This window comes from Lagenorhynchus albirostris, chromosome 14 (genome assembly GCF_949774975.1).
Source record: "Lagenorhynchus albirostris chromosome 14, mLagAlb1.1, whole genome shotgun sequence".
Lineage (NCBI taxonomy): Eukaryota > Metazoa > Chordata > Mammalia > Artiodactyla > Delphinidae > Lagenorhynchus > Lagenorhynchus albirostris.
This window is the reverse complement of record NC_083108.1, coordinates 22,172,486-22,316,664: the sequence shown is the minus strand read 5'-3', so window position 1 is coordinate 22,316,664 and position 144,179 is coordinate 22,172,486. Positions and strand designations below refer to the sequence as shown.

At 41.5% G+C, this 144,179-nt stretch overlaps 1 pseudogene; it reads left to right on the top strand.

The window, feature by feature from the left end:
- Positions 1–111,608: 111,608 nt before the first annotated feature.
- On the top strand, positions 111,609–113,039 carry LOC132504407 (protein NipSnap homolog 3A-like; annotated as a pseudogene).
- Positions 113,040–144,179: the final 31,140 nt, after the last annotated feature.

Genomic DNA, 144,179 nt, shown 5'->3' with positions numbered 1-144,179 from the left:
ACATGCCATCTCACAGTGACATACTATTTCCAATAAAGCTTACATTCTACTGCTCAGTTTTCTGGTTTACAAAGTAGCTTCGTGTCCATTCACTTAAATGAATGGGGGAATGCCACCTCACTATGGTGACAACGGTGTCTCCCCTCCATGGCTCTGGTCTCACTGGACAGCTTCGCCCTGGTGACCATAGCTGCTGGGATGGGGTAACACTGCCTCTTTCCTTTGCACCTACAGCCCAGAGCTTGTAGTGGTTCACTGCTCTTGCCAACCTCTAGGCTGCCTCACCATTCCCTGCCTGGCTTCTTAGCTCTCCCATGACCAGTGTGACCAGTATCCTGCATTAAATTCTCTCTGTCTGAACTATCTTAGAGTAGTAGTTTCTGTTTTCTTGATTGGGTCCTGAGTGAAACAAATATGATCTGTGTAAACAATGATAACCCATGCAAAATAAGTGTGTGTGCAGTATATGTGTGTGCGTGATTATGTGAGTATGGAGAATACCATGAAAGGGTACGTACTAGGTTGTTAACATGGACGATAAGTGTAGGGGTGAGTGCCTGTGAGGGTAGAGGGGATGGAGAGGGGAAGAATGAAATTAAGCTAAAAAGGAAAAAAGACTGCATTAAGAATGCATGATCTGGGACTTCCCTGGTGGCACAGTGGTTAAGAATCCGCCTGCTAATGCAGGGGACATGGGTTCTAGCCCTGGTCCGGGAAGATCCCACATGCTGCGGAGCAACGAAGCCTGTGCGCGACAACTACTGAGCCTGTGCTCTGCACCCCACAAGCCACAGCTACTGAGCCCACATGCCACAACTACTGAAGCCCACACACCTAGAGCCCGTGCTGTGTAACAAGAGAAGCCATCGCAATGAGAAGCCCGCACACCGCAACGAAGAGTAGCCCCCGCTCGCCGCAACTAGAGAAAGCTCACACACAGCAACGAAGACCCAATGCAGCCAAATATAAATAAATGAATAAATAAGTAAATTTATATTAAAAAAAGGAATGCATGATCTGGTAAAACATATGCATTCATGTAAAGTCATGTGTGCATATGTTTGAAAAAGAGATAATATAACTAGTAGGAGTGATTTACTGACCTGTCCATAGGTCAGTGAGTGGTGGAGCTGGAACCCCAACCTAGATCTTCTGACTCCAAATTTGGGTTCAGCATACTGGTTGAGAACCCAGATTCTGGAGCCAGACCACCAGCGTCCATGACTATGGCCCCCTCACTTACCACCTGTGTGCCCTTGGCAAGCTGTCCTCGTTGGCAAAACAGGGATGATGATAGTGACTACTTCTTAGAGCTATTGAAAGAATTAAATGAGTTAATATTTCCAAAGCAGTTAGTTCTGTGTTTGGCACATGGTAGGTCCAACGTCAATGTCAAAGGGGTGTTTTTCCTCTGTGGCACTTAGTTGTATTAAATGTATCAAGAAAGTGTGAATATTGCTTCCACTGTTTTGAGTTTTGCCTTTGCACGTTTGAGAAACAAGCAGTTGTAAAATCTGATCAAAGGACTCAACCCAACATAAGAAAAGTAATGTGTCTTTGCCAAGGGACTAAAAACAAAATGAAAGACATTAGAATAGAAATTTCACTTTGGGGAATCTGTCTCAGTGAAATAAAGCCAAGTATGGAAACAGCTTTATGCATAAACGTGTTTATTGCTGCATTTTCATAACAGTAGAAGCTGGAACCACTTAAATGTCTTACCGTGAGGGATTAGTTAAGATGACTGTTAAATGGCTTTTTGATGGAACATTGCTTAAGAAGGTAGGTAAACACATGTTAAGTACTTGTACTATAATGTTATACATGTTAAATGATACACATAATGATTATATTAAAATAAATTTTTGCATGGAAAAGGCCTAGAACGACATGTACTTTGGTAATGAAGGGAAAAGATCATATACAATTTTATGTCAAGCCATCAGAGACTGATTTGAGATGAAACGTTTCCGGTTACTGGCTGTTTGATATCAGTCTCCAGGCCTCCCCTGATGTCTATGCCAGTCTTCACTTTGGGATAAAAATCCCAAAGTGCAGGGGGGCGTCTGTCTATTTAAGGGAAAGCTGTTTCTAGATTTGTGGAGTGACGAGGGGAAGAATGGAGGAGGGAGTGAAAAGAAAATTCTTCATTATCTTGCATCCCTTTCTCTTTCTCCCAAAATAAAGGTTTATCTCTGAGTCAGGCCTAGAGGGCCAATTAAATCAAGTCAGAAATCCCTCCTGGCATCAGCAGTCCAGATGACCCTGATTAAGCTGTGGGTCAGAGCATCCTGGAAAGACTTGGTGGTGCCTACTCTCGAAGCACTTACCATATTTTGCTTCGCATTGATGTAATATCTTTACTGCAGCTTTTGAGGGCAAGGCAAGGGCAGTTCTTTTTATTTTGTTAAGAACCTTTATTGGGATATAATTTATATACCATACAGTTCACTCGTTTAACATGTACATTTCAGTGGTATTTACTATATTCATAGAGTTGTGCAACCATCACCGCTAGTTAATTTCAGAACACTTTCATCACCCCAAAAGAAACCCTATTAGCAGTCATTCCCCGTTACCCTTTCTCCAGACCCTTACAACCATCCATCTGCTTTCTGTCTATTTTCCTATTCTGGAAATTTCAAATAAATGGAAACATACAGTCTGTGGGTTTTTGCATGCTGTAGCATTCATCCCTGTTTTCTTGAAGCTTACGGTCATTCAACAAGTAATCACATGAATGAATAAATAATGGTAAAGTATGGAACTTATATGAAGGAAAAATTAAGATCATGTTTAACTTGGGGGAGGAACGAAGTCTTCTTTTGGTGAGGGAGCAGTTAGGACTCGTCCTGAAGGATTCACGGACACTAGCCAGGGGAAGGATAGAGGGATATAGGGTTAGCATGTTAAGACATGCCAGTGGCAGGATTAGAAATGTGCATGGTAATTTTCAGGAAAGGAAAGAAGGCCACTGTGGCTGGGACATCGTGACAAGAGATGTGGATGACGTGTTTTGGCTGCTGAGTGAGGCAAGGGCCAGGTCATATAACATCTGATGGGGCTTGTTAAGGGTTTTTAAGTTTTATCTCAAGCACAATAGAAAGTGATTAAAGTGTTTTAAGTGGGGAAATGTTAAGATTCAATGTTTGTTGGTTAAAGAAACTTTCTGGAGACTGCAGAGAAGGAAGACCAGATAGGAGAGTTTCTAGGAATCCAGGCCCAGGGGAGAGCTGACGGCCGTCAGACTAGGGCAGCGGCAGTGCAGATCGATGCGCTGGAAATTTATATTGGAAGTAGAACCTGCAGGATTTGGTCATTGGTTGGATTTAAGCACTGAGGGAAAGGAAAGGGCCAAGATGACTCCCACTTTTCTGGCATGAGCCACTGCCCGGATGAAAGAGCCATTTACTGAGCTGGAAAAAGCCAGAGGAGGGACTGCTTGAGGGCTCGGGGCTGGGAGGACCAAGACTTCAGTTTTGGACATGATAAGTTTGAGATGCTCGTGAGACAGAGCATCTCATAACAGATAGCAGATAGGCAGCTGATGGTCCTATCTGAAGCCCAGAAGAGAGGCCTTGGCTGGAGATGCATACTTGAGTCTCTGGCACATAAAGGGCTGCGGGACGTTTGAGATTGCCAAGGGAGAAAATGATGAGTGAGGAGTGAAGAGGGCCAGGTCCCAGCCCTGATTAACTCCACTCATGTTCACATAAAGAGAGGAGCCAGCAAAGCAGGTGGGGGAGGAAGAGCCAGAAAGGCAGAAGGGAAGCTGGGAAGGTGGGGTGTGGAGTCACCGAAGCCCCGGGAAGACAGTTTTTCGGAAAGGAGGACACGGCTGCTGTGGGGGCTGGGCTGTCAAGGGAAGTAGAGAAGTGGTGTAATCTCTGGGTCAAGGCAAGTTTTTCAGTTCTGTTGTTGGCTTCTTTGTTTTCATTTTAAGATTGGAGAGAACAGAGCCAGTATGAATGCCGATGGAAAGCAGGTTGAAGATGCTTGAAGGAGTGAGAGGCAATTCAGATGCGATCAGTTCCCAACAAGGTGAGAAGGAGAGGGATCGGGAATACATGGTGCCGCCGCCAGCTGGGGTTTTTTTTTTTTTTTTTTGCTTTGTAAGAACAGGTTTCTTTTTTTTTTTTTAACATCTTTATTGGAGTATAATTGCTTTACAATGGTGTGTTAGTTTCTGCTTTATAACAAAGTGAATTTTGAGGCTGGAGTGATTGTAACAGGAGGAAGCCAGGAGATGGTGGGTGGAGATGCAGACAGGTGAGGAGGTCCAGCAGTGATGGGGCAGGCGTTTCCTTCTGGTTGGTTTTCTTATGAAGGGAGAGGTGAGAGTCTCTGGAAGAGAAGAGCTGGGTAAATCTGTCAGGATTATGAGAGGTGTGAAGAAGGGGTAAAACAGTCATTGCGGGGGATGGGAGAGCAGACTCACTACAGAGACAGTGTAGAAAAAATCCTAAGTCTTTTGCTTGTCATTCACTGGTACAAAGACTTCCTGTTATAGGCCAAGATGAGTAAGACATGTTTCCTGTCCTCAAGTTGCTCACTGGGAACACAGCCACAGACACTGTACATAATTTATTATTATTATTATTATTTGGCTATGCCATGTAACATGTGAGATCTTAGTTCCCCCACCAGGGGCGGAACCCATGCCCCCTGCATCGGGAGCATGGAGTCTTAACCACTGTACCGCCAGGGAAGTCCTACATACTTTAAATGTGATTAATGCCGAAACAGAAGAATGCAGAGTGGACTATGGAAGAAAGGAGAGGCATCTAGAGGCTGGGCAGGCTGGGCACAGGGAGGCACTGACGATGTTTATAGGACGTTTCCTGGAGGAGCAGCTCTGAGTGAGCTGAGAATAGAACAGTAAGAGTTAGTCAGACAAAAGCCTGGGAAGGTGAGAGAGCAGGACGGCTTGAGAAACCCCAGAGGGTTCAGCAAGGGTGGGGTCTAACGTGAAGGTGGGCTGGGTGGTGGTAAGAGATGGGTCTGGGGGCTTGGACAGAGACTGGGTCATGGAGGCGGAGTACATATTAAGGAGCCTGGATTGCATTCTGTATGTGCAGGTGAGCCGTGCAGGGCTCTAGGGAGGGCAGCAGCTGGATTTGCCTTCTCCCTACATCACTGGCTATTTGTGACAAGAGAGTTGAGGGAGTAGGGGGAGATCTGTCAGCAACCTGTGGGAACAGTCCTATGAGAGGTAGACCAGATGACCTCTACCCTCCCTCCTCCATTCCATTGCTCCCTTGAGATGAAACGAAGCAAGTGGGAACTTCCTGTCGGTCAGACCTGAATCATTTCTTAGTGCTGGGGTTGGAGAGAAGGGGTACCTGCCCCTTTCAGTTTCGCAGTGGAAGGTAGAGCCTTGCCTCCCAAGTATCCTCCCAAAGTAGAAAAGTCCACCCAGATAGGAAGTTTTTGTTGTTGTTACTGTTGAGCAGACAGAATAATGGCAGATGCCCCTACGTTATTCATTCTAGAGCTCTCCTTTTTACTCAACCAAGTGCGTGCTTTGGAGATCTCTTCATATTAGTAGGTGTAGATTTACCTCCTTCTTTTTGGCTGCTGCATGGTTAAATTCTTAATCAGTGTACCTCAAAATACGATGTGTCTGGATCATCTGGAGCTACCCAGGCATGCTTAACTGTGACTCTGACTCATTTATTTCCCAGATTTAGCCCAAAGTTAGGCAAATTCTAGTGTAAACAGTCTGGCTACAGAGTGAATTGTAGTTCACCAGACTACATTTTTCTGAGTTTGTCTTCCAGATGTACGTAGAAAAATTTGAGCCCGGGCTCAGCAATCCTGGGGCTTCACAGGATCGTATCAAAAGTGCATTTCATTTTAGACATAGAATAGAAATATCACCATATTCTAAATAATTGTTTTAAAAGGTTAAACACCAACAGATAAGGGGAAAAGGAACCATTATCTATTTTGCACTTGTTACATACCGGCAACTACTTAAGGAACTTTTCCATTTGTTATTTCGCTTCATTGAGAGAATCTGTTTTCAGAGTAGGAGAATCTTCTCTGGCTTAACCCATGTTGCCCCCATTGGGTGGGTGGCATTGACTACAATGAATTTGTCACTTTGGCCACTTCCTGCAGGCTTTAGGAGTAATGAAGAACTTTCCAGTCAAGCAGGTGTGTCTGGAGGACCAGGTAGTAGTTTGGAGATGTTCAGTCACCACAGTTAAAGAAGAGGAGTTGGGAATCCAGGTGTTTAAGATAAAATATGCTGAGTAATACATAGTGACCAGAGGTGACAGGAAACTAGAAGTGCAGATGGGAAAGGTAGGCAGCAGGTCAGACCAATGAGCTGGGCCCAGTGTACATATGTCTTGGGGAGGCGAAATCAGTTAGGGCCCCGTCTTCAGAAAATGAAGCAAGGGCCCCAATCCAGTTCCCTGGCTTGAAGGTTCCAGCACAGCGAGGTTGTAACAAGTTGGAGCAGGTTTGCAAGTGAATCACTGATCTTTCTTCCCACTCATGGATTAAGGACAGGCTTGCCATTTCTGTCTGGTTTGTGTTTTCTGGGGTTTATGGCAAAATTGGGTTCCTTAGTTCCCTGGTCTCCCTTTCTTTAGCACATCCACCCCAAATACTCCATAGCTGACTTGTGAGAGCCACAACTTCCACACCTTCCAAAGCTTCCGTAGTTCAGGTTCACCATGCTGTTCCTTTAGAGAAGTTACCCAAGAGGAGTGGGAGGGGGATGGGCTGAGTTGATACTGAATTCCTGGGAGAAACTCATCTGCTTTCCTGGGAGCTATGCTTTTTTTTTTTTTTTTTTGCGGTACGTGGGCCTCTCACTGCTGTGGCCTCTCCCGTTGCGGAGCACAGGCTCCAGACGCGCAGGCTCAGCGGCCATGGCTCACGGGCCCAGCCGCTCCACGTCATGTGGGATCCTCCCGGACCGGGGCAGGAACCCGTGCCCCCTGCATCGGCAGGCGGACTCTCAACCACTGCGCCACCAGGGAAGCCCGGGAGCTATGCTTTTAATTCAGGCTTGTCCTCAAAACCAAGGCTGACCCAGGCAAAATCCTGGCAGAGGAACTCTCCAGTGGGTTCCCCACATTCTTCAAGCAACGTTGTTACCTTGAAAACATCCTGGTCTTCACCTACAACCCCCAATGGAGCAAAACAGCAGCTGAAAAACTTTCTCTGGAGCACTGATCACCTCTCTATGAGATATCTATTTGGTTGCTTGTTTGTCTTCCCAGAGAGCTCTTGAGTCAGAAATAGTATGTCTTATTCCTTAAGACCTTGGATTCTGGAGTCAGACACATCTGCGTTGAATCTGATTGATCTTGGACAAGTTATTTAACTTCTCTAAGCATAAATTTGCTCATCTGTATAGCGAGAAAGGCATATGTACACTCACTGTACAGGAAAAGCTCAGGTTTAATGCCCACCATTTATTCCAGGAGTAGCTTCTACTTTGAATCTCTACTCTCTTATCCACTCTGTTGAGCCATGTTGTAAACCCTAGAAGGATTCTGACTGTTCTTTTGATCTTTCCTCCTTAACTCTAGAGTACTCTTCTGTCTTAAGCAGAGACTAGTTTCTTTACACTCCTCTGGTCCCTACCTTGACTTTTCAAAGCCAAAGCCACCTCCCAAAGTAGGCAACTACAACCCAAAATAAGAGAGAAAGCAAAAATTTCCTGGACCCTGGAAGACCGCCAGCTTCCAATTCAGTGGAACAATTTGCTGTGTCCCAGGGTGGCAACATTTTCCCCGTGGGGGCTATTACTACTAAGCCAGCGTCGATCAGAGCTATGGGAGAATACAGAGAGATGCCGCTGCCAAGTTCACGTTTTGTTTCTAAACCTAGGTCTGCCTAGGTTTAGAGAAAAATGAAAGATCACCATTTATGGACTGCTAGCCACATGCTTTAGGACAGTACCTCATTCTTGCAAGGAATTGTCTCCAAGATGCTGGTCTAACTGTATTTTCAAAGGGCTAATCTTCTGTTTGATAAGATTGGTTGCTTCTGGTGATGAGATATATGATAAGACCAGTACATTCTTATGTCTACTATAAATTAGTTCCTTGGTCAGAAGCAGTGTTGAAGGATATATTGATGGTGAATAGGCATTCAGTGATTTCAAGGATGATGGTGTTGGCAGAAGCATGGTGAGCGGCACAGGATATATAAATCCAGAATAAATGTCTATTCCAGGGAGAATTCCCCTTCTTGATGGCAGAGGGTCAATGTGCTAAAACCGCCACTAGGTGGCAGTCTTGACCACTGGAGACATGGTACCATATTGGGGTCACAGGGTTGGGGACAGCTGCTGGCAAATTGGGCACTCAGGAACTGAACCACTAAAGAGCATTTATACTGGTATTTCTGTAACTGCTAAAAAAAAAGTTTGATAAAAATCTCATTATCACCCTGTACTGCTTTTTGGATTTATTCACCCTGACAGGGCATACTTTCAGTTGAGAATCATTGCATTTTTTATTATTCTCTATCTTCACTAGTCAGAATATTTTGGTGAAACTGTAGTTTCAAAACAAGTTTATTTTTTAATAGAGAATAGTATATTAGTAGAAACATTTATTTATTTATTTATGGAAGATTTTCCCCACTTACTGTCTCCTCCCTCCCCTACCCCACCCCCCTGATTTTTAAATGCTGCCAAAGGAGAGTATCTGTCCTCCTACGGTGTTTACTTTTGTTGGTTTTAGCTACTATTTAAGGCCTAATCTATGGAGTTTTTTTAAAAGAACTGGTGACCATGTGTCCTGATTTTCAATCCTTTGGGTTATAATTGGTAATCTAGGAGTTATCGTAAAGATATTTCAGTGATTTGTAGGGACAATGAGGAATACTGTCCTGAAAAATCCAGTATATATGATCACTGTGAGTATGAATCTACTTGTGTGGCTTTGGATAAGTCATTTTTCTCCCCAGGCCTCAGGTGCCTTCACTGTGATTTATGGACGTTGGTCTATGCCAGTGGTTTCCAGTTCTAATAGATGGAACAACTCCTTTAAGTGTTGTTAATATTTTGAAGTTTTCCTTGATATGGTTGAGCTTCAATGTTGTATTTGTTGTCCTGAAATAAAATTCCTATATAATGTAAGTCACCAATATATATAATCTTAAAACCTCTATATAAAATCCTAAGTGTGACATAAAGGAGAAATAAAAAAGAAGTAATCATAGAATGATGCGTTTTCAATATGTAAATGACTGGTCATTGGCTATAACAAAAAAGAAATAATCAGATTTTTGCACCTATTTGGAGAATTACTGTGAATATAGCAGCTACAAATGCAGACGGATTAGGTATGTGAAAATGTGACTCAAAAATGCTGTGAGAGTGTTGCTATTGATAATGTTATTTTGCAAAATGTCAACCATCTCATGATAAAGTTCTGAACTAATGTCGAAGTACAGTCTTCCTTTGATTTACATGGTCATTGCATTCCTGACAACCGAGCATAAGTACTTTGTTTTTGTGTATATTAGAGTCTAGCTTCAGATAATTGTAGGCAAGTTTTAACTACATGACGTGAGTCTTAATTTTTTATCCAATTTGACAATCTGTCATTTCATTAGAGTTTTTAGATCATTTACATTGAATGTTATTATTAGTATGGTTGGGCTTAAACCTACCATTTTGCTATTTATGGTCTGTTTTTCCCATTTGTTATTTGTTCCCTCTTTCCTTTGTCTTTATTTGAGCTAACTGAGCATAATTTATGGTTCCATTTTGCCTCCTGTATTGTCTTGTTAGCTGTACCTCTTTTTTTGTTGTTTTTTTTAATGGCAGTGTTTGGGTTTATGGCTTACATGAACCCTGTGAATGACTTCAGGGAATATTGTGCAATGGCACATGTGACACAACAACCTTATTACAGCATATTTTCATTTCTCCCTCTTGACCATGCATTGTGTGTGTCTGTATACATATAAATACATATATGTTTATATATATAACACAAATTTATTTTGCTTAGCTTCTTAGGTATGTGGGTTTAGTTTCTTCATCAAATTTTGAAAAATTTCAGCCATAATTTCTTCAAATATTTCCCTCTCCTTTAAGGACTTCAATTATATATATATTAGGCTGCTTACTGGTGCTCTGGTCATTTTCTTCTCAATCTTTGTTCTCCAGATGTTTTATTTTGGACAGTTTCTATTGCTGTGTCTTCAGGTTCACTAATCTTTTCTTCTTTAGTGTCTAAAATAGCATTCATTTCTTCCAGGGTATTTTTTCATCACAGTCATTATATTTTTCATCTCTAAAATTTCAAGTTGGGTCTTTTTTTTTTAAATCTTCTCTGTCTCTGCATACCATGCTTAATCTTTCCTCTGTATTCTTGAGCATATAGAATATAGTTACATGTTTCAATATTTTTGTTTACTAATTCTATAGTTCTGTGTAATTTATGAACCAGTTTCCATTGATAGATATTATGTCATATTATGGCCCATATTTACCCATATCTTTGCATGCTTAGTAACTTTTTATTTGATGTCATATATTCAGAATTTTACCTTTACAGGGTACTGGAAGTTTTTGTATTATTATAAGAATATTTAAACTTTGTTCTAGGATGCAAATGAGTTACTTGGAAACAGTTTCTTCCTTTTGAGGCTTTGCTTTTAACTTTTGTTAGGCAGGGCTAGAAAAGCTTTTCATCTAGGGCTGATTTTAGCCCAGCACTGAAACAATACAAGTTCTTAGTACTATGTACTGTACTGAAATGTCCAGTGCCTTACAAAGACTTTCACTCTGGCTGGTGGGAATAAGTGCTATTTCTGGACTTGTGTGAGCTTCAAGAATTGTTCCTTCTGCTTCTTTGGATAGTTCTTTCCCCAGCAGTAGGTAATTTCCTCATATACATGAGGAAAATTATACATGAGTACTACATACTCAACTGAAGTCTTCACAGGAACCCTCTGCCAATCTCTTGAGTTCTCTGTCTGTGTACCTTTATCTTATCTGGTACTTTTCCATGTGAAGTCTAGTCTCTCAGACTACCAGCTCTGTCTCCTCAACTTAAGGAGATCACTAGACTCCAACAGGGTTCTTCCTTTTTACACAGCAGTCTAGAAATTACCTCCAGGTAATAATCTGGGGCAATCACAGGGTTTATGTTGTTTGTTTCCTCTCTCTCGTGGATCACTGTCCTTTGTTGCCTGGTGCCCAATGTGTAAAAGCTGTTGTCTTTATTCTTTTAAAATAATTGTTTCAGGTGGGTAGGTTAAATCCAGTCCCTTTCACTTCATCTTGGTTGGAAGCAGAAGTCTCTTGTGCTTTCTGGGTTTTGTATCAACTCTTTGGAAAATCTGGGCAACTTTGTTGTCTTTTTCCATTGTCCACGTAAATTATATATTTATAATGTATAAAATATCTATTCCTTGAAAATATGGTAAACACCTTTAAAACCATCCAGGCATGGGTCTTTTAATTTTTGTTGTTTTATTTCCTCTTTTCTGCTTTTTGTATTATGGGAGAGAAATAATTTTATTTATCATTCTATTTTTAAATTATTTTCCTTTTCAAATATTCTATTTCTTATTGTGCTGATTTGTACATTTTACATTTTTCTAGTAATTCAGTCTTTCCATCTAGGTTTTCAAAAAGATGGGCATGTAGTTATTCATATATGCTTTTATGGCCTTTATTACTTCTGTATCTGCAGTGTATCCCCTGTATCCCCATATTCCCTACAGTTTGTTCATTTGTATCTTTTATTAGTCCTTCCAGAAAATTATCTGTGTTATTAGACTTTTCACAGGAAAAAAAATCTTTTTTAATCAGTATTATTATTTTTTGGTGTTCTTTCAATTTTTCCCCATTTTTCTTTCAATCTTGTCTTAGATTGATTTCATTACTCTTTATCAAATATAGCTTTCATTGTTTTTCATTTCTAGTATTTCACAACTCCTTTACAGTATCCATTTTATCTAATGGCTGATCTAAAAATAATTATTTTAGTTTCCATACATATGAAATAATCCAGCTATATTATCAGTTGTCTGTAATTTTTTACAAAAGTCTGAGAACATAGTCTGTCTTATAGTGATGATTTGGAATTAATTTATATTTCCTTTGTCACTTGATACATGTTTTAAAAAAATATTTCATACCTACTCTAGAAGGATCATATACTGTATTTTTGTGAGGTGACTGTTCCAATATCTATTCATGTTTCGTTTTTGTCTGCCCAATCTATAATTTTTGGATATGAATGTGTTAAAATCTTCAACTATAATGTACTATAGACTTAGCCACTTTCTTCTGTAATTCTATCCATTGTTGCATTGATATGTTATATAACTATAATAGAAAAAGAAGAAAAGAGACATATATCTGTTTATGATTGCATACCTTCTTATAATATTTTTCCTTTTACCATTTGAAAACTTACTTTGAGTTATTTTAGAATTTTTACTGCAAATACTGCCACTCAGTTTTTTTAGGTTATTGTTTGTTTCATATTTGTCTTGTATATCTTTTAAAAAATCTTTTCATTTTCAACTTCTCTCTGCCACCTCCCCCTCTTTGTCTTCTATAGACATCAGTGATGCATCTTTTTGAAAGATAAAATCTGATAATCTTATTTTAGTTACTGAGTTTAATTATTCTACTTATTATAGTTACTAACGTATTAAAACTTATTTCTTTTTCTTTTTTTTTTCATTTTAACATCTTTATTGGAGTATAATTGCTTTACAATGGTATGTTAGTTTCAGCTTCACAACAAAATGAATCAGTTATATATATACATATGTTCCCATATCTCTTCCCGCTTGCGTCTCCCTCCCTCCCACCCTCCCTATCCCACCCCTCCAGGCGGTCACAAAGCACCGAGCTGATCTCCCTGTACTATGCGGCTGCTTCCCACTAGCTATCTACCTTACGTTTGGTAGTGTATATATGTCCATGCCTCTTTCTCGCTTTGTCACCGTTTACCCTTCCCCCTCCCCATAGCCTCAAGTCCATCCTCTAGTAAGTCTGTGTCTTTATTCCTGTTTCACCCCTAGGTTTTTCATGACATATTTTTTTTTTCTTAAATTCCATATATATGTGTTAGCATACGGTATTTGTCTCTCTCTTTCTGACTTACTTCACTCAGTATGACAGACTCTAGGTCTATCCACCTCATTACAAATAGCTCAATTTCGTTTCTTTTTATGGCTGAGTAATATTCCATTGTATATATGTGCCACATCTTCTTTATCCATTCATCCGATGATGGACACTTAGGTTGTTTCCATCTCTGGGCTATTGTAAATAGAGCTGCAATGAACATTTTGGTACATGACTCTTTTTGAATTATGGTTTTCTCAGGGTATATGCCCAGTAGTGGGATTGCTGGGTCATATGGTAGTTCTATTTGTAGTTTTTTAAGGAACCTCCATACTGTTCTCCACAGTGCCTGTATCAATTTACATTCCCACCAACAGTGTAAGAGGGTTCCCTTTTCTCCACACCCTCTCCAGCATTTATTGTTTCTAGATTTTTTGATGATGGCCATTCTGACTGGTGTGAGATGATATCTCATTGTAGTTTTGATTTGCATTTCTCTGATGATTAGTGATGTTGAGCATTCTTTCATGTGTTTGTTGGCACTCTGTATATCTTCTTTGGAGAAATGTCTATTTAGGTCTTCTGCCCATTTTTGGATTGGGTTGTTTGTTTTTTTGTTATTAAGCTGCATGAGCTGCTTATAAATTTTGGAGATTAATCCTTTGTCAGTTGCTTCATTTGCAAATATTTTCTCCCATTCTGAGGGTTGTCTTTTGGTCTTCTTTATGGTTTCCTTTGCTGCGCAAAAGCTTTTAAGTTTCATTAGGTCCCATTTGTTTACTTTTGTTTTTATTTCCATTTCTCTAGGAGGTGGGTCAAAAAGGACCTTGCTGTGATTTATGTCATAGAGTGTCCTGCCTATGTTTTCCTCTAAGAGTTTGATAGTTTCTGGCCTTACATTTAGCTCTTTAATCCATTTTGAGCTTATTTTTGTGTATGGTGTTAGGGAGTGATCTAGTCTCATACTTTTACATGTAGCTGTCCAGTTTTCCCAGCACCACTTATTGAATAGGCTGTCCTTTCTCCACTGTACATTCCTGCCTCCTTTGTCAAAGGTAAGGTGACCATATGTGCGTGGGTTTATCTCTGCGCTTTCTATCCTGTTCCATTGATCTATCTTTCTGTTTTTGTGCCAGTACCATACTGTCTTGATTACTGTAGCTTTGTAGTATAGTCTGAAGTCAGGGAGCCTGATTCCTACAGCTCCGTTTTTCGTTCTCAAGATTGCTTTGACTATTCGGGGTCTTTTGTGTTTCCATACAAATTGTGAAATTTTTTGTTCTAGTTCTGTGAAAGATGCCAGTGGTAGTTTGATAGGGATTGCATTGAATCTGTAGATTGCTTTGGGTAGTAAAAACTTATTTCTGACATTTATGAACGTGAGAGTGCATTTTCTATTTTCTGTTACTTATTTTTCTTTTCCTGTGCTGACTTTTCTATTTTGCTGTCACCTATTTGAAAGAACAAGAATTTCTGTTAGTTTTTTCTCTTTTCTACTGGTGAGAAGCATACATTCTATTTTTATTTTTTCTGCTACTCTTTCCTACTCACTAAGAGCCATTCATACACTCATTTTCCCCTATCAGTGTCTTAGGCTTATCACTAACAATGTCTTCACCTCAGACAGAATAAGAACCTTCCTAGACTTTCAGCTCTTTTGGTGTCTTCTCCTACTCTAGATCTCTTGTAGGTATTATTTAAGATTTTATTTCCAGGTAATCAATATATATTTTTGTATTTATTTATTTAGATACTTCTTTTAATATACTTATTTATATATCCCATTGCTCCCCTTTGGGTTAATTTTTATTTTTGCTTGAATACTTTTAAGTCCTGCTTTGACTGAAAATATCTTTATTCCCCTACAGGTAAAGTGAAAATGTAAGTTATCCTTTATTTTCCACTGAAAGTAATCTGTTGAGAAGATAGATGTTTATCTGATACTTGTTTTGCTTTTTCCCCTTCTGTAAACTTTTAGACTTTTCTGGTTTTGGTGTAAATTCTGATATACCTAGGTGTGGGTTTGTATATTTATTTATTTATATTTATTAAAAACATTATTGTATATCTTTGCTAGGAATTCTATGATCCCTTTCAATCTGTATTATAATTATTTTTAATTACTAGGGAATTTCTCAGTTATTAGTCTTCAATTATTTCCTCTCCTACAGCCTCTTTTTCCTGTCCTTTTGGGATTTTTATTAAGTTGCTATTGGCACCACTTCTGACCTTGTAACTCTTAACACTGTTTGTATACCTTTCACCTCTTTATTTGTTCCATTTTGTTTGTTTCTTTGTTTCTTTGTCTGTCTCTTGGCTTATAAATTTAATCTTTGGCTTTTGTAAGTCTGTCTTTCATTATGTACATCGAGTTGTTTACTTTGACAAATACATTTCATGGCCACTGTATGAGTTTTCTATTTTTATTATAGCAACTTACGACAATTTAGTGACACAAGTTTATTATCTTGCAATTATGTAGGTTAGAAGTCTGACTCAGGTCTCAATGGGTTAGAACCAAGGTGTGGGCGGAGCTTGTTCCTTACTGGAGTCTCTGGGGGAGACTCTGTCCCCAGGTTCATATAGGCTTCCTGGCAGAATTCAGGTTCATGTGGGTGTTGGACTGAGGTTTCTGTTACCTTGCTAGTTGTCACCTGGGTAGAGTTCTCAGGTTCTAGCAGCTGCTCACATGCCTTGTCTCATGAGTACGTTTGTCTATAAAGCTAGCAATATATATTGAGTCCTTGTCATGCCTCATCTCTGTCTCTCACAGACTTTTTAAGGGCTGATTTTTAAGAGCTAATGTGGTTAGATTGGACCCACTTACATAATCCAGGATTACCTCGCAATCTCAAAATCTGTAATCTTAATCATATCTACAAAGTCCCTTCTGCCAGGTAACATAACATAGTCAGTGATCAGAGCGACAGAAACCAGACAGAAAAGCAGTTGAATCTGGACCTGGGAGCCTAGCCTGAGGGTGCTGCTGAGGTTTCAGGGAGTTCTTCACCTTACTTTATACATTGCTTGGCCTTTTTCAAGGTCCTGTTCCTCTAGTAGCTTTTGGAGGCTGGTTGGCTGATTGTGAGTGCCCTGAGGTCTGTGTCCAGAGCCAGTTCCTCCAGTATTACTGCTCCTTCATCTGAGATATAATAACACCACGAGCATCAATACCTTGCTTTTACATTCAGAGCTCTTCATACATGTAAGGAGCTCCTAGTTTGCACAGTACTGAATCTTTGTTGTTAATAATAGTGCACACATTGCATTGCATTTCAAATTAAGTTACATGCTGTTCCTCATAAGGCAGGCCGGCAATTTTCTCTGGATTTTCTTTCTCACATAATTATTCATTCAGTCAGTAAATCTTGTCACTTCCTTCCCATCATCCCATCCCATTCCATTTAATTCCATCCCATCTTACAAACATTTATTGGGTACCTCTTAAATGCCAGGCCCTGTATGGGCTGCTGAGGCTACAAGAGAAAACTCCTATGTCTAGTGTTTTTTGGTATCTTTGTATTGAGGCATCATAAAGTTGCTGAGAGCAGGGACAAAGGACTGGTTTCAAGGGTAGCAGGAGGGACGTCTGGGGCATTCCTCCATTCTCAGCTCATTAAACTCATCAGCCAGGCCCAAACCTTCCTTGCTTGGTCTTTTGTGGGCCTGATTGTCTACTCCTCTCTGCTTCCACTGCCCTGTACTCCATTTACCCTACAGGTGCCAGACTAACATTTCCAAGACAACATTTATGTCACAGCTCCCTGCTGTCTTCTTTGCTGATGTCCTGCTGCTTAAAAAAAGCCATTTCAAACATTTCTGCCCAAGTGCTTCTCTCTGAAGAAAAGAAAAAACGCAAAATTCCATGGCCTGAGGATAGAGCTCAAGAAGACGAATTTTGCAAAGTTGAAAAACAAACAGACATTTAAAAAATGAATCCTTGTGTTGTGCCTTTAAAAGACATAAGGCTTTTGCATTTCATAATGTACTTTTGAATGTTTTAATGTAATCATCCTAAAATAATTTTTGGTGAAAATGTTCAATCTCTGCACATACGCCACCATGACTAAAAAATTTGACCCATTAGAAATAAGCATCTAGTTTATTCTGTGGCTTCTCATATCCTCTGGCCCCTCAGTATGTATTCCCAGGGACCTGGGAACTCTGAGAAGCTGAACTTAAAGAATTAAAACCAAAATTCTTAGCCTAGCTGTCAGGGCCTCAAGAAGGCTGCCCTCCTGGCTATTCAACTGTCTTCTCCAAACCCATCTGCTTCTCAGAAATGCCCAGTCATGGTGGTCAAGTCACACGCCCTGTGAGGGCAGTTCCTTGACCTTCAAGGGTGTGGTTTGCTACCCCCAAAGACCCATCAGTTTGGGCAAATAAAGCTGTTTCCCCACAGTTTAATCCCATTATAGATGTAGGTTAGGGCACCAGTGCTTTTTCTTCCTTTCTTTTTTCCCCTCCCCTTCCCTTCCCTTCCCTTCCCTTTTCGTCCTTCCTTTCCCAGCTTCCTCATTTTTGCTCTGTCTTTTCTTCCTCCCTCTCTCCCTCTTCCTTCTCCTCCTCCTCTTTACAAAAAACTAGGTATAAATATTTATTTCTTGATCAATTATGAAATTATTCGTACTCTTTCTTCCTATCCTCTATTTGTACACAAGTGTAGGGGGACCATGTCTCCCAGGTTCCCAGGTACACCCGTTATCCTTGCATTATTATTACTACTATTCCTTTCACTCTATGTCTGGGTTTGGAAGATGAATTATATCACAACCCTACTGTCATGTGAATCTGTTGTTCCTACTAAATACGTTGGTGGAGTTGGGAAATGTAGATGAATTTGGGTGGGTGTGCAGGACACTTTATGGGTAATGACCTTCTACCCCCTCCAAGCACCCAGGACTACATCCCACAGGGTTACAAAGACTGTATGAATCAGTTCAAAATGATCCTTTTTCCATATGACCTACTGCTGAGGTTTTAAAATTGTGAATATAGACACATGCAATCCCAATGTTAATAGTTTAAAATATAGTAACATTGTGGATCTGCTATTGTGGATGAACTAATAAAACCTTTCCTGTGGACAAATTGTGCATAGTCCTCATCATATTTTTCAGTTCTTGATGGTAGGAAGGGGGTTTTGCTAGCCTGAACAATCATCTAACAAACCACCACATTTTATAATAATTTATAATTTTTTAAACAGTTTTTCTCCCACTATCTCACTCTCACCACTTATTGCTACCCATTCTGTGTATGAAGAAACTGAGGCTTAAAGAGTTTTGCTGAATTGCCTCTGGTCTCATGGTAGGCTAGAAGCAAATAGGGCTGCTGACATTGTGCTTCTTTTCAATGAGGCTAGGCTATGCTGAGATAAAAGATAAACTCCCCAGTTTTAGTAGCTTGAGAAGGTAAAGACTTCTCACATAAAATCTGCTGTAAAGTGGCAGCCTCCTTCCATCCTGTATCGATGTCACTTGGAACATCAGAATTCCAAGGTCACTGAGACAGGAGGATAGAGCCATGGAGGAGGCCCCTAGCTCTTAACGCCTCAAGCTGGAAGGATGCCAGTTACTGCTACCCTTAGCTATTGGCCAGGACAAGTCCCATGGCCCTGACCCAGGTATAAAGACTGGGAATCATAGAGGAGCCCGTGGTGGATACTGTGACCCCCAACTGTTTCTGTCTTATCCACCTGCATATCAATCATCTGGGAAATCTTTAATAAATACACATATCAAGAAAAAAATCATATTTTCTGAAACTTACTTTAATACACTATAAAGAGAAAGAAGTGGGGAGGACTGAAAGATGAAAGAAAATTGGCAAAATGTTAAATGTTGAAGGTGAGGGATGAATACATGAGAATTCATGGTATTATTCTACTTTGGGGTATCTTTGAAATTTTTCTTGCAAAATTTTTTTAAAAAATAAAAGAAGAAGGACTTCCCCGGTGGCACAGTGGTTAAGAATCCGCCTGCCAATGCAGGGGACATAGGTTTGAGCCCTGGTCCAGGAAGATCCCACATGCCACGGAGCAACTAAGCCCGTGCACCACAACTACTGAGCCTGCACTCTAGAACCCACAAGCTACAACTACTGAAGCCCATACACCTAGAGACCGTGCTTCACAACAAGAGAAGCCACTGCAGTGAGAAGCCTGTGCACCGCAACAAAGAGTAACCCCTGCTCACCACAATTAGAGAAAGCCTATGTGCAGCAACGAAGACACAACGCAGCCAAAAATTAATTAATTAATTAAAAAAGTAAGTAAATAAAAGAAGAAGCACTGATCCAGCGAGCCCTTGTTCTGTATATCTGAGGTGAGACTTGACATGAATATTTAGCAAAATTTTTCCAGGTTCTTCTGATGGTCAAGATATAAATATATCCTCTTACGTGCATATATATGTGTATATATACACACAAATATATGTATTTATAGCTGTTGGACTTTTAGTTCATGAATAATTGATTTTCATTATTTTCTGATTCCATGTTGAGTATTTCTTAACCTTGAGTCTTTTAAAAACTGATAATCCTGACGTTGTCAGAAAGTAAATGTTCCTTTCCTGTGAAGAAATGAAGAAAAGTAAATAAAACTCAGCCTGAGGTCAGAATATTCGGTTCCCTCCATCTCTGTGCTGTGGAAATCAGATGGTGTGGTTGATTTAAAAGGGCCGCAGATCCTTTGCAGTTTCTGATATCGAGAATGGGCTCTATTTCCCTACCCTTGGATTTGGATGGGCCTTGTGGCTGCTTTGACCAATAGAATGTAACAGGAGGGATGCTGTGAGAATTCTAAGCTTAGGCACAGGCTTTTGTTCTCATCCCCTAGTAATCAGCTGCCCTGTGAAGAGGCCCACACTAGCTTGCTGGAGGCCTGTAACTCAGCCCACAGCACACCAACCACAGGACATGTGAGTGAGATCACATAGACCCAACAGCTGCAGTTAAGCCTCCAGACACCTGCAGGGACCTGAGTGACCCTAAGTGAGATCAACACAAGAACCATCCTGCTGAGCCCAGCTCAAATTGTTTACACACAGAATCATGAGCAAGTAAAATGGCTGTTATTTTAAGACACTAAGTTTTGGAATGGTTTGTTATGCAGCAAAAGACAACAGATCAGATAAGATAGTGTTCTACCCACAGGCCCTCAAGGCAATGGTTAAGATTTTAAAATGTGTTTTCTATTTTGGGGAAGCATTTTTCTGTTCTTTTTCTCCCCAAATTCTTGTAAATCTCTAGGCTGCACATCTTAAGAGATGATAAGAACTGAGTCTCAGAAGTCTCCGAGCTAAAAAAAAAATATCAAACTGTATTTCCCTCCAAGGGGAACTGGTGTCCTTTATTCACTCAGCTTTCGTTTTATCTGCTTTTATGACATCTGAATTGCACAAGGATGTGATTTAATTTTGGGCTTGGAACAGAGTTTAAATTGGCATTGGGGGAGTTTTCCTGAGAGAGAAACTTTCAAGGAAACACATATTGTAATTCAAGGGAAAGTGTGAGTTTCAAACCAGTGTAATTTCAGAAGCAACAGAGATTAGGCCCTGAAGCATTAATTTATTCCCCAGATGCTGTGGATGATATTTACCTGTTCTGGGATTGTCAGGGATAATATTAGATGTTAGCTACAGAGGTGATGAAAGTAAGATTGAATAAAAAAAACTATTTGACTTGTGCTAGTTTCTTACTATCACAGTTGCGAGAGGTATAATGTTCTGCAAGATTACACAGAGGACCTAGATGTTCAGGAAGCAAACCTTCCCTTTCCTCGTATCAATCCTCAGTGGATTAGACAGAGAGAACCACTGTTTCCCAGCCACTCTGTTCTGAGTCTCTTTGCATTAAGAGAAGTTTGAGTGAGAAAATTGCATTCCAGATAAAGCTCTGTATATGTCCTGAAGCAGAGTAAGGCTGTCATGAATTCCTGAACTATACCAGTGAGTTTGAGCATCTTTGGGAATGATTTGCTATACTGCTGTTTTTAAAGTTAAAGTGCCTTTGCTACAGATTGAATCTTGTCTATGAGAGTCAGTCTAAAAAGAATCATGAATTAAAATGTATCACTTTGGAGAATGCCTTTCGTCTTCAGAATACTCACTGTATCCATCAGAGTTTACAATCCAGAATGTTTGACCTTTGGTAATCATTTTCAAAATATATCGGAGCCAAGAATAACTGTTTTTTTTCCTGTCCCCAAGCGGCTATATTAGATTTATTTTTAAGTGATGTGGTTCACATCTTTTCTACTAAAAAAAGTCATGAATGGGAAGAAAGAAATTTACCAGGAGAGAAGGCTGAGCAGTGTATGAGGGGTTGAACGGTTAAGACAGGCGATTTATTCAAGCCTGGAAGCTTACTGACAAAGAGAATGCTTGAAGCAGCAGAGAAATGCAACAAGAGGATTTTGACAGGCTGCTTTTTTGTCCAGGGCCCTGAACCCAGGGCTGTGATGACTCCACAAATAATGAGACATAGCTTGTCCATCCTCAGGAACTTACAGCCTATGTAGGCATGGAAAATATAATGCATCTTAAAAGATAAGAGCAATGCAACAGGGAAATAAAAACAGAGCAGACTGAGACATCACAGTAGTGCATGATAAACAGGAAATGAGTATATAGTGCGTGCTACAAGAACTCAGACGGAGCAGAGATTGTTGAAGGCTGGGCCTGGGGGAAGATCATACATGCTATGCAGCTGGGACATTTCTTGGATCCTGAAAAATGGACGGGATTTGGAAAAGCTGAAAGGGATGGGGGAGGTAATTCTGTTTGGAACAGGATAGAGAAATTGGTACATGGGATGACAAAGGAAAGAGACAAGACAGCATATGACATGAAGCCCATTTTGTAGACTGTGAGTAGAAGAGTTTAATTAGAATTGAGTGAAGGTTGGGACTTCCCTGGCGGTCCAGTGGTTAAGACTTCACCTTCCAATGCAGGGGGTGCGGATTCGATCTCTGGTCGGGGAGCTAAGATCCCACATGCCTCATGGCCAAAAAAACTAAGACATAAAACAGAAGCAGTATTGTAACAAATTCAATAAAGACTTTAAAAAAATGGTCCACATCAAAAAAAAATCTTTAAAAAAAAAGAATAGAATAAAGATGTATGTTGCTGGATTGCTAGATTGTTGGGTGATGAACTGTATTTGAACCTGACTGTGGAGGCTCTTAGTGGTTAAGGAGTTTGATCTATATTCTCTTGGTAATTGGGATCTTATATAAATCTTTGGATGTCTTCAAACATTTGTTAAGTTGCCCCAAAGACTAAGGACTATTTGGGGTCATGATGAACGGATGGATTCTTTCTGAAGAGGTTATAAACTGAAATAAGATACACCACTCTTCCCATCTTTGGATTAAAAAAGTGATCAGACCCCCAGCCAATCTATTAATTAGGATCTGGTTGAGAACCTCTCTATACCAAAATATAAACTTGGTTCTATAATCTAAAGTCAGATTTCTCTTACATAAAACGGGGCAAAAAGAAATTGAACACTAATTCTTTACCATGCTTCTCCACCTAAACACACTTGTATGTGCACAAGCACACAGGTGTGCACTCAAAGGTGATATTCAAAATATTTAGCATTCAGTAATAGAATACATGTATGTTACATATAATATATGTATAAAGCTTATGTGTTATAGCACTGCTTATTGAGTGATTTACAGTGAGGTGCAAATTGTTCATCCAGTCATTTGAATAATTTCCAAATAATTTGTTGATAATCAGGGATGGTGATTGTAATATTTGTTTGAAGTGACTGTCATCCAAAAAATAATGACCTGGTCTGAACCTTGGTTTGATGAAGGAAACCACATCAAACCGCATCAGACTGTTTCAAACGACTTCATTGAATTGTGAGGCTGTAGGTCCTTGGTGACCAGATGCTTTGTGGTGACCAGAGGAGACAGGATGCCCAGCCTGTGCTTTGTGGCACACACTCAGGTGCCAGTGCTTTTCATGGAGCCTGGGCCTGGAGATCCTGCTGTGCCTCCGTCTTCCCCCACCACCCTCCAGAGGTGGCCCTCGGAGCAGGAAGCAGAGATGTGTACACCCCTTGTTTCCTCACGTGTGCCAGCCATTATGAGCCTCATTACCATGAGGGTTGTGTTTAATGATGTTGCACAAAAAGGGACCGTAGCAGGGCTTTCATTTTCTGAGCAATGAGGGCTCCCACTTCTGCCTTGATTTCAGTAGGAAGGATCTGTGCCTGTAACAGTGAGTTAAAAAGCTTTTCCAGTTGCAGTAAGAGAGGACTTGGGCATAGGCAGATCTCTCCTTTCTTAGGTCAAGTGTTGGCAAAAGCGTGCCCAAGGGTGAATGTAGGCAATTCCCGAAGTAGAGAGAACATCTGTGTCCCAAGAGAAAAGAATGCAGACTCAATGATCTCTGGCCTCTTTCAGAGGCACTCACCATTTTTTCAATTAGGAGACTATGTTCAAAACTCACTTACCTGCAAGTGTGTATAGAAAATGGAATATGGTTTTCTGTATAGAATAGCTTGAACTGATCTGTCATCTTTATAAAATCCCGAGTGAAATAACAGTATCTTTGGATATCGTCTAATATAAATACTTGGACTAGGTAGAGCCTTCTTGCTATAAATGTCAAGATCAGATAAAACAGGTAAGCAGCTCCTATTTCAGCATTCTATAACCATGAAGTCTATTACAGTCTGGGCACACTAACTATGCTAATTTCTGAATAGGATGGCCAAGGATTATCTTGGTTCAAGATACAGAGGTTCAATTCTTATAGTGCATCGTGACCACCAAAGGAGGTTGTAAAAGTACAGATCTTGGGTCCCACACCAGAGATTCTGATTCAGCTGGGAATGGCTCTGGAATCTTTAGTTTTAGCAAATGCCTAAGACATTCAGCTGCCAGTGTGGCGCTGTGTACTATACCTTGAGAAACACTGAACTAAAGCTTTTTGTTTCAGGAGATTGTAATTGCAGATCTTTTGCATGAAGGAGGGAGTGATTAATGGTGTAGATAGAGGGAAGATAAAGATAGTATGCTTGATATCTACACCAATCTTGAATCTTTGCCATGTTATACATATGACTCTCAAGTTTTCCTGGGGGTCTTTTCCATTCCAGCCAGCTGGAAGGGGAAAAGAGGATGGAAGACCACGTTTGGAGAGTTTTGATGGACCCAGATTGGAGGAAGCATTACTGAAGTGAAAACATCAGTAAGTAGCGTGCGTCTGTCTTCCCAAGAACTGCTCTAACAGCCACAGTTTTCTAGAAGCCGTACAAAACAGGAAGGTTCTTCTGTTCATTTCTCAGAAATTTACAATCTGATTATAACAGAGGTCATTATGACAGAGACAGCAGGCAGGGAGAGGGGGTGTCATTCTGCCATTCTCTTTACTTCTAAAACTATTACCATTTATGAATGAAATGAACACACTGACAATTCTGATTCTAGATCATTAACCAAGTATTTAAATTTAATAAAATCCCAGACTAATCCAAACAATTGGTGGCCAACTAGAAACTTTCTCATCAAATTCTTACGTTATATTTACTTTTATAATATGCTGATGGATTCCAAGTCAATTATCATGCTAGAGAATACCACGCATGAATCAGAAGAAATAAGCTTGATTTACATGTAACAACATGGATGGATCTCAAAAACAAAAGACCGAATTTAAAAAGTAAGGTACAGACAGAGATTGATAGTGAAATGCCACTTATGTATATAACATACACACACAAAAGCAGTGTTACCTATTTTTCTAGCCTGAGTACACATCTAAATGAAAATACGAATGATGGAATGGAAATATGTGCATTAAATAGACTAAAATGATTGCCTATGTTGGGAAAAGGGAAATTGAAATTGGAGATAGAGGATAAAGAGGAAAAACAATAAAGCAAACCAAACCAGACCAAACCATTACCTTGTCACAGGTCAATGATGATTGTGAATTATGAGTTGAGGAGTACGATGGACTCAATTTTGAGCCTCTGAGAGACAAAAGGAAAAATGTTAAAGACTTTGTCCCTGCACTTAATGGAATTGCAATTTAAAGTTAGATACATGGAATAAACATACGATCACATGTTAGATAGGTAGTACTAATGAATACTATAATAGCTCAGAGAATAGGAAAAACAAGAAAGAAAAATTACAGAAAATTACAGGCAGAAGGAAAGGAAAGGAAAAAGCATACATTCTTTGATGTCCGATAGTGGTCCTCAGATGCATTTCACTGTGTGACAATCTTTGAAGTCTCTTATTTTTACCATTTTCTCAATGGTCTGCAGGAATTAACACCCGTGTAGATCCTCCAGGCCTATCCCAGTTCCAAAAAACTATTTTGTTTGCTTTGTTCTTTTCCATGTGCATAGGAGATATGATTGAACTTTGCTTGCATGAGGAAAATGTTATTTTAACCTAATTTCACTTATTTCTTCTTATTCCTTTTTTCACATTGATTTTTTTCAGTGCTCAGGTTCTGTGAGGTTAAGTAATATATTCACAAATTTTCCAATCTTAAAGTGTGCTCTTCTGCCTCACATTACTTAAGGTAATGCTAACTGCTATAGTAGATACACCTCCAATATCAGAGGCTGAAAACTCGTATCGCAGTACAATGGTGGTTCTTCTGGACTGCCAGCTCTCCTCCACACAGTGATTCAGGAATCCAGTTTCCTTCAATCTTGAATCTTTGCCGTGTTATACATATGACTCTCAAGTTTCCCTGGAGACCTTTTCCATTCCAGCCAGCTGGAAGGGGAAAAGAGGATGGGAGACCATGTTTGGAGAGCTTTGATGGACCCAGATGGGAAGAAGCATCCCATTACTTCTTATTTCCGTCCCACTGGCTAGAGCTCAGACAGAGGGCTGACAGGAAGGCTGTGAAAGATAATTTATCTGTATGCTCAGGTACTTGGGGAGGTAGGTCTGCCATGTAATTCCTATTATTTATTTACATTACTCTCTTATTCATAAGAGGTGTAGAAATGGAGAATGAGAAAGGTAATAGGAAATATACCTTTGACTTAACTTGATATATTTAATCCAAAGTTGGATAAAAGAACCTGGTTGTGCCTTTTTAAAGTCTTCTTCATTAAGATTCATTGATCATAAAATAAAGAAAGCCACATGACTAGAACAACGGTATGAATTGGAAAGGCTAGCAAGCCTTCACCTGAAAAATATTCTGGTATGTGGCCAACAGGGCCACTAATCAGCTTTGCACCTTTCCTCCATCAGCTGCCTTTTCTGACTTCTCTGAGCCAATAAATATCTAGATGTCTAAATCTTCCAGTCTTGATTAAATTTTATAGATTTTACCCCTGACCTGCCCCCAGGGAATTGCCTGGCCCTTTATGCCTTAGCTGATTTCCTTGGACTCCATTTCTTGACAGCCTGAATTTAGCTGCCTAATTGCTTCAGCCCTGGCTGTGCCTGTATAGACTTTCCTTCCGACTCGTTTGAGTTGAGGATCAGCTGCCTCCTAAGTAGCTAAATTCTGGGTAGTAGTATATCCTGGTTAGTATTACTTTGCTGCTCTCTTCATCTCGTTGTGACTATGGCATATTAATAGTTGGGATTTCTATGTGAAATCCCCACAAAAGAGCTTACTGTTTTATCCCGTATATATTTGTCCTTGATGAGAAGACTGCTGAGTCATCCGAATATTTCAAATAGAAATTTAAATTTGAATCATGTAAGGAAGTTCTCCTGGGGACATCTGCTCCAGTGTCTCTGCCATGTGTTTGGGAATTTGCTCATCCTCTTTGGTAACTGTTCAAAATGTTGTGGAGGGAATGGAGGCAAGTTTCAGCTCAGGCCTAGGAAGGTCAATGTGAGTGAATTTAAACTTTGTTCCTTAGGGTAACATGGGGTCTAAAATGTGTGCAGTTGGGTGATCAATTCATGATGCAAATATTGATAATATATCTTTGTCTCACATTTTTACATAAACCGATTAATAACACATAGTGCAATAATTTCTTTGCCTTTGACTTATAAAGGCCAGACATTGGCAAATTATAGCCTGTGGGTCAAATTTGGCTTGCTGCCTGCTTTGGTAAATAAAGTTTTATTGGAACTTGACTCATTCCTTCATATATAGTCTCTGGCTGCTTTCATGCTGCAACAGCAGAGACTGTATGGCCCTCAATGCCTATAATATTTATTATCTGGCCCAGAAAAAGTGTGCCTCCCCTGCTTCAGGAGGATACCCTGAAAGCACTTATGTGATTCCTAACACAGAATATGGCCAGTAAATGTGAGTTTTCGATCCCAATCTTCCTTTGCTTAGGTTGTTCCTTCTTAGAATGCTTTGACTCTCCAGTCCCTTATTCATTTATACGCCAAGCTCTGCTCTTGGTGCTGGGTCAGTGAGTATCACTCGCAGACTAGGTCCTCATGGGACTCCTGTTCTACTGGGGTGGGGAGACGAGAGCCAGGTAAACTAGTAGTTGTGTAACATCATGTCTTCTTGTGATTAGCATCCTGAAGGCAAATGAAGCAGGGCACAGGGCTTCTGCCTGTTTAATTCCTACTCATTCTCCGAAGTCTCATTTGATCTTTGCCTCTTTCCCTCCCTGTTAACTCACAGCTCCTTTTATTTTGTGCTTTTAAGGCATTTGTGTCATTCCACTTTGAACTGGAGTCTTTGTGGATGGTTTTCTTCTCCACCACAGATTGTGAGCCATAATAACAAGAGCAATGTGACAACTTTTTGTTTCTCAACAGCAACTAACACAGTGCCTGAAAGTAGATAGGAAATTGGTAAATAGCCCCAGTTAAGCCAGTTCTTGGTTCTAATAATGGAGGATTTTCAGTACACCATGACTTAATGCATCCCCCTCACAGTCTGTGTTCTTCCTGAGTTTGTGACCATCACCGTGGCCCATCAATCACTTACACAGAGAGAAGGAGAAAATCTCCCACATTTTTAGGAGCTGGGATCCTTTCAGGAATTAACTACACCCATAGGCCCATCAGGACCATAAGTTTTATCTTCTCTTTTGATATAGAAATCAGATAAAATCTGAATTGATTATACCCTGAATTTCCCCCAGTCAGGGGAAACAAGTTCAACCAATCAACCAAATAAAAGGGAGAAAGGGAAGAAGTTGGATAAGCAGTTACAAATAGGTGATATAAATGAGAAATTCTTGGCTTTTTGTTGCTGTATTAAATCACACGCAAACCCCTCTGAGTTCATGGGCTAGTCTGTTGAGAGGAAAACAGGTTACTTTGTTGGAAAGAAACTAGAGTTGGAGGTTGCATTAATCAGTGCTTATGGACCAGCCAATTTCTCCCGTGCGTGGGATGAATGGGGTTATTCATGAGAGGGCATCTGGGCAGGAAGTGGGGGAGTTGTGGCTAGCTGAGCTGGCTAGTCCCTGAGAGTAGAAGGGAAATCTGTCATCAGAACATATGAGCTTCAGCAAGGTGAGGGCAGAGGCCAAAGGTGCTTGTAGAAGGTGAGTGAGAAGGCGATGAAGAGCTGTGAACTGTTACCAATTAACACAGTTCTTCAGGCAAAGCTATAGACAGAGCTGGGCTGCAGGTTATGCCCATCCTGTATTACAGTCATCACTGAGGATTCCGTGGAAAAGACCCGACTCTGTGACCCTTGGCCTGGAAGAGATTAATTTTGTTATTGCCTCATTCTCTTCAGCATGATCACCAATGTTTCCCACTCTTTCTCAGCACTGGGAGGAAAGAGGCAGTATGGAAGTCCTATAATGCCTAATAAAATCATAAAACACCTAGATGCTTGTAACTTCTATCTCAGGACACCCTAGTGCTACTGAACTGGAAAGTCTGGAAATTTCTGTTGACTCTGAGAGTGTTTATAAATTGGTGGCACGGCAGCAGTCCACCTGCTGTGGGACCTTGGGTAAGATCCTTTCCTCAGTCCACAGTGTAAGCCTTCCCTTTGAACTTGACCCAAACTTGTTCCCACTCTATTACAACCACACATCCTTGAAAAAAGCAATCAAGGACTCGGGTCTCTTGGAATTCAGGCTGTGTTCTTGAGGAACAACCTATTTTCTGGGACAACCTGCAGGCACCTGGGCTAGGAGCAGCCCCTGGGACAGATAATGTAGCAGGTGGTCAGGCAGTGGGTTTGCTTGCCCTGTAGTTTTCTACCACTGTGGATTTAAAGTCTTTCTCATGAGGGCTGTACCTTCTAGAGCCTCATGTTTTGCATATTTATAAATTGAGAGTAATTCCATTCCTAGGATCCTATGTCCATGTTTCTAGTAAAGTCTATAAATTGCCAAGCTGAGCCAGTAGAGAAAAAAGTGTGATCTTTGGAAGGTGGAGACAATCTATCCATCACTGTGAACTTGTGCTATCTATTATGACAATCACAGTATTTTCCCTGTAGTAAATATAAGTACGTTTATATAATGATATCGATACTACTATTATAATACTAGCTATCATTAATCGAGCACTTACTATACACCTGACACCCTGCTAAACACTTAAAAAATTATTTGATACACTAATATATCACAAAATGATTACCACCATAGAGTTAGCTAACACCACCATCATCTTACATACTGACCATTTTTTTATGATGAGAACATCAAAAATCTACTCTCTTACCAACTTTCAAGTATATAATATGATATTATTATCTATAACCACCACTATACTGTACATTAGATTCCCAGAATTTATTTGTCTTATTACTTTGACCAACTTTTCACATCTCCCTCATTTCTCCAACCTCCCAACTCCTGGCAAGTACCATTCTATTCCGTCTCTGTCTTCAGCTTTTTTACATTCCATGTATAGAAAATGATATACAGTATTAGTCTTTCTCTGCCTGACTCATTTTACTTATTATTATTTACTAACTTATTAACTTAGCATAATGCCCTCAAGGTCCATCCTTGTTGTTGCAAATGGCAGAATTTCCTTCTTTCTCATTTTATATATAAAAAATACAAATATATATAATATGTATCATATTTTCTTTGTCCTTTTATCTGTGGATGGACACAGACACTTGGGTTGTTTCTATATACTGATTACTGTGAATAATGCTGCAATAAATGTAACATCTGCAATAACACTATGCGGTAAGTACTAATATTATTCCCATTTTATAGATGGGGAAAGTGAGGCTTAGGTTAAATATCTTTCCCAAAGACTCATAGCCAGCAGGAGACAGAATCTGCAAAACTAATTCCAAAACCAAAGCTCTTAGCTTCTATATTATATTGCTCCAGTTCACACAGCTAAAAAGTGAGAGAATAATGGAGGTTCAAACCCAGGCAGCCTGACTCAGAGGCAACACTGTTTTTCAGTGCACTATGTTTATATTTGTGTCTGTGTTTGTACATGTTTTCACCAGATGTGCTGAATTGAGTGGTAGCTCCTTTTCTTATTGGGGACAGGTGGAAGTCAGGAGAACTCATAGCCTGTTGCATAGCAACTGTGGACTTTACAGTGTAGATTAGTTCTATGCATTTATGGGAGAATGAGACATTGTATTGAGATGTAGAAATAGTCATAGGCACTTTTTAAAATTTGCACTTATTGTAAACTGTGGTAGGGAGATTGCAGTTATATCTATTTCAAACACTGTCAAGTCGCACTGGCCATTTTTAGACCTCGTGTAGCAATGGACTCAGATCTAGGTGGAAAAAGAAAAATGCAGTCAGTGGAGTGAGATCATTGTCAATTCTGTTTCACCTGAAGTGATGAACTTATTACCGTTAGGTATAATTTATGAACCAGTTCAGGTTACCTTCTATGACTTTCTAGATATCTGAAATGTTTCATATTTCAGGCTGGTTCAGCCAGATCTGTGCTAAAAGAATTTAACAGTAAGAGAAATAATGAATTGGTAATAATGAATGAATTAGCCAGCAGATAGGTTTTCTGTTTAGCTAACAAAGTAAAAGGGGTTTATAATACAGTATCATAGTATCTGGAATTTGAGATCCAAGTGACCTGCTTCATGATTTTCCTTTAATATAAGCACAACAAACCCATTCTCTGATTTAATAGTTTCCACTCTCAAAGAGGTGACTTATTCTATTTCCACAGCATTTGCCAGAGGTTTATTTAACCCATGTCTTAATTTGAACCTAAAATTGCACAATGTAAGTGACCAAGTAGACCCTGAGCAACATGATGGAGTGGGATTCTTTAGATTCTGAATTCAGGCTCTTGACCCTCGGCCCCCTGTTTCTATCTGTACCATCTATAAACCTGTGGGAAGACTGCTGAGGCCTTTGAGGTAATGTTGCAGGTGGTAGTGATTAGTTCAACAAATGTTTTTGGCTGCCTTCCAGAGACATGGTCGATAGCGCTTCCTGGCTTCCTTGGAGTTTGGTGGGGCCCCCATGACCAATTCTGGCCACTGAGTTATGTTTGGAAGTGTGTGTATCATTTCTTATTAGGGCATTCCATTGACAGGGCACCAGCCTCCAGAGCTCTTTTTCCATCTGCCGTGGACCAGCAATGAGCCTTCTGTAGCTGTTCTGTTAGCCTGATTCCTAGAATGGGGGCCTTCATGGAAAACTGCTGACACAAAGGATATATAACATAAGCAAGAAATCAACTTTTTTTTTTAACTACTGAAATATGGGGGTGGTTTGTTACTAGAACATAAGCCAGCCCATTGTGAGGCCAATGTTATCTGTTATAATATTGCATAGAATAGCTAAGCCTGAGAATCACCCAGATAGTCCTGAAGAACCAGGTGGGAGGATGGGGAGACTCTCCTTTCATATTAAGATAAAGCATATTACTATAAAGCTGTAGTAATTAAACGAGTACAGTATTGTTAATATGATAAATGGCCAGTGAAAGAAAACTGAGAGTTCAGAGCAGCCTCAAGCATGTTGGGGAATTGTATATTTGGTATAGCAGTGTTGCAGATTGTTAAGGAAAAATAGAAGAGTCAAGAAATGGTGCTGGGAAAGTTGGCGTTCCATATGGAAAAAGATATGAATTTAGCTTTTTATCTTGTACACAAAAATCAATTCCCAAGTAGATTAATTAGCTAGATGTGAAAGTAAAATTTTTAAACTTCTTATGAAGCTTTGAGTAGAGAAGGAATTTTTAAAAGAGAAAAAAAGATCGATAAATTAGATTACATTAAAATTTAAAAATCAAAAGCCTTTATCAAAAAAAAAAAATGAAAAGAGAAGCCTCCACAGCAAATTAATGTAATTTTCAAAGGATTACATATCAGAGAGAAAAGGATAACTGTATAATAATTCAGTTCATAGGAAAAAGCTTAAAGCCATTTCACAGAAAAGGAAACACAAATGGCAAATAGATACAAGAAAAGACATTTACATCATTAGTTATCAGGAGGATGCAAATTAGGTACATATAAACACTCAAAAATTTAGAAGTCTGCTAATACCAAGTGTAGGTGAGGATGTGGGTCTATAGGAATTCTCACGTGCTCCTTATAGGAGTGTAAGTAGTTAATACAACTATTTTGGAAAACAAGTTTTCATCTCCGTAAAGCTGAACATTTCCTTTCTCTACAAAGAGCAATTTTACTCATAGATGTCATGTAGAAATACTCTAAATATGTATACTAAAACACATTCAATGGTATAGCCATTAGGGAAAACAGTTTGGAAGTGCCTCCCAGAATTAAAAGCGGAATTACCATATGATTCAGCAATTCCACTTGTGGTTATATATTCAAAAGAAATGAAGTCAGTATCTCAAAGACGCATCTGCATTCCCATGTTCATTTCAGTATTATTCACAATAGCCAATATATGGAATCACCCTGTGTCCATTGACAAATGAATGGATTAAGAAATGGAACTCTCCCTCTCTCTCCATATATATTATAATTCAGCCTGTCATTTGTGACAACATGGATGAAACTGGTGGACAGTATGCCAAGTGAAATAAGCCAGGCACAGGAAGACAAATAATGCATGATCTCACTTATATATGGAATCTGAAAAACATGAACTCATAGAAGCAGAGAGTAGAATTGTGGTTGTCAGGGGCTAGGGGATGGAACAAATGGGGAGATGTTGGTAAAAGAGTACAAGCTTTCAATTATGCAGGATGAATGCGTTCTGGAGAGCTAGTGTATAGCATGTCAATTGTACTTAATACTGTATTTTATACCTGAAATTTTCTTAGAGAGTAAATCTTAAGTGTTCTCACAACCTACACATATAAAATGGTAGCTGTGTGAGGTGGTGGGTATGTTAATTAGCTTTATTGTGGTCATCATTTTACAATGTATAGGAACATCAAAATGTCACAGTGTATACCATAAATACATACAGTTTTTATTTGTCAGTTATACTTCAGTAAACCTTGGGGGAGTGGAAAGATAGATGCAAGCCTATTCACAGCAACATTGCTTGGAAGAGCAAAAATACTAAAACAATCAAAATGCCCACTGACAGGAATATGATTAATTGTGGAATGTCTTTTAAATGGAATATTATACATCAGTGAATAATAAATGTATCATCCATGTATCATATATGTTTGATTCATGTATAATTTTGAATGAATATTTGAATGAGGAAAATAAGTCATAGAGTAATACACACCGAATGAAACCATTTTTAAAATGCTTAAAAACAAGAACAACTAAACAGTATATTGAGAAGGAAGCTGGGGAATGAAGGAGCGAGGGTAAGAGCACATGTGGATACAATAATTCTGATAATACTCCAACCATTAAGTGGGTGATAGATCCATATGTGTTTATTTTATTATAATATTTTCTCCTCTATGTATGTGCCCCAGATGTAACAGATCTTATTATATATTTTTCCCAAAGATCTTATATGTGTCCAGTAAAGTGTTTAAATAAGGGTCCAGTGAATTGTGAACAAAAGATACGTCTTTATTGGAAACCTCTTTCCAGCGACATGGAACTTATTCATTCTCTAAGTACCTCTGAAGAGTGTTCACAGTTAGAGTTGTCTTTCCCAACATTTTTCATTTCTGATTTTGACATTCATGAAATCCTCAGGTAGTGAATAACAGAAGACCCTTTCTCTAGCAACATATTATTTTCCTCCTTTTCTTTCTTTCTCTTCCTCCTGTCTCTTTTTCTTTCTGTTTTTTAAAAAAGTTCAACTAAATTATTGATAATTTTTTGCCTTATAGTTATTGATTTTTCTTCCTTAGACGTGCATCATTTGTAAGACATTTGCCTCTAAAGTACATCTTTTTTTGTCAACATGAAACACCTTTCTCAAATGATAGCATGACTTTTCAATGTTTTCATTTAACTCTTCAGGTAATTATTCTGTGCCTCTGTGTCAGTGCTTGCGATTTCTCTGGAACTCCAATAACTGCAATAGCTCACATTCAAATAGCACATACTATGCTCTAGCTTCTACTCTTAGTGTTACCTCATTCAATCCTCACAAAATCCCTCTAGTATTATCCCCATTGCAGATGAGAAAGCTGAGGCATGGAGAGGTTAAAAAGCACCAGTGGCAAAGCTGGAATTCAGACCAAGCAGTCTAGTTACGGTTTCCATGTTCCTAAATAACTACCACATCATCACAATACCCTTTCTCTTTTATATCAACCAGTTTTCTGTCTGAAGCAATAAAATTATCTATTGCTTTCAATAAAAAAATTTTCCACTGGGCATCTTCCAACGCACCTGTATTGAATTTATCTCTGGATGAGATGCATGCCTTTACCAAGAGTGTTGCCTGGTGTGCAAGTATTGAATTGGCTCTATCTGATCCTGAAACATGCAAGGATAGCTAGTGTAGACTGCCAGACTAGTTTTGGTACAAATAAAGTTCTGGTTCTTTTTCGAAAACTCATCAAACTCAATTTTCATTGCATTTGTAATAAACTTACCTGATTCAAAATTCTGAAAATACAAAAAAGACTGTGCAGCTTGAAATATTTCCCTCCTGCACCCTTTACCCAGCCACCCTTTCATGCAATAAACTTTTATCAGTTTCTTGGACCCTGCAGAGAGAATATTTTATACACCAGTAAATATGCATTTATTTTATATACAAGTAAATATGTATATTTTAAAAATCCTTTTGAATAGTAAACATTCATTTTGCACTTAGCTTCACATCAGGTGCTATGCTAAACCCTTTTATTTAATCCTTCCAGTAGCTCAACAAGGTAGATTTTACTGTATCCCATTTTGCAGATGAGGAAACTGAGGCACAGAATCATACAACTGTACAAAACACAGCTAATATTTGAACCCAGACAGTCTGACTCCAGAGCCCATGCTGTTAATTGCTACAATATATTGCCCATCCCTACTGAATCTTTTTATGAGAAAAAATGAGATAAGCAGATTCTTTAAAGTTTATATAGTTCACATTGGAGACAATATCTCCATTCCTTCAGAGAGAAGAAAATACTGTACTTGTACATTTCTCTTTTACAACATCTCTCAGTGAGAGAGAATTTGTATACCATAAAATTTACCCACCCATAAAATTTACCCATTTCAAATGTACAATTTAATGATTTATAGTATGTTCACAGAGCTGCATAACCATCACCACAGTATAAGTATAGAACATTTTTATCATCTGTAAGAGAAACCCTGTGCCCATTACCAGTCACTCTATCCCCGCTCCACAGCACTAGGCAACCACTGATACACTTCCTGTCTCTGTGGATTTATCTGTTCTGGACTTGCACATAAATGGAATCATACAGTGTGTAACCTTTGGTACTGAGTTCTTTCACTTAGTATAATGCTCTCTAATTAATTGTTCACTCCCTGACATGACCTTTTAGCAGGGAGTTAACATTTCTATTCTGTGGACTTTTCCCTGTCTCCAACTTCCCAATCAGTTCAAAATTCTGGTGCAATAACTGGAGAAACAGGTCAGCCCTGCTGGTGCTTCTGTGGCTCTGCTATATGATATCTCATCTGAAGACTCCTCTTGCATGTTTCAGTGGACCCTTCTAGACCATGGAATGATGCATTTACTCACCCAGATTCTGCTTGGAGTGCCACATGCGTGATCTCTGGGGCCTTTTTGTTGTTGTTGATCACATTTACAAGCGTACCCATTTCTTTTTCAAAGTAGGAATCATGGTGTCAGCTGGCCAAGTTTAGAAGTGCTTCTAGTTCCAGCCTGAACCAGAACATTTAGATTCTTCTGTTAGAATGGGACACCAGCACAGTCCTGTTGGTGAGTTTACCTTTAGGGTCCTTGGAGGCTCCTCTGGCTAGTAGAACTTGGATCAGACAGCCCTAGTATACTCTAAATAGTCTTCCTTAACTTTGAATTTTAGGGAGCAGGTGTTGGGCATCTTTGTCCCCATCTTCCCAAAAAACCTTGAGGAAAATCATTCAACTTGGTATTCCCTCTGCTGGCACCAGTTCTACACTTCAAAAGTGTGTCTTGTTAGAGCATAAAAATATCTGTTATACCTACTTCTAGACCAGTGACTGCCTATCAGATAAGGGAGCCCCCCTTAAAATTCTTCCTTGACTAAGGAAGATCCTTTCTAAGGTTACTTGCTCTATCCAACTAAGCAAAGAAGTGTGGAGCATGGCTTCAGCAAGCCATTACAAAATGCAAGAGTTTTCCATCTGATAAGTAATTCCTTTTCATTTTTTTTAAAGACCATCTATTGCATCCGCTCAGCGCTCTTCATAGTCTCCAGATACGTTTCCTTGAACTTCAGAATTGTGTTTGTGCCTGAGTGTGACAGTCTGGGCTTGACAGTTTGCTCATTTGCTTTCATTTCTCCTGCCATTAAGTTAAATTCTCTTGTGTCGCTTTCAAAGAGATGGACTGTCTTGCCTTTTTGGGGAAGTAGATTTGAAATTCTGTGTATTCCATCAAATTTTCTTTTTCTTTGACACAGTAAAGAGCAAGGAATTTAAAAGTTTAAAGAAAATTTGCAAGGATAAAGTAGAGAGCAGTTTGCAACAGACTCACTTACTTTAAATGCACCTGCAGATGATGTCAGCCGAGTTACTGCCAACTGTGGTGAGCACCTCAGGCTGCTGATGGGAATGCTGAAGCATTGCTTGCAGAAATTAGAAATCATCAGTATGGGGTTTGGTCCTGACTGTGATGTAAAAGTAGGGAGTATGACAAGTTCAGCAGATTTAAATCCAGGGTCACCTGTATTAGAATTCTGTGATGTGTATTTTCAATTGGAGAAGGTTTCTGGTACTAATTTGTTGAGTCTTTTCCCTTCTAGTTGCCTGAAAGGCATTGCTTTTATCATAATGAATCCTAGCTAGTTTATGAGAGCAAAGAGAAGCCAGGTGAGTGGAAAGGCAAGAAGTTACTTATTTTTTTCTTTAGGAGGCAAGGAGATATTCCACATGTATGATTTATGATGGCTTATCATGAAAGATTACTGACTATGTTGACCCCAAACAAGCCTCCATTTTCTGGTTCAGATTTAGAAAGAGCCATACAGCATACAGAGAATCACTAGGGAGGACTTAGATGGTCGGACTTCCTCTGCCAGCTTTCGCAGGGTGAGGGAGCACAGCGACCAGACAGGAAGCAGAGCCATCCCTCCATTGCCTGTGCCTGAGCCCCTTCTCCAGGCCACATGCTATGCTAGTACTTTGCATATGTGGAAAAAGAAAATTACAAGCTGTATTTTTCTTTCTTTCTACTTTATTTATTTATTTGTTTATTTAACTAGAAGTATAGTTAGATTTACAATGTTGTATTAGTTTCAGGTGTACAGCTAAGTAATTCAGTTGTGTGTGTGTGTGTGTGTGTGTGTGTGTGTGTGTATATATTTTTTTTTTAAAGATTTCTTTCCTGTATAGGTTATTACAAAATATTGAGTATAGTTCCCTGTGCTATACAGTAGGTCCATGTTAGTTATCTATTTTATATATAGTAGTGTGTTTCTTTTAATCCCAAACTTGTAATTTATCCCTCCCCACCTTTCCCCTTTGGTAACCATGTTTGTTTTCTTTTTTTTTTTTTTTACATCTTTATTAGAGTATAATTGCTTTACAATGGTGTGTTAGTTTCTGCTTTATAACAAAGTGAATCAGTTATACATATACATATGTTCACATATCTCTTCCCCTTGCGTCTCCCTCCCTCCCACCCTCCCTATCCCACCCCTCCAGGCGGTCACAAAGCATCGAGCTGATCTCCGTGTGCTATGTGGCTGCTTCCCACTAGCTATCTATTTTACGTTTGGTAGTGTATATATGTCCATGCCTTTCTCTCGCTTTGTCACAGCTTACCCTTTCCCCTCCCCATATCCTCAGGTCCATTCTCTAGTAGGTCTGTGTCTTTATTCCTGTCTTACCCCTAGGTTCTTCATGACATTTTTTTTTCTTAAATTCCATATATATGTGTTAGCATACGGTATTTGTCTTTCTGACTTACTTCACTCAGTATGACAGACTCTAGGTCCATCCACCTCATTACAAATAGCTCAATTTCATTTCTTTTCATGGCTGAGTAATATTCCACTGTATATATGTGCCACATCTTCTTTATCCATTCATCTGATGATGGACACTTAGGTTGTTTTCGTCTCCAGGCTATTGTAAATAGAGCTGCAGTGAACATTTTGGTACATGACTCTTTCTGAATTATGGTTTTCTCAGGGTATATGCCCAGTAGTGGGATTGCTGGGTCATATGGTAGTTCTATTTGTAGTTTTTTAAGGAAACTCCATACTGTTTTCTATGTCTGTGGGTCTATTTCTGTTTTGTATGTAAGTTCATTTGTATCATTTTTTTAAAAAATTCTGTATATAAGCAATATTATATGATATTTGTCCTTCTCTGTCTGACTTACTTCACTTGGTATGATAATCTCTAGGTCCATCCATGTTACTGCAGTTGTCATTATTTCATTCTTATGGCTGAGTAATATTCCATTGCATAAGTATACCACATCTTAAAAGCCATATTTTTCTATTCACAATTTTTCTTAGTCACAATTGTGGCTGAACTATTGCTATAAATCTCAACAGATTTAAAGCAAATAGGAGCTAAATAGAAGACTTAACCCAAGTGACCATGGGAATAGAAAGCCTTGGGCTAGTTCATTATCCTTTGTCTTAAAGATAAGAGGTTAAAGGCTATATACAAGTCAATTACCCTGAAATGACAAGCAAGAAAGAACTTTAGCCACGGGGGACAGATGTTCTTTTGAAATCATATCTGTAGGTATTCTGAATTATTAAATTAAATTTCTCACTATGTTATTTGCTGAAAAAAATAAGCTCTCCTTTGATGATCTGCCATTTAAGTACAAATATTTATTGCTATCTCCTATGGAATGTAACGCTTAACCACATGACTGTGACTATTGCAAAAATTTATTTTTTTTTTTGGTAAGAAATTCTATTTGTTCATTATAAGTTCAAGAAGAAAATGTGTTTCGTTAGAAAATGTTATAGAAATTGAGTTAATTCACCTCAATTTTAATGTACACACTGATTATGGACTTGTTAATGACATTTTAACTTCATTCTGTAACCTCAGTATGTAAATGGCAAGAGCTCACTTGTTAGTAAAAAGCATGAATATCCCATACTTTGGCTTTTGTTCCTATGTCCCCTTTAGCAAAACAAATGAGTGATTCAAACAGATTCATTTCTAACCACATTTGAAGTTTGTTTTGTTGTCCCATGTGTTATTATTTTTAGTCCTCACAAAGCCCCTGAGAGAGAAATGACATTATTGCCAGGGAAATATCTCCTGGGAAAACTGGGGCTTAGAGGCTTAGAGAGCTCCTGGTCCAAGGAAACATAGGAGGTGTCAGAAACAGGAATCAAACCCAGCTCTGTCTGCCCTCATGGCTCGGTTCTCACGTGCCATGCTATGTCCTGAGAGTGCTAGGTGTTAGATTCTATTGGTTGGTTAAAAATCTTACAGGAAAAGTTTTTGTACTCGTAATTCCATTTCCAAGGCCCTGGGCTTAAAGTGTCCTTTATAGATCACAAAACTAGCAGCTTCAACTTAAGGCTTGTAGGTGGTAGGGATCCAGTTACTATTGCTTCTGCTACTCTGGGAGACTAGCAGGATTTGGGTCCCATTTCCATGGACACTTTTGCTTCGTTGCTGTGTTGGTGGTCCCATTGGGGCAGCCATGAAAGTTGTTGAGCATCAGTGAACAGCCTGGACAATCTAATCCCCAGTAAGGATTCAGACTTTCTTTTATGAATCCTGCCTCCTTAGCATCAGTCCTCTCCATCGCTTCATCACCAGTCCAACTGCCACTGCTTTTTTCTCTTGCCTGAGCAATTGTCAGTTTCCATACTGATTTTTCTCCTTCTAACCTTTCTTGCATATCTACCCTAAGACTGTGTCTTCTCAAAATTAGAACTCATCATATTACCTCCCTGCTTAAAATCCTTCCACGACTCACCATTGCTTTCAGGATAAAGTACCAGCTCCTTAGGTTGTCACACAAAGTTCTCCAGGACCTTCAGTGTCAGATCTCAACGCACTTGCCATACACATCCTGTTCCCCAGACATATCTAAAATACTTGCAGATTTCTGGATGCATTGTGTTATTTAACATCTTCATGCCTCTCTTCATGTTTCATCTTCTTGGAACAGCTCTTTACTCTCTACTTGATGGTCTACCTCTGTCACAACAGGTGAATGTATGGGTATCTTTTTATCTGCCAAGCATCCATCCACTTCCTTTCCTACTACAATAATGGCGTTCTGGTGATACTGCCAATCATAGCATCTGTTTTATTGAGCACAGGAGTGGATATGTGGTATGGGCACAGGTATGGGCAATCATAGAACCTCTTCAACATAACTACTGGTCCAGGGGTGGGCATGTGAACCAAGTTAGGCCAATCAAAATCTTCCCTGGAATTTTTCATATGCAAACTAGAGACTTTTTCTCTTGGATTCCACTGCTATTGCTTTTGTTATAATATTGTTAAGGATATTAAAATATTTAAGATAGTATAAATTAACTGTGTGACTGTGGCCCCGGAACCACTTTTGCCCATGTTTCCTGACACAGAGGGGAGGCTGAAGAATAAAGTTGATGTTTAGAATGAAACAGAAATGAGAGGTGCAGAGAAAGGCCCGGAGCATTGGATGTCTGAGATTTATCTTTTGTTAGCCAGTAGACCCGGTTAAGTTAATTAATTTCCCTAAGCTCTGTATTTTTTAATCTACAAAATAGGGAAAATAAAAGTAATACTATCTACCACATAGGGTTCTTATGAAGCTCATGTAAAACAGAGCATATGAACTCCTTAACAGTGCCTAGCTAAAGTAAATGCTCAATAAACATTAGTAGTGACTCTTGTTATAGCTAAAGGTAGGTGAGAGCTGCTGCTTCTTTCTCATCCATAGTGATTGGGGTTTGTCTGTTAGTATTTAGGCCTATTTATCACTGGCTGTGGGCTAATTGTGGGACCATTTCCCTTTCCCTAGTATCCTCTTGGCCCATCTGTCAGGCTAATTACCATACTTCAATGTCTCACCTTTACTTCTTTGAGACATTTAAATAAATTAAATCTTAATAAACATGCTTTAAGAACATTTTCATTTACTTGCAATAGTATTAAAATATTTAAGGTACTAAAGTGCATAAGGAGATAGGACCAGTGAAGATGTTTTCTTCCATTACTGGAAATATAATACATTGTAACACAAAATAATTTTGATTGTTTCAAGCACCACATTACCAAGTGGGTACGTTATAGGGAGGATGTATGTGACAAGGGCATTCTGTAGGCAATTCAGCCGGCTCAGCACAATTGCTCCTCTTGAGGCTGCAATATTTTTCTCTTATTAACAGACTGACCTCATGTTTTCTTGTTTTGTTTTGTTTTGTATTTTATTTATTTATTTTTGGCTGCATTGGGTCTTCATTGCTGTGCATGGGCTTTCTCTAGTTGCAATGAGAGGGGGCTACTCTTTGCTGCAGTGGACGGGCTTCTCATTGCGGTGGACTCTCTTGTTGCAGAGCACGGGCTCTAGGCACATGGGCTTCAGTAGTTGTGGCTCGCGGGCTCTAGAGCTTAGGCTCAGTAGTTGTGGTGCACGGGTTTAGTTGCTCCATGGCATGTGGGATCTTCCCGGACCGGGGCTCAAACCCGTGTCCCCTGCATTGGCAGGTGGATTCCTAACCACTGAGCCACCAGGGAAGCCCTGACCTCATGTTTTTATGGGAAAATTGATAAACTTTCCTTCATAGTTTTCTCTTAAGATGCATATGAATTATATTTTAAAGTGGGCAGCCAGTAACCTCATTGCATGTCTCTCTTCTGTGTCTCTGACCCAGCTCTTTGAAGAAATGCAGCATCAGCACCACTCTCATCTTTTCCTTTAGCTGCCTGACATATAAGCAAAATTCCCCCCAAATCCATTGGTGAGATTGGAGGAGAGACACTAATGATCTCTGCTATTTCTCTTTAACATTGACCTATTTGCCTGCCCCAGCAGACATAGTCATTGGAAAGAGCAGAGTCAATGACGGCAAAGTACTAGAAGAACCCTGGACAATATGAGGGCACCCAGGTCCTAGTCTTGGGTCTGTCAATTGCTGTGTACTTGGGTATCTTTTTCTTCTTTCGGGATATCTTTTTCCTCATCTATAAAATAAGAAGCTTTAGGATCCATAACACAAGTATACTTTATGGCCTAAAGGTAACCTTCAGTACTTCAGAATCAGTGTGAATCTGAATTGATACCCCTTATCCCCTGTTTAACTTTAAAAATATTGGGTATTGTTTTATTCAGGCCTTGCTAATTGCAAGAACAGAAACCCATCAGACTAGTCCAGATATAAAGGGAGATTATTGAAGGACTACAAGGGACTGCCCTGAAGGCTTCCCAGGATAGGAAATGAAGTTCTGCCAGGCCACAGGGGACCTAGGGAACGTCAGGAATGGAGTCACCCCACTCCAGTCTCAGGGGACTGCAAAGTTTCTTAGTGCTCTTTGGGCATTTGGTCCATTCCTGTGCTTCCTACTGCAGACAGGTCAGTTTCTTCTAATTAACTTTGAATTTTCAGCTCCCTGGTAATTCTGAGTTATCTTGGCACAATGCCAATGCTGATTAAACTCTGTGGCCTTTTTAAAAAAATTTTAAAATTTTATATCGGAGTATAGCTGATTTAAAGTGTTGTGATTCAGTTATACATATACATATATCTATTCTTTTTCAAATTCTTTTCCCATTTAGGTTATTACAGAATATTGAGTAGAGTTCCCTGTGCTATACAGTAGGTCCTTGTTGGTTACCCATTTTATTTATATTAATAGTAGTGTGTATATGTTAATCCGAAACTCCTAATTTATCTCTCTCCTCCACCTTTCCCCTTTGCTAACCATAAGTTTGTTTTCTAAGTCTGTGTAAACTCTGTGACCTTTAACTAAAAGGTCTGACACCTCCCATGATCCAACTTCCTCAGACCCTTAGAGATTGCTTTCTTCCACAGGCTAAGAAGAGAGGGCCCAGTCTGGGTCAAGCATCCATCCCTGGTCCAACCAGTAGTGGCCAGGGGTCATGCAGTGCTCAGAGCCACTCCTGCCAGGGGCTGTGGATAGGGAATGGAGGCAGTGAGACACTGATGGGCATGAGTACTAGAGGCCTAAGGAAGTCCAATCTAGGGGCTCTGGGGGCTTGAGCTAGACCTTCGTATCATTTATCAAAATTCACTGGAGAGATTGGGGGTGGGCAGACACTAATGAGCCTCCTAGTCAATCAAATACTCAGCAGTGCTCACTAAACTCCCTCCCAGAGGGATGACATCGGTGTACTTGGTAATCGATGCAGAATGCCTGGCAGGAGAGCCTACCCCTGAGCACGTGCCCCATAACTTATTCCCCACCTCCCCACCCCGCAAAGAGTTTCAATCAGGTTATAGAAATAAAATATCCATTTATCCAGTGAAATATAGGGAAGATGAGATGGATCATTGGATTCCAAAGAATGGAGAGCTCTTTAGGAGTTGAAGTTGAGGGTTGGAAAAATCTCAGGTGTCTGTCGAGCTTTGGGTGGTGGATAGAATTCCGATAGGATATGGAGAGGGAGGAGGGAAGAATGCATTCAGATTTCAGGAGGAGAACGAGGAACAGAGGCCAGACGCTGAGATTTGTGGAGAAGAGAGCAGACCATTTCTGGTTGGGGTAGAGAGTTTGCCAAATAGATAGCAAAAGCCCTAACCCTTCAAGATGGAAGAACCTCCCAGGGACTGCTCATCAGTTGGATAAAAGGTAGAGCAGCTCCTTGTTAGGCAGACTCCTAGATGTTCACCGAGCATGACTTGACTCAGAAATACTGTCAGTGACCCAGTTTTCCATGAGGTCTAGCACATAAGCCTCTTTAAGAACTGATGCTTAGATGATTTAGAGGCTCATTAGGTAAGCGCCGAAAAGGTATCTAAAGTACTACTTCTCAGAAGGAAGACACCTTGAAGGCAAGTAGATGCCCTGATAGTAGATGAGAGCTGGCTAGTGGGCATATTTATGACCTAGAAAGTGGCCATTAAAGGGCAGGGGTGGTTCCGGCTTGAGACTATTCTGTTGAGATCAAATAGATAATATTGCCAAAAAGCTTCTAAGAAAGAAAAAGTGCATTATAAAGGGAAAAATGTGTTCTGTATTGCCAGATGCAAAACGTATTTTTTCCTCTAAGTTTCTCCATCACCTAAAAGTCTAATGTGTCTTGAGTTTAAAAGATGCTTATATTTCTTACTGAATATAGGATTTCTCACCTTGGGGATGATAGAGACGGATACAGTATCACTGTGGAACATTTGTAGCCCTGTGTATCAGTTATCCATTGCTGTGTAACAGATTACCCTAAAACTTCGCAGCTTAACACAATGAACATTTATTATGGCCCAGTTACTGAGAGTAGAGAATCCAGGAATGGCTTAGCTGAGTGGTTTTGGTTCAGGGTCTGTAATGAGGTTGCAGTTAAGCTATTGGCCAGGACTACAGTTATCTGAAGGCTTGACTGGGGCTGAAGGATCCACTTCCAAGCTCATTCACATGGTTTTTCACAGGTCTCAGTTCCTTGCTGGCTTTTGGCTGGAGACTTCAGTTCCTAACCATGTGGGCCTCTCAGAGGTGGCCTGAGAATCCTCCTGATACAACTTGAGTAGTGAGAGAGGGAGATGGAGAGAGAGAGGATCCTGAAGACTGAAGCCATAGACTTTTTATCATCTAGTCTTACAAATGACATACCATTATTTCTGCTGACTTCTATTGCTCACACAGCCTAATCCTGATACAATATGATTGGTCCGGGGACCAATCGGGTCAGCTTGGAGGCTGGCTGTCACACCCTGAACCTTTGGGAAGACAGCTAACTTCTCTAAGTCTCATCTTCCCCTCAAACAGGGATAAAAATGCTAGCTAGAGGTGCCGACTTCATTTGGTTTTACTGAGGATCTGGTGTGGTAATGGATGAGAAAGCCCTTTGTAACTGTAAAATCTATTGGATGAAAAAGTTGATGTCACTGATCTGGAGGTGAGAACTAAAAGTCAAAGACAGTGGAGAATTCCAATCCAGTAAAGGGAGAGCCATGGGCTATCTTAGGCTGCAACACCCTGCCCCTTCCCACAGACACCTAGGCCCCTCTAGGGCTTGGCAGTTTTTTTTGTTTTGTTTTGTTTTTTGCGGTACGCGGGCCTCTCACTGTTGTGGCCTCTCCCGTTGCGGAGCACAGGCTCTGGACGCGCAGGCTCAGCGGCCATGGCTCACGGGGCCAGCCGCTCCGTGGCATGTGGGATCTTCCCGGACCGGGGCACGAACCCGTGTCCCCTGCATCGGCAGGCGGACTCTCAACCACTGCGCCACCAGGGAAGCCCGGGCTTGGCAGTTTGAAACCATGTAGAGTTTGCGGTTAGCGTGCATGACTTTTTTCTTGGCATAATAAACTTCATGTTTCTAAGGAAAATAACTGGAGAAAAAAGCCTTCCTGCAAGGTTTGAAAGGTTTAAGGCCATCAGCTGGTTCTCACCATACAATTTGTTAACATGACAGTTGTCTGTGAATTAAAAACATGTGGCTTCAATTTTACTGAAATGATTAATTGCTTGGAAAAATATATTTGGAGGTTGTACTGAATGTAAGGACATTGATAAGTGTGATCTAATAAAAATGCCCATGTCCTGAGCTCACATGCCCTTCTCCAGGCCAGCACCATGGGCAAAATGTTCTTGCCCACAAACTGGCTGGGATTATTTCTCATTTGCTTGTGGGGGATCTGTCTCTTGATATAATCAGAACTGAGTTTAGGTAGATTATTTTGACAGAAATGTGAAAGATCAATTCGAAAGTGGACGAGGTGGGTAATGGTAAACTGGATAATTTCACCGAAATAACCATTCTGTTCAAGCAACTACGATAGCTGGGACAAATCTAAAAATCATTTTCTTTGAAGTGTCAAAGAACGAAAAAGAAAGTAGGAGCTACCAACTAAGATCTTGGTAGAAATGGGAAACTAGAAAGATGAGATCGTTTTTCAAGAACACTTTTTTTCTTGAGGGCATTTGCCGAACTTAAAGAGACATGTTCTGGGGATTGATGTTCCTTTTGGTTCTCAAGTTCATTTCAAGGGGCACAAAGCCTGAAAATGACACATCCTAGACTTCCCTGCCAGCTGCCTTCCAGTTAGGTTCTGGCAATGCGAAACACTAGTTGAAAACTGAAAGTAGAAGAAAGGAATAAGAATCTAAAAATTAATGCCTACTGAGAAAGTAAAATCTGTCCTGCCATTCATCAGGTGGACATGACAACCACAGATAAAGCCAACTGCAAAGTTAGCAGGAAACGATATTTCTCTAAGGACATGCTGCCCTTGTAAAGTGTTATAATGACTTTTTTTTAAACATCTTTATTGGAGTATAATTGCTTTACAATGGTGTGTTAGTTTCTGCTGTATAACAAAGTGAATCAGCTATACGTATGCATATATCCCCATATCCCCTCCCTCTTGCGTCTCCCTCCCACCCTCCCTATCCCACCCCTCTAGGTGGTCACAGAGCACCGAGCTGATCTCCCTGTGCTATGCGGCTGCTTCCCACTAGCTATCTATTTTACATTTGGTAGTGTATATATGTCCATGCCACTCTCTCACTTCATCCCAGCTTCCCCTTCCCCCTCCCCATGTTCTCAAGTCCATTCTCCATGTCTGCATCTTTATTCCTGTCCTGGCCGTAGGTTCTTCAGAACCATTTTTTTTCTTTTTTTAAATTCCATATGTATGTGTTAGCATACGGTATTTGTTTTTCTCTTTATGACTTACTTCACTCTGTATGACAGACTCTAGATGACTTTTTTCTTTAAGTGACTCCTGCTTTCTTACCTGTGAAAAATCTTTTGTTACTTGAAATTATATCAGTAAGAATGAAATATCTCACTTTTGCCCAAAGGATCTGAGCCACTGTGATACAGAGAAGGAACCTCGAGTTTCAATCCATTTGTGGAGTGTCAGATAATTCATTGCTAGACACAGCATTCCATATCTATCTAAACTTTTTTAGTTTCTAAGGAAACAGAACCCTGAATCCACTTTGCAGTCTAGACCTGAAGATGATCCCTTACTTGCAGCCCTGTTTTGCTTTGAGGCTGTCCAAGCACTGCTTCTTTTAAAGTTCACCTAAACTCCACCATTCCCCCAAATTCTTTAACTCTGTTATTTTTCTGTTGTTTGGTGAGATGTCCCGTGGTTCCTCTGGTGTTTCTCTTGTTGCAACGGCAAATAAATCTGACTTTATAGAACTATGGGTGTGCCCCTGGTGGTCTTAAGCTGATGGGCTTGTAGAGGAAGAAGCTATTTTCCCACTTCTGACAGTGACTGCAGGCCCCAGCTTTGGTGTTGGTTTCTGCAGCATCAATGGGGTTAACTCCTAAGCTTCTGATTAGATGCAGTGAGTGAGTTTCACAGCAATGGCAGGAGCAGCAGCAATCACGTGGGTTGGTGGGTTCCAAACTGGGGCATGAAGCAGATTCCTGATCTCTGGGTAATCTACTCTTTTCCTTTTGTTCCTCTGGTTCTTCTGACATTTTACAACCAATTCTCTGGTGATAAACAACTAAATTTCTCCCTGCTAGAAATATGTAGAGTGGTTCCTGTTTTCCTGTTGGTTACTAGTTGATACATTATCTGAGTTTCTGAGCTGTACTTTCATAGCCTTCTGGGACTAGAGAGAAAAACAGTAGGAATCTAGCATCTGTGAAGGATTTCACCCTGGGAAGGAGAGCTAATCAGAAATAAAAGAGCTCTCCCAGCTTGACTTCCAGTCCTCTGGGTAGACCAAAAACCTCAAGTCTTGAAATTGGATTAAGATGGGCCTGGACTATTTAAGCCCCCCTATGCTTCTTAAATTAATCAGTTCTGGAAATACCTCAAATACTGCTTTTGTTTCTCTTTGAGACATAGCAATTAATTATTTGTTACATATTCTCACTACATCTTCTATGTCTCTTACTTACTCTTGTGCTTTTTCCATCCTTTTGTCTGTCCATTTTTAATCTTGATAGATTCTTTTAACCTAATTTTCAGTTCAGTAATTCTTTAGCTCTGTCTAATTTGGGATTAAAGCCATCCATTAAAGGAATTTTTGTTGTTGCTTTATTTTTCAATTCTAGAATTTCTGGTTTCTTTTTTCTTTTTCCAAATCTATTGTTACATTTTTAGTCTCCTTTTCCTTGCTGAATTTTTGGCCTTATCTATATTTTTAATTTGTATGCTCTTAATAACATACCTCCACCTCCTTTCTCTCTCTCTCTCTCTCTCTCTCTCTCTATCTGATAGAACTACTAAGAGAAACAAACAAATCTGCAGTCATAATGGAAAATGATAAAATATCTCTCTAGTAACTGATAGAAGAAACAGACAAAACTTATTAATAATATAAATGATTTGAACTGCACAACTAACAAAACTACTTAATTCCCATGTATAGAACACTGCACTCAACAACAGTAGAATGTATAGTATTTTAAAATTCCACATAGAATATTTACAGAAATTCACTACAGATCTATAGATCTATACATTCATTAGGGGAGATATATATATCAAAGATGTCAGTTCTTCTAAATGGATCTATAGAGTCAATGCAATCTGAATGACAATACCAGCAAAGTATTTTCCAGAACCTGACAAGCTTATTCTAAAATTTGTTCTAAAATTAAAAGACTGAGAAGAGACACTCTTGAAGAAAAAAAAAAATTGGCCTACTCACTGTTAAGATTTGTAAATTTATAGGAATCAAGGTTAGTGTAGTATTGGCAAAAGGATTAAAGAATCAACCAGTGCAACAGAAGAGATGACCCAGATATTCATTGACATATGTATGGACTTGAGTTGTGACAAAGGAAACCATAGACTACCAGGAAAAGAACATTTTTTAAAATAAGTTATGGTAAGTGGAGGGTCATATAGACAAAAATGAAATAGGACCTTTTCTCAAACTACATATAAAAAACAATTCCAGGCACATATAAACCTATGTGTGAATGGCAAAACATAAAAGCTTTTAGAAGGTAACATAGGTGAACAATCTTTAAGACCTCAGGATAAATAAAGAATTGATATATCTGGTGACATTAAAATTAAGACATTTTGCTCACCAAAAGACAAATAATGAGAGACAAAAGGCTAACCACGGGGTGGGGGAGAATAGTTTCATAACATATCTAACAAATGAAAGTTTATATCTAGAATCTATCTATTTGGATTAATAATAAAAATACACATTATCTAATAGAAAAAATGGGGAAACACTTGAACAATGGTTTATTGTCTAGCTTCTATCACTAGATTGTAATCTCAGCAAGGACTTTGAGTATTACCAGAGCAGAGGCACGGACCCACCTAGATAGTTAGCTGTCAAACAATGTGACCAGCATCCAAAGTAGAATAGCTTAAAGCTTGATCTTCCTGGCATTGCCATCTGCAAGTACCGATCTGTTTGGTGGGGTCATGGCCAGTCATCTCTGAACTGTGGTGGTTCTTCTAGAGAGGTGGCTGCCACTGTCTTAGTTTCCAGGGTCCATCCAAGTTGAATATACAGGCATAAAGCACTGCATGAGAGCTTTCAAGAACTAATGGTTATGTCAAAGTACCAAATGTTGTGGGTTGAATGGTGGATCCAAAAGGTATGTCTGTGTCTATATTCTAAGCCACAGACCCTAGGAAAGTAAAAAAAAAAAAGCCTTATTTGGAAAAAGGTCCTTTGTAGATGTAATTAAGTTAAGGATCTTGAGATAAGGTCACCCTGGATTATCCAGGTAGGCCCTAAGTCCAATGAGAAGTGTCCTTACAAGAGACACAGAGAGGAAAAGACACAGAGAGGAGGAAGCTGTGTGAAGACAGGCAGAGATTGGACGGATGAAGCCACAGGCCCAGTGATGCATGCCTACAACTACCAGAAGCTGGAGGAGCCAACAGAATCTCTCCCAGAGCCTCTGCAGGAAGTGTGGCCTTGCTGACACCTTGATTTCAGATTTCTGGCTTCCGGAACTGTGAGAGAATGAATTTATGTTGTTTTCCGTCACCCAGTTTGTGGTAATTTGTTACCGAAACCCTAGGAAACTGATCCACCAGGCCACGGGCTCAGACTCAGGCCAGGTTACAGGCCCACTAGGGACTAGGTAAAACTAGTAACCAGGACTGAAAGGGGCCCAGTTATAAGGATGAGACCTTCAAAAGGGGACCAGTTGGGCTTCCCTGGTGGCGCAGTGGTTGAGAGTCTGCCTGCTGATACGGGGGATGCGAGTTCGTGCCCTGGTCCGGGAAGATCCCACATGCCACGGAGCGGCTAGGCCCGTGAGCCATGGCCGCTGAGCCTGCGCGTCCGGAGTCTGTGCTCCCCAATGGGAGAGGCCACAACAGTGAGGGGCCCGTGTACTGCAAAAAAAAAAAAAAATAAGGGGGGGGGACCAGTTGTAAAGGAGAGGCTGCAGATCAATGAATGCCTGGTTGGCCAGGGGCTCATCTAGGCCATAAGACTAATTCCAAACATCCCACTGATGGGAATATGGTTTACGTGACAACCACAAGTTCAGTTATTTTTGATGAAAACAAGTTTTATTCCCCAAACTATAGGTTACTACCCACTAGTTGATTGTGAAATCAATTAAGTGAGAGACAGTAGTTTTTTTGTGTGTGTGTTTTTTAACATCTTTATTGGAGTATAATTGCCTTACAATGGTGTGTTAGTTTCTGCTGTATAACAAAGTGAATCAGCTATACATATACATATATCTGTTTGTTTTTAACAATAGAATCAAGGACACCAGATTGCATCACACCTGGTCAGGGTAAGGATCTGTATCAGTGAGATCCCTTCAGGAAACAGATGACACTCAAACTGAATAACTGGAGTTAGTTTAAACTTGAGGAGAGTTTAATAAGTAGCAGCAAGAGGTGGTACAGCATCTGGGCCTCATGTTAGCAGGGAGACCTTACCATTCTGAGGCCTGAAGAGGTAAAGAGGAAGAGAGCTTCCAGAACACCATAAGGAGAGGGCTGCCTGACAGGAGCCGTGATCTTCCAAGGAGGCAGGCAGGCATCCCACAGCAAGCTGGCGAGAGAGAGCCAGTATAAAAAATGCCCAGTCTACTCCCCTCCTGCCATCCTCATCTCCTGCTGGTGCCTCTCATTGGCCAAACCCACCTTTGGGCAGAGAGCAGAGGAGTCGTCTATGGATCCAGTCCATATGCATCAGCTGGAGAACGGTGGATTGTGGTCTAGAAGAACAGAAGGAACAAATCCAGAGTAGCACTGTTTCTTGATGTTTTTATGAGTACTGAGTATTTTCCTTACTGTGTGTTGTGGTTAAAACGTTGAGGAAAACCTGGAATAACGGTTGGAATTGTTCTGGAGCTGCAAGTTGAAGGTTTCGGAAACGGTAGTCAGGCCAGGCCAGGGTGGACAGGACTGACTCCATGGAGGGTCTTCCCTGTAGCCCCACACAATATCCATCCCTCCTTGTGTGGACTGCCTGTGGCTTCTGCTGCACATTGTAGGCCTTGGTTATATTTTACTTAGCACTGCATGTTATGCTATCATTTAAAATGCTTTGTTTCGGATATAAGTCAGGTCTTGCCATGATAGTCTGAAGTCCTTGAGGGAAGAAGCAGGGACATGGGCTTCTTATGTAACCTCCACAGTGCTTAGGGGAGAGTGATGCTAGCCACCCCATAGATATTTAACTACACATGAACTGGAAGAGACCAAACAGCCTCCTCATCTTTCAGTCAGACCCGGTGCTTCAGACATCGGTTCACGCTGAGGAAACTATAATGAGTTGAACTCAAAACATGATTCGTCCTAAGAAAAGTTTCATTTAATGGTCAGTAAGGATGTAAGTGAAAGCCAGAACTCGTTGAGGGTCACTAGACTCGTTGCAAACCTCACAGGATCCATCTTTGAATTTTTTCTCCTTAGACTTTGACATTCTTACTTCAACTCCAAACCTAGAGACCATCTAGACTCTACCTTTCCAATTATATTTCTGAGAATCTCAGTTCTCTAGAGCTGAAGCATGTCAAAGAAAGCTCTGAATCTGAAAAATGAAAGTTCTACGCCCTACCGAGCCCTGGTGGTTGCCAGTCACTATTTGGGTGATCCTGAGCAGGTGCGGTGGCCCCTGCATCCCAGCCGTCTCATCATCAAAGCCATGAGGAGCCACTGTGAGGCTGAAGAGAAGTGGCAAATGAGGCAGTTGAGGATCAGAAAGGAAAGTTTCAAGGATACAGATGTAAGACTTCTCCTATCTTTTAAATTCCTTAAAAGAAGCTAAGTTTGGTTCCAATCTCCTTCCTCTCCAATCCTTCGTAATAGACACACACACACACACACACACACACACACACACACACACGCCCAAGAGGATCTCACTGTCACTAAAGATGGCCATCCACTGGTGGGGTGGACATCAGTTGTCTTCACTGAAAGCTTGGGTGAATGTGAAATCAAACTTGCCTAAGGAGTGCTGCTCCCTAGTCATTACTAGTCATAACATACACACAGATTGGGTTTCTGAAGAAGCAATGGGATTATACTCAAAATGCATAGGGAGGAAGTGACATGGGGCTCAGGATATATGTTTTACATCCCTATGTTTAAGGGAAATAGATGTGAAAGGGTTTTGAGAAACACACAGTTTGCTTTCAAAGTTTAAACGTGTGTATACAAACTGTATGCTTTCCAATGCCCTTTACCATCTATTGTCTTCAAGAGTGAGAAGATGGGAAAGATATTACTGCTTGTAGGGGTAGAATTGTGTCCTCCAAAGATATGTTGAAGTCCTAGCTCTTGACACCCATGTACGTGACCTTATTTTGAAATAGGGTCTTTGCAGATGTGATCAAGTTAAGATGAGGTCATATTTGATTAGGGAGGACCCTAAATCGATATGACTGGGATCCTTAGAGGAGAGAAGAAGAGATGTGCACAGAGGGAGATGATGTGAAGAGACGCAGGGGAAGCCATGTGACATGGAGGCAGAGATTTGAATGATGCTTCTATAGATCAAGGAACGCCAGGGGTGGCCCCCATCACCAGAAGCTGGGAGAGAGGCATGGAACTAATTCTCCCTCAGAGCCCTCGGAAGGAGCTAACCCTGCTGACACCTTGACTTCCAACTTCTAGCCTCCAGAACTGAGAGAGAATACGTTTCCATCCGTTTAAGCCACCCTGATTATAATACTTTGTTATGGGGCCCTAGCAAACTCACACATCACCTTTTTTTTTACAGCTAAGAGTTGTAAGGTGGCTTTAGCCACTACCAACTTCTATAGAACTTTTATGATTTCTACTCTTAAAGTTTCAAATGTTATCGTTTTTAATAGTTTACTATACAGCATCATGTATCTGGTCGATGTGATATATTTAACACTTTATTGTAATGCCCTAGTTTTCTCTTCTGAAAATTGGTAAGCCTGGACTCAGTACTCTTTTTTTTTTAAATAAATAGATTTATTTATTTATATTTTTGGCTGCGTTGGGTCTTCGTTGCTGCATGCGGGCTTTCTCTTGCAGCAAGCAGTGGCTTCTCTTGTTGCAGAGCATGGGCTCTAGGTGCATGGGCTTCAGTAGATGTGGCATGCAGGTTCAGTAGTTGTGCCTCACGGGCTCTAGAGCACAGGCTCAGTAGTTGTGGCAGACAGGCTTAGTTGCTCCACGGCACGTGGGATCTTCTGGGACCAGGGCTGGAACCCGTGTCCCCTGCATTGGCAGGCAGATTCTTAACCACTGCACCACCAGGGAAGTCCCTGGACTCAGTGCTCTTGAAGATCCCTTTTAGTCCATCCTCGGATCGGAGCGTGCTGCTTGACAAAACCTCCTGAAATGAAGCTCATTAAAAATGAAGTCAGCCTGGTGCAGAGCTGGAGAGTGACCCATGTAAAACGGTGCCTCCTAGAAACTGAAGATCATCAAACACAAACGCCCTCAGTGATGCTGAGGTTGTGGGGAAGTCGCAGCTAAGGGAGAGGATCTGGCAGTGAGGAGCATTCAGCCCCTCCAGGGAGGACAGAATGCAAGATTCAGGGAGACTGAAGCAGGACACACGGAGGCAGAGAGAAGCCCTTCTTCAGATGTGCTACCTGCTCCACCCCACAAGGCCAACATGCTCGAATGTCACACCTCCTTAAAGAGCAGGGGACAGGCTGCCTTAGGGACCTTCTGAGCCAGCCTCGGCCCAGCTCCACGTCGTTGTCCCTGTGAAAAGCTACCCTCAGTCCCACGGGGGCCACCTCCCATCACACAGATACAGCTTGTCGGATTTTGTTTTCTTCTGCTCCTTGTTTCTTTTTCAGAAGCCCTTCGCAGGGATGGTTTGGCAGGCAGCTGGGGGCCCTGCTGCGATGGCCAGTCTAACAAGCTTGTTGTGTTGATTGATTAAACGCCACAGGCAACACCAGCGTGAACATTTCTCACTCTGATTGTCCTAAGGGTTGGGCTCACTAATGAACAGGGTCTGATTACAGCCCGGCCTCTGAGAGCCTCCTGTTGCCCCAGTCTGGGTGATGCTTCTGCTTTAAGTACATCTTGCAAAGCATGACAGAGTTCTCAGTGGGATCTGCTGCGATGGGGGCTGAGATTGGTTTAGCTCAGGTGTTGCTCTCAATGCTGTTGGGAGATGGGAGGTGAATCCACCCAAACCAGGTGCTGCTAACCAAAGGCACCTGCCAGTGAGTGATGGGGAAGAGTCAGCCTTCTAGATCCTGAAGTTAGGCCTGGGTGTTCCAAACTGGGACCAAGCTAGGAATCTCTCAGAGTCCTGGGAAACCTTGAGGGTGTAATGGCTCCTGTAGCAAGGTCAGCTCTTCCCATTCAGAGCCTGCAGCTTAAAGCTTTGGAAGACAATAGGGTTGACCAGTAATTCCACCTGCCTCTGGTTCCTGGTCAGCGACCTGGCCAGAAAGTGACTGCAGGGATTTCATTATTTCATTCTTTGTCTCTGTCTCTCTCTAACTCACTGGGTTATAATAGGCAAATGGAATTCGATCCTTCATTTATAAGATAAAAGGAATTGAAGATGATCTCTAAAGGACGTCCGTGCTTTAAAAAAGTCTTGGCCTCCCATCAGGAAGCTTGCACAAGCCTCTTAGATAGCTTCATCCACCAGAGGGCAGACAGCAGAAGCAAGAAGAGCTACAGTCCTGCAGCCTGTGGAAAGAAAACCACATTTACAGACAAAATGATAGACAAAATGAAAAGGCAGAGGGCTATGTACCAGATGAAGTAACAAGATGAAACCCCAGAAAAATAATTCATTAAATGAAGTGGAGATAGGCAACCTTCCAGAAAAAGAATTCAGAATAATGATAGTAAAGATGATCCAGGACCTCACAAAAAGAATAGAGGCAAAGATCGAGAAGATGCAAGAAATGTTTAACAAAGACCTAGAAGAATTAAAGAACAAACATCTAGAAGAATGAAAGAACAAACAAACAGAGATAAACAATACAATAACTGAAATGAGACATACACTAGAAGGAATCAGAAGCAGAATAACTGAAGCAGAAGAATGGATAAGTGACATGGAAGACAGAATGGTGGAATTCACAGCCACAGAACAGAATAAAGAATGAAAAGAATGAAAAGAAATAAAGACAGCCTAAGAGAACTCTGGGACAACATTAAATGCACCAACATTCGCATTATAGGGGTCCCAGAAGGAGAAGAGAACGCATCATAGGGGTCCCAGAAGGAGAAGAGAAAAAAAAACAGTCTGAGAAAATATTTGAAGAGATTATAGTCAAAACTTCCCTAACAAGGGAAAGGAAACAGCCACCCAAGTCCAGGAAGCACACAGAGTCCCAGGCAGGATAAATCCAAGGAGAAACATGCTGAAACACATGGTAATCAAATTGACAAAAATCAAAGACAAAGAAGTTATTAAAAGCAACAAGGAAAAAACAACAAATAACATACAAGGGAATTCTCATAAGGTTAACAGCTGATTTCTCAGCACAAACTCTACAAGCCAGAGGGGAGTGGCAGGATATACTTAAAGTGATAAAAGGGAAGAACCTATAACCAAGATTACTCTACCTGGCAAGGATCTCATTCAGACTCGACGGAGAAATCAAAAGCTTTACAGACAAGCAAAAACTAAGAGAATTCAGCAACACCAAACTAGCTCTACAGCAAATGCAAAGTGGGGAAAACAAGAGAAGAAAAGGACCTACAAAAACAAACCTAAAACAATTAAGAAAGTGGTAATAAGAACATACGTATCGATAATTACCTTAAATGTGAGTGGATTAAATGCTCCAACTGAAAGAAATAGACTGGCTGAATGGATAAAAAGTCAAGACGCATATATACGCTGTCTACAAGAGACCCGCTTTAGGCCTAGGGACACATACAGACTGAAAGTGAGGGGATGGAAAAAGATATTCCATGCAAATGGAAATCAAAAGAAAGCTGGAGTAGCAATACTCGTGTCAGATAAAATAGACTTTAAAACAAAGGATTTTACAAGAGACAAGGAAGGACACTATAGAATGATCAAGGGATCAATCCAAGAAGAAGATATAACAATTATAAATATATATGCACCCAACATAGGAGCACCAGAATACATAAGGCAAATGCTAACAGCTGTAAAAGAGGAATATGACAGTAACACAATAATAGTGGGGGAGTTTAACATATCACTTACACCAATGGACAATCATCCAGACAGAAAATTATAAGGAAACACATGCTTTAAATTTCACAATAGACCAGAGAGATTTAATTGGTATTTATAGGACAATCCGTCTGAAAACAGCAGATTACATTTTCTTCTCAAGTGCGCATGGAACATTCTCTAGAATAGATCACATCTTGGGTCACAAATCAAGCCTGCGTTTTAAGAAAATTCATATCAAGCATCTTTTCTGACCACAGCATGAGATTAGAAATCAATTACAGGGAAAAAAATGTAGAAAACACAAACATATGGAGGCTAAACAATACGTTACTAAAAAACCAAGAGATCACTGAAGAAATCAAAGAGGAAATCAAAAAATACCTAGAGACAAATGACAAGGAAAACACGATGATCCAAAACCTATGGGGCTTCCCTGGTGGCGCAGTGGTTGAGAGTCCGCCTGCCGTTGCAGGGAACACGGGTTCGTGCCCTGGTCCGGGAAGATCCCACATGCCGCGGAGCGGCTGGGCCCGTGAACCATGGCCGCTGAGCCTGTGTGTCTGGAGCCTGTGCTCCGCAACGGGAGAGGCCACAACAGTGAGAGGCCCGCGTACTGCAAAAACAAAAACAAAACCTATGGGATGCAGCAAAAGCAGTTCTGAGAAGTTTATAGACATACAATTGTACATTAAGAAACAAGAAAAACCTCAAATAAACAATTTAACCTTACATCTAAAGGAACTAGAGAAAGAACAACAAAACCCAAAGTTAGTAGAAGTAAAGAAATCATAAAGATCAGATCAGAAATAAATGAAAAAGAAAGGAAGGAAACAATAGCAAATATCAATAAAACTAAAAGCTGGTACTTTGAGAACATAAACAAAATCGATAAACATTTAGCGAGACTCATCAAGAAAAAGAGGAAGAGGACGCAAATCATAAAATTAGAAATGAAAAAGGAGAAGTTACAATAGACACTGCAGAAATACAAAGCATCATAAGAGACTACTACAAGCAACACTGTGCCAATAAAATGGACAACCTGGAAGAAATGGACAAATTCTTAGAATGCTATAACTTTCCGAGACTGAACCAGGAAGAAATAGAAAATATGAACAGACCAATCACAAGTAATGAAATTGACACTCTGATTAAAAATCTTCCAACAAACAAAAGTCCAGGACCAGATGGCTTCACAGGTGAATTCTATCAAACATTTAGAGAAGAGCTAACACCCAGCCTTCTGAAACTCTTTCAAAAAATTGCAGAGGAAGGAACACTCCCAAACTCATTCTACAGGGCCACCATCACCCTGATACCAGAAACAGACAATGCTACTACAAAAAAACAAAACTACAGACCAATATCACTGATGAATATAGATGCAAAAATCCTCAACAAAATACTAGCAAATAGAATCCAACAACACATTAAAAGGATCATACACCATGATCAAGTGGAATTTATCCCAGGGATGCAAGAGTTCTTCAATATATGCAAATCAGTCAATGTGATACACCATATTAACAAACTGAATAATAAAAGCCATATGATCATCTCAATAGATGCAGAGAAAGCTTTTGACAAAATTCAACACCGATTCATTATAAAAAGCTCTCCAGAAAGTAGGCATAGAGAGAACCTACCTCAAGATAATAAAGGCCATATATGACAAAACCACAGCAAACATCACTCTCAATGATGAAATACTGAAAGCATTTCCTGTAAGATCAGGAACAAGACAAGGATGTCCACTTACGCCACTATTATTTAACATAGTTTTGGAAGTCCTAGCCATGGCAATCTGAGAAGAAATAGAAATAAAAGGAACACAAGTTGGAAAAGAGGAAGGTAAACAGTCACTGTTTGCAGGTGACATGATACTATACATAGATAATCCTAAAGATGCCACCAGAAAACTACCAGAGCTCATCAATGAATTTCGTAAAGTTGTAGGATACAAAATTCACAGAAATCTCTGGCATTCCTATTCACTAACAACAAAAGATCAGAAAGAGAAATTAAGGAAACAATCCCATTCACCACTGCAACAAAAAGAATACAATACCTAGGAATAAACCTACCTAAGGAGGTAAAAGACCTGTACTCAGAAAACTGTAAGATACTGATGAAAGAAATCAAAGATGACACAAACAGTTGGAGAGATATACCATGTTCTTGAATTGGAAGAATCAATATTGTGAAAATGACTCTACTTACCCAAAGCAATCTACAGATTCAATGCAGTCCCTATCAAACTACCAATGGCATTTTTCACAGAACTAGAACAAAAAATCTTAAAATTTGTATGGAGACACAAAATACCCCAAATAGCCAAAACAGTCTTGAGGGAAAAAAACAGAGCTGGAGGAGTCAGGCTCCCTGACTTCAGAGTATACTACAAAGCTGCAGTAATCAAGACAGTATGGTACTGGCACAAAAACAGAAATATAGATCAATGGAACAGGATAGAAAGCCCAGAGATAAACCCATGCACATATGGTCACCTTATCTTTGATTAAGGAGGCAAGAATATACAATGGAGAAAAGACAGCCTCTTCAATAAGTAGTGCTGGGAAAACTGGACAGCTACATTTAAAAGAATGAAATTAGAACACTCCCTGACACCATACACAAAAATAAACTCAAAACGGATTACAGACCTAAATGTAAGACCAGACACTATAAAACTCTTCGAGGAAAACATAGGAAGAACACTCTGAGATAAATCACAGCAAGATCTTTTTTGACCCACCTCCTTGGGTAATGGAAATAAAAACAAAAATAAATAAATAGGACCTAATAAAACTTAAAACTTTTGCACAGTAAAGGAAAGCATTAACAAGACGAAAGACAGCCCTCAGGATGGGAGAAAATATTTGCAAACGAATCAATGGACAAAGGATTAATCTCCAGAATATATAAACAGCGCATGCAGCTCAATATTAAAAAAAACCAAACAATCCAATCAAAAATGGGCAGAAGACCTAAATAGACATTTCTCCAAAGAAGACATACAGGTGGCCAAGAGGCACATGAAAAGCTGCTCAACATCACTAATTATTAGAGAAATGCAAACCAAAACTACAATGAAGTATCACCTCACACTTGTTAGAATGGGCATCATCAGAAAATCTACAAACAACAAATGCTGGAGAGGGTGTGGAAAAAAGTGAACAGTCTTGCACTATTGGTAGGAATGTAAATTGATACAGCCACTAGGGAGAAGAGTGTGGAGGTTCCTTAAAAAACTGAAAATAGAACTACCATATGACCCAGCAATCCCACTACTGGGCATATACCCAGAGAAAACCGTAATTCAAAAAGACACATGCACCCCAGTGTTCACTGCAGCACTATTTTCAATAGCCAGGTCATGCAAGCACCTAAATGCCCATCGACAGATGAATGGATAAAGAAGATGTGGTACATATATACAATGGAATATTACTCAGCCATAAAAAGGAACAAAATTGACTCATCTGTAGAGATGTGGATGGACCTAGAGACTGTCATACAGAGTGAAGTCAGAAAGAGAAAAACAAATATCGTATATTAATGCATATATGTGGAATCTAGAAAAATGGTACAGATGAACTGGTTCGCAAGGCAGAAATAGAGACACAGATGTAGAGAACAAATGTATGGACACCAAGGGGGAAAGTGGGGGGTGGCGGAATGGTGGTGGGATGAATTGGGAGATTGGGATTGACATGTATACACTAATATGTATAAAATAGATAACTAATAAGAACCTCTGTATAAAAAATAATAAAATAAAATTCAAAAAAAGTCTTGTGTTTCTATATATTTTAACGATTTCCACCTACACATCCTCTTCTGTGGGGTCAGGGCTGCCCGTCCCTTGGAATGTGTTTCCGCCTCAAGAAGAAGCACATGAGAATTTGAGCTGGAAACCTGCTTCCTGTTAGATTTACCATGGACATAATTAGACAGAGACCCGAAGCGATACTCTGGTCTGCTCTCCCACGTTTCCCAGCCTCCTTCTTGACCTGGACACAGACACCTGCATTCTCCAGAACTTGCACTGGGTGTCCTGGGTTTCCGACCACTGGGATGCTTTGGCCTGTGGTAATTGCATATCCTGCACTTGTGCCAGGCTATGATGGGTAACCGCATCTGGAGAGCTTCCCAGCCTCACATGTATCAAACTCTGTACAGACTCTTCCATATACACAAGACTCTCCATGACAGCAGCAACCTCTGGGTTTTCCAAGAGGGGCTTTGCTTGTTTTGAGCACTTTCTTGGGTCTAGAATCCTGTTTGTACTCTCCTGACTCCTACTCCCAGATCAGAGGCATATATGCTTGGCCTGGGATGGATCTCCACTGAGGTTAATTGGGTAAAGGGATAGTTTGTCAAATGGACAGATTGGGAAGTCCGGTCCATTAGCAATGGCTGGGTTGGATGAATGGGGAGTCAGTTTCAAGACAACAGGCTGAAGTGTAGAGGAGTATAATCTAGGAGGCTCAGGGGCAGGAGGAAGGGACGCTGGTGGAGCTTGCAGAAGCCAGGACTCCAGTGCCAGGAAGAACATGAGAGAGAGAGAGAGGCAGGGCTGAAACCTGTGTGTGAGGGGGTAAGATCTGAACCTTCTTCCAAAATGCCTTGTTCAACAAGGCTTAGTTTTAGGAGATGCGATTACAGTAGGCCAGTTAGAAGAACCTAGCTATGAGATAGCAACTGCCTTAGTAGCTGTTGTGGATTGAATTGTGCCCCACCCCCCCAAATTATATGTTGAAGATTAACCCTGTGAATCTGTGATTGTGACCTTAGTTGGAAATAGAATCTTTGGGGATGTAATCAAGGTAATATTCCACTGGATTAAAGTTGGTTAAATCCAGTATGACTGATGTCCTTGTAAGAAGAGGGAAATTTGGAAACAGGTGCTCAGGGAAGAAGGCTGGGTGAAGATGGGGGCAGGGATTGGAGTCACATGCTTCCTCACTAAGGAACACCAAGGAATGCCGGCAAGCCCCAGAAGCTAGGGGAGAGACATGGAACAAATTCTCCCTTATAGTCCTCGGGGCACCAACACACTTTGATTTCAGACTTCTAGCCTCCAGAACAGTAGAAGAGAATAATGTTTTAAGCCATCCAGTTTGTGGTAATTTGTTATGATATCCCTAGGAAACACAGTAACCAAGTTAATCTAATGTGGAACGGCTGAAGTGTTGGTCTGGTCCTTTTTATATATCCTCTGCATGAGGGTCAGATGGGTTTCAAAGATGGATAGAGGGTTGAACCAGAAGGGGTGATGTTAGGGTAGTGACTCAACTGATACCTGTGGCTGGGGTGTTATGAAGGTGGGTGCAATGTGTGTGTCGGTACATATCCTAATCACCAAGCCTTTATTACTAAATGTATGTGTTTGTCATAATTACCAAGATGGGATTGTTTGTGAATGGGATGGGGCAATGTGATTCACCCTTTCTGTAACCCCCTTCCCTATCCTTTAAGGCATGAATTTGTAACTTCCCATCCTCCTACCCTAAACTCTTCCACTTCTTCCCAGCATACAGGTTGGTTAGAGGAACATAGGGGCAAAGACATAAGGAGATCCCTGCAGAGTCCATCTGATACCCTGTCTTAGTTAGGGAAGCACTAGATGATGTAACAAACAAACCCTATAATGTTAGTGTTTCACATAAAAAAAGTTCTTTTTCTCACTAATGTAATAATTCAGTAGTCCTGGACGGCAAGCGGATCCATTCCACACTGACTGAGGGCTCCAGGCTCCTTCCATCTTGCATTTTACATCCTTTTTTGTTTGTTTGTTTTTTCTGTTTTTTTTAACATCTTTATTGGAGTATAATTGCTTTACAATGGTGTGTTAGTTTCTGCTTTATAACAAAGTGAATCAGTTATACATATATCCCCATATCTCTTCCCTCTTGTGTCTCTCTCCCTCCCACCCTCCCTATCCCACCTCTCTAGGTGGTCACAAAGCTGATCTCCCTGTGCTATGCGGCTGCTTCCCACTAGCTATCTATTTTACATTTGGTAGTGTATATATGTCCATGCCACTCTCTCACTTTGTCCCAGCTTACCCTTCCCCCTCCCCATAGCCTCAAGCCCATTCCCTAGTAGGTCTGCATCTTTATTCCCATCTTGCCCCTAGGTTCTTCTAACCATTTTTGTTTGTTTGTTTTAGATTCCTTATATATGTGTTAGCATACGGTATTTGTTTTTCTCTTTCTGACTTACTTCACTCTGTATGACAGATTCTAGGTCCATCCACCTCACTACAGGTAACTCAATTTAGTTTCTTTTTATGGCTGAGTAATATTCCATTGTATATATGTGCCATATCTTCTTTATCCATTCATCTGTTGATGGACACTTAGGTTGCTTCCATGTCCTGGCTATTGTAAATAGAGCTGCAATGAACATTGTGTTACATGACTCTTTTTGAATTATGGCTTTCTCAGGGTATATGCCCAGTAGTGGGATTGCTGGGTCATATAGTAGTTCTATTTTCAGGTTTTTAAGGAATCTCCATGCTGTTTTCCATAGTGGCTGTATCCATTTACATTCCCACCAACAGTGCAAGAGGGTTCCCTTTTCCCACACCCTCTTCAGCATTTATTGTTTCTAGAGTTTTTGATGATGGCCATTCTGCCAGGTGTGAGATGATATCACATTGTACTTTTGATTTGCATTTCTCTAATGATTAATGATGTGGAGCATTCTTTCATGTGTTTGTTGGCAATCTATATCTTCTTTGGAGAAATGTTTACTTAGGTCTTCTGCCCATTTTTGGATTGGGTTGTTTGTTTTTTTGATATTGAGATGCATGAGCTGCTTGTAAATTTTGGATATTAATCCTTTGTCAGTTGCTTCATTTGCAAATATTTTCTCCCATTCTGAGGGTTGTCTTTTCATCTTGTTTATGGTTTCCTTTGATGTGCAAAAGCTTTAAGTTTCATTAGGTCCCATTTGTTTATTTTTGTTTTTATTTCCATTTCTCTAGGAGGTGGGTGAGAAAGGATCTTGCTGTGATTTATGTCACAGAGTGTTCTGCTTGTGTTTTCCTCTAAGAGTTTGATGGTGTCTGGCCTTACATTTAGGTCTTTAATCCATTTTGCGTTTATTTTTGAGTATGGTGTTATGAAGTGTTCTAATTTCATTCTGTTCCATAGCTGTCCAGTTTTCCCAGCACTACTTATTGAAGAGGCTGTCTTTTCTTCATTGTATATTCTTGCCTCCTTAATCAAAGATAAGGTGACCATATGTGCATGGGTTTATGTCTGGGCTTTCTATCCTGTTCCATTGATCTACATTTCTGTTTTTGTGCCAGTACCATACTGTCTTGATTACTGTAGCTTTGTAGTATAGTCTGAAGTCAGGGAGCCTGATTCCTCCAGCTCCGTCTTTTGTTCCCAAGATTGCTTTGGCTATTCAGGGTCTTTTGTGTTCCCATACAGATTGTGAAATTTTTTGTCCTAGTTCTGTGAAAAATGCCAGTGGTAGTTTGATAGGGATTGCATTGAATCTGTAGATTGCTTTGGGTAGTAGAATCATTATCACAATGTTGATTCTTCCAGTCCAAGAATGTGGTATATCTCTCCATCTGTTTGTGTCATCTTTGATTTCTTTCATCAGGGTCTTACAGTTTTCTGAGTACAGGTCTTTTACCTCCTTAGGTAGGTTTATTTCTAGGTATTTTATTCTATTTGTTGCAATGGTATATGGGAATGTTTTCTTAATTTCACTTTCAGATTTTCCATCATTAGTGTATAGGAATGCAAGATATTTCTGTGCATTAATTTTGTATCCTGCTACTTTACCAAATTCATTGATTAGCTCTAGTAGTTTTCTGGTAGCATCTTTAGGATTCTCTATGCATAATATCATGTCATCTGCAAACAGTGACAGCTTCACTTCTTTTCCAATTTGGATTCCTTTATTTCTTTTTCTTCTCTGATTGCTGTGGCTAAAACTTCCAAAACTATGTTGAATAATAGTGGTGAGAGTGGGCAACCTTGTCTTTTTCCTGATCTTAATGGAAATGGTTTCAGTTTTTCAACATTGAGGATGATGTTGGCTGTAGGTTTGTCATATATGGCCTTTATTATGTTGAGGAAAGTTCCCTCTATGCCTGCTTTCTGCAGGGATTTTATCATAAATGGGTGTTAAATTTTGTCAAAAGGTTTCTCTGCATTTATTGAGATGATCATATGGTTTTTCTCCTTCAATTTGTTGATGTGGTGTATCACATTGATTGACTTGCGTATATTGAAGAATCCTTGCATTCCTGGCATAAACCCCACCTGATCATGGTGTATGATCCTTTTAATGTGCTGTGGTATTCTGTTTGCTAGTATTTTGTTGAGGATTTTTGCATCTATGTTCATCAATAATATTGGCCTGTAGTTTTATTTCTTTGTCACATCTTTGTCTGGTTTTGGTATCATGGTGATGATGACCTTGTAGAATGAGTTTGGGAGTGTTCCTCCCTCTGCTATATTATGGAAGAGTTTGAGAAGGATAGGTGTTAGCTCTTCTCTAAATGTTTGATAGAATTCACCTGTGAAGCCATCTGGTCCTGGGGTTTTGTTTGTTTGAAGTTTTTTTTTTTTTTTGCGGTATGCAGGCCTCTCACTATTGTGGCCTCTCCCTTTGCGGAGCACAGGCTCTGGACGCGCAGGCTCAGCAGCCATGGCTCATGGGCCTAGCCGCTCCGTGGCATGTGGAATCTTCCTGAACCAGGGCACGAACCCATGTCCCCTGCATCAGCAGGCGGACTCTCAACCACTGCGCCACCAGGGAAGCCCTGTTAGAAGATTTTTAATCACAGTTTCAATTACAGTGCTTGTGATTGGTCAGTTCATATTTTCTGTTTTTTCCTGGTTCAGTCTCAGAAGGTTGTGCATTTCAAAGAATTTGTCCATTTCTTCCAGGTTGTCCATTATATTTGCATATAGTTGCCTGTAGTAATCTCTCATGATCCTTTGTATTTCAGCATTGTTAGTTGTTTCTTCTCCTTTTTCATTTCTAATTCTGTTGATTTGAGTCTTCTCCTTTTTTTTTCTTCTTGAGTCTGGCTAATGGTTTCTCAATTTTGTTTATCTTCTCAAAGAACCAGCTTTTAGTTTTATTGATCTTTGCTATCGTTTCCTTCATTTCTTGTTTATTTATTTCCGATGTGATCTTTATGATTTCTTTCTTTCTACTAAATTTGGTTTTTTTTTTTTTTTTTTTTTTTTTTTTTTTTTTGCGGTACGTGGGCCTCTCACTGTTGTGGCCTCTCCCATTGTGGAGCACAGGCTCTGGACACGCAGGCTCAGCGGCCATGGCTCATGGGCCTAGCCACTCCATGGCATGTGGGATCTTTGCGGACTGGGGCACGAACTCGTGTCCCCTGCATCAGCAGGAGGACTCTCAACCACTGCGCCACCAGGGAAGCCCCATGGGTTTTTGTTTTGTTCTTCTTTCTCTAATTGCTTTAGGTGTAAGGTTAGGTTGTTTATTTGAGATGTTTCTTGTTTCTGAACGTAGGATTGTATAACTGTAAACTTCCCTCTTAGAACTGCTCTTGCTGCAACCCATAGGTTTTGGGTCCTCGTGTTGTCATTGTCATTTGTTCCTAGGTATTTTTTGATTTCCTCTTTGATTTCTTCAGTGATCTCTTGGTTATTAAGTAGTGTATTGTTTAGTCTCTATCTGTTTGTATTTTTCACAGATTTTTCCTGTAATGATATCTAATGTCATAGCATTGTGGTCGGAAAGATACTTGATACGATTTCAATTTTCTTAAATTTACCAAGGCTTGATTTTTGACTCAAGATATGATCCATCCTGGAGAATGTTCCATGAGCACGTGAGAAGAAAGTGTATTCTGTTGTTTTTGGACGGAATGTCCTATAAATATCTATTAAGTCCATCTTGTTTAATGTATCATTTAAAGCTTGTGTTTCCTTACTTATTTTCATTTTGGATGATCTGTCCATTGGTGAAAGTGGGGTGTTAAAGTCCCCTACCATGATTGTGTTAGTGTCGATTTCCCCTTTTATGGCTGTTAGTATTTGCCTTATGTATTGAGTTGCTCCTATATTGGGTGCATAAATATTTACAATTGTTATATCTTCTTCTTGGACTGATCCCTTGAATATTATGTAGTGTCCTTCTTGTCTCTTGTAGTAGTCTTTGTTTTAAAGCCTATTTTGTCTGACATGAGTATTGCTACTCCAGCTTTCTTTTGATTTCCATTTGCATGGAATATCTTTTTCCATCCCCTCACTTTCAGTCTGTATGTGTCCCTGAAGTGGGTCTCTTGTAGGCAGCATATATACGGGTCTTGTTTTTATATCCATTCAGCCAGTCTATGGCTTTTGGTTGGAGCATTTAATCCATTTACATTTAAGGTAGTTATCGATATGTATGTTCCTATTCCCATTTTCTTAATTGTTTTGGGTTTGTTATTGTAGGTCTCTTCCTTCTCTTGTGTTTCCTACCTAGAGAAGTTCCTTTAGCATTTGTTGTAAAGCTGGTTTGGTGGTGCTGAGTTCTCTTAGCTTTTGCTTGTCTGTAAAGGTTTTAATTTCTCCATCAAATCTGAATGAGATCCTTGCTGGGTAGAGTAACCTTGGTTGTAGGTTTTTCCCCTTCATCTCTTTTACTATGTTCTGCCACTCCCTTCTGGGTTGCAGAGTTTCTGCTGAAAGATCAGCTATTAACCTTATGGAGATTCCCTTGTATGTTATTTGTTGTTTTTCCCATGCTGCTTTTAATGTTTTTTCTTTGTATTTAATTTTTGACAGTTTGATTAATATGTGTCTTGGCATGTTTCTCCTCTGATTTATCCTGTATGGGACTCTCTGTGCTTCCTGGACTTGATTAACTATTTCCTTTCCCATATTAGGGAAGTTTTCAACTATAATCTCTTCAAATATTTTCTCAGTCCCTTTCTTTTTCTCTTCTTCTTCTGGAACCCCTATAATTCGAATGTTGGTGCATTTAATCTTGCCCCAGAGGTCTCTGAGACTGTCCTCAGTTCTTTTCATCTTTTTTTCTTTATTCTGCTCTGCAGTATTTATTTCCAGTATTTTATCTTCCAGGTCACTTATCTGTTCTTCTGCCTCAGTTATTCTGCTATTGATCCCTTCTAGAGAATTTTAAATTTGATTTATTGTGTTGGTCATCACTGTTTGTTTCCTCTTTAGTTCTTCTAGGTCCTTGTTAAATGTTTCTTGCATTTTCTGTATTCTATTTCCAAGATTTTGCATCATCTTTACTATCATTATTCTGAATTCTGTTTCAGGTCGACTGCCTGTTTCCTCTCCATTTGTTAGGTCTGGTGGGTTTTTACCTTGCTCCTTCATCTGCTGTGTGTTTTTCTGTCTTCTCATTTTGCTTAACTTACTGTGTTTGGGGTCTCCTTTTCGCAGGCTGCAGGTTCGTAGTTTCCATTGTTTTTGGTGTCTGTCCCTAGTGGCTAAGGTTGGTTCAGTGGGTTGTGTAGGCTTCCTGGTGGAGGGGACTAGTGCCTGTGTTCTGGTGGATGAGGCTGGATCTTGTCTTCTGGTGAGCAGGTCCACATCTGGTGTTGTGTTTTGGGGTTTCTGTGGCCTTATTATGATTTTAGGCAGCCTCTCTGCTAATGGTTGGGGTTGTGTTCCTGTCTTGCTAGTTGTTTGGCACGGGGTGTCCAGCACTGTAGCTCGCTAGTCGTTGAGTGGAGCTGGGAGGTCCCTTGTGGACCAGTGTTCTGGACTTGGCCCTCCCACCTCAGAGGCACAGCCCTGACTCCTGGCTAGAGCACCAAAAGCCTGTCATCCACACGGCTCAGAATAAAAGGGAGGAAAAAGAAGAACAAAAGGAACAAGATAAAATAAAATATAATAAAATTATTAAAATAAATAATAAGTATTAAAAATATTTTTAAGTAATAAAAAAATAAAGAAAGAAAGAAGAGAGCAACCAAACCAAAACTCAAATCCACCAATGATAACAAGTTTTAAAAATATACTAAAAAAAAGAAAAGAAAAACGGACAGGCAGAACCCTAGGACAACTGGTAAAAGCAAAGCTATACAGACAAAATCACACATAGAAGCATACACATACACACTCACAAAAAGAGGAAAAGGGGAAAAATATATATATATCATTGCTTCCAAAGTCCACCTCCTCAATTTGGGATGATTCGTTGTCTATTCAGGTATTCCAGAGATGCAGCTACATCAAGTTGATTGTGGAGATTTAATCCTTTGCTCCTGAGGCTGCTGGGAGGGATTTCCCTTTCTCTTCTTTGTTCGCACAGCTCCCAGGGATCAGCTTTGGTTTTGGCTCCGCCTCTGCGTGTAGGTCACCTGAGGGCGTCTGTTCTTCGCTCAGACAGGACGGGGTTAAAGGAGCAGCTGCTTCAGGGGCTCTGGCTCACTCAAGCCGAGGGGAGGGAGGGGTACGGATGCGGGGCGAGCCTGCGGCGGCAGAGGCCAGCAGGACATTGCAGCAGCCCGAGGCGCCCGTGCGTTCTCCCGGGGAAGTTGTCCCTGGATCCGGGGACCCTGGCAGTGGCGGGCTGCACAGGCTCCCCGGAAAGGAGGTGTGGAGAGTGACCTGTGCTCGCACACAGGCTTCTTGGTGGCGGCAGCAGCAGCCTTAGCGTCTCATGGCCATTTCTGGGGTCCGCACTGATAACCGCGGCTCGCGCCCGTCTCTGGAGCTCCTTTAAGTGGCGCTCTGCATCCCCTCTCCTTGTGCACCAGGAAACAAAGAGGCAAGAAAAAGTCTCTTGTCTCTTCGGCAGTTCCAGGCTTTTTCCCAGACTCCCTCTTGGCTAGCCGTGGCGCAGTAACCCCCTTCAGGCTGTGTTCACGCAGCCAACCCGAGTCCTCTCCCTGTGATCCGACGGAAGCCGGAGCCTCAGCTCCCAGCCCCCGCCCGTCCCTGCGGGTGAGCGGACAAGCCTCTTGGGCTGGTGAGTGCCAGTCGGCACCGATCCTCTGTGCGGGAGTCTGTCCACTTTGCCTTCTGCACCCCTGTTGCTGCGCTCTCCTCTGTGGCTCCGAAGCTTCCCCCCTTCGCCACCCGCAGTCTCCGCCGGGAAGGGGCTTCTAGTGTGTGGAAACCTTTCCTCCTTCACGGCTCCCTCCCACTGGTGCAGGTCCCGTCCCTATTCTTTTGTCTCGGTTTTTCCTTTTTTCCTATCCAGGTAGGTGGGGAGTTTCTTGCCTTTTGGGAGGTCTGAGGTCTTCTGCCAGCATTCAGTATGTGTTCTGTAGGAGATGTTCCACATGTGGATGTATTTCTGATGTATTTGTGGGGAGGAAGGTGGTCTCCACGTTTTGCTCTTCCGCCATCTTGAAGCTCCTCCGCAGTTTACATCCTTAATGGCCTTGGAGTTCCCTGCTCCAGGTTACTGAGGAAGGGAGGTTTGCAAAAGTCCCATGTATGTCTCAAAAGTAATAGTCTGTAAGTGAAAGATTTTGGTTCCATCATATTTTGTTGGAAAGACAGCCACATGGCCCTACCGGAGCAAGTCAGGTTGTGTTGGGAAGTGTAGTACCTGGCTATATGTCTCCCAGTCACACTCCCATGACAGATGGATACACTCTTTTGGTAGTCAGCTTTCCATGTCTGTCATGGTCCCTAATATAATTCCCAGAAGTTTTGCGTCATAGAACTGAGAAACTTTCTTCTACTCTTTGAATTTTTTTATAACAGATAATAGAATTGGCAGCCGACTACAATAAAAATGGCTAAAAAAATTTTTTTTAAAGACCCCTGTTTGAATCCTGCTTCCAACATTTAATAATTGTGTAAATCTTGGGCACCTAAATTCACCTAAATTCTCTGAGTCTCAATTTCCAGTTTTGTAAAATAGAAATAATAATATTTCTCTGCAAGTATAATGATTAGGAATGACATATATAAAGGACTTGCATTTGATCAGTGCTTATTAAATGGTAGCTTTTCTTTTAATTTCAATAAAATTATCACAAATGTATTTTTATCTGTTAACATGTTACTGTCAAACTCAAAATTTCCTTAAGTTTGAGATTTCTTTTTCTGTAATCTAAATGCGTTTCCACTTATAGAGGTTAGAGTTAGAAAGCTCTTGGTGATCACTGTGTTTCATTTGTGGGGACTTTGAATGACTTATTCAAGGTCATGGAGGTAATTAGTGGTAGAGACAAGACTAAACCTTAAGTCTCTTAAAGTGTAGTTCACTGTGCCATCCAAGTCCTCCAGTTCAATTTACTGAAAATTGAGCATACCGGAACTGTAGCTTCCAAGTTGGAACTTTTGAATGACCCATTTGTCTGGTTTCGTTGGGTATGATTTCTGGGCCATCTGTCATTTTCCTGAATTCCCTGTCATTTTTATTATTGTTATGCCAGCATTATCTTCAAATAATGAATTTTGTTGTTTTCAGAGAGGTTACTCCTACCTAGTCATTAAAATGTGACTTTTGGTACATTTCTTTCCAAACCACTGGGCCTCCATACTTTCAATGATTTTCTGACTATTAAGAACATGTCACCTCTGTATGTTTGTGTGTCTGTGTGTTTTCTCATTTAGTTAATACGTTATAATGTTGTATAATGAAAATACCAAGCAATTCAGTGACATTATTTTGAAAGAACTGAAATTCTGATGAACATTACTAAGAAGTATATAGGCCTCCAGGTCAGACTGCACAGTCATGTGTTGAACATTAATAGGAAGAATGAGTAGTCATAGCCGGGCATGTTGACATATGAACTGGATCCAGCACTGTCCTTGTTTTTTCTCTAAGGGACGTTCTTTGCCAATCTCAGTAGAGAGGACTTAATAACCAGGAACTAGAATTGTACTGGCTTGTATGCCTGGAAGAGGTCTCCTACAGTGCTTCTATAACCCCTTAGACTAAGTGAGGGTCACCTTACCAGGCTTCCCCAGATCAAACACTCTAGGCTATGGGAAGATAACAAAGGATTCTTAGCATTAGAGGCCTAGAGGGTCGACATGTCAAAGACTGGAAGCTGCAGGGTTAATTCCTCTATACATGCTTGCAAAGGTGGTTCAGGCTCAGGCCTTTGAATGGAGGATCCTCGTGAATGTTCTCTCGCCTGTCTTTGTGTCTTCCCTGTTTTCATGCATCTCCTCCTTGGAGATTCACCAGTTTGGATCTGCCCATCCTCAGCTTCGTGAAAGGCCTTCTCCCATCCCACCCTCAGAAGCAAAGCTTGTCTGTGTTGGTTTACTCCTCTGTGTTCGCTTGGCTTCCCCCAACTGAGTCAGAGCACTGTTTGCATTTGGGGGATCTGAGACCTATTAAATAGTGGAGGTTTGGGGGACTGGAGAAGGGAATGGAGAGACTTCAGGACTAACCTTCTTCAGCGGTAAAGCAGGGACCACCTAGGAGGAAAGGAAACCCCTTCCTCCTCAAACCCCTTCCTTCCCTGCTCACAGGTGCCTGCAATTGCATCCAGAAGATTATGCTCATGAAATGACTGATGTGCCCGTTTCTGGAGAGAGGGGCTCCGTGACAGAGTCTTTCCTGTGATGTTGCTTATGAATGAGACCAGATTCTTGGAAGGTCAGATTGATAAGGTGGGTAAAGGACTGGAATGAGATAAATACCGGAAATGAAAGGTGGGTGTCTGAGCAAGTGGAAGAATGAGATCAGAAAGAGGAGGGTGCCTCAGTCAGGGACAAACCACCTACTTCACAGGCCAGGGAGCTGGTGCTGGTGGCGTGGGTAGGAGACTGGGTACCTGAAAAATCCATGTTCTTCTGTGTAGTTATATGGTAGAAACTCCCTTTATGACAATGTAATAAGCAGTGTAAATATTTATTTGTAGGCACATCACATTTATATGCTGAGTGTGTGTGTCTTTGTGTAAGTGTGTTGTGTCATGTTATCTTAAGAACTGTGTGACCTTTTGCTCTTAGAGTCATATTATGCTGGGGAGTAGTGTTACAGTCTGATGTGTGTGTCCTCGCTCTCATCCACAGCACATGGCTTAGTTTAGCGAGTGAACGGAATAGACAGGCAGATCTCTGGCCTGCCTTGCGCCGGTATGATCATGACAAAGCTTTTGCTCCTGGGGGGCCTTTGCGGCCTGCTCTAGGCTGCACTCATGTGTTTATTTTGGGAGCAGCAGAGACTCAGAACCCAGCATGACACTTGCATGACAATTTATTTATTTATTTATTTTGACAGTTTATTTTTAAAGGGGTTATAAATATGTAACTCCTTGAGCAAGAAATCAAAGCTCTTCGGGTATATTTTATAATCAGTTACCAGCACCCTCCCTCTCTCTGAAATAAACTAGATTACATTTTAATGCAATTTGAATTAATGATTTCATTTTCATTAAATTATCGGCATTTTATTTGCTGGTATGTGAGGCGCACTCCCAACAGTTGTCTGTTGCAAAGCTGTGCTAAGAGGCCCGTCGCAGGTGCCTTGGAGTCGCACCTCCCACTGCGGCTCCTGCAGGGTTAATATCCCCTTTCTCACTTTTGGAGACATTCACTCCCAGTTGTTCTTGTTATGAGCCTTCCTTTCTGATATCATGAACAGAAACCCTGCTAGAGCAGAAGAAAAAAATAAAAGGCAAAAGGATGGAAGTAGGTATAATCTGCATGACTTTCTAGGATGGAGAGTATGGACTTGAGAGTCAGACATAGGTGGTTGGGTTCAATTCCAAGATCAACCATTTACTACTAATCTTGGGACAGTTACTTAACTTTTCTGAGTTAGAGCTTCCTTCTTTGCAAAATAAGCATAATACTTTCTTCCTCACGGGGCTGTTAAAACACTGAAAAGACACCATATGTAAAGCACCAAGCAGGTAGTAGTCACTTAATAAGCGTTTGTTTCCTCCAATAAGTGTTAGTTTTCCTCCTTTACTTAAAGCAGAGGCAGGAGTCTTCTAACTTGTGAAAGAGATACAATATTGACTTCATTTCGGGAAGTAGTCAGGATAGGCTAGATTGTGCTGCAGTAAGAAACAATCCCCAAATCTCAGTGACTTACAAAACAAAGGTTTATTTTCTGTTCATGCTACATGTTTGTTGTGGGTCAGTTTCGTTTCTTTTCTTCTTTACTTAGGAGTTGGGGGCACACCAGTTGCAGGACCTTGATCTAGCATTACTTTGTTCTTGCACCCTTCACCATTGACTCTCTTTGTGTGTTCAAATGCCTGGGGAGTGCCTGACAGGGCTGACCCTGTGTCTTGGCAGAAGCTCTTTGCACTGAGGTATCAGAGCAGCAGAGAGGGCCCTCAGCTCCCCATGCATGCTGTCAGGTGAATGGCTGACAGCTGGAATTACACTGACTGGAATATTTTTTGGCTTGAGATTTTGTTAAAATGGAAATGCCTCTGGGAGGAGTCAAATCTCATTTTATGCGGGTGTGTGCGTGTAAGTGCTTTTTGAGAAAAGAAAATGCAGTGCTGGGCAAATTATAATAATGCTCTACAAATGGTTGCTGATTTTTTTTTTTCTGAGAGCATGACATAGATGGCTAGCTCCTCTTCCATAATGTAGATTCATCACTGGGAAGTAACTGCCCAAGGTCTACCCTCTACCATCCTCTCTTATATCTAAGTGTGGCTACGTGACTGAGTTCTAGCCAATGAAATGTGATTGGAAATTGTCAAGCAGAGTACCATGCAGTGGTTTCCAATGCCGGGGAGGACTCCAGCTACACGGAGGATAGCAAAGATCATCACAATGCCAGCCACCAGGACTGGAAGTTCACACCTTCTGCCTGCTGTCTCTTGGTATTGGAGTTGCCAGGGAAAACACAATGGAGTCGAGCACTGGATGGAACAATGCTGTGCTCACATAGAAAAGAGGCAGAGCAAGATCAACTCCGATAGCGGGTGTCAGTCTCTCCTGGCAGCCCATGCTGAGCAACTGGCCTACGTACACCCCTGCAGTGAAGGGAATCCATGTGAGGTCAAATAAATGGGGCTGGAGGACTTCTTAAATGTGCATGAAAAGGTCAGGGGTTGACTGAAGCCACTTTTTCCATAGGTTCTCAGCAGGTCTGAATGAGCCATGGCTCTAAAACAAATATTCATTGATGCCCTGGGGACAGAGGCAAAAGAGGTATAATAGGAATTGGGCACATAAACTGGCAACTTCTGCACAGTGAATACCAGAACTATGGGAATTCAAGAGAGAGACTTCAATTGTGGACCTGAGAATTAAGTTCTGAAAAGTGAATCAGAGGTAGGCAGATAAAAGAAGGGATGGCTAGGGTGGGTGAATGCACTGAGCTATGGAGAGAGAAGTTTCTCTCAAGCCACCTGTATCTTCTCTGCTGGCTCTGGGGAGGAAGGTACGATGAGGGAGCGACTCTCTGGACTGAGGTCAGCCAACACCAGAGACTGGACCCATCCCTTTCTCATGATACTAACTAGAGGCTGACACTGTATTCGAGTCCTTGCACAGTGACCCTCACAGACATCCTTCCCTATGCACCTGTGCCTCCATAGAGGCTGAGCTGGTGGCCCAGAGGTGAGAAGTCTGATTGATCCAGCTCCCATGGTGTGTGGAACTCAGTGGACAGCCCTCGTTTAGCCCACATGGGACCCTAATTCATTAGGAGCAGTGACCACACCCACAGACTCAGGTGTGGGGTGATGACTGGATAACACTAGGGGCCTGAGCCTCAAAATTAGACACAATTTGTCCATTTGCTCTGAGTCTTTCCCCAGCTTGTAGTCAGCCAGACCCCCACCTCTGCTGAGATACCTGCATATTTGGGTCACAGTTATAGCTTCAGTTCTGCCAGTAGGAGTGTCTAGTTCTAACAGCTGGCTGCCTGCTTGTACATCCCAAGTCCAAGTTAGACACCAGGCTTTTTTTTTTTTTTTTTTTTTTTACTGTCTCCTGGCCTGGATTTTACCCAAGACAGAAGCAAGCCCTTCTCTTTCCCCTGGTCCTCCCTTCCTCGTCTCTCAGTCTAACCCCAGGTGAGCCCATGCAAATCACTAGTCTTTTTCCCAGCCTGATCTACCATCAGACAGGCTTAGGAAGTATATGCCCCAAAGACCCCAGCATTAGCAAAGGTCAAGTTTTTTGGTTTGTTGCAGTATTTCTCATGCATTTTCTCTTCTCGCCCACATGAGCATGGTCATTGGATACTTCATTTTCTCAGAGGGCTAAATGACAGAAAATTTGAAAAAGGATCTGATAGTGTATTTTTAGCATGAACAAAAGCCTTAATGCAAAGGTCTCAGAGTGGAATTTCTGGCTTTTGCACATTGGTGGGGAGAATTTAGGGGCTCTAGTGTTAAGAATTCCCCATTCCTAAAATCATACTTCATAGTTTGCATGCCAGAAGAAGGTCTAGTATATAGTGTGTGGTTGTGATTTGAAATTCAGCAGAGAAATGGAATGGATATTTGGAGTGGGTAGAACCTGGAGAGAAGTGCTCATTTGCTTTTTTTTTTTTTTAATGGACTAAACTAGAACTTACATGTGTATCATTGGAATGAACCAAGCAGGAGGGAAAAGTGATGATGCAGAGGAGGGGGCAATTGCAGGGACAAAGGCCTTGAGTATCAAGGAGATTATGTCATGAGTACAAGTGTAGGAGCTAGTCTTTGATGGGACGAGGAACCATGAAAGAAGGAAGAGAATGAGGGGGCGTGTTCGGGTAACTTTACATGTTCAGGTGGATCACATGGTGGGAAGATGCAGGTGCCTCTCTCTTAGTGTTTTCAGTCTCTCAGTGCCTTTGGGGGGATATCAAGTGCTGAGTGTGGGGCTAGTGACTGGGGAGCATGCCCTGGAGATGCAAAGATAGAGAAAAGATGTGAAATAACTCCAGAGAATGTAAAAGGGAAATTACTAGAAACATTTAGTAGGATCACTGGACAGCGTCTAGTGTTTATTTGGGATTTATGCCATTAGATTAACATGACTTGACATCATAATACATGTGATTCCCCCCCTGCCCCGGAAACATTCAGCTGTTAGAAGGTTCAGGATGTGTAGATATTTCAGTTTGACAAGGATTGGGGTTTTTCTAGCTGTGTGCAAAAGGGAGAGGGGGCAATGGAGCTAAAGATGTTTTCAATGGAAGGTTCAAAGAGGTTACCTGATTCATCTTAGATCACACAGCAAGTCAATGGCAAAAGCCCAGAATGTAAACCCAGGTCTGCCCCTCCCTCATTGTCACCCCCTATCAGGGCCCTGACACTTTAGGCTGGATAAAGAGGGAAGGGAGACAATGAGGGGGTGATATTTATCCAGCCTAAAGTATCTGGTCCAATATTATTATTGTTATTTTGTTATTACTGTGAAAGGAATTCTGCATTGCAATATTGTGCCAAATAAACCTTGACATGTAGCTTTTAAGTTAACAGGTACCTGTTTGTATTTAAGAAAATCATCCCCATGTATGTTCATGGGCAAAGAGAATGCCTGTACCTTCTCTGGGAACGCTGATCAGAAGACGTGCCCAGAGCTCTGAGAAGCCTTAAGCACACTCTTCATAGACAGACAGGGAGGCACGAAATCATAACATGTTTTATGGGAAAAGCCATGAAAACTTCAAGCCTTCTGCAACACCAATTAAGAATAATTTAAATCATTCATCTTGTATTAGAAAATGTCAGTGGCTATTAGCTAATCCATTTCAAATGGATTTTATTTGTATAAAATAGGCATTTTAGAAAGTGAATTTATTGCTCACAATTACCTCTTCCAATGTGAAATTATTGCGATATTAGTAGTAAATGCGCTCTGATTGAATTTATATCATTAATCAAATATTCCTAAATTGAACTCCTAATCGAGTCTTATAAGTTAAATAAAAAGCCCCAGAGGATGCTTTTCAAGGCCTCAACCAAGGAGGAGGAACTGGTGACTTAATAGGACATTTGCTATTTTTTTTGACTGCCTAGTCTGAAAGCACCTATGTTTGAGGAATCCCCCATCTCACGAGTCATGGCAGGAGGCAGAATCCTCCTTCTGCTTGAGAATGTGACGGGGTAGCAAACTGAAAAGGCCAGATACTTTCCCATTCTCCTTTGCGGCCAGTGTGGGATTGTGATCTAGGCTCAGCCAATCAGATACCCCTCCCCAGACTCAAATCGTTGCTAAGAAAGCGCAGAGGAGGCAGTGGAGAAGCCATTGTGGCAGCACAGGTGATGGTGGAAGCAGCTCCAGGTCTAAGGCCAGTGGCCGGGAGAATGCATGGTGGCATCAGTGTTCTGCGGTTGGAGCAGAGGTGTCGCTATAAGTCAGTTATAAGTGGGAGGAAGATACATCCTACTTTTCTTGGGACAGTCCCAGTTGATGCCTGTTATTTCGTGACAACAGAATTCCCCTTCATTTTCAAAATTGTTCCAGTTTGTAAAGTTAACAATCTGGCCACCTCGGTCATAATCAAAATCCCTTAGATCTTCAACCTTCTCTCAGATTGTTCCCTTTACTTCCTTGCTTTGAAATCGGGCTCTTTCCTGAGAACACTTCTTTATTTTCACCCCTCTCTGATGGTGGCTTTCTTAAGTCCTACACTCATTCTTTTGTGCCTGGAAGGAGAGTAGATGTCTTCTTTGTCATCCTTGCTTCTTATTTTTACTTCCAAATCATTCCTTTCCAGTGTAATAACCCTATTAATTTCTCACCATCTATCACCCTTCTAATGTCTCATTTATTGTCGCTTATTGTCTTTATGGACTTGAATCCATTGGTTCATTATTATCATCATTCCTTTGTGTACACCATCATCTCTCTTGATCTTTGTCCCTCTTACTTGCCTAATTCTATCCAATAACAAGCTTGAGATCAGGTGAGGTGAAACCACCCAGTCATGCTGTGACAGAGGGTTTTAATTGTCTACCCTAGTAACACTTTCTCCCTTTTTTCCTTAGTAGAAATGTACCTGGATTCATGGCTGCATGGAAAAATTTCAGCAGATGTAAGCAGAGCTGTTTTATAAAATTTTAGGGAAATATTCCCAAAGAAGGGGTATATATGTGTGAGAACTTCTTTAACTTTTTTTTCCTTCCATTTGGCTGGAACATGGATGTGAAGGCTGGAACCTGAGCAGCTGTCTGGGGCAATGTGGTCACATGTTAAGGATGTAGAGTTTGGGTCCTAATGATCATGATGCTCATAATGTGATGTAGGCCTAGACCCCCTATCTCTGAACTCCATGTGAGAGAGAAATGAACTTCTATCTTGGTGTGTTAGGCAGAATAATGACCCCTAAAGATGTCTATTCCCTTATCTCAAAAGCCTATGAATATGTTCCCTTTCCTTGGCAAAAGGGGCTTTGCAGATGTGATTAAATTAAGGGTCTTGCTGAGAGGATCTTGGATTATTCAGGTGGGTCCAATGTAATCCCATGAGTCCTTAAAACTGAGAACTTTTCCCAGATGTAATCAGTCAGAGAGAAAGGTTTGATGATGGAAGCAGCGTCAGAGAGATATAATGTTTCAGGCTTTGAAGATAGAGGGAAAGGGCATGAGAGCAGCTGGAAAGGGCAAGAAAATGGATTCTCCTTTAGAGTCTCCAGAATTGAATGCGACCCATCAACACCTGATTTTAACCCTTAAGACCCATTTTGGACTTTGGACCTATAGAATGGCAAGATAATATATTTGTGTTATTTTAAGTTTATGGTCATTTGTAATGGCAGTAATAGAAAATGAACACACTTGGTTCATACATTGTTATTTTGTGTTTACATGTTACTCACAACTATATTCAATCTCAAATAATATACACACTGAAAGGTTTTAACTAAATAAGATACACATTGAAGAATCCAAGACTGCCAGCCTTCAGGAGGTTTTTGGAACTACCCAGACATTGTACTATATTTCCCCAATTAACTCAGACTTCCCCTCTTTCAAATGTCATCTTCTCTATTCTTCGACCCTCAAACATTTCCTCCCCATAACTTATATTCAGTCAGTGCCTTTGCTTCTTATTTTATTTAGAAAATAGAAGCAATGAAAGGGGAACCTCCTTGTGCTCCCACCACCATATATACTAACCAGCTCACATTTTATCCATTTGCTTAATCATCTTTCTCCGTATAATGGACAATGTACTTAGTTCAGACCCTTCACATGTGCACTGTATTCTATGCCCAAACTCCTACTCAGAGATGTTGTTCCTTCAATTATACCCTTTTGCTCTGGCATCATAAGTATTTTCTCTCTATTGGATCACTTCTGCCCTTTTTTCCTATGCTTTCTGCTTTGACCTGGAAAGGGAGAAATGAGAGGTGTATGTGTGGTGGTGTATGAGTGGGGTGTGTGTGTGTGTGTGTGTGTGTGTATGTGTGTGTATGTGCGCATGCAGAGGAGAGCTATCGATAAATCTTAGTATTTATTCTCTGAAGCCTTAACTGTAAAATCAATTCATATCAACAGATGTTTATAATCTATAAAATGCATATTTATTTAGTAAGGAGTTATGAGGTTAAGAAGTAATGTGTTTATCACAAGTCCTAGCTTATTTACAGAAGTTCTAAAATAAAATACTTTTACTTCCCATCTCCATAACTACATCTGTCACTGTCGGCCTAAGTATCTAATTTTGGGTTCCAAAATAGTTAAATCTATCTATTAGATAAGAACCCTGTCTTTGAATTCATTAGGGGATATCACACATGACACGCTAAAGGATAAAAGATACGACATGAGGAGGCAACACGAATGGGTGAGACTTGAGGGTAGGGGAGTCTGGTTCTGCTGCAGTGGAAGAGCTTGTCCTGTCCAGGCCTGGGTGTCACCAATGCTAAGCCATGGGTTGTTTTGGTCGAAATCCTGTGGTTTGGTTAAAATTGTCCTGTAGTGTAGGCGGGCATCCAGTTTTGTGGCTGCACCATTTTACACTCCCACCAGCCATGGAAGAGAGTTCCACTTGTTCTACATCCTCGTCAAGACTTGTATTGTCAGTCTTTATAATTTTCAGGCATTTACTGGCCGTTCGTATATCTTCTTTTGTGAAGTGCCTGTTAAAATCTTTTGCCTATCTGTATTGGGCTGGTTGTCTCACTGTTACTGATTTGTAGCAGTTCTTTATATATTCTGGATGCAAATCCTTTGTCACATATCAGCCAGGAATACTTCTGAATGCAAATAAAGAAATTAACTAGTGGTGACTTAAGCAGTTACAATGTCAATTATCTGATAAAACAAAAAAGTCCAGCGCCAGGCAGTCCACGGATTACTAAGCGGATCCGCAGTCCATGGCAGCTTGGCTTTTCACGTTTGTGCTTGTGACCTTATGACTACAAGGTGGCTGCCATTGCTTCAGGTGCTAGGCTGCGTTCAAAGGCCAGAAGCAGGGAGGCAACATGACAAGGGCTTTGTATGATTTCTCCTTCTTTCAAGGGAGATAAACAGTATTTCTCAGAAGTGCTCCAAAACTTCCTTTGATTTCTGATTGTCCACACACATCAGCAGAGGAAGGCTGGGACGTGAGCTTTAGGCAATGTTCTATATACTAGTTGTGACTAGTGGTATATATAGTCATGACTGCATTAGGCAATCATGATTCATGCCCAGGGGCTGGGCCCTTGGCATGAGCACAGGTGCTATTACTTAGAAGAGACGAATGACTGCACCTAACGTGGCAACATTAAAACCCCCAAAGCTATATGTTACTCCCTGATGCAATGAGGGATCCTTTGGAAAGTTTTGAGAAGTCTTGGTAAGCTTGTGGACATCACAGAGGTATCATAAAAAAAAGTTAGAAAGCCAAATCATTTTACTTCGATGCGTAAAACAGCAACAGCAGCACAAACTTTCCTTGAATGTCTGATCTCAGAGAAGCCCTACTGGCTTGAAGAGCTGAATCAGGTCGTTAGTTCTGATCACATATTATTGCTGCAATAGGAAGGCAGGATTCGTACCTACATTTTCCAGGGGAACAAGGCCAGATAAGTTTCCGTAGGAGTGTTGAAGGCAAGTGGGGTTAAAGGTCCATGCCTTTGTCTGGGCTCTGAAAGTCGATCCTGAGGCAAGGACATTTTAGAAAAGGTATTTGGGAAGTGATCCCAGGAAACAGGAGTGAAGGACTGGGGAAGGGCATTGCGAAAGCACATGAAGTGTTGGTCATTCCTGTGGATTGGTTGGCCCTCGATTGCGCTGAGAGTCTCTGAGGAGCTGTACAGACTACAGGGCAGACTTGTTCTCCAAGTGTGGCCCTCGAATGAGCTGCACTGGCATCACCTTGGCTGTATTATACGTGCAAATTCATGGGCCCCACCCTGATCTCCTAAATCAGAATATCTGGTCGGGATGGGGGCGGGAGCCAGGGTATAGTATTTTAATAAACTCTTCAGGTGATACTTATGCATGTTCACATTTGAGAATCAGTGGTTTGCCCCACACAGAGAGCATTCATTAATCAGCTCACCTCCCCCAGTGGCCAAACCATATGGGCTTAACTGCTTGTGCTTTAAGGTGGCTCATGCACTAGGGTGTCCCTCACCACCTGTCAGAGGAGCCCATGGTGGAAAGCAAGAGGTCTTCAGTGTGGCTGAGGCAAGACCCATCCATGAACACTCCCAGGATGCTGGTTTCCGGCAATGGCTAGGGTAAAAGGAGGGCCAAAAGAATGTGACAAGAGATGTCTGATCCAGGAGAGGAGAACAAGAATAGGCCTGTTTAGATCTGACAGCGCCTTCAATACCCAAACTTCAGGGAGGAAGCCAGGAGATAGCTTTTTAAAGCATTAAGCACTTCATCAAGGGCCTTAAGCTCCCAGAAGGAAATACACTGTATAATGGCATAGGACTTTAGTGTACAGAAAACGTCAACAAGACACACGAGAAACAGTAGTATTTAGGCTGTAGTATATCCTTGAGGCAAGTGGAGTGTTTCCATCTGTTGAAAGTGGCCTCAGTGATGTTTCCCTTCTGCGATCAAGTTAAAGAGAATGGATTTTTCACTGTATTGGGAAAGAGCTTCTAAAAAGATATTCATCAGCTCTCCCTCGGTTTCTTTGGGAATTTAAACCTATGCAGGTTTCCATCTCTATTTTCTTTCATATCGTCCTGGGGAAACTTTCACTTCTTTGCCATACATTGCTTCCCATTCACTTTTTTCCTTTCTCCTTTGGCCCTAAAAATGTCACGGATCTGACTCGAATTATTTGAAGAAAGGAGAAAAAATGGCCTGTTGACACCAGTTAATATGGGTTGCTGGGGCAGGGATAATTAACTTAGGTGTGGAATAGAGGGGTACATCCCACAAATCCTTTGTGTGTGAGTGACTTTTGATTCAACACAAGAAATTTCTGATTTTTATTCAGAAATATCACTAAGCTGGGAGGCAATAACATGAGCTGTGAAGACAGAGATACGTATTTGCAGGCTTTTTCTGCTGTGGGTGGGAGGTGCTTTAAAACTCAGTTTAAAAAGTTACAGCCCCCGAAATTTGGAATTTACGAGTCTATGTGTTGTAGAGCTTTCTCTAGGGAGAACTGGTCAATCTCTGGGCTACCCCCCACCCTCACCCCCTTTTAGGTCTTCCATTCTAGGGCACATCTCCTAAACACCAGTTGCATCTGGTGACGACACTTAGTGTATCTTCATTGTTGGAGACTGAAAGTGTCCACTACACAGGTCATGGCATGGGCTTAGTGTCTGAAAAAGCACAGTAGTGCTTTTCTAGCTTCTTTGAAAGAAAAGATGGTAGGAATCCAGGAAGAAACAATTCTCCCTTGGAGTAAAACTCTTAGATTCACCTTCTTAAAATGTACCTTTTCTCATGTTCATACTCAGTTCAAGGCTCTACAATGCATCTCTAATAAAATAGCCCAGGTGCTAGCGTAGGCCTCTGCCCTCCAGATCTAGGCAAAATTAATCCCAAACTTTGTACATTATAGGGCCCCCATGGATGCCCATGGCCTGTGAGCTGACACACAGGATGGAATTATCAAGTCAGACTCAACGTCAATTGGAGATCTTGCCAAGTATCTGGTTTACTAATTCATTTCCAGGATACGGGCAATCAATAGGCAAGAGAGCTCTGGGACCTCAAGAGTGGCTCCCTAGATCCTTCCTTTCCTGGTTGGAGAAACCCCTCTGGTCCAGAATAGATGAGGTCTCTTAAGTGAGATTGACAGGAACCCTCCCACAGAAATATGTCCATTTTATACCCAGAGAGTGGTACATTCCCACGGCCATTCTCCAGGGGCCAGGCCTCATACCCCTGGGTTCTACTTACTATTGGTGATCCTTAGCTAAGCCATCTTGCTAAAGGCTTTATGGAGATGAAGTCTTTCTCCTAGCTCTTTTTGTCCTGAGTTTCAACTTCCCTTTGGAATACTCTTCCATCATTACTGTTTCCCTTTTCTCGTTGGCCTCTGGAAAGTGGGCAGCATCTCTTTAGAGTTGTAGTCAGAACAGAGAAGAATCTCATTCTTCCTGTTTCTTTTATCACAACTGAGATAAGTCAGTTTTCAAAAAGGACCATTCATTTACAAATGAAACAAACAGGGACATACAGAGAAGATGTTTCTGTGATTACATTTTCTAGCTCACTTTAAGGCTCACAGATTTTTTCACCTCCTCAGTCCTGTCCTAGGAAACAGAGTTCATTATGGTCTAGCCTCCAAGGCTGTCTTCCTCCACGTTCATGGCTCCATAAAATGGTGTACAGGTCTGATAGTGCATCCTGTGCCCTTAGCCTCACAATCAAGGAAGCAGAGAGTACCCCCATCACTGTTGTTTTTCTAGGGCTACGTGACCCACTAGGAATTTGTCTCACTAAGGAGCAGTCCCCTTTCCCTATTTACTGGCAAATTTGTTGAGATTAAAGAAGTGAATGGCCTCCACATTTTGATGTTACACTTCTTATATGCAAGGAATCCTTTGGAGCCTAAAAGTTCCCAACAATTTAGTGCTAAAATTTTAAAAATTACCCAAATACCCAGAGCTATGGTGGAAGAAAATTTAATTGGGAATCCAAACGTTACCATCTCTGAGCAACAAAATTATTCTAAAAGAAGTTAATAGTTTTTTCTATTTTAAATCAAACCCTTGTCATAATTCCAGATTCACTTTATAGTCTAGTTCCCCCAGGCTGTGACTGATCAGTCTATGATTCCACAGTTGTTCACTCTGACAGATGTTTTGGCAGGCAGATACTCTTTTCAAATAATAATTGTGAAAATATAAATTATCCTTCTTATTCCTTAATTCTATACAGAAAGTAAATTACCAAACGGGTCTAGATCTCAGCTCTGTTGGGTTCCAAGTTTGGTTTAAACTTTAGTTAAATCAAAAAGAGTGCTACCAAAAGAGACCACCGCTTCTCGCAGTAGTAATTAACAAATATCCCAGATACTTTTGAGAGGGTTAGTAAATCATAATGATCACATACTCTCCAGTGTGAATTAATATAGTTTATCCTTTATTTACGGTGGGTTTGAGGAAGAGGGAGGGGACGGTGACACATAAAGGACTAAGGGGCATTAAATCTGATGGCTACCTTCTTGATAGTGTCTTCACAGGTGATCATGATGTCTTTAATCTGCTAGTGTATCAGGAATGTACAATTGCGTGGACTCCCCAGATATTATTAACATAGCTCTGGTACTTCTTTCTCTCCCTTAGCGGGCTCAGAAAGCTTTTCCCCGTGCTAATTCATGACAGTGCGTGATGAAGAAGTGAATTTCTCTCTAGCATCTCAGCCTGGGAATAAGATTTCTAGCAAGGCATTGCTTTTACTTAGATTCCTGCAGCTCAAACTATTTTGCAGGTCTAGTGGATTTTGATAGATCATGGTTTTTATGTTGAAAATTTCCAGTGAATATTTGAGCCTGGCTCTGCTCTAGGAGACCCACAGCCTTGCCTCCCAGGGGGATGTGCAGGGAGAGACGCCAGTAGTGAGAGGCACAGACTAACCAGAACACAGGCTCTAAGCTGCCCAGCCCATGAAGATATCAGGAGGCCTAAATCCTGTGGGCAACACCCCATCACTCTCTGTACCCAGTTCCCTTTGGGAAAGCCTTAGCCTTCCGGGAATAGGAAGAAAACTCTGTTTTGGAGAACACCTATGGGATAACGTGTTTCCACCCAGACCCTAGATGGCATTGGTGATGCTAGGCTTATTCAGAATTTGCAGTCATGTTCCTGTCCCACTCATTTCCTGATCAACCATGACCAGGACTTATTCCATAAGGAAAGTCAGAGAGTCCATAGATTATAGACGGGGGGGGGGGGGGGGTGTGTGGGTGGGAGGTATTGGGACTTGTGAGAGGAACAGGACTAAGCTTCCTGTTGGCTGATATCTATGATGAGTGCTTGGGGCTTAAGAGTGAATTGGAGAGGTGGAGATGATGATGAGAAGGGATATTGGTACTTTTCTGGCCCTGGACCAGGAAGCTTCTCTCTTGTGCTGCCAGAGAGAAAACCACCACAGCCTTGGTTAATACTTGAATTCTATAATAAGTATTATGGAAGCAGAAAAATTACTCATATGCCATTTTTTGTTTAACTTCTTGGCAGACATCACATTCTATTTTTAAACATCATTTGTACCAATTTTATGAGTCTCCAAAATTTTTTGCTTTCAAACTCAGAGATTCTCTTAAAAATATTCACTAACAGAAATAATCCATACCTATTTTTTCAGTATAATGTCTTAAGCTTTTTTTTTTTTTCAGACAAAATTTGAACCTCTGAAAGCTTAGTTTCAAGGAAAAAGTAAACACACTAGGGATCAAAAGAAAAAAAAGAAGGAACAAAAAGGGACAGCAACATGCTAAATACAAGATCACTAATATGAATCCTGATGCTAGGGTGTATTTCAACTCTAAGTGACTCTTAGGAGGTGATACTTATAGAGAAAAAAACTGAACTGTAAGTCTGTTAGTTGTCATCTTCATAATCAGTTGTGTGACCATTTTATCTGAGTCTTTACTGCTTTGCGAAATGATGTAGCTGGACTATGAGATCATAGGAACCCCTTCTCTTCTCACTTACTAGAAATCTGGACAATTCCTTTTACTTTGGATTTAAAATGACATAAATTTTGAAAAGACTTTACATTTAATTTAATTTAAAATTGAGAAATACTTAGTTGTATTTAATCCATTAATTTAATTTCAGTTGAACAAAACCTCTTAGCTAGGGTATGTCCTTTTGATTTCCCATGACCTTTGACCCGAATAGTACATCATCAGGTATGATGCTTTGCATGTGAATGGAGGTGGAACAATGGAGTCATTAGCTGCTTAGGGCTTTCTTCAAGCAGTCGGATGGCCCAGGGCTCATTCTCTCATCCAAACCACTATATACCCCAACTGGCTCTTGTGATACTGAGGGTCGGAATAGCCAAGACACCTGCCATTCTTTCCCATTCACTGATTTAACCCGTGATGACACTGGAATGGGACCAGAGTGATTCTTTCCAGAGGAGGTGTACCATGTTGGAAGATAAATCAGCAGATTAGCTTAGTGACATGTATCCCTCCCAGAGGACAAAACATTGCCCTATACTCTTCCATATTGCCATTTACCAATGACAAAAAGCCATATTGCCATTTACCAATGACAAAAAGCCAGGTAAGAGCTCTTGATGAGTGTGGTCCTCGTGATCGTTTGGAGGAGAGAGAATGTGGGTAGAAATTAAATCAGGTGCCGGGTCCTAATTGATAGATCAACTTGAAAAACTCCCTTCCCATGCCTGGGCCCAAGGTGGTAGTTTTTTTTAATATTTTTGGTCGTCAGATTTACTTTTTTTTTAAATTGAGGTATAGTTGATGTACAATATTATATAAGTTTCAGGTATACAACAGAGTGATTCACAATTTTTAAAGGTTATACTCCATTTATAGTTATTACATTCCCTGTGATATACAATATATCCTTGTAGCTGATTTATTTTATAGATGGTAGTTTGTACCTCTTAATCCCCTACCTCTATCTTGCCCCTCCCCCCTTCCTTCCACTGGTAACCACCACTAGTTTGTTCTCTATATATGTGAGTCTGTTTCTTTCTTTTTTTATTATTCACTACTTTGTTTTATTTTTTGGATTCCACATCTAAGTGATATCATATAGTATTTGTCTTTATCTGTTTGAATTATTTCACTTTGCATAATATCCTCCAGTTCCATCCATGTTGTTTCAAATGGCAAAATTTATTTCTTTTATGGCTGAATAATATTCCATATCTTCTTTATCCATTCATCTGTCGACAGATACTTAGGTTGCTTCCATATCTTTGTAATTGTAAATAATGCTGCTATGAACATTGGGTGCATGTATCTTTTCAAATTAGTGTTTTAATTTTTTTTCAGATATATCCCCAGGAGTGGAATTGCTAGGTCATATGGTAGTTTTATTTTAAGTTTTTTGAGAAACCTCCATACTGTTCTCCACAGTGACTACACCGATTTACATTCCCACAAACAGTATACAAGTGTTCCCTTTTTTCCACATCCTCGCCAACATTTGTTATTTGTGTTCTTTTTAATGATAGCCATTCTGACAGGTGTGAGGTGATACTTCGTTGTGGTTTAATTTGCATTTCTCTGATGATTAATGATGTTGAGCATCTTTTCGTGTGCCTGTTGACCATCTCTATGTCTTCTTTGGAAAAATGTCTATTCAAGTTTTCTGCCATTTTTTCACTGGATTGTTTGTTTTTTGATATTGAGTTGTATGACCTGCTTATATATTTTGGATATTAACCCCTTATTTATCATATGATTTGCAAATATTTTCTCCCATTCAGTTGGTTGTCTTTTCATTTTGTCGATGATTTTCTTTGCTGTGCAGAACCTTTTAAGTTTAATTAGGTCACATTTGTTTATTTTTGCTTATATTTCCCTTGCTTTAGGAGACAGATTCAAAAAATATTGTTATGACTTATGTCAAAGAGTGTTCTGCTTATGTTTTCTTCTAGGAGCTTTATGGTTTCAGGTCTTACATTTTGGTCTTTAGTCAATTTTGAGTTTATTTTTGTATATGGTGTTAGAGAATGTTTTAATTTCATTCTTTTACATGTAGCTGTTGAGTTTTTCCAGCACCACTTACTGAAAAGAGTGTCTTTTCTCCACTGTGGTTGTTTTTTTTCCCACCCACCAAGTATCACTAAATGAGGAAGTTGGACTATTTCAACATTTTCCTAACTAGAACCACATTTTCCAAAGAGTGTTACCCTTGAGGAGTTGTTAGGTATTGTAAGAAAAGTGAGTTCCATGGATAAATGTTTGGGAAATGGTGCATGAAATATGTTAACAGGTTTCTTTACTACAGAATTTCTCCTAGTCTCTACTATGCAGATATGTTTTGACTCTCTAACAGGGAGTTAAAATTAAGCTTTCACCAAATTTATTTTGAAAATAATTTTTTGAGGAGCATCCTGTGATATTAGTGTTCACAAAAGTTCTTTCAGTTTTATAAATCCCGTCGTAGAAGATTGCACTAAGCATTTTAGAAGAAGGGTTGAATGTCCGTTAAACCCAATGAAGATCCACGTTCTCTGGGAAGCCATTCTGTATTTCACTGTTTTCCAATAGGAACCTTCTACTCCTCTCAATGGAGAGAATATTGTCTCTGATGAACCATCAAAAAGGGAATTATAAAAGAGAGTGCTTCTGAATAATTTGATGCGCGTTTCCTTGACTTTTATTGACTCTCCCACCTCCACATAATGTAAAAAGTCAATATATAAAAATAATCAATATATGAAAATCCAAACATAAAGAGCATCACAGATGAGAGGAGAGAGCTATTCATATAACAGGAGAATTCTTTACAAAATGATTCCTCCCAGAGTCTTTTTTTAAAAAAAGAAAGTTGGAAACACTGAAGGAAATTCAGTGGTCTCACAATTTCTCTCACAATTGTCTCTAAGTTCACCATCTATTACCTGTAAGTATTCTTAACCTTTAAAAATACTTTCTTAGATGCCTCTGTTTACCCCACCAATAGGGTTGATTTAGCCTATCTAGCCTTAGAAATGGCACATTCCTCTCTCACAGGGCAGTGGCCTACCCCCAAGATGCCCTGCTGGTCAAGGAGGGCTTTCCCACCAACTGGGGACCACTGTTTAATGGCAGGCAGGCTCCAGCCAGAACCTCATTTATTTTCCCAGTGTTGCTTGTGGCTTAGAGACTCATTTATTTATTTGTAGAGATTACCATCACCCATTGGAAACAAATCTTTGGATATCATTTTAAAATCATGAATCTGAAATATATACTCTATTTTGCCAGCTGTCCAAGTTGCTGGGACTTTCCCCCCTTGGTTGAAAAAATGTTTTCAACTTCAGACAGCTACTATGAATCAAGATGTACACAAACTTCATTTTAAAGGTGTTTCCTGCCTTCTCATGCCAATCTTTATGAAGACAAAGGAACAGTTGGATCGTTGATACATTGGCAAAAAGCATTAGCTTTTTTGTAAAGGTGATTTGCCACTTCAGGCATAATTAGGCTACTTAAACACTTATCTTTGTTAGTCAATGGACTGGGAAGTCTTTATCCTTATCATGAGTGACGTAGTTCAAAGAGACTCTCAGCTCTAAATGGAGATGCCCTTTCAGTGCAAGGTAGTTCCTACCGGGTTGCTAGATATTTTAATCTCTGGACTTAACCAACATGTTGGTTTATGTACCCCTAGAAGACTATCACTTCTAAAATATTTCTTCAGCCCCTCATTCAGTAGAATTTGATATCCTTGGTGACTCTTTAGGGGAGAAGGAACCAATTAAAACACCAAATCCTGAGAGTGAATGTTCTCTTCCAAGTCATTTGATGATAGCTGTTTGAGAAAAAGAAAATGCAGTATGTAGTAAGGGGTGGAGATGAGACCAAGAAATCCTTGCATCTCCCACCCACACTTTGTAGCTCAAGCATGAGGGGAGACAGACGATGGAAGATAGGCGTGCTTGGCTAATTTCTCCTATGACAGTGAAGCATAGTGATCTGTCCTGGGAAGCAGGGGGTTCTGATCTTGTCCCTGGCTCTGCTTCTCAAACCAGTTCTGTAACCACAGGGACCCAGCAGCCTCTCAGTTTTCTCACAGTAAAGTGGGGATTTATCTCTGCCTTGCTTGGATACACAGAATGTTGGGCTGGGGGGCGTTCTACTAAGATAATGGGTTTGAAAATTACAGATTATGACGACTAATATGGGCAAGGGTCATGGCTTTTTTCTTTGCTTCTTTTATATCTACTTTACTTATATGGAAAGAGTGACCTACCTGAGTATGAATTCTCGTTTTGCTAATTACTCAGTTTCCTCATCTATAAAATAGGGATAGTGATATCTATTTCTTGGCAAATCCTACTGTTTTTAGTTGCATCATCTGGAGTTGTGCCTAGCAATCTTTCCCTAATATCTTTCCCCCTTGTGTGTTTCAATGCCAAATGCAGCTTCATGGACTCTTTCATAGGTCATTTATGGCACTCAGTTGTTGGGTTGTTGCTTTATAAGAAGAACACTGAATTGTGACATTTCCACATTTCCTGCTACTCTGTTTCTTTGCTTTCTAACATATAAAATTACTTTATCATGTAATATTTTTGAAGACATTAAAGCAATAATTAATGATCCAAGTTTAAGTTAACATTGAACTGCAGGTTAAGACCATAATAAGATACCAACAGAATGTTAAAAAAAAAAACCACCAACCAAACAACGAGCACTGCTTCCCCTCCCCACGCCCTTGCCCTGCCCTTCAACACACACTCGATGAAAACCAAACAACCAACCAACAAAAAACCAAACACAAATCTGACAATATCAAACTTTGGCAAGGATGTAGAACAACAGGCATTCTTATACACTGCTGGTGAAATGCAAATTGGCACCACCATTTTGGAAAACTATTAGATAGTACCTAGGAAAGCTGAATATATTCCTACCTTATGACCCATAAATAAATGCATATGTGCACCAAAAATGTACAAGGATGTTCCTGGCAGCTTTATTTAAAACCACCAGAAGCTGGTATCAGAATCAACTATGGTGTATTCATACATTGGAACACTATACAGCAACGAGGGGGAGGTGGGAAGCTTCCATGGTGCTGGTGATGTTTGATACTTTGATTTCAGAGGTAGTTATACAGGGGTATTTATTTTATAAAAAATTATCAAGCTGTACACTTAAAATCTCTGCATATATTTTATACTTCGGTAAAAAGTTTGCTAAATAAATAGATATCGATATTAGTTTTTAAAAATCCACTACCAGATGGCTGGAAAGTTTCTTTAGGCCATAATTAAAAGACATATCACAATTTTAGAGATCCTAAAATAGAGACAAAATAAAAATGCAACTTATAATTCAGTACTCATGTATTCATGCATTTGTACATTGTTTTTTTTTTATTGAGGAATACTTTACCAAAAAAAGAAAAAAACCACACACAGATATTAAGTGTACAATTCAGTGAGTTTTGATACATGTATATATTCAAGTAATTACAACCCCAGTGAAGATATAGAACATCTCCATCAACACTTGTGCTTCTTCCCAGTCAATAGCCCACCTCCTCTCCCCAGAGAAAACCAACTAGTCTTTTTTTCTTAATTATTGAAATACAGTTGATTTATAGTGTTTCAGTTGTACAGCAAACTGATTCAGTTATACAGATATATATATATTCTTTTTCAGATTCTCTTTCATTATAGGTTATTACAGCATGTCCTTGTTGTTTTTCTGTTTTATATGCAGTAGTAGTGTGTACAAACTGTTCTTAATTGTAGCACATTGGGTTAGCTATGCTTGTCCTTCAACGTATTCTAAGTAGAATAATGCAGCATATATACTCTTGTGTCTGACTTCTTCACTTAGCATTATGTTTTTGATATTCATCCAAATTGAGTGCACTGGTGGATAATTTTTTATTTTATTAATATACTATAAATTATTTTTTCATTTCCCTGTTGTTGGATATTTGTCTTATTTCCAGTTTGGAGTCACTGATGAATAAAACTGCTATCAACATTTTTGTTCAAGTTTTTCTTGAAATGTGTGTCCTAAGATATGTTTTCTTCTTCCCAGGTCATAAAGTAGTTTCCTAGGTTTTCTTTTAGATGCTTTATTTTTTTTTCCTTGAGTCTGTGTCTATGATCTATCTCAAATTAATTTTTATGTATAGTGTGAGGTGAGGATCAAGGTTCATTTTTATCCAGTTGTTCAAGCCCCTTTTGTTGAAAAGAAACCTTTTCTTTCTCCTTTTGATTACTTTGCGTTGTCTGCTGAAAATCAATGAGCCATATATGTATAGATCTATTCAGGACGTTCTGTTCAGTTCCATTGATCTCTCTACTTACCCTAATGCTCATAACACACAGTTTTAATTACTGTAGCTGTAGAATAAGTATTGAAATCATAGACTGAGTATTTATGTATTGATTTTTATCATTAGGTAATACCAGTGCATTTATGGACCTCTTTACAATGGAGATAGGCTGCATCCAGTGTCCTATATGGTAACTTGATTTTATGTCAGATGACAAATAATCACTCTGATTTCAAAAACCTTTCAGACAATGTACCTTAAAACATAGAGGTGTCTATGCTGCTCAATAAAAATTATACTACTCTTTACCCTGTTTATCAAGGGTAGTAAGTGAATTTCTTATGGCTCTGTTGATATTTCTGCCCTTACTGTGAGGTTGGCTCTTAGTATATCTGACCATATTAAATAGTGGCTTTGGGGATATAGTAATTGATAAATGTACTTTTATTTACATTTTGGACCCCAAAATCAATTTTAAAAGACTTAGTTGCCCCCAATATTCCCCTTTTCTGTTTTCTTCTTTGCTGTTGTTGTTTAATGCTTCACTTTCTTCTGTTTTTTGTTTGTTTTTGCTTTTCTTTTTAAAGGAGAGTATGCTATAATCTCAGCCCAGTAAAAATAAAGGTTGATCTTAAAATAACTAAGAGGTCTCATTTCTCTTTTGTTAGTGATTGATTGAGATGTGGGAAGGTGGTACAATTCTAGGCAATGAAAGGGGTTTGGGGATGAGCCCTGAAGCTCCTGTGAAAGATTTTCTGGCTGTTAAAAATGAACTGGGGACTGTGAACAAGGTAACAGTTTCTCTCCTGCTGCTGTTGTTGCTGGATGTTGTGATGTCAGGTGGTGATACCTGGAACTGTTGCAGCCATCTTGTTACCATGAGGAGAGCTACAAGCTGACTTGCTGAATTAAGCAGAGTGGAAAGAAGGAAGAAACCTGAGTCCCCAAAGAAATGAGGGAGCTAAAAATAATGTCTTAATCTATCCCCATTCTTATAGTTATGGGATTTAAATTTTTTTGTTCATTGTCCAAATCATTTGAGTTAGGTTTTCTTTCATTTGCTCCCTAAAGCATGCTATCTGTTAAAACCACATTGGATTTTAGCAGCTCTTTGATGTGCTAAAATCTACTGGGAAAATTAAATGAATGAGGCATTAGATTAAGAACCAAAGTATGAGCAAAGACATAATTTATTAATGAATTTTAGTCATCAGAATGTATGATTCTAAAAGGGGGGGAACACTTACCTTTATAAAGTATGAAAATAATTGGATGAACTTGATATTGCTATGTTTTGGGATATGGCTACTCATGACTCAGGTAACTGTAGATGAGTTGAGTAGAATGTTGGGAGCAGGAGAAGCAAAACCAACTGTAGATTCTGAGATGAAGTTCACAGTCACATATGTCCCCTGCCTAAAGAACCACTGGACTGCAGAGACTTGAGTAAGGCCTCTAGTTCAGCTAAGAAGCCTGAGAGCAAGGCAAGACCAGACATAGAGCTCCTGAGTCTTTGTGTAGGAGGGGCTTGAGGGCTGCAGCAGGTTGGGACACGGAGTTGCCATTGCAAAGAACTTTTCCTATTAGTTATCCATATAACGAATTGGGTGGGATCGTGGCTATGACCTTGGTTACCTCCTTTGATTCAATGATTAATGCCAGACTAGTTTTCCAGCCTTGGGTTGAGAAAACCCACAGTTATTAAAAAAGCAAGCCAACCTCAAGATCTGTAGCTGCTTTATTTTGAAATAAACTCATTATTTCAAGTCAAAAGTGCATAAAGAATTCCTGAAGAGTTTTCAAGGCAGAGAATTTCAATTCTGGTTGGTGTGAAATCAGCCTTTCAGTTTTCAATTTCATTGGAGGGGATGCTCCATAATTTGAATTTCTGATGCTGAAAATTGAACTGAAAAGGAGACTCTTATGTATTTCAACCACTGCTACCTTATTGGCGTGATTATTATTAGTAAGTTAACTCTTACATGTTGGAGGAGAACGAGAGACTCAGTCCTTGCCCTCAAGGTATACAACCACAATCCCAGGAAACACCTTTTACAAAATAGCCTGTGCATGGTGGGGACTGGGGTCTTCCACTGGCTCGAGTTGTGGTTCCTTCCATTTCAAGCAATGTCTTTTTTTTTTTTTTTGCTGAATTTCTACATTTTAAAAATTCTTCCAATGAGAAGGGGTTAACATCCCTGTTATAGAGGAGATGGCAGCATAAAGTCCACAGACTGAATCGCCTGGGTTCCTTCTAACCACTGTACACAGGCAGGGTTGGGAGCTTATTGGGAGACCTGTCTTTCTTGTTAACATGTTAATATGATACTTTTCTTGGTTAATGCATTTATATATTTGCAGGGGTCTCTGGACAAATAATGTGAAAAACTATTTGTTTACAACTCATGTTTACCCTACTATGGGATGAATTGAATTTTGTTTTTTTTAATAATGTATCTTTAGTTCATCTAAAAACTATAGACTAAAGAAAAAAACCTCACACCAAATATTTTCCATTTTAAATTTAACACTGGAGATTACTATCTTTGTGTCATCAGGCTTACTCTGTGTGTGTGTGTGTGTGTGTGTGTGTGTGTGTGTGTGTGTATAGAGTATGGCCCTCAGGATAAAGCTTTTTCTACCATCTATGTGCATGTCTTTTACCTTGAAAAAAATTACTATCATCTTTACAAAAAATTCAGGCCTGCATCTAATGAATCACAGAATATTGTACAAAAGTGTTCCGCCCTAAATTTTATGAAGGTCATACTGAAGTAGATGCTCAGAGCCTGTTCGTATCATGTTGCTGAGTCATTAATAGAATGATAAATTATCTTATGCTGCATATTGATAATGTTGAATGATAAGTAGCTTTTTGGCCCTTATTGTAAATTTGGGGCACTTCTGATCTGACTTCAATATCTGTGAAAGGAGATGGGAACTGTTGTTCAATATGATCATGTGACAAAGGTAAACATACTGAAGCAGGGGTACTATGGCCTTTTCCCTTCTTTACTTTCAGGGAGGTAAGTTTGTCTGAATGACTTTTTGCACTCATTAGGGTAATGTCAGGGTAGTGCAAATGGAGAAATCAGGAGATTGGGCCAGTGATTACAGGGAGAGGGGATGAAGAAAGATGGGAAGGGAGGAGTTTAGAGAGGATGAAATTCTTAAAGAGGGTTTGCGGGAAAGAGAAAGATTCTGGGAAAGCAGCAGCTGAATGGAACTCCGAAGAGATAAATAGGAAAGCATAATATTTAGCATTTTTTTTTCTTTGTGTCAATTTATTTCCACTTTCTGAAATCTTCAGAAAAGATCCAATCGAAGTTATCTTTGGCCACTGAGAACAGCAGGAAGTGGCCCAGTTCTGTATATGTACGATCACTTATGTCATTATACAAACTGTTTCTGCCACTAGTCTTTCAAGCTTCCAAGTTCATTATTGAAAAGTTTCTTGAAATTATTCCTTGGTCTTGCTCAGCTGTTAGGCAGAACGTTCTGTAGCTTAGTGAAGGTCCACGAGTGAGCATGTGGTCTGGCAAATTAGACACAAAAGAACTTTGTTGGAGGATTCTGGAAAAGATGTTTCCCTGGTATAGGGAGAGGGTAGTCACGAAGAAAGGTCTCTTTCTGTCCTGACCATTCTTTGATCTAGTTTTCTGATGGTTTTTTGATTGGCCCATGACCATAAAGTGACTTCCCAGGGCTGAAATGACAGCCTAGGCATGGCAGGATGGATGGAAGGATGGAAAGACCAGGGCCCTTATGACACTGTTAAACTATTGAATTAGTTCTGTGGTGCCTACCTTTGGATTACTTGTTCAAGTCTTTTAAGCCACTATTTCTAACTGTACACTTCTTTATATTACTGACTTTTGTTAATCAAAAGTAAACTTCCTTATGGTTAAGCCTCTGACATTTAACTCTTTTCTTACATGTAGCCAAAGGCAGTACTAACTGGTACACAACACATTTAAAACTTACGCTGTTTGTAACTACCTCTTCATAAGGTGCAACCAGACAAAACAGAAACAACTGGAAGTTAGAACATGTAGAAGATTGCAGTTAACATCCGTATCATCTGATTTCAAGTGTCTGTATGTATCAGAACTGTCTGGCCTCATTGATTGACTTTATCATAAGCAAATGTCATAATTGAACTCAAATATAAATGTTCATGAATGAACGTTTGCAATGTGTTTGTTTTATATATTGGTATTTCAATTAAGATTTCTTTTGGAAAAAACTAAAATAATTGAAAAACTATAGTAAAAGACAAAGGGAAGCAGGGTAGTTAAATATTTGTGTTTGTGTGTATGGACATGTAGTAACCATTGCATTTATCTGATCATTTAAGTTTATTAAGCTCCAATGTGGGATCCACTGTTCTGGGGGCTAGAGATACAAAACTTAATTTCATCCAGATTCTGACATCTACAGGATTCCAGTTTGTACAATGGTGCCACAGTTCGATCACATGCTCAGGATGAAAACCAAGTAGTATTCCCTGAAAGCCATCACACATACTATATGTAACACATCAGCAAATCACTTTTGCTTCACCCCCTGGGTCCAACCCCTTCTTATGCCCCTTATTTCTTTCCTTTGAGCTCATCTCGAAGGAAAGCCATCATCATCTCCACTTTTCCTCCTCTGCAGGCTCTTTTCTACATGGTAGCAAGAGTGATTTTTAAAAACCTGAAGGAGATCATGATGTTCCCCTGTTTTCAGCTCTTCCATGGCTTTGCATCACTATTAAAAAAATAATCCAAAGTCCTGTTCCTCGCATACAGCTTTATGATCTAACACCAGTTACCTCTCAATGTAAGTTCTACCCTCATTCAATCCGATCAGAATATTCTGGTCTCCTTGCTGTTGTCCCACGCAGCAAGTTATTCCCTTCTCAGTAACCTTGCCCTTATTTTCTCACTTCAATCGGGTGAGAAATCAGTCTCTGTTCCGAGTCACCCCAGGGAGGACTTCCCCTACACTCCTCTATAGTGTTCTTTACGCTGTATTGTGTATCTATCCATTTATCATCTGTCTTCCTCACGTGAACATCAGCTCCATGAGGACAGAGACTTGGCCGTTTTAATGAATCCAAGTGAATGAACGAATGAATGAACTGTGGGTGAATAGCTCATTTCTTTCCGGTCCTGATTCTGCCCTGACTGGCAACGCCTTCTGGGCCAGGTTTGCCCACTCTCTGTTTCTCTGTGTTTGCATTTGTGAAATGAGGGGAAATTTCAGGCTGGAAGCGGGTGGGAGAATTTCAAGGGCTGGGCTGATGGCTCCCTTCCCGCACTGCTGGGGCAGCTCCTTCCTCTGTTTATGCATCAGCCTAGCCTGTTGCTAGGCAGAGTAGGAAGCTGGGCTGTGCGAAGGTGCTGACTAAAGTAGGCGTCTCTCTCCTTATCCTACAAAGAAGAAAAGCCGCCCCAGGCAAAGAGACATAGGAAGTCAGCAGTGCTCTCTTCTGGGTTGGCATCTTTTCTGCACCTTCCTCCCCCATTTCCACTCCTCCTACCAGTAACTGAATGGGGTCCTGATGACCAGTTTCTCATTCCGAGAGAGTGAGGTAGAAAACTTAACCAGTCTGCAGGTGTTCAGCACATAGTTCAGTCCGCAGGTGTTCACATTCCTCGTCTATGTGTCTTTGCACTGAGTGGCAAGAAGATTCTAGAACCATGCACACTTGTGTCCAATTCTGGCTCTTTTCTAGCTGTGTGAGCTTGGGCAGGTGTCTCTACCTTTCTGAGCCTCAGTTATTTTGTCCGCGGCACAGGAACACTGAGACCCACCTCATATTGTTTCCACGACAGTTAAATAATGTCTGGAAGGTACTTAACATCAGAGTAGAAAAGACTGTAGTGAGCAGGTGATGAATGACTCAGCAGTATTTTGGCCCCCTTTGCCTTTCTAACAGCTTTTAAATTCACTCTTGATGTCATTTCTGTTCAAATAAATGGCCAGTCTTGTTGACGAGCATGGAACTGGGAGCTGTGGGAAATGAAGCTGAGACAAATGAAAAACAGTAGTGAAAACATGAATACATTCATAAACGGGGACCCATTTCAGCAGAAACTGTGGTCTGGACACTGTTCACAGGACCAGCACTCTGAGGCTGGAGAGGCTGCAGAACCCCAGGGCGAGGTTCCTCTCTCCCTGCTTCCCACTGTGACTTCCCTCCAGGGTGAGTGAGCCTGCAGGAGCTGGGTCTGGCCTGGACTGCGGTCCCTAATCTGCAATCCCAGCCTGGCTCAGGGGGAGGTGGTTTCCCTCCTCTTCCTCACCGCTCACCCCACCCATGCATGCCCCACCCCCTCCCTGGAGGGTGACGGCAGGGGTGGGGAGTCCAGCTCGCTCGTCAGGCCTATGAAAAGGGGGCCCAATGAGCACCCCACCAGTCTGTCCTCCCCGCAGCTCAGCTCTCCCTTACCCTTCACATTTCGAGCTCCTTTGTGGGAGGGTGGGGTGTGGGGTGGGAGGGGTTCTGCTAAGGAACGGGAGAAGTTTTGCTAACACCTCCCCTCGATTATGGAGTTTGTCAGCAATGGAAAGCCCATGTTAAAAGGCCAGGAGTCTGCAGGACAAAGGGAGTTTGTTTGCCTGGAAGAACTAGTCTTAGAGCCCTGGCAACGAAAGTTTTGGGGACAGGGCTACTCTGCGGTGTCTAGTTCAGACTGAGGGCTGGGAAGGCCCTGGACCTACCAGAGAGGAGGAAGCTGGCTTCTGGGATGGGATGAGGATTTGGGATTCCAGCCAAGGAGAGAAAGGAGATAAGTCAAAGGAGCCTCTTGTGTCCTGACATGTCGAGCTCATTTCCACCTCAGGGCCTTTACACCTGATCTCCCTGGAATGCTCTCCCTCCTAAATCTGCATGGCTTCTTCCTCACCTCATTCGGGGCTTGTCCAAAGGATATATAATGCCTGAGGCCTTCCTGGCACCCCTCTCTCCCAGTGTCAAGTAAGGCCCCTTTCTCCTTACTGTCCACATAGTGTCTGCAAGTGTTTTGCTTGGTATATTCAACACACCTATGAGGTTCTAAGTCAATGTTTGACAAATAAAAGAATGAATTTTATATCAGAAATTCCCCAGTTGATGGATGCATCTACTTTGTAATCAATTTCCAGACAAAAGACAGCTGTCTGAATTCAGAATAACCTATAATAACTAAGCAACTCATTGGCTGAAGCTTTCATTGGCCGAAAGGAATAATACTCAGATGGGCCCAGCAAATGTGGCTGGCCTCCTCTTGTGAATGGACGCTCTTTATCCTCAGGTGTTTTAGGGTCCCCCTCAAGGCGCATCTGTGGAGCTAAACATGGGCTGTTTTTCTAAAGTTATTATTAGTCTAGTGTAAAAGGAGTCACAATCATAACTGTCCTTTTCCTTGAAACCTCCTCCTCTAAGCAAAATGATGAAGGACATTATTAGTGGGACAAGATTCACTTTTTAAACCACAGACATATGGCAAGCTTAGGTAGAGTGAAAACATTTTGCTTTAACCATCCATGTGTAGTTTTAATTAAAGAACTTAAAAAAGAAATGCTGTAGAAATGTTAACTGCAGTGTCTGTCTGTCTTATCAGGCTTGGGCAATTCCTTACTGATGGATTGATTGCTGTGAGATTGTTCCACTTTGGTAGAGAGGAAAGGTGGGCAAACTGGCTGCCTCTGGCTCTTAGCAGATCCCATTTATTAAGCTGTGATTGGCTCAACCACAGAGCCAATCACATAGTAGTTTAGTTCATTTACTCACAAAATATTCACTGATCCCCTTCCACATGCCAAGCATTTTTCTAGGGGTTGGGGATTCAGCAGTGACAAAAGTGACAAGCATGTCCCCACAGGGAGCTGCCATTCTAGTGCGGGAGACAGACAATGTCAAAATAAATGAAGTATACAATATGTCAGAAGGTGACCCGTAATGGAAAAAAGGCAGAGGATGTAGTGTGAAAGGAGGTTGTCAGGGAGGCTGCGGGTGACATTTGGAAAGATCAAAGATGGTCAGGGGCAGAGCTGGTGGAGGGGTGCGCTAAGCAGGGGGAATGGCCGGGGGAAGTTCTGTGCATGTTTGAAGAGAAGCAAGAAAGCCAGCGCATCTGGACCACAGTGAGCAAGGGAGTGGAATAGGGGATGAGCCGGGGAGGAAGGGGGGCCGATCACTTAGCGCCTGGGCCCCGTGGAAGGATCCTTGGGCTCTATTCTGAGTGAAACACCAAGCCAACCCAGGGTTCCACGGTGGAGCCACATGGTAAGCTGACAGTGTAAAAGGACTCCTGAAATGAATTCTTTGACAGCCTGTGTTATTTTGTTTAAAACATCCAAATGCAAATAGAGGGCTTGCAGGCGGGCATCATCCCTGGGTGTAGTGGGGAGCCCCATGCAAAACCCTATCCATGTGGCCAATACCTACCATCCTATAAAACAACTGTGTTTCCTCTCAGCAATGCTAAAGGCCAAAGCCAAGGGCGAAAGGGTATGAGCCCTCCAGCCATCTTGGCCTCACAAGGTCAAGATTTGTCTCCCCTCCACCCTCCTTTCTGCGTCCCTGATTGAAAGGTGGAGCTGGGAGTGGGACAGGGAAGTCCAGCCTGGAACATTCATGCTGATGGCCTACTCGCAGATTCCTGGTCACAGCCAGCCTCATCCTGGAGAATCCTAGGCTAACATTGCCTGAATCATTCTTCTCTTCCAAACTTTTGGTATTGATGCAATTCTTCATTTCATAGCTCGTGATCAGCGATTTCTTTAAAACCTGGGGCACTCTGTTTAATGGGATTTTGGAGCTCTTTTGAAGTTTGGGAAGCAGCCTGGGAGATGTGGTTTGGTTGCATAATGCTGAAGTTAGAATCTCTGGGGTTTTGAATTGTCATGAAGACAGTAAGGTAATGGGTCCTGGGCCAGACCTTCCTGACAAGAGATATGGGGCAGGATGGGGCAGTGAGACAGAGGAATGTAAACAGAGCTTTGGGGGATGGGGAAGCTGGAGCAGATGTATTATATGAGATCAGCTCACCTACCTCCTAACTGCGTCCCCTCAGAGGATCCAGAGGGCACTCCCTTTACCAAGGCTGGGGGAGATGCATTTGTGAGGGAGCCCCCATGGTCTCTGTGCTGGCTCTTCTCTGTGGGCCAGAAGTGATGGTGTGGACAGCTGCCATCGAACAGGACCCCTGACTTCAGTGGAGATGATGAAACCCAGCACCAAGAGGTGGTATTTAATTGCTAAAGACAAGATGGGTGTGTTTACTGTAAGGGTTTGCAGAACCCAAGTAGTAATCAGAATAGAATGGCCTGTAGAGACATTGAATTGGCTATTAAAGCCTTACTTGATTTGCATAATGGGAAAGCTCTAGATCTGGTGAATAGAATCACAATAGAAAGTAAAAAAATCGCGCTTCCCTGGTTGCTCAGTGGTTGAGAGTCTGCCTGGCGATGCAGGGGACACGGGTTCGTGCCCCGGTCCGGGAAGATCCCACATGCCACAGAGCGGCTGGGCCCATGAGCCATGGCCGCTGAGCCTGCGCGTCCGGAGCCTGTGCTCCACAACGGGAGAGGCCACAACGGTGAGAGGCCCACATACCGAAAAAAAAAAAAAAAAAAAAGTAAAAAATCCCTCAACTAATTCTCAGACTTGAGTCATTTCATAGACACAGAGCCTCTTGAATGAAGACGAGAACAAGTCTCCTTGGAAATCCTGCTGCACAGCCGACAGTTTACACTGTGACTCTTCCTCTGACCTTCACTAAAGGGACCTGTGGCTGCGTACTAGGGTGATTGTGCATGGGGGCAAGGGGTGTAATCAGACTGTCGGGGACGAGTGTATGCTGGAGACCCAAAGTACCACCAATCAGGTGATCAATGGAGTCCGTCTCTGGTCCATCTCACCATGGGCCCAGGGGGGGCCCTAGACCCATTCTGTGGTTATTTCTCCAGTTCCAAAAATCATAGTTGGAAAGAAATGTGACCAAGTGCCCTCACATTGGTTAGAATCCTTCAACATCTCTTCTTTCAAGGTTCCTAAATGCTGAGTTTGCCCAGTGCTCAGAGCACTTCCTGTGCACAGACGACCACTCACAGATGGCTGTCTCGGGGCTGTGTCTACAGGCTGTGACCACTCTGGCTATCTGGCTGGTTGAAGCCAAGCATGATGTAACGGACTGTAGCAAGCTGCTAAGGACAAGGAAGAAAAAGCTGGTCCCAGTTCTGCCATTAGCTCCCTGTGTGTTGCTGGACAGACCACTCTGCGTTTCTGCACCTCAGTTTTCTCATCTTTAAGAGGAAAGTTTGGGCTACAAGCCAGCGATTCTTAACCTTGGTAGCATATTGGAATCCCTCATACATACTAATACAATAGTGCCTCATTATCTGTGCAAGGTATGTTCTAAGACCCTCAGTGGGTGCCTAAAACCAGGGCTAGTCCTGAATCCTAGATATACTATGTTTTTTCCTATACATATTGGGTGGGCCAAAAGTTTCGTTCGGTTTTCTCTGTAAGATGGCTCTAATAGCACTTAGTTGTCTTTAACTTCATTCGAAGCAATTTTGTTAGATTGTATGTGACAGCTGTCATACCAGCGTGCATTTAAAAGAAGAGTTGTCGAAATCGGTGAATTTTTGTGTGGCCATTTTAATATTGAAGATGGAAGAAAAACAAACAACGTTTTTGGCCTATTATGCTTTATTATTTCAAGAAAGGTAAAAACACAGCTGAAATGCAAAAAAAAAAGATTTGTGCAGTGTATGGAGAAGGTGCTGTGACTGATCAAACGTGCAGTGTGTGGAGAAGGTGCTGTGACGATCAAACGTGTCAAAGTTTTGTGTTGGAGATTGATTTCTCGCTGGACGTTGCTCCACGGTCGGGTAGACCAGTTGAAGGTGATAGCGATCAAATCGAGACATTAATTGAGAACAATCAACGTTATACCACGCGGGAGATAGCCGACATACTCAAAATATCCAAATCAAGCATTGAAAATCACTTGCACCGCCTTGGTTATGTGAATCGCTTTGATGTTTGGGTTCCCCTTAAGTTAAGCGAAAAAAACCTTCTTAACCGTATTTCCACATGTTATTCTCTACTGAAACGTAATGAAAATGTTCCTTTTTTAAAACAAATTGTGATGGGTGATGAAAAGTGGACACTGTACAACAATGCAGAATGGAAGAGATCGTGGGGCAAGCAAAATGAACCACCGCCAACCACACCAAAGGCCAGTAAAGAAGGTGATGTTGTGTATATGGTGGGATTGGAAGGGAGTCCTCTATTATGAGCTCCTCCCGGAAAACCAAACGATTAGTTCCAACAACTACTGCTCCCAATTAGAGCAACTGAAAGTGGCACTCGATGAAAAGCGTCCAGAATGAGTCAACAGAAAATGCATAATCTTCCATCAGGATAATGCGAGACTGTATGTTTCTTTGATGACCAGGCAAAAACTGTTACAGCTTGACTGGGAAGTTCTGATTCATCCGCTGTCACCAGACATTGTACCTTCGGATTTCCGTTTATTTTGGTCTTTACAAAATTCTCTTAATGGAAGAAATTTCAATTCCCTGGAAGACTGTAAAAGGCACCTGGAACTGTTCTTTGCTCAAAAAGGTAAAAAGTTTTGGGAAGATGGAATTATGAAGTTGCCTGAAAACTGGTGGAAGGTAGTGGAACAAAAGGCTGGATATGTTCAATAAAGTTCTTGGTCAAAATGAAAAATGTATTTTATTTTTGCTTAAAAAACCGAAGGCACTTTTGGGCCCACCCATACATACCTATGATAAAGTTTAATTTATAAATTAGGCACAGTCAGAGATTCACAATAACTAACAATAAAATAGATCAATTATAATAATATACTATAATGCAAGTTTGGGAGTGTAGTCTTTCTATCTGTCTCTCGAAATATTTTATTGTACTGCTGAACTCAACCTTCTTCTTGTGATGATGTGAGATGATAAAATATCTCCGTGATGAGATGAAGTGAGGTGAATGACATAGGCATTGTGACATAACATTAGGCTGTGGACCTTCAGACCACATGTCAGAAGCAGGTCACCTGGAGCAGGTGATCCTGGATTGAGCCATGATGATGTCGATGGTTGGGGACCCTGTGCTGTATGGTACGAGATTTCATCACGCTACTGAGAACAGCATACAATTTAAAGCCCATAAGTAGTTTGTTTCTGGAATTTTCCATTTAATATTTTTGAACTGTAGTTAACTGTGGGTAACTGAAACCGCAGAAAGCAAAATTGCAGATAAGGGGGGACTACCATACCTAGGTCCCACACTAGAGAATTTTATTTAATTGGTCTGGGGTGGGACCCTAGCACTGACGTTTTTAACATCTTCTCTGGCAATTCCATTGTGCACTCAGGATGAGCCCCATGGGATGAGTCACCCCCAAGGTCCCTTCCCGCTCTGAGAGGTTGAGTCTCCACAATGTTCCTCCCTGAGAGAGAAAGAGCATCTGACACATTTGGAGTCAAAGATCCAAAGGGCCTTTAGAGGAGGAGAGTCTGAAAACCCCTATTTCCCAAATTAAAATCTGCAATATTTTTCCTCTTAGGGAGACATGTGACTGATCAGACCACAGAGAGGTTGGGCTGGAGAATAGCCCAAATGTTTGTTTCAGCCATTTCAATGACATTTTGCAGGGCGGCTCAAAGATTTGTCCATGGTGTTTGCCTGTGTCCTAGACACGGGCCAAAATCTGTCCTTGTGTTTACTGTGCACCTTGCCTTATCCCTGTTATCAATATCTAGATTCAGAGAGAGACCCAGACCTTGGCTTACTGATGGATACTCTCACTTCTGTGTCTTGTTTCTACCTTCATCTCTGCACAGCCTATAAAAAGGGCTCCCATTCTATGAATAGCAGGATTGGTTCTAGTTTTTGAGCCAGGCTCAACCATAAAATAGCCGTGTGACCTTGAAGAAGCACCTTGTTCTCCTTGGGCGTCCATCTTTTAAATGTGTACCTCCAAAGTGTCTTACAGGTGAAATGACCTATGGTAATGAAATTTTACGAAACCTTGCTTATCAAACCAGAATGTTAAGCTGAGCTGCTTTTCCGAAGCAAAATGGACTCCAAGCTGTCGCCAGCTCATTGTGCTAATTGGTAGTGGAGGTGGATTTGAAGGGACCATCTTTCCAATTTGGTCAACCTCAAAAGAACGGTCAGCCTTTTCCACCGGCCCAGTCAACAACAAACACAGCTTTGAAGCACTTAGCGCTAGGGCTGCTAGGTGGCGCTGTTTCCCCAGATTTCCAGGGAGTCTACGCTTTAGCAGATGGCTGTTGGTGAATTAACAATTAATGTCCACTGTGTCAGCCTGAGCCCGCAGAAAATATGTTATACTCCAGAAACTGCAGAGAGCTGAGATTGCTCAGAGACGTGCTGCTGCCAACCTGGTTCTCTGCTGGCCAAGAATGTAATCATACACAGCCTGTCCCATCCACAAATTTGTCCCACAAACAAGGGACATTAATAACAAGGGTAAATAAGGAATATTGTAATAAATGATTTGTATGCTTGTCTTCTTAACCTTATTACATTTTATTTTGGAAATTTTCCCTGCATATAATAGCTAGAAAACAATTGCCACTGGGCAGGAGAATTCACTTTCCAGCAGCTTAAAAAAGAAAACCACCAAATGAGATACATGGGTTTTTCCTCTGAATCCATATGGACGCTTACAGGGTATCCCAAATGGGGGTGCGAGGGCTGTGATGGCAGAAAAGATTTCTTGTATTTTCCTGACTTTTCCTTTTCTATAAAAAGGCCATCTGAGTCAAGGACTTAAGCTCTGCTGCTATTACTTCTTCATCAGAGGCAAAGATGTTCTTCGTCACACAAGGAGCTAGGGAAGGCAGGAAGAGAGAAGGGCCAAGAAGTTGTTTGGCCCATTTTTAGCTCCGTTTCCTGCATTTTTTCCCTTTAATGTTTGTAAACTTCATTATTTCCATTGATGCCTTTCCACCGTAAGGCGAACTCCACCTGAATAGCAGAATTTGGGGTGAGGAGGGTGTCAAAGGTTCTGCTTCCCTGCCTGTCCCCCATGACATGTTTTTCTTGTAGAAATGGCCATGCTGAGGGGCAGTGAGAGGCGCAGTGGCCGGGTAGGTTAGGAGAACCACAGGGCAGTTCTCTTTTGCAGGCCAGGGACATGCCTTGAAATATAAAATATCTGCACCTCCAGAGCGGACCCCTACACCCCGCCTCCCTCACTGGCTCCCGACTTCTCCCTTGCCCAGAAACAGCAATTTGTCAAAATTAAGTCCTCAGCTGCCTCACCCTCCCTCTGCCACACCCTTTATAGCTCACATTTGTAGACTGGGGAGACAGAAAGAATGAAACCCATGCAGTTTCTTCATGTTTCCCTTCTAGTTTAATTCTACCTTTCATGAATTCATAGTGTGCATTGTTTAGGTTTAGAAAAATGTTCCCAGCGCCAACTCTTCTGGTGTGAATCCAAAAAAACAAAAAAAAAAATCAGTTTCAATCAACAGCAAGAGCAACTCAGGCTGGTGGAGGGGATCCTTGGGGTGGGGGAGTGGCGGGGCTTGCATCACTGAGAAGCAGAGCATCTCCCCTCCTGGCAGGGAAACGCGAGGCCCCTTGACCCCAGGCGCCAATTACTATTTTAACCATCCTTCCACACAGCCCCAGAGGCAGCTGGAAAGGAAACCGTGCGCTGGGACTTCCCACAGCGTCTTGCTGGCTCCCTGAGGCTGCCAGGCATTTGCCCATCTGGTGAGGCCTCCAGAGCAGGGGGCCTAATTAGGCATCATCAGCCACCTGAGAAGGTTCGGTGGGCCTTCCCCGGCTCCCCTCCTGCACGCAGGACTCCATTCTCCCAGCTGCAGGTCTCTGGAGCTTGCTTGGTAGAGCAGCTGCCCTGGCTAATGACTGGATAGCAGGGTCCCCAGGTGGCTGCCTCAGACTGGAGGGGATGGGCAGAGAGAGGGCCAAGGAACATAAAGGGACAGGGAGGGGGACAATATGAGGGGTGGTCAGAGAGGGGTCGGAGGGAGAAGAGACAGAGAGCATTAGATGAGCATCGCAATTCAGATCTCTTGAGATAGAAGACAAGCTGACCTGACTTGCAGCAAGAGAGCTGGTCCCATAGGGGGGCCCATCCATGAGAGAAGCCCCTGTCCCCCCATTCTCCATCCCACCTCCCACCACACCATGATATTCTCTCTTCCTGCCCTCTACTGCTCTCCGCACCAGGCTCTAACCAACAGTTTTTCACTAGGAGAACATGGCCTTACAGCCCTACTTTTGGGGACAGGCTGTGGGAAGAGGATATTGTTAAACTCAAAATTATTCTTTGCTCGTGTTGGACTTTTAGGCATGCAGGGGTGTCTGCGTTTTAAGATATTTTGCATCCTGGGTTCCCTAAACCATGGCAGGAGTCCAGAGAGTTGGGCGTTGCTGACATGCAAGCCAGGCTCTGCTGATCACTTCTTAGGCATTTTCCCTTTGTTTCCTGGGCAATCACACCCTTAGAGTAGGATGTATGACAGATGTTAAAATGACAAAAATATTGGGACAAATTTAGGGGAAGCAGATGGAAAGTAAAATGATCCATGAAGGGTTGTGTTGGCAAAAGGGGCAACCTCCTGGTCACGGATGGCTTGCTGTCAGTTGAACCCGTGCTCGCTAGAAAGCTGGGCTGAGCCACCAACACTCTTAATTCTATGGATTTCTCTCTCATAATGTAGGATCGTTTGAAGCAATAAGATTGTGTGAGTGAGGGGAGCATCCCTGGACTAGGGCAAAATGAAGTTTAATTTCTGGTCCTGTTATATCTGGGGTTTTGACCATGGGTTACTCATTGTGTTTCCTCTCTCCTCCAGTGTTCCCATTGGAAAATGTAAGAGAACACTTCTTTTAGTGTGCCTAGAAGTTACCATTTTCTCAGCGTATTAGAGGTTAGAATGTTACGTTTCTACATTTGGTTTAGCAGGGCTCAAAGGGGAATAGCTTTCCCCCCACCTACCTCCCAAACTGCCACAATGCGAATGAAGGGTGTTTTGCTCCAGAAAGGAAAACTGGTGTATGGAGAAGAGCTGTTTTGAGACTCGTGTGCCCCGAACAGCAGAAGGGCGGGCTGTACAGATGTGCACAAGTTGTTGACAGCTGTAGCAAGAATTGGAAAGGTGGTGGGATTTTCAAGCTGGCAGGAGGATGATCTCATAAAGGTTTTGAAGACTTGTCTGGTTCCCTCCTAACTGTCTGCCCATCCTTGTGAATCCAGGACTGATACGGGAAGCCTCAGCCTCAGGGATTTGGATCCATCAGAGGAGGTTCACAAGGGTGAGCAGGTCTTTCCAGAACACTCGAATCCTTTGATTCCATTAGTTGTGGGCTGTAGTCACCTTTGTCTCCTCCAAAGGACCTCTGGGCATAAATCACAGGGACACAGAGTGAACCCAGCTAGAAGCAGAGAGGGGAGCAAATGAAGGGAATCTTCCTACTAATGGGTGTCCGCTTTCAGCTGGGTGTACAATGGTGGGAAGTTGAATTTTTCAGTCTTAGAATAAGAGTGATTGTTTTAAAGTACGCTGGAGCCAAGATAAATCTTAGAGGATAATTGATACTGTTTTCTGCAGGTCACCAAGCACCCCAGCTTTGTTCTCGAGTTCCAATAGAAAATGACTGAATCTTTAATTAAAGCCTACAGATTCTGCAGAAGGATTTTGGGGCCTCAAGAGTTGATCTGGCCCAGCATGTCACTCTGGTGGGCACCTCTCCGGTGTCTCAGAGGGATGAAAACCAATCCTCTGCTTGACTAACCTCCAGTAAAAGTTGCCCAGTGCATTCCATTGGGGGCAGTTCAAGGGCTTAGAGGATAGTTCCTTATTTTGAGCTGAAACCTGCTTCCTAGAAATTTCTGCTCACTAATCCTAGTTCTGCCCTCCGGAACTACAGGGGATAAATGTAATCCCTTTTTCAGATGAAAGCTCTTCAGATAGTTGAAGTCTATCCCTAAGTCTTCCTTTGAACAAGACATGCATTCCAAGTACCGCATGGTATCAGCCTCCCTCACCAAACATCCTACTGTGGACATCACCTGGGTTTTCAGCATTTGCTGACTCTGGAAAAGAAGATAGAAATACTCTCAACATTTCCAGTAGAGGGAAATTAACATAGGAGCTTTTTAACATAGCTACAGAAGGACAAAGTGGGCAAAAAGGCAAATGTGAGATAACCCAGACATTCGTAATTACAGGAAGCAGCTACCATTCCTAGAGGTGGAGAATGAATGAGAGGATGTGTCCCAGAGACCAGAATCACAGAGGAGGGCTACCCGGGGGGCCATGGTGAAGGTCCCATGGCTGTGCTGGAACCTCTGAAGGGGTGCCATCTTACTGATGCTGGGACCACCAAGGCTGTGTCAGCACTCTTACTGTGCTTGCAGCCAACTAAATCCCTTATTTACATAAAGCAGGTGAGGCCAAACCTGTAGTTGAAAATGAGTGTTTGACTGCAGTTCAGGTCTTTAGTGGGTCTATTTTTTTTCTTTCTTTTCCTGCACACTGCCCCTTTCTTCTGATAACTGTGCCCTTCCTTTTCCCTTGGGGAGATTTCTCTCCTCCATCCACATGACCCCAATAGTCCTGGTCACAGGACAGGGGGCAAGGAGACAAGATTTGAAACTTGGGCAGAGACACAGAGGGACAGTTGGCCAGTGGAACTGAAGCTGTTGATGGTACTTCCTGCAGGAGCTGTGTCTGGGTTCTCTACTGAGCTCCCTGGAGCTACTCTGACCATGGGCCTCCCCAAGACCTGGTTGTTTGACTTTTCTGCTATGAAAGCCCTACCCAGTAGCCTTCCTATAAAGTCCTTTCTGGCTTTGTCAGCCAGGGTCTATTTCTATTACTTACAAAGAACCTGGAATGATATGCCATCTTTATCTGTATTCCCAAAGGCAAGAAGATGACATCTGACTTGGTGGAGATCTAGCAAATATTGACTCTAAAACCAGCCTCCATCTTTCTGTCCTCAGATATATTAGAAGCACAATGAGTTATTGCCAACCTGGAAGGAAATGTCTTACGGGGTATTGAAGAGATAGATCCTTAGTGCTGTAGAGTTCCAAAATCTGTGATGCAGATAAATGTATGGAAATCTGATCTGGAAAAGGATTTTGATGTGACTACTTTGATTTGGTCATATCGAAATGGGTGCATCAAAATATAAACACATCTTTTGTCATGCCCTAGCAGCGTGAATAATGAATGTCGCAAAGCCTCATCTCACCCCTGAATCTGACCTTATTGCCCCTCTAAAATTCACTCAGAAGTGGGATGAAGATCAGGAAGTGAGTGTGTATGTAATTATGTTAATTGGCACTTGAGGAAAATTCTTTAAATTGTTTCACTGGGCTGTCAAAATATCTTCAAAACAGTTGCATCAAAATATGCAGCTGATTGCTGTATATCTATATGAGTCATTAAAAATGTGCCAAATATATGGTTTATGCAAGAAAAGCATACCCTAGCCCCCCTTACCACACAGTATGTTTCTTCAGACAGAATTGAGTTCATCAACAGCGTATACATTCAGTCATTCAGCTAGTTAGGAAACTTCCTTACTTAACCGGCATACAGTCCAAGTTTATCTATATTGTCCATAGGGATAGTTTGACAATGGCGTCTTGAAATCTTGACCCAGTAAAGTGTTGACTTACCTTCATAGCCTCTCAACACAGAAACAAGATTCCTTTGGTAAAGCTTGCCTTCTAAGAATGATATTGGCACACGCAATTATGTTTAATTATGATCTTTTAAGTATTAAAAGATATTTACCCTTTTAAAAATTGGCCTGGTCTTGATTTCCATTAGGAAAGCCGTAAAAGGAGGACCACTGACTGGCTGCCCTTCTCAGCACCCAAAGCCCTGCCACGCTTGTCCTCCAAGGCAGCCTGACTAGGGCTCTGGCCACGTGGTCACCTGCCCCTCAGATCCATTCATCTTTTGCTATGGGGGCCCCCCGACAATATGATGGAACATTCTATGAATTTCATAGTTATTGCCTTAAACCCTCAAAGATAAATGAGTTTCTGGAAAATATTAGTAAAACCATTCATCTTTAGACAGCTCACTCTGATCTGGTTGGATTCTGGAGTGCAGAATTTGGAGGCGTGATGGATAAAGTGTTTCATGTTTGGAAGTATGATAGTTTTGCTCCTTGAGCTGAAGTTCAGAAAGGCTCGGCCAAGAATAAAGAATGCCGAGAACAATTTCTTATTCCAAATTTGGCTCTCATTGACAAGCAAGAGTTTGAGATTATTTATGGGGTACCATAGTGCAAACTAGAAAAAAAAAAATCCCAAAGGAGTCTATGAGCCAGTTATTTTCCAGATGAAGCCTGCTGGGCCAGCTCTGTGGGGTGATGAGTTTAAAACGGTGGTGGATGCCCATGTCGATTTAGGCTACACAGAATTGGTTGACGTTCTCCACCCAGAATACAGAGCACCCAGCAGGGTTCATGTTCTTTGGTGAAATGAGAGTGCAGATATTCATGCAGCTGGGGGACATCAGTCTCATGAGGATCTCACACTCGTGGTCACTGGGAAAACGTCAACTACCAAGTGTCACAGCAAAGTATGCTTCTGATTCCTATGTCATTTTTACCGTTGAAATCTCTTTCTGCTGAAATATGAAGCATTTCATTAACTGCTCTAAGATGTGTCTGCTAATGGGCTTAGATTCTCCCAAGAGAGTCTCACTTTTATTTGAAGGAGGTGGTAAGTTAATTAGCTATGTCCCTTGAACTTCTGAAAACCACCTCTGTCCTTTGTCACTACCACTTCAGGAGATACTTCTGTTCATTTCCCCCACGGCATTTCAATATCTGTTATACATTAGAAATAGTTGCCACTACTTCATAATCTTGGTTTTGCATGTGTTTCGAAATAACTCTCCTATATTTGACAACCTTTTGCTTTATAACATTTTTTATATTCAAATGATACATTCCCATACCTGTGGCAATATTTTATTTTATTTTATTTATTTTTTTTGTATCTTTTTTTTTAACATCTTTATTGGGGTATCATTGCTTTACAATGGTGTGTTAGTTTCTGCTTTATAACAAAGTGAATCAGTTATACATATACATATGTTCCCATATCTCTTCCCTCTTGCGTCTCCCTCCCTCCCACCCTCCCTATCCCACCCCTCCAGGTGGTCACAAAGCACCGAGCCGATATCCCTGTGCTGTGCGGCTGCTTCCCACTAGCTATCTACCTTATGTTTGTTAGTGTGTATATGTCCATGACTCTCTCTCGCCCTGTGTGACAATATTTTAACATTATCTCTACACTATGTCTATCTTTTCATTATGTCTTTTTTTTCTGAGAATTTTTAACAATTTTTTTTTTGTCCAGTAAAGTTTATTTTGTGATATCAAATGTGATTCATAAAAATATTACGTCAAATATATTTCTTTACTTTGGAAAAGCACAGTATCATATGTATCATATTATTAATTATGGTTTCAACATTAATTGTTAGACACTCTAACTTGGAAAACAATGTGATTAGGTCTCGGTGTTAAAAAACTTCAAAAGACTTGGTTTATATGCTGAATGTCTTTATTTAGAATTAATTTTGCTAAATTTTACTTCATTTTTGATCACTACTTAACAAAGATACTTGGGTCATCTATTTGTCTTAAAGAGATCTTTATGCTTGTGGAAATGCTTGCCCTAATAAAAGTCTATATATCCGTAAAAAATATTTCCAGGTCTTGATACTTTTCATCTTTCTGTAATCCATCTATTGCTTGTTTTTAAAAATTGGAGCATGTATCTGTTCTCTAAATTCTCCCAAACTCTCCAGCACTCACTGCAGCGGGGCCTGTGAACTTGAACTCATTTGAGGGACTTGGTGTTTTCTTATTGTCTACCTTAGGTTTCAGTTTCCTACAAACCATATTTGTTCAAGCCTTCCCAGTTTGAAGATCACTTTCCTCGATAGAGAAAGCAAGAAAGAAGCCGAATTGTCCTGTTTTTCTCTGTTAGCTTTCAACATGACACCATCTGCCCCTGAGTATGGGGCCCTTCCATTCCTCATTCTTCTTCCTGCTCTGAACTCAGTCAGCTCAAAGCCCCCTTTCAGTGCCCTGACACTGTCTTTTTAAGACTCAGGGCAATTTCAACTCTGTTTATCCTGGTTATCACTAAGACTGGCTAGTATTCCTTGGTTATAAGTGCTTCTTTTCATATTTCAGGCATTTCTTTTAAAATCTGAGACCAAGAGCTCTCTGCATAGTTTTTGTTTGTTTGCTTTTTTAAAAGACACTTTTCCTTTTTCTTCTTGATCAATGTCATTTTTTGTTATGGACTGAATATTTATGTCCCCTAAAACTCATATACTGAAATCTAATTCTTAACGTGATGGTATTAGGAGATGGAGCCCTTAAGGGGTGACTAAGTCCCGAGGGTGAAGCCCTCATGAATGGGATTCGTGCCCTTATAGGAAGAGGTCAGGGAGCTAGATGACCTTTTTTGTGCTATTTGAGGATACAATGAGAAGTTAGCAGTCAGCAACTCAGATGAGGGTTCTCACCAGAACCCGACCATGACTTCCAGAACTGTGAGAAATAAGTTTCTGTCATTTATAAGCCACCCAGTCTATGGTACTTTGTTATAGCAGCTCAAACAAACTAAGACGTTAGTGATTGTTCTGATAGAATTCTTTTATGTGAACCTTTCCTCTTTTAGCCATTTTAACTTTTATAGTGTCACCAAGGAGTCATACCTACCTTTTCTCTGAACTTTTACAAACGATTTTTTTCCTAAAGCCTAGAATTTATGTCTAATTATGGACAATGCTTCCTTCCTTCTTTGGCTGTTAATAGTTCTACCATGATGACAGACACTTTATCCAAGTGTTCATTTCACTATACTAGGCTGGTTGTGTCTAGCGGTTAGTAAGAAGGTTGTATGTCATAGTTGAAAGGGCAGGGACCTCTGCATTTGGTAGATCTGAGTTCAGAAGTCCAGAGACCTGCTGGTGATCTTGAACAATCTACCTGACTTGTCTGATTCAGAGGGTTAAAAAACTGGGTCAATTATACAGCTTTGCAAGGATGCTTTTAAAATCATAAAGAATGTACAATGCCATTAGCCATTGTTATTACTGCCTGAATAATGTTTTTGATCTTCTGGTAATCTTTCTTGCTCCAGCATATGTGCTAATATATGCGTGTGAGTTCGTAGTGTGGTGTGAATAAGTTAAAATTATAATAGGTAACATTAGGATTGAGGTATAGACATATTGGTGACAAATAGCATACTGGTTGAGCACTCAGGTTCTGAAGCCAAACTGACTCAGAGTCCTGCTGTGCCACATATTAGCTTTGTGATCTTGAGCAAATGGCTGGAACATTCTGTGTTCTCATTTCTTTATCTACAAAACAGCTCTAATTCATGAACTTACTAAAAAAGATTTAAATGAGTAAATAGATGTAATTGCTTAGAACACCACCTGGCACATAGCCAGCATTTAATAATGTTAGCTCTCATTATTATCATGCTGAGGATGGCATTGGATGAACACAGAGCCAGAAGCACCAGCATTCCTGTGTCAACCAGAGTATCTGAAGCAAAACTGAGAAACCCTTAGAGATCAACAAGTTTACAGAAACGAACACAAGGAAGTTACTGAAAAATGTGGACAGAAAGCTGAGATTGATGTCATTCCATTGGCAAACATATGGACACTTTTGCAGGAAATGTTTTCTGAGTCATGAGGCTGTAAGGGATTAGCTTGTGAGGGCAGCTGAACCTTGACCATTAATTTTGGGGTGTATCTTGCTGAATCACTAGAGCCCTCACCTTAGTGGGCTCTACAGGTGCCCCCTGCCCTCTTAGGAAACTGGAGGTGTGCATCATTCTCCATGATGGGTTGTCAGTGGACACAAGGGTGGGCAGTTATACATCTCTATAAACCCTTCTGTTTTTGTTTTTTGGCAGTCAGTCCATCCAGCTTTTAAATTATGGGTCCTCATATTGTGAGATTAAAATCAGGGAGAGTTGCAAAGAGGAGAGGCACTTAAAACAAGGTCAGTGACCTTCAGGACTATTCCCTAGACTCTAAGGGAACAAAACATTGCTCAGAGTTGGAATAAACATGTTTTCAAGTTTGAGAAACTCTCCTCAGGGAATGGGGTTGTTTGCCAGACAGAGGGAGACAGATAAACTGTTGTCCCTCTTCCCTCAATCTCATAGTTACTCAGGAGGTTGACTCAAAAACTGATAACCTAATGCCCTTTACTTTCAAAACATGGTCATGTATGCACCTAAATGAATACCAAGTCTTTTGTCACATATGGTCTTTCTAACTTTTCTCTTCTACTGTAATGGACTCAACAAATTCCCTGAATCTCTACCTAGGCTAGCTGATCAGTGTAGCTGATGGTTAGAGAGAGCTTGCTGTCACTGGACTGTCAGGGTCTAAGTCCTGTCTCTACTATTTCCTACTTGTTACATCTTGGCCCAGCTTATGTCATTTTAAAACTGGGCACGGTAATAATAATACCTCGCCTAAAATATTTGGATAAGGATTAAATGAGTTAATACCATGACGGGCACACAGTAAGCACTCAGCAAAGTTCACTTTATCCTTTGAGGTCTATCGAGGAATTGGGGATTACGAACCGAGAAACTTATCTTTGTTCAGGAATTCCTCTCTCTGTCTCCCATAAGTATTCTTGTTTATCTAAAGTAATATATGAGGTGGATTTTTGGGAGATTCTGGTCTGTTTAAACTCAGACTCTACATAAGGTGGAATGAATTCAAAATTATATGGACTCTTTAGAGCTGATTCAAAACACTATTTCTCTAGCAGCCCCTCCAGTGACTCTGAATTGTAGGGTGAGTCCCATTTCTTGTTGCCCACTGCATGTGTGGCTCAAACTTCATCTGCTGCCAATGGATTGACATCAGATTTTGTATTTCTCTCTCCTGTTTTATCTGAATAAATCTTTTGTTCTGAAGTGTATTGCCTGGTCACTGGAGACACTGTATGCTCAGTATTTTTCTCTTGTGTCCTCCAAATTTGGCATATAAAAGGCAGACTGTTTGGTGTAATTTTTTAAAATGCACAAGCATTGAGTCAGGTTGCCTGTGTTAAGGCCTGGCTCCTCTCTTTATTCTGCTCCATGACGCAATGTAATTTTTTTCAACTCTCTGAACCTTGATTTCATCTATAATATGAGAATGATTGAGAGGAATTAAATGGCATAAACCACATGCTCAAGTGCCTGGACTAAAGCAGATGCTAGACAAATGTTGGCTCCTAATCAGTATGGGTGGACCCCCTCCTCTATCAGTCAGACGACCTGAGCTCCACCCACCCTCTTGGTCCTTAATCAATTGACAGTCAATTAGTGATCAGTTTCTGATATCTTATTGTATCAGCCTTGGGTTTTGGTTGGACCCTGAAGACCTTTTTTTGGGTCATTCTTAACTCTCAGGAGTTCTTAATCTATATAATGTATAAATAACACCTGAGTGCTTAAAAAAATGCAAACTCCAAAGCCCTATTGTGAACAATCCTGCTTATTTAATTCTGAGAAAGGGCTCAGGAATCTGCATTTTCAGCAAGAACTGGGCGATGGTGCCAGGTGACTGTGATGTAAGTGCTGCAGGAAACATACTTTGAGAAATTGCCAGTGAGGTTATTACATCTTATAAATAATCTCCTCACCTGTTCTGTTCAAAAACGCCTCCTAAGCAGGGGTTCTTAACCTTGGGTGCATACTTGGGCTTCAGTGACCCTGTGGGCTCCCTGCATTTGAAGGCAAGTCATGTGTATATGCATTTCTTTGGGGGAGAAGTTTGACCTATAGCTTTCATTTTACGTGTGTTCTTGAACCCTTTCTCCCACTGACCCCTCCCACCAAAACCAAACCAAACCAAACCAAACCAAACCAAACCAAAACAGAAAACTTAAGAACAATATCTCCAGGCTCCGGGCTATTTTCCACTCCAGTCTTCAGGGTCTTTCTCCAGTAACCAACCTGATAGAGCTGTGTCAACAACTAGTTATCCCCTCAGGGACTGATCTCACCCCAGAATCTAATTGGTTTTTATTGCCAACAGGTGGTCCTTCCTGTTCAGGCACAGCTGCATGCCATAGACAGGAGCAGAGCATGCAGGTGTGGCTTATCTGGCTTCTCTTCAGCTGTTCTCCAATCAGTTTGTGTCCCTGCTGAGCTCAGGTCTCGGAGAAACCCTGCTATGGTTTCTGTATGGGCCCTACAAGGTGCCCAAAGATGGCGGTCTATCAGGTCTTCTCTGGATAGAAAGTTGCCAAGGTCCACTGTCAGGAGTTCTGTTTTTCACAAGAAGTGCATAAAGTATCTCCAAAAGAGTCTAAACCATCTACCCTGGGGAAGGGCTGAGCCCCTCTGTTGGCATGGTTATTCTCTCTCTTGGGAATCTGGCTACACTGCAGCTCCCTCGGGCACTGGGCTTAAATCAAGGTAAGATTTCCCTTTCTCTTTACCAGGGAACATGTTGCAAACAAATCAGATCCCTGGGGGATGGTTGGAGAGCTTGCTTGCTGCTTGTACTCACAGTCCCCTAAATTCTCCTTTCTCTGCTGTATGCTTGTGAGGTGGGACCAACCTGGACCCATGATTATTTAAGTACCTTGTCTCCTAAGCTCTTTTCTCTCGAGAGAAATATCAAAATCACCCCTCCACCACCACCACCACCACTACCAATGCCTGATTCTCCATTTATGAGAGTGCTGTTTCCCTTCTACTGACCTTCTACACTGTCCCAGGCTTTGGGACATCTATAAATGGCTCCAGGGTATTTGCTGACAATGCCTGCAGGCATGTGTTCTTCCTCTGGGCAGATCTTCTTTGTTGCAGTCTTTAGACCTGATTACATCTGGATTTCATGTTGCAGGGTACTGGGGAGGAGGGACATGGAGGGGGGCAATGGGATACTGGTGTGGCCAAGCAGCTCTACCTGATGGTGCAGCCCTGGTGATCTCTGAGCCCACCCAAGTCACCACTTCTTTAGTCCCTTTTTGTCCTTCATTGTGAAAACTTTCCTGGAGAAGTCCAGCATTGATTCCTATACTGCTAGTGTCTACCTGGCTGGTAAAAATAGCACGCTGAGACTGGAGATGGTGAAGGGCCTTTTGTATTCACTCCCATCCCTTCAGTCACTCTGTTCTCCTGCCTAGTAACTTATTCTGTACAAAGAGCTTAGCAGCACTGGGCTCTGGAAGAGAGCAGGTAAATATGGTGATATAAAATGCTAGCAACAGCAGATGGCAGGAAGACTTTCTTTGAAATTCACACGAGCAGTTGCTTCTCCTGGTGGGTTTTTATTATTAAATTCATTTCCATCATTTGACTAGATAGGGTCTATCTTCATGCCCACTTAGCATGTGCTAAATCATCTTGCTTTTAATATCTGAAACAAGGAGCTGTTCATTATACCAATTATAAATATAGCCAGATGGTCCCATGTGTAATTGTCAACTCAGTTACGTGGATGTAGCCTTTGTATTTGGGGGAAGTGAATGCTCACCTTCTCCTACAGAAAATGGTATGTTTCTGAGCTTTTAGGCTCCTGCAAATCATTTTCTTAAGGATAAGGTGAACCTTTGGGTGGGGGGTGAAAATTATCAATCCTTTAATTGATTTCAAATACATTATCCTTATCTTAGGCCTAGAGGTCCTGGGTCTAATTCTTATTTTACAACTACTGAAACCCAACACCTTTATGTTAAGCCATCTCTGCTCCCTCCCTCTGTGAATCTGTGAGTTTCATTTCCAACTTCCAATAAGAGGAAAGTTCATCAAATTCTTTGGAAATTGAACTCAAATGATTCTTATACCCTCTACCCACCCCCAACCAAAGTAGAAGTCTTCACAATCACTGTTAGCAGCAACTGAGTCCTCATTATCACCATCACCATCCTGCTGTATGGTTATTTTTTAAATTAATTAATTAATTTTTGGCTGCATTGGGTCTTTGTTGCTGCACGCGGGCTTTCTCTAGTTGCAGCGAGTGGGGGCTCTTCTTCATTGCAGTGCGTGGGCTTCTCATTGCGGTGGCTTCTCTTGTTGCGGAGCACGAGCTCTAGGTGTGTGGGCTTCAGTAGTTGTGGCACAGGCTCAGTAGTTGTGGCTCGCGGGCTCTAGAGCACAGACTCAGTAGTTGTGGCACATGGGCTTAGTTGCTCCGTGGCATGTGGGATCTTCCTGGACCAGGGCTCAAACCCATGTCTCCTGCATTGGCAGGCGGATTCTTAACCACTGCACCACCAGGGAAGTCCTGCTGTATGGTTATTAATCATCGATATTGATTAATTTCCTATATGGCAGAAATTGTATCACATTATATATTTTTCACTATGTCGAGTCCAGGAATCATAGAATTCCAATGACGCCAGGGGACACAGGGATGTCATTTACTCCATCCTCTGCTTTTCATAAAAGAAATGTTCAAACCATACAGAAGGACTTTATTTTCAAGCAAAATATTTTTTGTGTGTGATGAGATAGCTAGTGAAAGGAAAATGGACATCAACAGGAAGTTAAAATGAAATGTCTCCTCTTTTTTCATAGGATCTTTAGTTAGTAATAAAGGACCTTCAGTGCTGGGGGGAAAGACCATCATAGTTAGTTTTGTGCGCTCAGTGATAACCTTTCCGTTGAAGACAGATGTGCAGTGAACCTGATTATTTCTCAGAGAACTGTCATTTTCCCAAGAGCTGGCATTTTCAGCCTCTTGAAGCACACCAACCACTGTTATCACAGCTCTAACTTGAGCAATCAATCAGGGGTTTGAAACATTAAACTCGAATATATAATTTCAAAGGAGATAATTTTAGCAAAATTCACCCCAAACTGAAACAACTTCAGTCAGACCTTCTTCAACAAGAGGGTCACTGCTCTTCTTGGCACCGATAATTGCCTTCTCGCGCTCACTCTGTTCTTCTGAGCCAGAGGAAATGTGGCTCCAGGCAATGGATTTATGCGATTCCCTGAAAAGAATACCCAGACACCTCCCCAAAGAGGCAAATACCGGCTACTTGGGAGAATTCCCAAGAGGAAGAATTGACTGCCTCTTCTTACGTAGCTACACGAGCTGCAATCAGAGTAGGGATAATACAGGTGGAAAGGTGGTCTGAAACTTATCTCTGACCCTCTCAGATATCATAAATAATACAAATTCTGCTCTGGAAACCCAACAAACCAGTTTAAATTTAAATTCATTAGCTACATTGTGTTGGCTAATCACATGGCCCTTAATTTCTTCTTAGCTGGCCAAATTTGTGTTGCAGCCAACACTTTCTGTTGCACCTAAATAGAAATCTGTAATTAGGCTCCATTTGGATCTCAAGAGAACACTATTTGGAACTTGGGACACGTTTTCATTGCCTGGGTTTGGTAATCTAGGTCCCTGTCTTCGGGGTCTATTGTGTGAACTAAGTACCGTGTTTGTTTCTGTTTCTGGTAATTGTCTGTGTTGCAGTTGGCTGATGTATCCTGTCCAGAGTTATAAATGCTACTGTGCGGCCATTGTCTTGTCAGATGTTAAGCGACTTGTCCTGCCACAAAGGGAAATGCAGTGACAAACCCTAGTCCCACTACAGACTACATCCTCTTCAACCTCCTAATCAGCAAAAGCTCAGCGGTGGTAACAATGGGAATATCCTAGATGAATGTCCTGCAGCCCGACTTTATCTGTCCTTGACCAAAAGGGGTGACTGAGAAAAGAAAGCAGCTCGGACAGCGGGAACTCGCCTGGCACCATCAGGGAGGCTGTGGCGTTGCTGGGAGCGTCCTGTCCTTTATAGCTAAGCTGTGGTGTTCTCCTGCTTGACATAAACAAGTCCAAAGAACACCAGCATCAGGCAAGGCCACTCAGACAAGACACAGGCAAGATCATTCCATAATCATGTCTGAACACAGACAAAAAGATAAACAATGTCCCTACCACAAAAATGACCAAACATCATTTACCCTGGATAATATAAGCCTGAACTGTCTTTATCAATCACAGCTTTATCAATCACTCCATCCTGATGGCCTTCTAGGTAAGAATGATGAAGTTCCACAACCATAGAATCACCCCCACTTCCCAACAGCACCCAAAGCAGAGCAAAGCCCCCTTTCCTTGTATAATCCCCAAATGACCTAAGAGAAGCCCGAATTCTATAATATGTCCCTTCTAACACCCTCTCACTGAGATGCTCTGCAATTCCCTGTCGTGCATTCTCCCTTGTTAGTTAGCACACCCAACTTTGTTCAATTGCAGGTATGTTTCTGGGGGCTGGAGAGCATCGACATCCTCTTGTAGTATTTCACATCTCAGTCACTGTCATCCTTCTCTCCTTCATTCTATTAAATATACAGGAATCATGAAGACGTACTTGACATCCCCTTCTCAACCTCATGCTGCATCAATCACAAAGCCTGATGATTTTACCTCATCAACAGCTCTCTTAACCAGTTCCTTCTCTGCGTTTTCAAAGCAACCTCTGTGGGCATAGGAACAAGCCGCTCTCATTTTGTCTTCTGCAACAATCTCTCAGCTAGGCTTCCTGCAGCTCCCTTGACTTCCTCTAGTGTTTAGCACCCTGCAGCCAGAGTAATCCTTTCTAATTAGAAACCTTTAAAAGTCATTCTCATGTTGAAAGCATGTTAATGCTCTTAAATTCTCTTAATAAAGGCACACTTACTTAAAATGGCTGACAAGGTCATGAGAAATCTGACCAGTTCTTGCCTCTGCAGCCTCCTCTCACGTTACTCCCCCTGTCTTTCTGGTCCAGACAGATTGGCCTTCTCTGATTTCCTTGATCATCACATGCTTCCTGTTACCACAGGGCCTTTGTACATGCCGTCTCTCTGGATGTTCCCTCTCCTCCTTCACTTTTCCTTTGCCTTTTAGATGTCAGTCCAATTGTGTCTCCAGGTAGCCTCCTTTGACCACCTTGAGTAAGTTAGCTCATCTTATTTATATCTCATAGTACATAATCTGTCTGTGGTAGCACTTATTATAGTCATAGCTTTATTTGTTTTGGTGTGACTTTTGGCCTAAAACCTGTCTCCTCCATAAGACTCCTTACACTTAGTAGGTGTTTAAAAAATAAATATTTGCACAATGAGTGGTGGGTCCCTGCTCTGACCCTGGTGAGCTGCCTCATTTTGACCATGTCATTTAACCATATTAACTGGTCTCCTTGGGCTGCCATAACAAAATACTACTGGCTGGGGGGCTTAAACAACAGACATTTATTTTCTCACAGTTCTGGAGGCTGGATGTCTAAGATCAAGGTGCAATCAGGGTTGGTTTCTGATGAGGGCTCTCTTCCTGGCATGCAGATGGCCACCTTCTTGCTGTGTCCTCATATGGCCTTTTCTTTGTGTGAATATATATATAGAGAGATCACTGGTCTCTTTTTCTCCTCTTATAAGGATACCAGTTCTTTTGGGTTAGGACCCCACCCTTATGACCTCATTTAACCTTCATTACCCCCCTAAAGGCCCTGTCTCCAAAAATAATCACACTGAGGGTTAGGGCTTCAACATATGCTTTTGGCGGGGAGTGGGGGGTGGCACAATGCAGTCCGTAACCTTAACCCTTGGATTCCTCGCCTGTAACAGGAATAATCGTGAGGGCCTATTCCCTGCGAGATGTAATGAAGGCAAAATGGGACATTGTATGCAAAAGCCCCTTAATACGCACAAAGTGCTAACCCATGGAAGGTGGTAGGAGTCCCCTCTTTGATCAAAAAGGATTTTTGTTAATGCTCTCTCAATGTGGAAATAGTTTATAGATAAGAAAGCTTATAACTTATCTATATAAGATGGGTGGGGGTGAGGATGGCTTTAGGTCAATATCAGAATCATAGTAGGTAGAGTTGAAGTGTTTGATGAAGGGTTAGGCTTTTTGGAAGTTGTGAGTCCTCACTCCTGGGTAGCTTCTGCAGGACTTTCTACAGAGTGGGAAGCTGGACCAGGAGTCTTCCAAATTCTCTTTGAACTTCAAGCTTGTGCCTTGTACTGTGTGTTACATGTTGCCTTTACTGCATAAGGGATGGACCCTGAACTAATCTTCTCTGACCGTGTATATTAGAGGTTGACAAATTTCTGGAAAGCGATAGATAGCAAATAAATATTTTGGGCTTTGCAGGCTGTGTGGTCTCTTTTGCAACTACTCAGTTCTGTCACTGTAGCAAGAAAGCAGCCATAGACACTATGACAGAATGAATACTTGTGGCTATGTTCCAATAAAACTTTACTTACGGGTACTGAAATTCACATTTCATATGATTTTCACGTGTCATGATATAGTCTTCTTTTGATGATTTTTCTCCCCATCCATTTAAAAATGTAAAGCCCATTCTTCTCTGGTGAGCCTAAAAAACAGGCAATGGGCTGGATTTGGGCCGTGGGCCATAGTTTGCTGACCTCTGATGTACATCATTGACTCAAAACTTGAAATACCATTAACTTCCTGGCTATCCTTAGACCACCAAACTGCACTGATTTTCAGGCCTGGTTGGAAACATCTCCTCTTCTCTCATTTAACTCACTGGCTAGGCAGAACATTTACATTATTGTTTCCATAAGTTTCATTTTACTGCTGGCTGTGAAAAAATTACTTCTCCATTTGCCAGGTTCCAGCAGCTGCTGCTAAGGCTCTTAAGCCAAACCTGGCCTTTTCCACACTCCCTCTGCTTCTGGGCAGCCTTCCTCCTGCCTCCCGTCTCCAAGCCCCTCCGCTGCTGCCAGTGCCAAGCCCCCAACCCCTAAACCAGCCTCTTCCAATAAGTATTTCCAATCTCTAGATTTTAAAAATACCCCAATGCCATATTGAGATTCAATTACAAAAGATAGACATGCATGTAGAAGAAGAGGAGGGTAAAGAAAAAGTGACATGTTCCACCAGCAGCTCTCAGGCTACTTGGCAAGAACGTTCCAGCTATTTAAGGACTGCAGGTAAATGACATGGTCACATTTCCCCCAGTATCCTCAAGTGAGAGGCACAAAGGCTTCTTCAAATGCCCAACCAGACATCATTCTTCCATGGATAGTTTTAGTGCTGACGTATTATTTGGTGATCAAGAGATGTGTGGAATCTTAGGCTTCGAATTTCCTCTTGGCTGTGCACCCAAGCCTTCCTCTGCTTAACAGATATGAGACCCGTTAGGGGGATGTCATAGGTGCCTAGCAGTGACCACTATGGCTCATGATGTATGCTTCGTTATGGAAAAAAGAGTAGAATTGCTTCTGGCTGGCCAAGGGTACATGGATTATTCTGACTACGGAGCTTACTCTTTACAGTTTTAGTCCTGGGGCTCTTCTGTGAAAAACTATCAAGCTCATTTATTGATCAATATTTGTTGATAATTTCCCGTGTTCAGTGTCCTGCAAAACTCCCAATCAGTCAGATGACTTCATGTCCACATCCTTATGTTAAAGGTGCCAATCTGTATTACGAATGTGTATGTGTGCCATCTAGGGTGTGACACTTAACTCTTTTCCACTTACGTGTTCATGATTCCTTCATGCCTGTGCTCATCCTATCCAGCTTTAATTCTGTCTTACACATTGTATTCAATCTTGCATGATTTTGATCATGCACTAAGTACACGAGAAGTATTAGATAATGAAGATAAAAAAGACGAACAGACACAGGCCCTTTTTAAAAATAGCATGGATATTTAATTGTGGGGAGTCACACATTTTAAAAAATATGTCAGTTCAGTGTGAAAAATGGCATTGTAGGGGTGTGGACCAAGTGTCTTAGGAGTAGTGAGAAAAGAGATTAAAGTTTAGAGGTGAGGCAGGTTATGGAAAACTTCAAAGGTGGCTTATGAATGGGCTATGAAGGATGAGTGGTCTATCAGGGAGAAAATAGGAAAGAACATTCTAGTAGAGTAGACAGCACAAGCCCCTTACTATCCAAGACACGCTTCTTTTCTACACCCAATCTCAATCATATCACTCACTCCACCCTTAACTCACTTGCCTCCTTCTCCCGCTCCCCTTCCTTTGTAAGCCTCTCCTAGCTAGGCTGGTATACAATGAACTTGAGTAACTGGTGGAAGGCAGGTGTTATAATATAGGGAGGGGCTTGAAAGCCAAGCCAACCGCTTTCAGCTTGTGGTCATAGGAAGGTTTCTGAGTAGAGAGGTAAGTTGAGGTGTATTGTAGACCACTTTGCATTGCCGTGGTAAGTATCGTGAACTGGAGGGAAGAGGCTGGGTGTTGAAATGTCACCTGGGAGACTTTGTTGGGGAGGTACTTTCTGCCCTGCGGCAGAGTACAGGCCACCCACTGAGTGAGCAATGGGCCCAGTGTTGTGCCGTCCAGGCCCTGGTGGAGAGAGTGCATCTGAAGACTCCACTGCAGATCCTACAGCGTCTGCGAACAAGGCAGAGCCTTGTAGGGGAGGCTTAACTTGCAGCTCACTCAGCCCTGCTGGGAAGAGCCCGGAATCACTTAGCAATCAGGGAAATTCGGCCAATGTGGCAGATGGGCTGGAGCAACACTGTGCTTGGCCTGAGGTTGAAAACGAGGTAGGCTGCCTTTGTGCTGAGCAGGGACAGGAAAGCAGAGGCCCACGGGAAGGATGTAGTGAAAGTTGCCAAGCTGCGTGTCAAGCAGGACTCACAGAGTTCCAGAAGCCTGAGCCAAGAGAAGGAAGTGATAAGTAGATACAAGGTTCCCTGCAGAACCCTGGCAGGTAGAAGACTGTTATCAGGAAATACCCTTTTCTCATCATAGAAGGGAATTTGTTACTTGCCAGGTCCAGATATTTATTTCAAAAGCTGCTTCCCTTGAAGGCATAATCAAAATTAAGATGTCAAGTGATGGCAACTGTGCAACACTGCCGTTGAACAGATAAATAGATTGTAAAATTGTTTGTAGATCCCTGGGAGACATTGTGGGGAAGTGGAGGTCAGGGGACCTGGCTCTAGCCCAGCTCATTCCCCCAAATGGCTGTGACTTTGGGCAGGCCATTGGAACTGGCCAGACCTCAGTTTCCTAACGTATAAGAGGGGGAAGGGGGCCTCCCATCTCTAACATTGTTTTCCTATTACAATTCAAAACATGATGGTTGTATGTGCATATTTTCAAGAAATTGTCAAATTTAAAAGGATGGTAAAATCCAAATCACTGTTAGTGGGAAAAAAAATTAGCACAACTCATTTGGAAAGCAGTTTGCAATCTATGTCAAGAGCCTTGAAAATGCTCATACCCACGGACTCGATAATCTGTCTCCTAGAAAATTACTCTAAAAAGTGTTCTGGAATTCAGAAAGAATAAAAAAAAGATGTTCGCTGTACTCTTATTTTTAATAGTGAAAAATTATCTAGGATTGGGCAGAATGTTTAATTGATAGTCTGTACTCCATACAATGGATTTTTTTTAGTCATTAAAAATGATTATTGAGCATATTAAATGATAATTTTAAGTCACTTAAATGGTAAATAGGGAAATAATTGAAATTACTGAAGTAAGCAGGGAAATGTTTATATTACAATATTAAGCTAAAAAAAATTAGAATCCCAAGTTATGTAAAGACTGTAATCTAAATTATGTAAAAAGGCATAAGCATATTGGAAGAAAATATTCATTTTAAATGTTTTGGGATTATTGATTTAATTTCTTTTCTCTGTTTTCTTCTAATTTTCCATAATAAGTTTGCTTTACTCTCATTATAATAAAAACTGAAATAACTCAAGTTTAGGATTATTAGTTGGTGGTATATATTAAGATGCTGTCAGACAAAATGGAAATAACCACAATTATAGAACTTCAGTTGTTGTATAATATGAAATGATGTCCATGGAGCTCAGTGGTACATGGATTAGTGGAAAGGTCCCTGAACTCACAGTAGAGCTCTAATTCAAATTGCGGTTCTTACATCTCCTGGCTATATAGCCTCTAGTGAGAGAGTTCCATCTCTGAATCTCAGGATTGTTCTTTGTAAAATAGAAATTCAACAAACATTTATTGAATATCTACCTTGTGCTAGGTATTTGTGAAATGCAGTAGTGATACAGAGTTAAAGAAAATATGATTCACGCTAATAAAAGATTCACAAATTAATGGGCATTGTCACTGAGTCTTTAAGCTCAAGAATGAGTGAGAGTCAAATAAGACATTATAGACAGAAAGAACAAGAAACTCACTTTCAGGGACCTACTAAAGTGTTTCATGCAGGGAAGTGACCCAGCAACATGGCAAAACAGAAGGACCACAGTCTTGGTGTCATAGATCTGTATTCAAATCCCGACTTTATATCTTACTTGCTGTGTGGTATTAGGCAAGTTGCTCAACCTCTCTGTGCCTCAATTTTCTTCCCCTTAAAATAGAGATGATTGTATTTACATCTCATGAGTGCTGTGATATTTGGAGACAACTTTTGTAAAGTATGTGACAAAGCAGTGATCTGTCTCTTCAAAAAATATATATTGTCTGCCTGGTAGGTGCAACACATGGGGACAGATTCTGAGAATAAATAAGAAGCCAGATGGACACCTTCCCTTGTTCTTTCATCTAGAATAAATGATATTATTATTGCTATTATTAATATTAATAATATTGGTATAATCGTTGGAGAGACGTTCTCAACCTTTTCTGTGTGCCACGTAGCCTCATCAGTTTTCATTACTGCAGTGATTTTCAACCCACGGGCACATCACATCATGCCATTAGACATGATATAGATTGTTGATCTGTTGGTGGAAAATGTCCCTTCAGGTACCTGTGATGCTCCTGCATTCTTGATGCCGCAGTGAGTCTCCTGGCGGGAGAACAGATGTTGTGTGGATGAACCCCAGTGGGGAGGATGCGATACTACAGTGGCCCCTGGAAATGGGGTGCCCCCAACCCCCAGCTAGCCAGGGACAGCTGTCCCCCAGCCCAGAATGGAAGTGATGGAGGAAGCAAACGAGCCAGGGGCACACTCCTTCCTAGAGACGTGGGGAATAATTATGGCAAATGTCTCAGCAACCACAGGGGAAGGAGGAGGCATAGAGGGGAGAGCCTAGCGTTAATTATGGATCAGATGCCCGCCAGCACCTTGGGGTGAATGCATTAAGGTCGGGGAGCTGTCATCTCACTCACCCCCTAACACTTATTCATGGACCCCTGGGCACCCAGCTGGGGCTGCTTTAGTGTGGATTTTTGCTCAGCTGGAGAGATCTGCAAGTTCAAAGCCTTCTCCTTCTCTCCACATGGGGTCTCCCTCCCGCCCTCTCTCCCTTCCTTCCCCCCCCCTCCCCCGCCTGCCTCCCCATCAGGACTCTCAGCTCCCCACAGCGCCTCCTTGCCTGCAGGCAACTTGAATTGTTTTGCCTGAACTGGCTTAGAAAGGAGAGTTTCAGACCTCCAGGCACATGGGAAGAGGGCGCTTCCAGGCCTCCTCTGGCCTCCCAGCCTACTCCCCCTCCTCTCCTGGACCTGCCTACGGCCAAGGGCGCCCAGCAGCCTGGCTTGCAGACAGTGCCCTGAGCACGAGTCTTCAAAAGCCCTGCTCTCGATCTGCTGTTCCTTGAGAGATGGGATCCGGCGGAAACCAACACAAAGAGCAGAGGCCCTTAGTGCTGTGTGCCGAACGCTGCCATGTCCAGCCTGGTACTGTGCGGTTGGCACGCTGGCCACGGTGGTTTGGGCCGGAGGCAACACGTGCCAGAGCCACGAGGGGACAGAAGACAAGGCAGAGACCCGGGCGGTCCTGGTTACCCTCCCAGCCCCCTCGTGGTCTTCCCCACACCCGTCCCAGGCTGCCAAATGGAGGTAAAACCTGGAAACCCGAAGACGGGAATTGAACTTTCACCCTCTGTCCTCCTGCCCTCATTTTCTAATATGACTCACCTCCCCAGGGGCCCAACTCCATCCATCTCTGCTTCGAAAAAGAGTCAAACTCCCCGGCACCTCTCATCTCTTTTCCTGTGAATTTGTCCCTAAATTAGCTCTTTCTTTACCGCTAATGTGCCAAGATCCTTTCTCTCTCTGGCTAGACTGTCAGTTTCTGGAGAAACCATGCTCACTTCAGAGCCATCCTGAGTTAATCTGGTGAAACAGAGTAGAAATGGTGATCTTTTCATACAGGCTGTCTCATTCTGCACCTGCTCGCCCTGAAGGTAACATTTATGGCCAGTAAAGCAAAATGCCACTAGTTATTAGGCATGTCTATAATCTCCAGCACAAGCATCCCAAAAAATGGATGGAAAGATAAGCAGGTCAGGCTTATATATTACCCATAGTGTGTAATTCAGTGATAGCTTTTCCTACCAAAATGAGATGATTGAATACTTTGAGTAATTTAAACCAGATACCACAGATGAACTCACGGGAAATGAAGTATTTAATGCACCATTGCCTTCATCATTGTCATGCTGTTATTAGTGTCATAGTTTCAAGATGGGGGCTGTCAATTAGATTCAGAAGCGACCTTTGAAGTCACCTAGTCCAATGTCCTTCTCAAAAGATAGCTCTTCAGCTTAGCAAAAAACGGAGGTAAAACTGTGATGTCAGTTTATAAGGCAGAAACATATAAGGAATGTGAAATCGCTGTGAGGCTTCTGCCATGCTGTAGAAGAAGCCCAGGATCTGGTATAATGGGATCTGTCTGGCCCTGCGCTCTGAGATCTATAACCTTCCATGATACCATTTAAGGCCGAGGTTGCAAACTGGCTTCTCAAGAGTTGAATCCCAACTGCCAGAGTGTTTGGTTTGGCCTGTTTGGAACTTATTAGCTTTTTATATGAGTCAACATTTAAAAATCAGGACAGTTCACCTAAAAAAAAAATCAGAATTGTTGCTTTACTTTAAAAAGTGGAAGCTTTGGAAACAATGGCCGTGCAATTACACTTGGGAGCAGTTAGCTGGAGATCTGGGCAATCGCCGTAGACCTGGGTGAGCTCTAGTTTACTGCAGTCCTCACCACTCCCTATTGCCTCCCTGTTCCTAAGGCCAGGTCCCAGCTGCCACTTACCCTCATGCTTATTTCTATTTTCTCCTTCTTTCCTTTCTTCCTTCCTTTCTTTTTTCTTTCTTTCCTTCTTCCTTTCTTCCTTCCTCCCTCCCTGCTTCCCTCCTTCCCCTTCCTTTCAACTCCCTTCTTTTATTCTTTTTCTTCTGGTAAAAAAGTGACAAAAGATAGATTAATATTATTTATCATCCAAAATGCTACCTATACATCTTGTGTTTTCCTTCCATAGCACTTGTACTCATATGACTTGTTTCATGCTTGCCTTGCCCTCTGGACTGTGAATTCCAAGCAGTCAGCGATTACCTGTCTGTCTTGCTCATGACTGACTATACCTAGCGCTGTGCCCAACGGTGTCCACCTTTAATATATGTTATTGGAATGTTATTAAATTTCTCTTATTCTTGTCTTACTTACGAGTAGCGAGATACCTCCTCAGGCAGAATTGACTAAAACCTCAGCCATAACAAGATAAGTGAGCTGTAAAAATTCAGTGACGTAAAATGCGGGTGACATCATTGGGAGGTAGTGAAAACAATATTTTTCAGTTGGTCAGCACCATCACAAGGAGCTGAACAGGGGAAGAATAATGGTCACGAATCAGTCACTTCCTCAGTCTCTCTCCCGACCAGAACATAAGAAGCCACCCCACTCGCATTTGCGAATAAGGGCTGGCAGTGTGGGAGCCAGCCATCATTCGAGATGTCCAAATACCCGTTATCGCGGCAACGCTTTCTCAGGACCCACATTCAGGGGGGGGGGGGTTAGTGAGTACTGCAGCTTTTGCTGGTAGATGTGCAATAAAACTCTTGTGTCTTGACCGGCTGACCGAGGTGCTCATACAAGTAGCCCAGCTAAGACAGTGCCGCCCTCGGGGTCCTTTTTTGGTGTCTCCTTCACTTATTTTTAAGCCTTAGGGGACAGTGCTTCGTCCCTAGCCCACAGCACGTGGCAGAAACCCTTGCTACCTGGTTCAGCGTGAGCTCTCCAGAGGATGGCTTCTCTGCCTGGCCCTGGGCGCCAGCTCTGAGCCCTGGTGCGTCTGCCTTTGTCCGGGAGTCCCAAAACACCTCAAGCAGGGAGCTCAAGTAGGGAGGAGAGCCGTCAGCCTTCTCTTGGGGTCTGTGTCAAAACTCTGGTATATGGCAGGGAGTCCCACTGCTTCGTTAGGGGTTTGGGGGAATGCGACTCCTAGGAGGCTTACGTTAGCATCTACTACCATCTGCTATTCCTTGCTTGAAATAAACACCTGACCCTTGTACTTGCTCATATTCTCCATCCCTTTCAGTTTTGCTGGACTCCTGGGAAGGAGACCTGGCTGGATCATGTGAGGATCATCCCCAGATCCTCGTCTGTCCCTACACCTGACTGACTGAGGCTGCTCGTTACATGTAGACCCTTAGTGTCTACTCGACACCCAGCCCTGTCTCCTTTGTCTGATCACATGTGACTGTTTAACACTAGGCCCTCCAATAGAGAAAACCAAAGGGCAAGTGACGTCATCTACTTGGGTCTCTGCTTTACTATTTTTTAAATTACTTTTTTCTTTTGCCTATTCTTTTTGCTCTTCTTACACAGCATCTGGGGGGCATTTAAGAAAGTCAGTGCTGAGGCAGAGGTAGCTGAACCCTCGTGGGGGCTGCAGGTGGGCTTGCGGGAAGCCATGGCAATGACTGACAGGGCAAATGCCTGTACTTAAGGAACGGTACTTGCCATTAGTGATTCTGATGATTTGACATACTTTTCTTGCACCAGAAGCAGGGATGTGCATCCAGAAAGAGCAAATGGACCAATTTTGATAATCCAAGCTACCCAGCAGGCTTCATTTCTTCTACAAGCAGTCGGTAGAAATCCCATGGTGCTAGGCTGTTGGCAGGTTTTTCGTAGGATTCAAAAGTCACCTGGGGGTCATCTCTTACCTTTTCTGATATAGCAGATGCCTTCTACTCTCCCCCTGTCTCCCCTCTCTCCCGGATCCTGCCTTGTCTAGAACTGCCTGTTTCAAATGTGGGCTTTATCAATCCTCACACTAATGCATTTAGTACCTTATTCTTGTCAAAACCTTTCACAAAACCACTGCCTCAGCAACCTTGAGTCTGTTCCCACTGAGCACATCCCTTTATTAAAGCCCTGTTTCTTTGATGGGATCCCCCCGCCCTGCTTTCTTCATCTGTTTAATTTGTTTTCTGTGTACTTTGAACCCTTCCCTTGGAAGACATGACATAACGCCATCTCTTTCTATTTAAATTGTTATTCAGGACATGTTTGAAATATGCATTAGTCATGGGCACTACTGGAGATCAGTGTGAAAATCAGCTTTATTGGGAACCCCAGAGACTGCAGCAGAATCCTGGTTACTTATACGTTGCACAGTATCATTTCCTGAGACGCAGGCTTGCTCTGCCTTGTGGGGGAAAAAGTTTCATGAAATGCCAAGAACAATCATGCTTTTGAAAGAGATCTTGGGGCTGTTTTATTTGCCATTTGATGCATGTATTTCAGCCAGGCTGGTGAAGTCCTCAGCCAGGTTTGACTCATGGTTTTGAAAACTTATTCAGACCCAGACTTTGGCCAGGACCTTTCAGAAGTCACAGGAGAGTTGTGGCTATCAAAAAAAACATCTTCCGTCATTTTGCTTAGCAGGACATGGAAAGGCTATTGTAGAGAATGTCCCCGATGTGAGGACACCCATGAATAGCAACAGGGACAGGCATGGTTGCGAAGGGAAGACAAGTGTAACTCTGGTGCCCTGCTTCCCTTTCTGAGTCTGTCCTCTCTGCTGAAAGCTCCCTTCATGCTCCAAGGTCCTCTTGTCTTGGAGAAAGTGATCCATGCCATGGGTTGTAGAAGTTGACCATACTGCCTGTCCTAAGAATCCTTGGCTAATGTATCCAATTGGGATGTTTCTGTTGATGGAGATCAAGGGTTTTGGCTCTCAGATGGGAAGACATTTGGGGGGTAAATGGCTTTCCTAGAGTCTCTCCAAATCCTACTGCATATATGATTTAGATCCCTTCTAAGCTTTGAGAAGGCAACCCCTGCTCCGGGTAGAACAGGCTCCGTGCCAAAGTGAACTAGACCCTGTGGTTCCATTTTCTCTGCACTAGTAGCCCATGTACATTGCTAGTCCCCAGGGGTAAATTAGGGTCTTTGGAAAACACTTACTCTGTGAGGCTTCCATACAGGTATATACTAGACAAACTTCTTTACTTGTGAGCAGGTTGGATTCTAAAGACTACTGAGGTTGATTTATTCCTAGAGACCAAAGTGACATCATAAAAGCAGCTGCTTATGCCATTGATTGGTGATGGGCAGAGTCCGACCACCTTTGCCATGGGTTCTGGCTTTATTCTTATGTGGAAAGTTTTAACTGAAGGGCTTTAGTAGGGGGGGAAATTGAATGATTCCTTTAAAGATTTAAAGACGAAATATATTTTTGTATGCATTTAGCTCCTCAAGGTAACATCTCAAAATTGTCAGAGCCCACTAAACCTAAAACTTTTGGTTCATTCATTCATTCATGGAATGAAACATTGTGAGTGTTTACTCGGTGCCAACACTGTTCTAGGTGCAGGGATGAAGTAAACTGTGTGTAAGTGTTTGTATACTCCTCCCCCACCACACACAGATGCTCACACGTGTTAACAGGGCATTAGTCCAACAGTTACGGCTCAGTGGGAGGGCGACTAGGATGCAAGGAAGGTGAGAGTGTTATGGGGTGAGGAGAATAAAAGCACCCAGCTCCATGCTGGAGGGGCACGGCTGGGGAGACAGCCAAAGGAACTGATGCTTGAGTTGGATCTTGAAGGATGATGAAGATCTCTGTAGGGAGTTGAAAGAGAGTGGTCAAAGCAGAAGAAGCATTTGTAAAAAGGCACAGAAGCAAGAGGGAATGAGCCTGCTTAGGGAAACTGGGATGGGTTCTGCAGCTGGGAGGTCTGAAGCATACAGGGATTCTGGCAGGAGAAAAGGTTAGAGAAGAAAACTGGATGACACCAGGAGGGTCCAGGCATGCCATATTGAGGAGTGGGGACCTTGTCCTTAAAGTGATGGGAAATTGCTGCAGATTTGAAGCAAGACCGTATGGGTTTGTAAGACCACTGTGACGGTAGTGGAGGCTCGGTTGGGGACTGCTTTTGATGCGGTGACAGCCGTCCAAGTGGGAAAGGCTCAGCAAAAGTGGTGACAAAGGGGGGTAGAAAGGAAGGGATGAACCAGAGGGTCACTGAGGAGGGAAAACTGGGGGATGATTGAAATATTGGGGGGAGACAGAGGATGGTTCTCAGGCTTCAGATGTGGTGACTGGATGGTTAGTGGACCATCCCTGAGATGAGGAACTTGAGGAGGGTCTTCCTTTAGGAGAAAGAATATACTTTCCTCAGGGAACTATTAAAAAACAGAATTAGCTTGTATTAAGAAAAGGAAATTTTTAAAGATATGAACAGTCAGCCCACAAGGCTGAGTACAAATTCTAGGCTCAGTGGGGTAGCGCATTTCAGACATTGTCTCTCTCCCCAGGAGGCAAAGACCAGTGATATTTAGGGTGATGACCTTAAAGCTTGTGAGTCATTATCAAAGCTGAAAGATTCAATTATTTTCCTTAAAGCAGGAGAGTGAACTCAGGTATTTGAATCTATTCCAACTCTGCATGCTGCCCACTTTGAGACTGTTTACAGATTTGGACTGTTCAAGATAGATGTTTCCAAGGAAAGCAGGAGGAATTGGAACTTTTTAAGCACTGGAGTTTTGAGTGGACACCACCATTTGCTGATAAGATGTCACAAAACAAAAGTTTGGAGTTCTTTCTACTGAGGCCAAAAAAATTGAACTCGTTCCTTTTTGATGATGTAAAGCGTGTGCCTTCATTAGTTGTAAAAAATGTTTCTGCCATAAAACGTAAACAAGGTCCATTAAGCATTATTTCTAGTAAGGTAATACCAGTCTTGAAGTCATCCAAGATTTTAACAGGGAATATTTGTCTTCATCCCCAAGATCAGACAGTCATCCTTTAAACAGTCTCTCTAAGGGTCTCTCTTCCTTCAATTCCACTCCCAGATCTCCATCATTGTTTGCCTGGATCACAGTGGAGCTTCCTCAAAGCCTTGCCCCCATCACTCCCTGTCCACTTAGACCCATCTTATATGTACCCCTGTTTGCTCACCTGTGCATGAAAGACACCCTGACCTTCCCAGCCCCCAGCCTCCCCATTGATTCATACATTTAGTGCTCTGGCGTTAGATCAACATCACCACAAGGGCCATCTAAGAGGCATCGTCACCCTAACACATCCAAAACCAAACTACTGCTCTTTGTACCCCAAACTTGCTCTTCCTGCAATCTTCCCATCTCAAGGAATGACAATTCCATCCTTCTGGTGGCTATTTCAGCAAATCTGTTAGCTCTACCTTCAAAATATGTCCGGCTCTGGACTACCTGTCACCACCTCTACCCTACCATTCTGGCAAAAGTCATTATCATTTATCACCTGGATTGTTAATAAAAGCCTCCTACTTGGTCCTCTGCTTCCACGCCTGACTCGACTGAATGTTCACGACTGAATGTTCACTGCCAAGGAGCCAGGATAATCCTATTAATATCTAAGTGTGACTGAGTCCCTCTTCCTTTTTTTTTTTTTTTTTAAGGGCTTCAAATGCTTGGCTTTTTATTTATTTATTTTTGGCCGTGTTGGGTCTTCGTTTCTGTGCGAGGGCTTTCTCTAGTTGTGGCAAGCGGGGACCACTCTTCATTGCGGTGTGCGGGCCTCTCACTATCGCGGCCTCTCTTGTTGCGGAGCACAGGCTCCAGATGCGCAGGCTCAGTAGTCGTGGCTCACGGGCCTAGTTGCTCCGCGGCATGTGGGATCTTCCCGGACCGGGGCACGAACCCGTGTCCCCTGCATCGGCAGGCGGACTCTCGACCACTGAGCCACCAGGGAAGCCCTGAGTCCCTCTTCTGATCCTCTCCTGCAGTTTCCACCACACTCACAGTAAATCTAATGTCCTTGCAGTGGCCTGGTGTCCCTCTTAATCTGGTCTCTGGTCACTTTCCTCATTTCATTTAGTACCAGTCTCCCCTTACTAATTGTGTTTTAGCCACGCTAACTACCTTCTTTCCTTAGATTCCAAATCCCATATTGCCCCAAGCATGAGTTCCTGCCCTGTTCACTCCTGAGTCCTTTTCACTTGCCCAACCCTTCCTTACGTCAAAGCTCACTCCAAGCTCACTTCCTCCATGAACAAGCCCTTGACACTCCAGTGATCTTCCTGTTTTTCCAAACCCCAATGTTACTTTTTGCCTATTGTGTCCATTGCTTCACTCATGACAAACAGCCTGGCATTCTCATTTGAGTGACATAGCTGGTTTGATGCTAGCCAATCAATGGGATGATAACTTCCCTGGGGACCGTTTTCTTTTGTTTCTATCTCCTGAAGACCCTCAGCATGGTATGCCTGTAAATAAATGTCTTTAGGATTCTGTTAGACAGTTTGCATTACTCTACGAAGCTAGGAAAGAAGGTGCAGGAGAACTGACAGGTATGTCCCTTAAAATAGTTCTTATGACTACTTGGCAGTGAAGAGGAATGAAGTATTAATGCATGTAATAGCATGGATGGAGCACAGCGGTTAAGTGAAAGAAGCCACCCCCCAAAGGATTCATAATATATGATTCTATTAATACGATATTCTGGAAAAGGCACAACTAAAGGGGTGGAGAACAGACCAGTGGTTGCCAAAGAGTGAGAGTGAGGAAGGCATTACAACAAAGGGACAGCAGGAAGGAATTATGGGGGTTGATGGATCTGTTCCATATTGACTGTGACGGTGGATCCGTAAGCAGTGAATTCTGCTCATATGTGGAAACTAAATTTAGAAAATACATGAAAAACAGACCACTAAAACACATTTAACTGCTTAATAAATGTTTCTATTACTAAGGGGGGACAAAAGCCTGCTTTGTAGAAAATGAGGAATATTCCAATGGCAAAATATATATACCTGTACTAGACACTGACATTCGTGAGTTCTTATAATAATCCCATGAGGAAAGCAGTATTATCCCCATGTGATAGATGAAAACGATGAGACCCAGAGAGGTTAAGTGAACAAAGAAAATAGGGCTGGTTAGTGGCTGAGCCAGGATCCCACCCGGGTCTGTCTGACTTGGATGCTGCACTTGACGTAAACACCTGCTCGTCTAGCTGTACAGATGGAGGGCAGCTGAGGGCAGCAGCTCACAGAAGCAGCTTTGTCAAGTCTGGCCTCTGCTGAGACCTCTGTCCGGCCCTGGGACCTGGAACCCCAATGCTCCCGACCCATCAGTGGCCTCAGTTTGGTCAGTATGGTGAGGAAACTGTCCCTTTGCAAAGTCACTGAGGCAGGACCAGGCTCTAAGTCCTATCTTGCTCAGCTCAAAAACAGACAACCTTTTAGGGGGCCGTTCTGTCAGGAGGAGCAATGCTGCCTTCCTGATTCCCTCCCCAAGGAGCTTGTCCGAAACGGCAGCTGCTAGATGGAAACACTTTGAAGATTGAACCCAGGAGTCCAGTGCCAGCCTTTCTGGCAGTCTTGCCGAACAAGGCAAACTCGCACGGCAAATTTAAGTCCCTGTCACGGGCTAGGGTAGAAAGTAAAATGCATGACTAATACAACTTTTCCAGGGAGATCCTTAGGAAGTTGCCAGGACTGAGCGCACTGGATTCCCCCTGCCTTAGTATTACAGGCACCCACCCCAGGATTTACAAAGTTCATTTACAGTGAACTGCAAGGACAAGGGGAAATCCTGAAGGCAATGAAGTCATAAGAAGGGAGAGTGTAAAGTCTCCCCCTTTGCAGGCGATGGTGAAAGGTGTCATTCAGGATCGTATGTGCGTGTGTACGGATGTTTATACTGTGTCAGCTAATGGCATCACCCCATCCCTCTCAAGAACCCTTTCCCTCGCGTCACTGCCTTACTCATAACAAGAATCCTCAGAGAATGGGGCCTGGGGCGACTTTCCCCAGTTCCCCATGTGCTAGGGAAGTGGCATGAGATCTCCATGAGATGGGGGTGGGGACAGGAGCAGATGGTCACATCCAGTCTGCATTCCACCCGGCCTCTCACTTTGGAGGATCCTAGTGCGGTGGTAAATCTCTCCACCAGGTGGCACTCAGTGTTTAGCTTTATTTTTGTTTCTATCCCTGGAAAACGTTGCCCTAATGTGGAGGGACACATGACTTAACGCTTCACAATTCTTGTACTGATTTCATGTATTGTCATGTTTTGTTTTCTGTACAATTATACTTTATTCTTTCCCTCTGGGACCTTGGCAAAGGTCACTGTAAGGGGGTAGCTATTATAACCTGAGTGGGAAGGGTCATCTCATCATCATCATCATCACACACACACACACACACACCCCCCCACACACCCACCCACCCACCCACACACACACCCCCCACAACTGCTCTAGGGATAAATCCTGCCATGTTTTTTCTTTTCCAGTTTTCCTCATCTCCTGCCCCTCTGCCCCTCTCTGTTCCTCTCCACGGTCAGAATGGTGTGACCAGCTAGCACTCTTTGGTTTACAGAACGCCACACAAGATTGCCTTTTCAATATTCGTGTCCATTTCATGGTGCTTAAGGCTTGGATACAAAGCCTCCAATAAACGCTCACCCCTGAGTCTTAAAGATCAAAAGCCAGAGAGAAAAAGATGATGGTAGACTTGTCTTTGAGAAAGAACATTAGAATTGTATGTGTCTGAATGATGTGACTGGATTTCATCCGGCCATTCTCTCTGGTGAAGCAGTCTCTGGGACTGTGCTGACTAAGTTTCTTGGAAGCCTCTATTAATATTATTGGGCAAGATTCAGTTATTAGAGTTTAGGACAAAAGATGTAAGATATTGTCCCTGTCCTCAAAGAATCCAGTCTACCTAGGGAGATAAGAAATGTAGCCATTTCAGTAGTATTATTGTAAGTAAGGTAAGTAAGTAAGTAAGATAATCTCTGCTAAGAGCTTCGTGTCAACAAATTTGCTGTAAGAATTCATAAAGCCCATCCCTGAGTTCTGGGAAGTTGGGGAAGTTTCAGGGAAGGATCAGCCTAGGTGGGCCTTGATAGGATTAAGGTGATAGAGGAGGCGTGAGAGGGCATTACCTGGGAAACAGGAAGAATCTTGCAGAGATGCTCAGATGCAGACCTGTAAAGCCACAGAGAGCTAGATCTCAATTAGTTGCCGCCTTCGATGGTAAATAGTTCCTTTAAAAATTCTATTTTATGGGGCTTCCCTGGTGGCGCAGTGGTTGAGAGTCCGCCTGCCGATGCAGGGGACACAGGTTCGTGCCCCGGTCTGGGAAGATCCCACATGCCACGGAGCGGCTGGGCCCGTGAGCCATGGCCACTGAGCCTGCACGTCCGGAGCCTGTGCTCCACAACGGGAGAGACCACAACAGTGAGATGCCCGCGTATCGCAAAAAAAAAAAAAAAAAATTCTATTTTGTGAAAGGACCAAAACACAGTAAATTCCCAATTCCTTACCACATGGAATGATGGCGTCCCCAAAGTAGCAAAATTATTCGTCTTTAAAGCAGCATTTATTCCTATTCTTATTAAGTATTGAGGGTGATCTCATTCATTCAACACATATTTGTGGAGTATTTTTATTGTGCGGGATGTTTTGTGGGAAACCAAGTTATAACAGGCAGGATTGTTTTCTCTGGAGCCTTCCTGCTAGGAGGTAAGACAAGAAATGTGTATATAATAACTATAATGTCAGAAAGACAAAGTCTCAAAGGTAAGTATAGAAAAATGGTGTAGGAGTTAAGAATAAAATCAAAATGATTTTCAGCTGTGGGTTCAGTGGTGGGAGAAGCTCATGTAAAGATGAGAGAAGGGGAAGGGTAATTTTCTTGAAGGAAATGACATGCACAAAATAAAGAGGTTGGAAAGAAAGAACTAAATGGAGACACACATAGAGGATAGGGCCCTGCACCAGCCAGCCTTGCATGGCAGGTTAAAGAATATGAACTCAGCAGGGAGTTACTGTATATTTTTGAGCAGATGGATAAATTGATCTTTAAAAAGGCCTGCGTTTCAAAAGATTAGCACCTGACACCAACATATAAGATGAACTAGCCAGGGGAGAGGAGAGAAATGAAGGGCTTCTCAGCTATGGAAGGAATATGACTTCATAAGTTGGCATTTACTCTTATCGTTCTGGAAATTTTCAGTATGACAAAAGCAAAATTAAAGAAACAAAGCCCTGGAGATTATTTTTGGTAAAATTTGGAGACATGTATAATTTACAGATCCCAAAATATGTGTTAAGGGTCACCAAAGTAGCTGAGAACAGAGAGAAATGATGCATGAAATGAAGAGACAAGGCATGGGGAAGGGTGAGATGACAGCTATGTCAGAAAGCGCCAACACTTCAGGGGGACGGATACATCCTGAGCACAGAAATTATATCCTTTGTTTACTACAGTGGCTGTGGGAACTGGGTAAATCAGAGATGTGAGCAGAGGCTCTCACAAAAAGGATTTGGTAGAGAGAATCAGAGGATGGGAGCTTCATAAAGAACTGAACCGGATATTCCCTGGCGGTCCAGTGCTTAGGACTCTGTGCTTCCACTGCAGGGGAACTGGGATCCCGCATGCCACATGGCACGGCCATAAAAAAACAAAAACAAAAAGGACTGAACCAACAGTCATATTTGCAGGATGTGTCTTCTCTGTGGTGTCATAGATTGCATTGTGAATATCCACCAGCCCTCCCCATTACCATAAAGGGCATTCCCCCCTCCAGTAAAGGCACTTCCTACATATAACTGGCCCAGGGATTCAGTGATGACTAAGGAAAAGATGAGCAAGTACTAGATCAATACAAAGATACTGTAAGAATAAAAAAAAAAAAAAAGAGCATCAAAACTTACTAACAAATGACAAACATTTACCAGAAAAATGTTTTCACAAAGTAGAAGAAAATTGTGACCAAATATTTTACTACAACTGAAAAAATGAAAAAGAAGCCACGCAAAGCAATCACCTCTACAAACAAAAATTCAACAGAAGTGTGAGAACTTGGGAGAGAGATGACCAGATAGTAAGAGAAGACAAAACATGAGGGGTCAGATCCCAGGAGAGAAGTAGGAAACAGACAAACAGCCATCACAGAAATAAAGACAACATTGTAAGAAGCATGATGAAGAACATGCCCCATGGAGAACGTGATAATGGACACAGAGGAAGAAAGGAGAAAAATCACAGAAATGAATGCAACTTGAAAAAATAGCTGCGGGTTTAGGCACAGCATTATAAGTAGAGAGGAATGGCAAAAGGGAGTCAACATTTGCATAATTGGAGTCTCTGAGATGAAAGTAAAAAATGGAAAAATTATTTAAAGCACATAGTTTAATAAAATTTTATTTAAATAATAAAGGACAAACACCTAAGTCAAAAGTTTACAGCATGCAATAAGAAACATTGACCTAGAATGGTCAATATTGAGACAGGGTCAAGTACATTTGTTAGATGTAAAGATTTCAAAACATTCTCTGAGCATCCAGGCAAAAAGACCAAAGCAATAAACGGGAATAAAATTTAGGCAGGCCTCAAATTCGACTATAGCAAAATGCCATGTCAAAGTATAATGATGCAACACTTAAAAAAACCTCAAAGGAAGAAAGTACAAGTCAAGAATTTTCTATGCAGCCAAACTGTCCTTGAAGTATAAAGGTTGTGTACAAAATTAGAAATATGCAAAAACTAAGGGAGCGTAATCATTATGAGCCCTTTTTGAAGAAACTTCTATGAGATAAACTTACCTTAGTTGAGAGATAACTAGGAAAATTACAACAAAAGGCAGGACACATCGAATTTTTTTCACTGTAGAATTAACACTCGTACACGTTTGGAGACTAGCACAATGAATCATAACGTGAGTCTCGTGTTCTGGCAACACAGAAGTGTTACAACTAACAAATATTTAGAGGAAATTTGAAAGAAGGTGGGCAGTGGAATAGTTTTGCTGACTGTCTTACTAAATAATAGTCAACAATTATTATTAAAGCTGCCTATTAGAAAACTGGCATAATTAAGTGTACAAAGGTAAACAAAGGTAAGAAAGATAACATTATTAACTAAAATTACATGGTCAGGGAAGAGGGAATGTGCTAATTTTATCATTTCTCAGAATAAGGAATTAACATGTACTGTAAAGAAACAAAGGACTATGGGGATTATATACAATTATAAATAAAATTTTTATATATCAGAATAAATAAGACCAAAAATCCAAGCAAAGAAAATATATCACATAGTTAAAGAGACAGACAGAGAGAGAGAGAGAGAGAGAGAGAGAGAGAGAGAGAGAACACAAAATAAAATGGCAGATCTAAGGTAAAACATAGTTCTCATATTAATGTAAGTGGGCTTAAATCACTTACCAGAAGAATTTTAGACTGGATCAGAAAAAAACAAACTGTATGGTGTATAGGAAACATACAAAAACAAAGTAATTCAGTAAAGTTGAAAATAAGAGTTGAGAAGAGGTATAGTAAAGAAATGCAAAAAAACCCAAACAGCAACCCTCCCACCCCATAACAAAAAACAAACCATCCAAAACCAAAAAAAAGGAAGTAGGGATTCCCTGGTGTCAGTATTTATTCCTGTCCTGCCCCTAGGTTCTTCAGAACCATTTTTTTTTTCTTAGATTCCATATATATGTGTTAGCATACGGTATTTGTTTTTCTCTTTCTGACTTACTCCACTCTGTATGACAGTGGTTAAGAATCTGCCTGCCAATGCAGGGGACATGGGTTTGATCCCTGGCCC